The sequence below is a fragment of the Muntiacus reevesi genome, chromosome 8 (genome assembly GCF_963930625.1).
Source record: "Muntiacus reevesi chromosome 8, mMunRee1.1, whole genome shotgun sequence".
Taxonomy (NCBI): Eukaryota; Metazoa; Chordata; class Mammalia; order Artiodactyla; family Cervidae; genus Muntiacus; species Muntiacus reevesi.
Genome location: NC_089256.1, coordinates 29,179,762 through 29,323,940, shown reverse-complemented (window position 1 = coordinate 29,323,940; position 144,179 = coordinate 29,179,762). Strand labels below are relative to the sequence as shown.

Genomic DNA, 144,179 nt, shown 5'->3' with positions numbered 1-144,179 from the left:
CCATTTTCTCAGCCTGCTGCCTCCGAAGGAGAAAGTCCCTTCAAATCAAATTGCTCTGCACTAATTCCCATGATGAGGCACCCTTTACAGTAACACCAGGACCTCAACACCGCTCACCATGTCTTTATAAAGGGATAGTGTTGACTGTCAGTTTCCAAAAATCCACTTGCCCTGTGATGCAACTCCATTTTTATTGAAGTATAGTTGATGTACAATATTGTATAAATTACAGATGTGCATTATAGTAAGTCACAATTCCTAAAGGTTATACTCCATTTATAGTTGTCATAAAATATTGGCTATTTCCTTCTGTGGTCTAATATATCCTTGTAGTTTATTTTATGTGTAACAATTTATATCTCTTAATCCCCCACACCCGTATTCCCCTTCTTCTCTTCCTCTCCCAACCAGTAACCACTAGATTGTTCTCTATACCTATGGGTCTGCTTCTTTTTGGTAACTTTCACTAGTTTGTTGTATTTTTTAGATTTCAGATATAAATGATATCACACAGTGTTTGTCTTTCTCTGTGTGACGTGTTTCACTAAACGTAATACGCTCCAAGTTCATCTATGTTATTGAGGATGGTGACATTTCCTTCTTTTTATGGCTGAGTAGTGTTCCACTGCATATGTTAATATATGTCTAGACCACATCTCCTTTGTCTAGCCATCCGTCCACAGGCATTTAGGTTGTTCCCATGTTTTGGTTACTGTGAGTAGTGCTGCTGTGAACATTGGAGGCATGTATCTTTTTGAATTAGTGTTTGGGAGTTTTTTGTATATACACTCAAGAGTGTAATTGCTGGGTCATTTGTTTTTGTCGTTCAGTCTCTAAGTGGTGTCTTACTCCTTGCAGTCTCATGGACTGCAGTATACCAGGCTTCCCTGTCCTTCACCATCTCCCAGAGTTGGCTCAAACTCATGTCCGTTGAGTCGGTGATGCCATCCAACTCTCTCATCCTCTGTCATCCCTTTCTCCTCCTGCCCTCAATCCTTCCCAGCATCAGGGTTGTTTCCAATGAGCTGGCTATTCCCATCAGGTGACCAAAGTACTGGAGCTTCAGCTTCAGCATCAGTCCTTCCAATGAATATTCAGGATTGATTTCCTTTAGGATGGACTGGTTGGATCTTAACTGAGAGTCCAAGAGACTCTCAAGATCCTTCTCCAGTGCTAAAGTTCAAAAGCATCAATTTTTTGGTGCTCAGCCTGCTTTATGGTCCAACTCTAACATCCTTGCATGACTACTGGAATAACCAAAGCTTTGACTTTGACTATGGTGACCTTTGTCAGCAAAGTGATGTCTCTGCTTTTTAATATGCTGTCTAGGTTTGTCATCGCTTTTCTTCCAAGGAGCAAGCATCTTTTAATTTCATGGTTGCTGTCACCATCCACAGTGATTTGGGATCATGGGATAATTCTGTTTTTAGTTTTTTGAGAAGACTGCTTTCTACAGTGGCTTGATGCAACTTCATTTTAAACATAACTGGTGTCATAATCATCTACTTTGCTGATCAAGGACTTGGTCCCTCTTCTAGTTACCATGGCCTTTGGGTGTTGAACCAACTGTCACTCAAATAATCTCTCTAAACACCATCACAAACATTGCAGAAGGTGATAAGGAGAAGGTTTCAGAAAGCACACAGGGAGAACCAGCCTCTCTTCACCCAGCACAGGGGCCACAGCTAGTGGCATTGTGGAGAGGATGAGGGGTCCTGGGGACCCCCTGTAGGTCAGGCTCAACTCTTGGAGGGGTCCATGAGAACAGAGCAGACAGGGGGCAGCAGCATCCCTGGGCAGTGGTCCAGCTGCTGATCCCCCCATTTATCAGAGCCCCGGAATCTCAGCCAGCTGAGGCCACTCACACAGGACTCTTCACCTATTGTCCTCGCCAGTCACGGGGATCTGGTAGTGATGGTGGTCATCCTGGCGGCAGGCCAACCGCCCCACCCAGAAGAATATGTCTTCTGAGAAAGACTGCTATGGGGTGAGCCTACAGTGGAACTCTGACTTAGATGAAGAGGGTGGCTGTTCCAAGTGACTCAGGAAACACGGAAGGTGTGGGCAGCTGCTGTGCCCACGAGTCACTCCCAGGCCATGTTCTCCAGGAGAGGGGCCCAGGGTGCCTGGGTCAGGGAGCTGCATTAGGGCTTAGTCCATGGCTGCCCAACACCTCGGACTCTGCCACCTCCCAGGCAGGACTGGGTGTGATGAAGGGAGGGACAGGCCCCCTTAGTCCCTCCTACAACAGTAGATGGAGAAGGTCCCAGGAATGCGCCCAGCCAAGAACTCATAACATTCAGAGCCACTGCCGGCCGGCATGCCTGAGCTCCATAGACCAGCCAGAGGGGCTGGCACGGGTTCCACAGCCCCTGTGGCATCAGGAGTGGGAGGCAGAAGAGGAGGATGGAAGAGAGGCAGAGATGACGTTGTCCTTGCTCTTCACCCCTGGCGCTCCATCCTTGTTTTCAAGTCCTGGGGTTCAGGCTCCCTACAGTGGGCGGGTTAGGGCCTGCAGGCTCTGACCCTCGGGACCGGCATACAGCCAGGGGTGGGAGGCGGCCGGCCTCCTGTTCTCCCAGGAACTTTGGGAAATTTGTCTGTCGTGAGTCCCACGCACTACTGGGTGCTGCCCGTCAGGGGCTTTCGAGGACTCCGGGCTTCTTGGGAGCCAGGGAACCACAAGGAGCACCTCACCGGGAGCAGCGCTTGTCCTCATCTGCCTGCTTATTCCTCAGCACAGATTCTGGGGGCGGGAAGAGCACCCTGTGGAAGCGAGATGGGAGCATCACTCTTCTCAGCCACTGCTTCCCACCCTGGCTGCCTGTTAGAAACAGCTGAGGGTTTCTGCAGATAGGCCCTGCCCCAGAGTGCCTGCCTGCTAAGTCGCTTCGGTCATGTCCAGCTCTGTGTGAGCCTGTGGACTGTAGCTCGCCAGGCTCCTCCGTCCATGGAATTCTCTAGGCAGACAAAGATACTGGAGTGGGTTGCCTTTCCCTTCTCCAGGGGAACTTCCCAACCCAGAGATCGAGCCCACATCTCTTAGGCCTCCTGCACTGGCAGGCGGGTTCTTTACCACTAGTGCCAACTGGGAAGTCCCTTTCCCACCAGAGACCGGGATTCAAATTTCCTGACAGTGGGGCTTAGACTCTGGGCTCTCTTAGACTCTTCCCCGAGATCCTATGTGCAAGCAGGGCCACAGCTGAGCAGCTCTAATCCAAAAATGCACCTAGATGGGTCCCCGAGGACCCAAGGGTGTGTGGCTCTTTCCGCCCCAGGACCACCCGCATCTTGGTGGCGAGAACTCTGAGGTCAGCAGGTGCACACAGCTATGGCCGTAAATGATATACAAGTGCAGATCTCACTGGGGACCTTGTGGCCTCACATGTAGACACCCAGGAGAGGGACCGGCTGTGTGTCCAGTCAAGGGACAGGCAGCTGCATGTGGTCACAACCCCATTCCTCCCCCAGGCTCAGGCACAGCTCTCTCCCACCCCAGGACTGGAGCCCCCTGTGGCCGGCTCGTCCTTAAATTTTGAGTAACTTGGGCAGGAAGCCTCGTGACTTGTTCCTTTGCTGAGTTGCCTTCCAGAGATCAAGTGTCTGCCTCCACCCAGGAAGCCACTGGAAGTGGCATCGGTGAGCCAGACACGTGGGGGTGCAAAGTGCGGCTGAGCAGGGCCCCCGGGGCAGCAGGGAAGCCAGGCTCGGTGGGCTTTTCCCTCTCCCTTCAGCTCCCATCTGATACTTAGCTCCTCCCGGAGTGGGGGTCTCTGGGCAAGGGTCTGGGACGCGGCAGGGAGGAGGGTTGCAGGGCTTCTTGCTGTGGATGGTGACATCTGCTAGGTAGAGCTGGGTACCTGCTCTGTACCAGCTGTGGGCAGATCCTTTCTAGAAAAAAGGGAAGTCTCCCTGAAAGAGTTCAACCTGTAAGTGTGTTCTGGGCACTCCAGGCTCAGGATGACTGCTGGCCTGTGTTTTATGGCTGTTCTGGGCATCATTCTATGCTCAGGGCCACTGTCCTGCTAGTGTGGAGGGGAGGAGGGGGACACAGGGACAGAGCAGAAAGTGCAGATGAACCTCAGGTCCTCTTGACAATAAAGGAAGAGGGGACATGATGCCCTAGGTTGAAGACCTCGACATTCAGTATTGCAGACTTCAGGTCAAATCGCCCACACGTTTGAGAAAAACTACGAACAACAGACAAATATCCCTGCCTCTAGAAAGCTACAGGGTTCCAGACTGACCCCAGACCATCTCAGCTTCTCATCTCCTATTTGATGCTTTTTTGAACTGTGGTGTTGGAGAAGACTCTTGAGAGTTCCTTGGACTGCAAGGAAATCCAACTAGTCTGTCCTAAAGGAGATCAATCCTGAATATTCATTGGAAGGACTGATGCTGAAGCTGAAGCTCCAATACTCTGGCCACCTGATGTGAAGAACTGACTCATTGGAAATGACCCTGATGTTGAGAAAGATTAAAGGCAGGAGGAGAAGGGGACGACAGAGGATGAGATGGTTGGATGGCACCACTGACTCGATGGACATGAGTTTGAGCAAGCTCTGGGAGTTGGTAAAGGACAGGGAAGCCTGGCGTGCTGCAGTCCATGGGGTCGCAAAGAGTCAGACATGACTGAGCGACTGAACTGATTTCTATATAAACCACGGCAGATGGACCTCGCTCCTCTCTGGACTTTATCAGACTCTGGGGTCAAAAGTGTAAAAAGTTTAGCAATGAGCATGTGTGCATGTGTAAATGTGCATACACACACACACACATACACACCCTACATGGACACAAACACACCACACACATGTACTCCTTGCATGCATGCACATATCCCAAACTTGCTCATACTCTGAGGCATGGTAGTGGTGGTGATTTAGTCACTAAGTCGTGCCCAATTTTGCAATCCCATGAACTGTATCCTGCCAGGCTCCCTTGTTCATGGGAATTCCCAGGCAAGAATACTGAGTGGGTGGCCATTTCTATCTCCAAGAGATCTTCCCGATCCAGGGATCGAACTCATGTCTCCGGCACTGCAGGCAGATTCTGTCCCACTGAGCCACCAGGACGACAGCAAGCCTCCCTAACCCAGCTGCGTGGGCCTGGAACCCAGGTCCCCAGGCCGTGTCTTTCTTCCAGCTCCTTCTTCACCTCCCTGGCTTTGTCTGAACCTGCCATATCCCCTCTGGGCCCAGGCTCTCAGCCAAGGCCCTCTGGCCATCCCTTAGTCAAGCCAGGCTAACACCATCCCCCCCAACTCCAGAAATGTGCATTGAAGGGATGGGATGTTCCATTCCCAACACAGGTGAGAAAAGTAACAAAAGAGTGATCCCTCTTCATCCTGGGCTTCCTATTCTGGATGACAAGAGGGCCCAGCAGGCTCTGATAAAAGGAGGGGAGGGGTGTTCTTGGACCTCGAAAGGCGGCAGGAAGGGATGACAGGGCAAGATAAGTTCTTGAGTGGGAAGAGCTCATCTGACGTTCAAAGCAGACACAGATGCGGGGGCACCAGCACGTGACAGCTGGGGGGGCTGGTGGTCGTGAGTCAGGATCCTCGGTCTCTGGGGTGGTGTGGGACACCCAACGAAGTCAAAGAGCTCCCTCCTGTCTGCAGAGCCTGAGTTTGCATCTGACTGCAGAGGGGAGGGTCCAGTGCCTCCCTGCCACCCAATCCGTCCCTGATTTCAGATACACTGTCCACAAGTAAAAGGGTTTGAGGACATTGTTGGGGGAGATAATATGGTGCGGTGGTCAGGAGATGTGGAATCTGGCCACCTCTGTTCAAATCCTGACTCTGTGTGGCCTTAGTCGAGTCATTTGGCCTCTCTGAGCCTCAGTCTGCTTATTCATAAAATGAGGATAATAATAGCACTTTCAGTTCAGTCCCTCAGTCATGTCTGACTCTTTGCAAGCCCATGGACTGCAGCACGCCAAGTCTCCCTGTCCATCACCAACTCCTGGAGTTTACTCAAACTCATGTCCTTCAAGTCGGTGATGCCATCCAACCATCTCATCCTCTGTCGTCCCCTTCTCCTCCCACCTTCAATCTTTCCCAGCATCAGGGTCTTTTCCAAGCAGTCAGTTCTTCAAATCAGGTAGCCAAAGTATTGGAGTTTCAGATTCAGCATCAGTCCTTCCAGTGAATAAATATTCAGGACTGATCTCCTTTAGGATGGACTGGCTGGATCTCCTTGCAGTCCAAGGGACTCTCAAGAGTCTTAAACACCACAGTTCAAAAGCATCAATTCTTCAGCACTCAGCTTTCTTTACAGTCCAACTCTCACATCCAGACATGACTACCAGAAAAACCATGGCTTTGACTAGACAGACCTTTGTTGGCAAAGTAATGTCACTGCTTTTTAATATGCTGTCTAGGTTGGTCATAGCTTTTCTTCCAAGGAGTAAGCGTTTCTTTTAATTTCATGGCTGCAGTCACCATCCGCAGTGATTTTTGGAGCCCCCAAAAAATAGTCTCTCACTGTTTACATTGTTTCCCCACTGAGCAACTTTCACTTTCAATAGCACTTCAGTGTTCATATTAATTTGCTTCTTTTTTTCATTTATTTTTATTAATTGAAAGCTAATTACTTTACTATATTGTAGTGGTTTTTGCCATACATTGACATGAATCACCCATGGATTTACATGTGTTCCCCATCCCAATCCCCCCTCCCGCCTCCCTCCCCATCCCATCCCTCTGGGTCTTCCCAGTGCACCAGGCCCGAGCACTTGTCTCACGCATCCAGCCTGGGCTGGTGATCTGTTTCACCCTTGATAGTATACTCGTTTCCATGCTGTTCTCTCAGAACATCCCACCCTCACCTTCTCCCACAGGGTCCAAAAGTCTGTTCTGTACATCTGTGTCTCTTTTTCTGTTTTGCATATAGGTTATCGTTACCATCTTTTTAAATTCCATATATATGCGCTAGTATACTGTATTGGTCTTTATCTTTCTGGTTTACTTCACACTGTATAATGGGCTCCAGTTTTATCCATCTCATTAGACCTGATTCAAATGACTTCTTTTTAATGGCTGAGTAATATTCCATTGTGTATATGTACCACAGCTTCCTTATCCATTCGTCTGCTGATGGGCATCTTAGGTTGCTTCCATGTCCTGGCTATTATAAACAGTGCTGCGATGAATATTGGGGTGCACGTGTCTCTCTCAGATCTGGTTTCCTCGGTGTGTACGCCCAGGAGTGGGATTGCTGGGTCATATGGCAGTTCTATTTCCAGTGTTTTAAGGAATCTCCACACTGTTTTCCATAGTGGCTGTACTAGTTTGCATCCCCACCAACAGTGTAAGAGGGTTCCCTTTTCTCCACACCCTCTCCAGCATTTATTGCTTGTAGACTTTTGGATAGCAGCCATCCTGACTGGCGTATAATGGTACCTCATGGTGGTTTTGATTTGCATTTCTCTGATAATGAGTGATGTTGAGCATCTTTTCATGTGTTTGTTAGCCATCTGTATGTCTTCTTTGGAGAAATGTCTGTTTAGTTCTTTGGCCCATTTTTTGATTGGGTCATTTACTCTTCTGAAATTGAGCTGCAGGAGTTGCTTGTATATTTTTGAGATTAATCCTTTGTCTGTTGCTTCATTTGCTATTATTTTCTCCCAATCTGAGGGCTGTCTTTTCACCTTGCTTATAGTTTCCTTTGTTGTGCAAAAGCTTTTAAGTTTAATTAGGTCCCATTTGTGTATTTTTGCTTTTATTTCCAATATTCTGGGATGTGGGTCATAGAGGATCCTGCTTTACAAACACCTCAAAATCTAGTGACTTAGAATAATAGGGAACACTATCTCTGGCATCTCCTGGGAGCCCAGGACTTTGGGGACTGGCTTGACTGGGCAGGTCAGGTTCAGGGTACCTTCGGGTTCCATCTGCTATTGTCTGGGCTGCTGTCATCTCAGGACTGGCAAGCCAGCTTTCTGAGGAGGCTCAGGCACATACCTGGCAAGTTGATGCTGGCTGGTGGTGGGAGGCATCAGTTCCTCCTGACCTGTGCCTCCCTGAAGGGCTGCTGGAGGATCCCCACACCGTGGCATCTGGTCCCCCCAAGAAATGACAATCGGGTGCGGAGTCAGGCAGCCTGAGAAGTTCTATCACCATCACTCCTGCCACACTCTGCTCCTCAAAAGAGTCACCCTCGTTTAGAAGGAGGGTGTTCGGGGTCCATCTTTTGAAGGGGGGACTGTCAAAAAATTATGGATGACAGAATGCCAGAAAGGAAAGAAATAGGGTGTTCTATGGAGAAGGCCAGCAAAGCTCCTTAGATGGGGTGATATGGGGAACCCTTTCTGAAAGACAGGAGGCAGCCAGTACAGGCAGATCTCAGAGGTATTATGGGTCTGGTTCCAGGGCTCTATTGCTCAGTTGTGGGTGCTCTTTGTGACCCCCATGGACTGTTGACTGCCAAGCTCCTCTGTCCATGGAATTTTCCAGGTAAGATTACTGGAGTGAGTTGCCATTTCAGACTCCAGGGGATCTTCCCAGCTGAGGGACTGAAACCCCATCTTCTGCATCTCCTACATTGGCAGGTGCATTCCTTACCACTAGTGTCACCTGGGAAGCCCCATTTGGTTCCAGACCACTGCAATAAAGCAAATATTGCAATAAGTCTCACACATGTTCTGCCTACCCAGTGCATATAAGTTATGTTTACACTAGACTGTTGTGTACCAAGTGTGAGGTAGCCTATGTCTTCCAAAAAAAGCAATGTACATACTGTAATTAATGAAACACTTTATTGATAAAAAAAAAAATGCTAACCATCATCTGCTCCTTCAGTGAGTCATGATCTTTTTGCAATAGTGACATCGGAGATCACTGATCACAGATCATTATAACAAACATAATAATCATGAAATGTTCTGAAATTTTGTAAGAATTGTCAGATGTGACACAGAGGCCTGAAATGAGCAAATGCTATTGGAAAATGGCGCCAATAGACCTACTCAACACAGAGTGCCGCAAACTTTCAAGTTGTAAAAACACAATACCTGTGAGGTGTAAAAAAAAGAAAAATGAGATGTCTGTGATGGGGATAGTCAAGGGATGGGCATTTCACGTAGATGGAACCATTAGCTTAAGGGTCTCATGGAGAGAGAAGGACCTGGGGGATTTCGGACCATCTGTGAGGTCAGGGTGCCTGGAGTCAGTGAGCAAGAACGGGGTGGGGGGTGAGACAGCATTTTCACCCGTCTTCCTGGTGGCGCTCTTCCCTTGGACTTTATTTCTGGGTTTTCAAAGGCCCTGCCACTGAGCTTTCCCAGTGACAGAAGAACCGCCTCCTAAGGCAGGAGATGTAAGAGAGGTGGGTTCGATCCCTGCGTAGTGAAGATCCCCTGGAGGAGGGCACAGCAACCCACTCCAGTCTTCTTGCCTGGAGGATCCCACGGACAGAGGAGCCTGGCAGGCTATGGTTCATGGGGTCGCAAACAGTCGGACACAACTGAGCGCCTTAGCAGACCACTTAGGGTGGTCTCTCCGCTTGTTTCAGAGCGGCTCATTCAAGAGCAGAAAGGAGGGCGGAGGCACCAGGAGAGGGCAAGGCCGTAGAGGACAAGACCAAGGCACCAGTTTAGAGGAGGCAGAGCAAGCCAAGGGCCATGGGATGTGGCTGAACCGAGTCAGCCCTCCAAGGCCGCTGGCTCCGCCTGACCTGGGGAAGCAGAAAGCTGAGCTGAGAGACAACGTGCTTCCCAGCCGTGAATGTGGACAGGTCACCTCTGGGCTGAGGGCTGAGGCTCAGATGGAGGCCAGGAGTCAGTGAGGAAGGAGGCTCAGACAGCGGTTCAGTTCTTGCCAACCCACGAGTGGAGGCCAGGTGACCTCTAAGCTTCCATTTTCTCACCTTTAAAATCTCTAATCATCACCTTCTCCTTCAGTAAAATCTCTTATTACTTCAAATGTGCTGGAGCCGCTCCTCTGGCTCATAAGATCTGCCTGGTAAATAATCAGGGAGTTTGTGAACCGGTTGTGAAACTGCTGAGAAGCCTGAAATCAGCCATGGTGGGAGTGTTTACACCATGGAAATTAGCAAACGCTGCAAATCAAGGCCTTTCTCCACCCACTTCTCGCCACCTGCGTTCGTGTAAGTCGCTTCAGTCGAGTCTGACTCTGCAACCCCAGGGACTGTAGCCCACCAGGCTCCTCTGTCCATGGGATTCTCCAGGCAAGAATACTGGAGTGGGTTGTCATGCCCTCCTCCAGGGGATCGTCCTGATCCAGGGTGGGCTGCAGTTCATAGGGTCGCAAGAGTCAGACACAACTTAGCGACTAAACTACCACCACCACCACAGGAAAGTTAGAAGACCTCCAGAAGTCTTGCTGAATCCACCTTGCAAGATTTCTGCGAACAGCCACCTCTATGCTCCAGAGTGCCCCCCTGCTCCAGACATTCCAGACAATCCCGGGGGCCTTAAGAGGAAAGACAAAGGTCAAAGTGAAAGCCGCTCAGTCATCTCCGACTCTTTTTGACGCCATGGACTATACAGTCCATGGAATTCTCCAGGCCAGAATCCTGGAGTGAATAGCCTTTCCCTTCTCCAGGGGATCTTCCCAACCCAGGGATCAAACCCAGGTCTCCCACACTGCAGGCAGATTCTTTGCCAGCTGAGCCACAATGGAAGCCCAGCAACTTCCCCAAAATCCCCTCCACCTGGGCCACGTGAAGCATTGCCCCAAACCAAGCCAGGGTTCTTTGCTTCCCCTCCCCTACACCCTCCACCCACCCACACAGGACCTGGAAACTGCAACTTCCCAGCACCACGCCAGGAGGTCATTCACAGCCTGCGAACAACGGCAGGGGTAGAAGATCAACACCCAGTGTCGTCCCAAAAGCTGAGACTCTGATGCCTTCTTGCTGCTGTTGCTTTAATCAGGAGTCATTTTCCAGGGGACACAGTTTGTGATAGAATTGGATATCAGGTCAGATGACGTGGGCTAAAGCCAGCCAGGTGCAAGATGAGTAACGTCATGACAGTCAAGGCCATTTGTCGCTTTTCCATAACCAGGAATGATTGTTTTGACAATAAGGGAGATTATCAGACTTTAACTTAGTGCTTGTAATGGGCCAGATGGGGCTTTGGCATGGCAACCCACTCCAGGATTCTTGCCTGGAAAATCCTATGGACAGAGGAGCCTGATGGGCTATAGTCCATGAGGTCCCAAAGAGTTGGACACGACTGAGTGACCTTTCTTTCTTTCTTTCTTTCTTTCTTTCCTTCCTTCCTTCCTTCCTTCCTTCCTTCCTTCCTTCCTTCCTTCCTTCCTTCCTTCCTCCCTCCCTCCCTCCCTCCCTCCCTCCCTCCCTCCTTTCTTTCTTTCTTTCTTTCTTTCTTTCTTTCTTTCTTTCTAATGGACTAGACGGGGCTTGAGCATAGCAACCCACTCCAGTGTTCTTGCCTGGAGAATCCCACGGACAGAGGAGCCTGGCCGGTTACCATCTATGGGGTCGCAAGGAGTTGGACTCGACTGAAGCCACTTAGTAGGCACTCACGCTATTGGCAGACCCTCCCCTTGGTACTTTACCCTGGTGATGGCCACAGCACAGGTCAGAAACAGCAGGTGCCAGCAGGCTGCCCACGCTCCCAAGCAGAGGATGGACAAAGATGCCGCCAGTCCACCTCTGCGGGCTGGAGCCCCGGCCCAAGGCCAAGCCTCTGTCCATGTACACAGCCACTGTCTTCTCCGAGGCCCCCAGCCAGCTCTGCTTCTGGGATATATTCTCAGACAGTGGGGTCCACGGCTCCCATGCTCTTTCCAGGGATGGCCTCATACTCCCTGTGTTATCACAAAACAAGGTTCATTCATTGTTCATTCATTGTTTTTTCCCATCTTAATTGGAGAATAATTGCTTTCCAATACTTAGAGTTGGCCTCTGCCATACATCAGCGTGAATTGGCCCCTAGCTCTTTATTTTCTTTTTTTTTTTTAATTTATTTATTTCAATTGGAGGCTGATTCCTTTACAATATTGTAGTGGTTTTTGCCATACACTGACAGGAATCAGCCCTGGGTGTACATGCGTTCCCCATCCTGAACCCACCTCCCTCCCCATCCCATCACTTCAGGGTCATCCCAGGGCACCAGTCCTGAGCAACCTGTCTCATTCATCAAACCTGGACTGAACCTCCCTCCCATCTCCCTACCCAACCCATCCGTCTAGGTTGTCACAGAGCAAAGAGCTTTGGGTTTCCTGTGTCATACATCAAACTCCCTCTGGCTATCTATTTTACATACGGCAATTGTAAACTTAACACACACACACACACACACACACACCACATAATGTATATTTCAATGTTATTCTCTCAAATCATCACACCAACCTTTCATTTCTGACATGGACAAAAAATTATGTCATAGTGTTCATTTCCTCTGAGTCAGTTTTTCTAAGTTTGCTCATTTTTAAAGATATACCCTACCCAAGTCATAAAGGAGGCCAGCAGGCCATGAGTCCAGAGCTAGGAGCTTGACAAGCCCATCGCACTAAATCCAGAGCTGGGCCACCAGCTTGGTTTCCAACCTGGAGAGTGGGGCACCACTCACCCAACCAAAAAGCCCGAAAGAGCTCTGATCCAGAAGCCTCTCAATGAAACCAACCCCACTAACCACCTACATTCCATCTCAGTGTCAACCGAGTGACCACTTAGAGCCCCTGAGTAAAGACTTCCATGAAGTCCACTGCGGGGAGGACGCATTCACCAAGGGCAGAAGTTTTCAGGCGTTGATGACTCCCCCAGGGGCCAACAGGCGCCGTGTGAGAAGGGCCGGCGGGGGCAGGCAGCCTCCACTCAGCTCCCAGGCTGGCACCATGTCCTCATCTCTGCCCCTCTTACCTCGAGATCAGGCCCCTTGGCGACACCCGCCATGCCGCTCATTCTATGAGCAGGGACGCCAGGGGGCTGGGCCGCCTTTCCGGTCCAAGGCAGGAAGAAGAGACCTCTGTAGCTCTCGCAGTGAACTGCTCACCCTCTAAGCTATAGACAACTGTCCCTTCTTTTATTTAATTGCTGCTGGCAACCAGGGCACACAGATTTGCATCTCTAAAGCCAGTGTGGGAGGTGGGAGGAATTTGTAGGTTAGGATTGACACATATACACTATAGAGGCTACGGAGAAAATAGATAGGACTTCCCTAGTGGCTCAGGGCTAAAGAATCTACCTGCCAAAGTAGGAGACACAGGTTCGATCCCTGGTTAGGAAAGATCCCCTGGGGAAGGAAATGGCAACCCAGTCCAGTGTTGTTTCCTGGGAAATTCCTTGGACAGAGGAGCCTGGTGGGTTTACAGTCCATGGGGTCACAAAGAGTTGGACATGATTTAGTGATCAGATAACTAATGAGAACCTACTGTATAGCACAGGGAATTCTACTTAATTCTCTGTGGTGATTTAAATGGAGAGGAAAGTCCAAAAGGGAAGGGATATGTGTACATGCATATGTATGACTGATTCACTTGCTGTGCAAGGAGGCTAACACAACGCTGAAAAGTAACTATACTCCAATAAGAACTAATTTAAAAAGAAAGACAAATGACCAATAATTACTAAAAATAATTATTTTAAAAAAACCTCTAAAGCAACAAACATTTTTTTAAAATAAAACCAGTGTGTTTATTTTTAAGAAAGCATAGCTTCTCCCTGCTTTCTCTTTTGGTTTGCCTAAAAAAAAATAAAAGACTTTCAAATACAGATGAAAAGCTCCCAGGCAGTATTTGAAGATTTGCAGGACTTCCATAGCAAAGAAAAAAGTCTCAGAAAAGAGCCTTCTATCCCCAGGGCACTGCTTTTTCTTGCCTTTTTTGAGGGCCTTTGCTTGCGTGTTTGTCTACTTTTTTATTTTTGGGATACCACTGAACATGGGTATCTCAGAAATAATGAACAAGGGACTATAAAAGTCAGCCAAGTTCCTTCTGATATTATTCCTCCTTTATTGTAATCTCTGTTCCTTCCAAGGCATTCGAAAATTCTATTTAGCTTGACTTTCAACCAACTAAGCCAGTGACAGGTTTATGAGGTTTCCAGGAGGGTCTCGTGTGAGCCTTTGAGGAATTAGACTTGCTTCTCAGGGAGACTTGTAGCCTGTACATCTGAGTGTTGAACACATCTTAAAACTGGCTAGCTTGTCACTTCGCTACCTGTTGAGAAGCATCAGTTCTTCAGGAACCTTCAAAGCCCTAAGATACCTCATCTGCTCCATCCTAATGCCGTGTCGCTCAGGTGTGCTCACACGTGCCAGCCTGTGGTCCTCAGCCGTATAACCTTCTGCGCTGACACAGTGGCTACAGACCCAGGGACAGCCTCCAGAAAGGAAATCCCCTGCTCCTAACTCTAAAGGAAGAAATCCAACTCTTCCCTTCACCATCGCACACAGCAAGAAAGGAACCACAATTAGCGGTGCTGACTTGAAAAAAAAAATGCACAGCATGGCAGTTGCAAGTTAAGTTGTATTCGGGGAAAATGAGGACTATAGCCTGGGAGGCAGCATTTCAGATAACTCTGAGAAATTGCCCCAAAGAGGTAGGGGGGAATGTTGGTATATCTGTGATTTTGGTGAAGGGGGAGTTTATGCAATCAAGCGTGTATTTTTGCAGAAGGTTTCTGCTCGTCACGAGGAGCAGATGTCACCATGAAGGAATTTAGTGCTTTTCTAGACATGAGAAGATGTACGAATTGGGCTTACAAAATCGGCTCCTGAAAATATTTAACTATCTGAAGACCTGTTCTGCCAGTTTTTCCAGAGCATGAAGTGCCTCCTTTCTGCTCTGGGTATTAAAAATCAGCAGCTGCAGCAACAGATGATTTAACCCTTATAGAGGTAGATGGCAAGTGCCCACGGCAAGTGCCGATTTGTGGTTGAGAGGGGTGAGGTAAATGCCGGTATATCTCACTCCGCAGCGCTCAGCCTTCCCTTGTGCACCATCAATGGAACCTCACATATACATTATACGGATGTATAAACTGAGGCATGTGGTGGTCTTAAGCCCAGTCCCTTCTGCTACAGCACAGTTTCAAAACAAACAAATCAAAACCACAGAAGATAAACACATAGTATGTTTCTTTTCATTTCAAACTTTCATTTTTTTAATTCAACAAAGTGACATTTATTGGGGGCTTATAAACTGCCAAGCACCAGAAAGACACATCAATCCAAAGCAGGGGCTTCGCGCTATCGTGATCAGCTCTGTATTCTGCTCACAAACAATGGCATTAGAAGATCCCTGATTAAAAAGAAAAAAAAGAGCTCCTACTTCTTCACAGACTTGTGGTCTCTTAAAAACCCAGTTTCATTTTGCTCCAGCCAGCAGCAGTGAAGACTTAGAATGCTTTGTCTTAGGATCCCAGAAGGCCTCCTTGCAGAGAAGCCTCTGAGAAATGGAATATTTCTTGCCAGATCAGTAAACAAAGGATGTCACAGTTATCAGCGATGGCAGTCCTTCAACCATGAACCCTGAGGGAACTCAGGACTGAAAAGAATACCTGCCATCCAGCAGTCATCAGATCGCAGCCCCCTCCTTACCCTGTGCCCTGAGGAAACTCAGCACTGGAAAATCCAGGATTCGGGCCCAGATAGGTGAGGTGCATATCAAAGGAATGATTTCAATGAGCCCAGAATTTTGCATCTTCCCATACAGAGAAAAGTGCTAAATTAACCTTAATTTGATTCTTCTCTGGCGGCTCAGCTGGTAAAGAATCCACCTGCAATGCAGGAGACCTGAGTTCAATCCCTGGGTTGGGAAGATCCCCTGGAGAAGGGAACAGCCACCCACTCCAGTATTCTGGCCTGGAGAATTCTATGGACTGTATAGTCCATGGGGTCACAAAGAGTCAGACATATGAGCAACTTTCACTTACACTTTACTTCCCTAGTGGCTCAGCTGGTAAAGAATCTGTCCACAATTCGGGAGACCTGGGTTCAATCCCTGGGTCAGGAAGATCCCCTGGAGAAGAAAATGGCAACCCACCCCAGTAGTCTTGCCTGGAGGATCCCATGGAAAGAGGAGCCTGGTGGGTTACAGTCCCCGGGGTCTCAAAAAGTCGGACACGACTGAGCAATTAACACTCACTTTTTCACTTTGAGATAGCTGCATGCCTGCATGCTAAGTCGCTACAGTTATGTCTGACTCTATGTGACCCCATGGACTGTAGCCCACCAGGCTCCTCTGTCCATGGGAGTCTCCAGGCAAGAATGCTGGAGTGGGTTGCCATTTCTTCCTCCAGGGGATCTTCCTGACCCAGGGATCGAACTTTTGTCTCTTATGTCCCCTGCATTAACAGGCAGATTCTTTACCACTAGCGCCACCTGGGAAGCCCTGTGATATCTGGTTTTCCCTTAATTAACAGTAATCTTTTGATGTTCAGACTGCCTGCCCTTTGCTACAAAACTCCTATAAAACCTGGCTCCCCCTCTCGGTCCCCTAAGACCAATTCTCTCAGGGACACTTGAGATGCTGCCTCCTGGGCTTAACGTCTTAAAAATCCCCACCCAATAAAATATAACTCTTAGCTTCTAGGTTGTGAATATTTTTTAAGTCAACACTTCACTATCCTTTAAAAAAAAAAAATCACCAGGAATACTTGAGCATCTCCAGTAACTGCTTTGCCTGGGCCTTCCTTGCCCCAGAGGTTTTCTTCCTCTAGTGATGTCTGTTTCACATGCAGAACTTAGAGGCTGGGCTTGCAAATGGCATCCGTGTTTAATTCTCTGCTGTTCACTGTGTCTTAGGTCTTATCCCAGCTCCAGATGTTTTCAAACATTCCTGACAGCTACCTACAGGCAAGGCAGGTCTGACCTCAGGCCCCCACGAGGGATTGACCCTCAGCTCCAAAGTCACATAGTACAGGCTTCTGGGGTCCAGCCCTGTTCCCAATGCAATAAAACCAGGGCACCCCTAGGAGTGAAGGCAGGGACATCAGATGCTCAGAGGCCAAGGAGAGCAAGGACTCAGACTAGACCCCTGCTTTACAATCCGAGGGTGCCTAGGGTTCTTCTGGGCTTGCCTGTGAAACCTTGCCGTGAGTGGTCCCTTGTTCTACCGTAAGAGACATGTCAAATGATAAGCAGCCAGAGAAAGGAGAACAGATGGCCCTCTGGAATGCATTCTGCCTTAACGTTATCTGGATAGGTCTTCCCCAGCTTCCTGTCCAGAGTCCCCTTCCAGCATCAGGAGCTGAGCCAGGCCGAGAACTCCGAGTTCCGACCTGGGAACCAGGCAGACCGCCGTCCATCTTTCCAGACGCAGCCCTCTGTGTCTCTTTGGTTTAGGAAACTGGGACGCATCCTCGCCGTGGGACCGGAACCCTGCCGCCCTCTGCAATTGACCCCCGGCTGCCGCTTCCCCCGACGCGGTCCCTCTCCCATCGGAGACCCGCGGCTCCCGGGAAGAAGCGCACGTGTGCCCTCACTGTGCTGATTGCCGGGAACTCGGGGACAACCACGATCACAGCTGTCACCCAAGCCGGGAAAGGCCTTCTGGGGCCCCAGCTGTTCACTCTGGTTGTTTCAGAGGTTCGAGCGTTGCGCTTCCGCGTTGAGGCCGCAGGAACCTCCCCCCACCCCCCAACCCGGGCGTGCAGAGGTGGGGGCTGCCCCCCTCCCCGACCCCAGCTGCACACCGCGCGGGCATTTGCCGCTCACTTGTGCGCCTTTGCACGGAGCCAGCCCCGCAGCCATCACTCAGCTCAGGGCGTGCCTTTTCTCCGGGTCCTCCCCCTGCTCCTTGCTGACCCAGTTCTGACTCCTGGAAACCTGTATTTCTTTCTTTCGCTTCAGAAGTTTACTATACAGTGTCTTGGGGTTTTCTTGCATTCTCAGCTCAGGTATCAGATTCCCTTCCAGGTAGAGGCAAAGCCTGACAGTTTCCCAGGGGCCCCTCAGTTCCTCAGAGCACGTGGGACCCTAAAATCACAGATTTAGTGCTGCATCTCCTGGACCACGCTGGCCCGTTGAAGTGAAGGAGGCTTCTTCCTGCGGAAGCCTGTTGGGCTGTCTGGGGTCAGTGGGCTTGTTTAAACACACCTGGGGCCACCTAGCCAGGCTTCTGGGGACCGAAACCTCGTGGGTTTCCAGGATTTATTAATATTAGCATCGCTGCGTTCGGGCATCTCTGGTGGCCAATAGCTGAGCATCCGCCATGGTGGGACGCAGTTTCTCTACTTCCATCCCACCGCACTCCTGCTCCTCCGGCTCCTGGCTTTGCTCTCCCCTCCTTTCTCCTCCTTGAATGCTTCCTCTCACTTCCCTCTCTCTGCAACCCTCTCAGCTTTTGTTGCCACCCGTGACTTCTCTCTCTTTGAGTTTTAATCATCAGTTATGTAGGATGGTTGATAGGAGAGATGGAAAGAATTTATTCACTCACTAGTATGTTTGAGTGCGTGCTGTTAGATGTTGAGAAAAGGGTGTTGAATTAGGCGATGCTCTCCCTGTTCTGTTTCTATTTCAGGTGATATGACTATGAATTTTCTTTTCTACGATGTTGGTAGGGTGTTACATAGGGCTTCCCTGGTGATTCTAGTAAAAAAAAAATCCATCTGTCAATGCAGCAGGCTTAGGTTTGATCCCTGAGCTTGAGAAGATCCCCTGGAGAAGGAAATGGCAACCCACTCCAGTGTTCTTGCCTGGAAAATCTCGTGGATGGAGGAGCCTGGCGGGCTACATTCCAAGAGGTTGCAAAGGGTCGGACATGACTTAGTGACTAAACAACAACACTGATTTCTCTAGCGGGCTCAGTTTCAGCCTTCCAGGGAGAGAAGGACTGGGTGACCAGCCGCCATCCTATAGTGTCATCTCCTACTGGGCGAAGCTCCGTGTCAGGTCATCCATTGACTGGTCGTCAGTCTAGAGCAGCTGCCTTTGCAATCGGATGTCCACCTCTGGTCCGGTTAGCCGTGAGCAGGATAGCAGGCCCTCTTGGAATGAATCAGAGCAGCTTGTGGAGGAAAACCCCTCCAAAGGGGCCACAGATGTGGTAGACTCCGAGTCTGAGGTCTCATGAGGACACCGAGCGGCGTGCCTTGCAGTGAATGCTTTTCCGCTTCCAACCTGGTGAATAACAGATCCTTGAGATTCTGGAGGGCTCTTCTTTTATCAACATCATTTTCAGTAGCCATTGAAGGCTCAATTGAATTTGCAAATGAACAGGATTACTGTACATGGTGGATGGACTTCCACTGCTACCCATTCTTCAGCTGTACTAATTCACTCTTTGAATTTGGTGCCTTCGGTTCACACAATGGAAAAGTCTTGCTTCCCTCTCTCTTTCCTTCCCTCATTCATTTACTAAGAATGCACTGAGAAATGACCATCTATCAAGTATTGCTCTAGAGCCCCGAGGACACAGAAATTTTCAAAAAAAAAGTGTTCCTGTCTTCAAAGACCTCCTAACAGTAAAACAGTTCACAGTAGTACATGGATTTGTGAAATGTTCATTTTTCCATTTTCCACATTATTCTTCCCTTTGGGAGGAAGCGTTTTAGAAGATGCCACCATCACACTTTTAAACTTGGTACACAGAAGCTGAGTTGCTTACCATCAAGAGCCTTCTGTAGCATCATAAACAGTACATTTAAAGAGGAGCCCATCCTAGGAGTTGAAATGCCTCTGGACAGCTGGACTCTTTCCCTGCAGCCCCTCAATCCACTTGGTCTGCTAAGCAAAGAGGTTTCTCACGCTTCTCACTACACATGACAAGTGCAAACCCACTCCAAACCAGGAGTGTCCAACCTTGCACTTGACTCCCGGAGGGGTCCAATGTGTAAGTGTGAATAGAGACAGGTGACCCCCACGACAACGTGTCGCACTTCCGAGCTCCCACCCTGGGCCCCGCATCCTCACGGGGGCAGGGGGAAGCGAGGCTGAGTTCTCTACCTCTTCAGCAGGCAGCTGAACAGGAGGCCTACACGGCCTCCCAAGAAAACACCCTGCAGGCCAGGACTCACACTACAGCCACACCATGAATTATTTTAGGTGCAGAGAATTCCAGTGAGAGATTGGGCCTTTAGCAAACGCCCATGAGACTGAAGGCAAAGGCCATCGCATCCTCTCTGTACATCCAGCTCTCTCCACTGTCTCTTGGATTTGCTTAAGTGCCCTCTCTGCAAAAGACAATTCCTTCAGGGTGCTCAAAAATGTTGTCTCCTCCTCTACTTAGTGGCTTCTTCAAAAGGGCACCATGAAACACAAATACAAGCAGAGTTCTCTTATTTTCAAGGCTTTCTTGTTGGTGTCATTAATTCCATTAACCTTAAACTCTGTTCAATGTTATGTGACAGCTGGGATGGGATGGCAGTCTGGGGGGGAATGGATACGTGTATATGCATGGCTGAGTCCCTCTCCCTGAAACTATCATGACACCGTTAATCAGCTATACTCTAGTATAAAATAAAAAATCTTAGTTGCTAAGTTGGGTCCTATTCTTTGAGACCCCATGGACTATAGCCCACCAGGCTCCTTTGTCCATAGATTTCTCCAAGCAAGAATACTGGAGTGGGTAGCCATTCCCTTCTCCAGGGGATCTTCCTGACCCAGAGATTGAACCTGGGTCTCCCACATTTGGAGACAGATTCTTTACCTTCTGAACCACCAGGAAAGCCCATTAAATAAAAATATTTTTTTAATTAACTAAGAGCAAAATTTAAAAATTTAGAAATATAGAATAACTTTTAACATAACTTTCAGATTTTATCGTAAGTACCTAAATCATCAGGTCAGGGCTAATATTCAAAAAAATCAGCATGTGGCAATTATTTCACCTGACTTCTTTCACTCCAATTTTAAAATATAAGGAATACTTAAAATGAAGTACTCTCATTTCCATTGTATAATGTAAAACATCAAAAGAAAAGAAATAGGAATTTAGAAATTCATCATATTGCAAACGGTAGGGGAAAGGTGATTATTTATTACCGAATTTGTGGTTATGTCCAAAGTAAAACAATATTTTTTTTTTGCTCTGGCAAAAAAAAAGTTATTAATCCTAAACCCATAACAAGGGCTTTTGTGAGTATGTAGCTAGATCGCAGGTTCAGGCACGTTGCTGGTTCTTATCAACCGTAGTTTCTAATAAAACTACTGCACTGATGTAGGCTTCTGCGCTCTGTTGCCAGTAAAACAGCAAGCTTTTTTAAAACACATCAATCCAAATACTTTATCCCACAGATAAAAGGTTCAGCTCTGTGACTTTGTATCCCAGCCCCTTCCTCTCATAAGATGATCCTACTGATCATCAATGTGAGAAGATTCCAAACCATCATCACTTAGTGACTGAACAACAAGGGCCGCAATGTGAGGGACCATTGCCCTTTGACGTTGTCATTTACTCCCCAGCGGTTGGTTTGCCCTGCACCCCATGCTGCCTCAGTGGGTTATGTCCTCGTAGTAAGCAGGAGGACTTGCTTAAGACCATTTTTCAACCTCTGGCATCCCGTAGAGTCCATCCTTAAGCTAATAGAGTAGACAGTTCTAGGATCACGACCCACAAACACAACTTCCTCATCTCTTGCAATGTGACCAGCTTAAACACAAAGCCTCTCTTTACACTGGAGTCTAAATCCTCTTGGAAGGCATCCAGGACAGCCCTGACATTTCCCCTCTGTCTCCACAACACAGAGAGTGACAGCTGGGATCCAGGCATGGGTGCCATGAAACTTCCATCTCATACAGCCCAGTGATACATCAAGTCCAAGTGTATTTATGAAGCGGCTCCTGAGGGGTCCCCAGCATGATGCCATGTTATCTCCCAGCTGAGGATATTTCTTCAGGTTGTGCTGGTGTCTGCACAGCTTCACGCACACATATTCATCCTCCGCTCAACACTTTGCTGAGCAAAGTTGCTCCTGGCTCAAACCCAAGTTCCTTGAAATAATGCCAAAACCTGCTGCCACTCACCTCTCCCTCTGATCAGCCTGTTGATGTCTACATATCTGCTGTTGTATGTAGACATCAACCCACCCCACCCACCTCCTACCTATCACCAAGACTATCCGTGTTGCCACTCAAGAACTAGGAATTATAGAAATTAATCTGTATGTTTCTGTTTTCAGTATTTATTTATTTGGCTAACTCGGGTCCTAGTTGCAGCATGCAGAATCTTCATTGCATTTTGCAGGATCTTTTGTTGTGGTGTGTGGGCTTTCTAGCTGCAGGGTCCACAGCATGTGGGATCTTAGTTCCCTGACCAGGGATTGAACCCACGTGTCCTGCATTGCAAGGCAGATTCTTAACCACTAGACCACGAAGAAAGCCCCAATCTGTACATTTTTAAAACAATGCTTCCCATCAACAAGTGTACCTGTAGCTGCATAGAGGTGAGAGATACATACAACCTGAGGGTTAAATATCCTTTGCCTACTCCGGGTTAATTGCTCTTTACCTAGTAAAACATCGCAAGACAAAGATCACCTTGGAGTCTTTAATGTCTAGGTCTTTTCCACAGATTTGTCCCTGAACCTTTTTCCTGTCACTGCAGTTTCATGGGGCTCCCAATTTTCAGGTCAGTGAGACCCCAGTGGAGATATTCAGACCCACAGGTTTGTCCTTTGTATTCAAAGTCAAGGATGAATTCAAGTAAAGTGAACCTAAAACAAATTAAATTGCAAGATCCTGGAGCAGCTGTCAAACCTCAACCTAGAGTGTTGGAATGTAACAGACAGACAGTGGGAGAAGCAAAAAACTCCATCTATTAAAGAGAGAAACTGAATTTTTGAATATTTCTGCTGTGACTTGACCCTCTCAATTATGAATTCTTCCATTCTCTATCACCAGTGCACTCATTTTGTCATATTTTCCCCAAGATAAACCCAAGCTCTGTTGTTTAGGCTGGCTATTGTATTAATGAATAGTGCTGGAGTGAATATCAGGGTACACGTGTGTTTGGGAAACAATTTAAATGTCTAATGACAGATGAATGGATAAAGAAGATGTGGTACATAGACACAGTGGAACATTCTCAGCCATAAAAGAAAGAGAACTGGGTCCTCTGTAGAGATGTTGATGGACCTATAGTCTGACAGAGTGAAGAAAGTCAGAAAAAGGAAAACAAATATTGTATATTAATTAATATATGGAGAATCTAGAAAAATGATAAAGATGAACCTACTTCCAGGGCAGCAATAGAGATGCAGATGTAGAGAATGGATGTGTGGATACATAGTGGGAAGGGGAGGCTGAGATGAATCGGGTCATTAGTCTGACATTCACACACTACCAAGTGTAAACTAGATCGCTAGTGGGAAGCCACTGTGTAACACAGGGAGCTCAGCTCAGTGATGTGATGACCTAGAGGGCTGGGGTGAAGCTGGAAGGGAGGCTCTAGATGAAGGGAATATATGTATACATATGGCTGATCCCCATTGTACAGCAGAAACTAACACATTGAAAAGCAATTATTCTCCAATTAAAAAAAAAAAAAAAACTCTGAGAAAACCTGAAACTCTGTTGAGATTCTAGAGATGGACTCCCGACGTCCATCTCTAACAGGCTTCTTTCCTCTGATCCTTGATGCCTTGGGGTCCGGTTCCCTCCTCCCCAGCCACCACTCCCATCCTGACCAAAACACAGCTGAAAACCCATCTTTTTTTTTTTTTTCATTTATTTTTATTAGTTGGAGGCTAATTACTTTACAATATTGTAGTGGTTTTTGTCATACATTGACACGTATCAGCCGTAGATTTACATGTATTCCCCATCCTGATCCCCTCTCCCACCTCCCTCCCCACCCGATCCCTCTGGGTCTTCCCAGTGCACCAGCCCCGAGCACTTGTCTCATGCATCCAACCTGGGCTGGTGATCTGTTTCACTATAGATAATATACATGTTTCGATGTTGTTCTCTCAAAACATTCCACCCTCACCTTCTCCCACAGAGTCCAAAAGTCTGTTCTGTACATCTGTGTCTCTTTTTTGTTTTGCATATAGGGTTATTGTTACTGTCTTTCTAAATTCCATATATATGTGTTAGTATACTGTATTGGTCTTTATCTTTCTGACTTACTTCACTCTGTATAATGGGCTCCAGTTTTATCCATCTCATTAGAACGGATTCAAATGAATTCTTTTTAATGGCTGAGTAATATTCCATGGTGTATATGTACCACAGCTTCCTTATCCATTCGTCTGCTGATGGGCATCTATGTTGCTTCCATGTCCTGACTATTATAAACAGTGCTGTTATGAACATTGGGGTGCACGTGTCTCTTTCAGATCTGGTTTCCTCAGTGTGTATGCCCAGCAGTGGGATTGCTGGGTCAAAACCCACCTTTTTTATGAGCTTGCTCTGACAAGGACAATCTTGCTGCAATTAACATATTCTTTCAGAAGTCTCAATTCAACAAGTCAACTGTGAACCTACTCACAACCCTCAGGGGCACAATCATTACAATCTCAGATTTTCCTGGTTCTGAGCTCCTGCCACCAAGGATGGAGAAGCTGCCCTGTCTGTCTTTTTTGAGGGACAATAGCTCTTCCCGGGGTTGAACAAGTAGCTCAAGAGGTTATGGGGAGGGTTTCCGATCCTGGACTGTGAGGTCATCTACCCATCCACATGATCCATTCAAAGGAACATGATCTTATGAGCATGAATTCATGCCTCTAGTTCCCCTGAAGTCCCCGAGACCTCTGCCTCCCACAGGCTCAGCCTCCAGGCATTTCCATTCCACCGTGTGTTGGTTTCCAAATGTTGCTACCACAAAACCTATGGCTCAAAGAACACAAATTTATTATCTGACAATTCTGAGGAAAGTCTGACATAGATCTCACTGGGCTAAAATCAAGTTTTCTGCAGGACTGTGTCACTTTCGTAGGTTCCAGGGGAAAATCTATTTGTTGGATGTTTCCATCTGCTAGAGGCTGCCCATGTGACTCCAGATTCCTTTCCTCCATCTGCAAAACTGGCCTCATGGGGCCAAGTCCTTCTTCTGCTGCCATCTCTTGGGCTCTCCCCCATCTGTCTCCCTCCACCACTCACAAGGGCCCCTGTAATTACACTGGACCATGTAGATAATCTAGGATAACCTCTCTAATCCAAAATCATCTGATTAACAGCCATAATACCATTTGCAGCCTTAATTCCCCCTTGCCATGCAGCATAACATATTCATAGGCTCCAGAGGTTAAGACATGGGCATCTTGGGAGGACATGATCCTGCCCACCATACACTCCATCATCATCTTGCCACTGCCTTGCATTATATGCTCAAGTCCCGCCCCCCCCCCCCAACTGCAAAACCAACTACCTGTCTCCTGAGAAACCCGCATGCATGTCAATAAGCAATCGTTAGAACCGGACATGGAACTGGTTCAAAATTGGGAAAGGAGTATGTCAAGGCTGTCTATTGTCACCCTGCTTATTTAACTTCTATGCAGAGTACACCATGTGAAATGCCAGGCTGGATGAATCACAAGCTGGAATCAAGATTGCTCGGAGAAATATCAACAACCTCAGGTATGCAGATGATATCATTCTAATGGCAGAAAGCAAAGAGGAACGAAAGAGCTTCTTGATGAGGGTGAAAGATGAGCATGGAAAAGCTGATTTAAAGCCCAACATTCAAAAAACTAAGATCTTGGCATCCAGTCCCATCACTTCATGACAAATAGATGGGGGAAAAGTGGAAACAGTGATAGATTTTATTTTCCTGGGCTCCAAAATCACTGCAGACAGTGACTGCAGCCATGAAATTAAAAGATGTTTTCTCCTTGGAAGAAAAGCTATGACAAACCTAGATAGCATATTAAAAAGCAGAGACATCACTTTGCCAACAAAGGTCCATATAGTCAAAGCTGTGGTTTTTCCAGTAGTCACATATGGATGTGAGAGTTGCACCATAAAGAAGGCTGAGCACTGAAAAACTGTGGTGCTAGAGAAGACTCTTGAGAGTCCCTTGGACTGCAAGAAGATCCAACCAGTCCATCCAAAAGGAAATCAACCCTGAATATTCATTGGAAGGACTGATGCTGAGGCTGAAGCTCCAATACTCTGGTCACTTGATGTGAAGAACTGACTCATTGGAAAAGACCCTGATGCTGGGAAAGATTGAAGGCAGGAGGAGAAGGGGGTAACAGGGGACGAGATGGTTGAAAGGCATCATTGACTGAATGGACTTGAGTTTGAGCAAACTTTGGAAGACAGTGAAGGACAGGGAAGCCTGGTGGGCTACAGTCCATGGGATCGCAAAGATTTTGGACACGACTGAGCAACTGAACTGAACTGAACTGAATTGAGGCAGGGCTTCAAATGTCATCAAAAATATAGAAGAATGTCGGGCTTTGCCACCAATCTCAATAGCCAAAAAATCCTGTCATTGAAAAGCTTAAAACCTTTACTTGGGATCTGTTTGGATATTGTGCTAGGACATTTAAAAAAAAAAAAAAAAGCAATAGAGCAATCAGAGAATGAAGTACAATTTAGGGAGCATGAAAAATGAAAAAGCTGCAGACTTTTAGTCTTAAGAAGAGGAAATGACACATTCATTTAGTCAAGGAACATTGAGTTCCTATTAGGTGTAAGGTCTTGTTTTAAGTACCAAGTTTAGGGTCAAAGGAAGCCCTGAGCACTCCCTTGTTTCTCCACAGTCTAATCAGAGGGGAGTTACTCAGAGTAGAGTGAGTGTCATGAAAGATGTGGGGTTTGTCTTTAATAAATTGGTTTTTGGCTGCACTGGGTCTTCGTTGCTGCGTTCGGTCTCTCTCGAGTTGCAGCAAGTGGGGGCTATTGTCTAGTGGTGCATGGGCCTCTTATTGCAGTGGCTTTTCTTGTTTTGAAGTGCAGGACACTTGGAGTATTGTGACACTTGGGTTTGGTGGCCTGTGGGCTTTTCCTGGGCCAGTCGCTCAGTTGTGATTTTGGAGCCCAAAAAAATAGTCTGTCACTGTTTCCACTGTTTCCCCATCTATTTCCCATGAAGTGATGGGACTGGATGCCATGATCTTAGTTTTCTGAATGTTGAGCTTTAAGCCAACTTTTTCAGTCTCATCTTTCACTTTCATCAAGAGGCTCTTTAGTTCTTCTTCGCTTTCTGCCTTAAGGGTGGTGTCATCTGCATATCTGAGGTTATTGCTCTTTCTCCCAGCAATCTTGATTCCAGCTTGTGCTTCTTCCAGTTGGCATTTTCTACCGATACCCAAAATCAACCCTGATGTGCAGTGAGTTCATCTACAGATCGATATGTGTGTGCAAACACACACACACATTCATATAATTTCATCCATCCACCAACTTACTCATTCAGACAGTGTCTACAGACCCTCCACTGTGTTTCCCACATCATCAGAGGCACGGGGGTCAGGGGTGCAGAGAAAGCAAGTGAGCCATCGCCGCTCACCCTTGAGAGTTCAGGTGCTGCTGGGAGAAGGCAGCCTCTGTCACATGACATGCTGAGTGCTGTCCTTTGCAGGCACTGGGTGGTGAGGATGCCAACCAACCATCTTGGGAGCTCCCTGGGGAGAGGAAGTTTGAGCTAAGTCCTGAGGACTCGGGTGAGTTGTGGGAGGTGGGGAAGAGCATGGAAGATGAAGGAAGTGAAAAGACACATGTGTGAAAGCCCACCGTGCCTTAGAGAACCCTGGGATCTTTAGGTTCAGGCAGAGGGAAAAGCCAAGGTCACAGCATCAGTGGGACCACGGAACGACGCAAACCAGGCTAGGAACATGGTGGGATCTGAGCTAGAAAGAGCCCCATGGAAGCTCTGTGAAAAAGGAAGTGGAGTCTTTATCTGTGTTACACCTGAAGCTAACATGACATTGTAAATCAACTATACTCCAAGTTTCTAAGTAAAAAGGAAGTGAAGTGGGAAAGACTGGATCTGTGACCTAAACTTGGAGACCCCCACAGGAATCCAGATGCAAACTGATGAAAGGACTACAAAAGAGCACGCGGGGGCTGACTGCTTGGGTGTGAATCTGTGTTTTGACACAGAGAAAGTTAGCAGGAAAGATGTCCACTGAAACGTTAACGGTGGTTTCCTCTGGCGACAGGACCCAACGTGGATGCTTGGCTTTGCTTCTTTAATCCTTCCTTGGTTCCTCATAACTTTTTTCATGAGGCTATGTGATCTTTATAATCAAAACCAGAAAAAAAAAGTTTTGTTGTTGTTGCTTATTAAAAACTGACAATGAGGTCCTTCCCAGTCTGTCCAGCGGGCTATACTCCCAATGCAGGGGGCTCAGGTTCAATCCCTGGTCAGGGAACTAAGATCCCACATGTTGCACTGTGTGGCCAAAACAAAACAAATAATTTTTTTTTAAAGCTGCCAGTGACCTGAGAGACTGAATATATAAATAGACAATACCCAGACCATATATAAAAATAGAACACTGACCCACATCCAGCAGCAATTTTCCCGGGAAACCAACCTCTTGTGTACAATAAACAACCCAGGAAGCTAGCCTACTGTTAAGTCAGAGGGGTAGAAACCCAGATTTTCATGTCTAGTAAAACCTAGGATGCTAAATATTGACTCCCATAACAATCAGCTCAGAATGGCCAGGCCTTGAGTAATAACTGACAGCTTTCCTCACCTTTGTCTCTGCTTCCAACTTAGTACCAGTTAAAGAAAGCTAACTACATAGCCCTAAGCAATCCCGTGGGATGCCTCCCCGACCAGGTGGCCACCTCCAGCTTCTCCAGTAGCTTCACGTCAGCCTCCAATCAGGGCCCACCAGCAGCCTCCTCTGTCTCCATTATGAAGCTTTCCCACTCCGCTGCCTGCCTTTGAATCGCTGCCAAAATGCAAGTCGCATGGCTGACTCTCCTGCTGCAGCAAGCCCTAATAGTCTCTACTTTTCTCGTGTGGTTGGTCTTCATTTATTCCACAACCCAAGCAGTTCTGGTTCAGGGAGACCATAATGTGAGGCCAAGAGGAAAAGCTTTTAGGAAGAAGCTGCCCTGGGACTTGGCCATCTTAGTGGCTATGGGGTGAAGCCGACAGGAGCAAGGATGCCCTGGCTTCTGGCTTGTGGGTCTGAACAGATGCCGCTGCCGTCCGTGGAGTCAGGGGAAGGGAAGGGACTTGTGGGCAAGGTATGTGTCAGGGTATGTGTCAGGCTCTACAGGACACAGAAGACACACATGGCGGAGGCGGCATGGAGGGTTGGAAGACAGATCCCATGGAGGTGTGCGGAAAGCTAGGGGAAAACAGTCATGGATGGGGAGGCAACGGGGCTGGGAGTAACTGGCGCCCTCCCCACCCAAAGTGTCAAAGGAGGAAGCCAGACAGAACTGTGGGAGAGAGGACCCCTGCATGGGACTGTGCTGGTACGAAAGACAGATAGCGACAAGTTGTGTCCGACTCTTGCAATTCCATGGACTGTAGCCCACCAGGCTCCTCTGTCCATGGGATTCTCCAGGCAAGAATACTGGAGTGGGTAGCCATTTCCTTCTCCAGGGGAACTTCCCAACCCAGGGATCAAACCCACGCTTCCTGCATTGGCAGGTAGATTCTTTACCATTGAGCCACCTGGGAAGCAGCTTTTCTCTCTTAGGCCAGCAGTTTGGCTGCTCCTTGGAATCAATTTCATTCACAACACACCAAAAGGAGTAAGCGTTGCTAAGTGGTATATGTTCCCATGACAACCCTGTCCAGTGGAAACCTAATGCCAGCCACTCACGTTAACTAACATCATCTAGCAGGCAAATTTAAAAGGAAAATAAAATGGGTGAAATTAATTAAATGGGTGAAATAGTGATATATTGTATTTAACCCAGTGTAATAATAGAGTATTATCATTCTAATGCAATCAATAGGAGAACCAATGATGATACATTTTACATTCCTGCATTATTACTTTTCACACGATGGCTTCAAAATCACCTACTTAGTTTGCACCTGCAGCACATCTCAATTTGGCTCAGACCCATTTCAAATGCCCAGCAGGGACATGTGGCAATTGGCTACCATATGAGTGCAGATCCATGAGATCACAAGAGACCAGGGAACCTCCTGGCCGGCCCTCTGGGGACCACCACAGTGGTCTCTCCAGAAAGAGTCACTCATTCTTCCCAGATGAAATGAGCCCATCAGTCCATCCAAGTGGAACTCGCAGACTAAAAAGGATCTCTCTGTTTTGCGTGTATCAAGAAGCTTTTAGAAGTTATCATATTAAGTAAGTCCACAGAGTCAGACACAGCTGAGTGACTGAGCATACAAGTAAGTCAAAGACAAATATAGGACATTGCTTATATGTGGAATCTAAAAAAAAAGATACAAATGAATTTATTTATAAAACAGAAACAGACTCACAGACCTAGAAAACAAACAAGGTTACCAAAGGGGAAAGGGATAAATTAGGAGTTTGGGATGAACATATACACACAACTAATTATGGAGTTTAGCATGAGGAACCATACTCCATATTTTGCAACAACATATAATGGAAGGACTTCCCTGGTTGTCTGGGGATTAAGACTTCAATTTCCAACGTGGGGAGTGCAGGTTCAATCCTTGGTTGGGAAGCTAAGATCCCACATGCCTCACAGGCAAAAAATCAAAACATAAAAACATCAGAAGCAAGATTGTAATGAATTCAATAAAGACTTTAAAAATGATCCATGTCAAAAAAAAAATTTAAAAAGCATATAATGTAAAAGGATCTAAAAAACTATATATATATATATTCTTACATATATAAAAGAACATATATATCTTAAAAAAAAAAAAAAATATATATATATATATATATATATATATATATATATATATATAGTGTGTGTGAAAGTCACTCAGTTGTGTCTGACTCTTTGCAACCCCATGGACTGTATAGTCCAGAATACTCCAGAATACTGGAGTGGGTATTCTCCAGAATACTGGAATGGGTAGCCTTTCCCTTCCCCAGGGACTCTTCCCAACCCAGGGATCAAACCCAGGTCTTCCAAATTGCAGGCGGATTCTTTACCAGCTGATCTGCGTAGTGTTGGTCGCTCAGTTGTGTCCAGCTCTTTGTGACCCCATGGACTGTAGCCCACCAGGCTTTTCTGGCCGTGAGGATTTTCCAGACAAGGATACTGGAGTGGGTTGCCATTTCCTTCTCCAGGGGATCTTCCTGGCCCAGGGATCGAACCCAGGTCTCCTGCATTGCCAACAGACTCTTTACCATCTGCGCTCATGTTGCTATACACCTGAAACTAATGCAACTTTGTAAATCATCAATATTTCAATTTTTGAAAATTTGAAAAGTCCAGAAAAGGAAGCTATTAGTTTTTAGGGCTGGTACAGAAGGAGTCTGAGCTGACACATAACCCTCTGTGCCTTATTATGTAATTAACAGCATTATCTAAACCAACACAGGAGCCACTAAAGCAAACACACAAGCAAAATCTCTCCTGATCCACCTGAGTATTTAGTTGAAAAGTATTTCTTGGGACTCAGGGGAAAGGAGATAAATAGGAATATTAGATTTATAGTTAGTAGCATCAGTATCTCTGAATTTATGATATAAGCCAAAAGTTTGCAAAGCTAGATAAAACATGACTTTTCAAGGACACATCATTTGCTACTGTTGACTCCCATAGGCAAGGCAAAGTTGAGAGAAGAACACAGATTTCTATTTTTCCTCTTAAGAAGAGCAGATGTAATTACTTCAGTGTAGGTACTTGCATGGAGAATTCAATCAAGTGACTTTAAAGAAATCAAATAAACCTTGGCTGGAGAACCGAAAAGCAAGAATGATTCAGTGGGAGGCTGAACTGAGAGCACAACACTGCTGATGGGCCCCAGGGGAGGAGCACAGAAGCAGGAGAAAATGTAATTTTAAAAGGACCATATCCCAGGAGCATGAACCCCAAACAGCATTGCAGCAGACAGACCACAGCCGCAGGGAAGCGCAAGACCATTTGCGGTCTATGGGCTGTTAATAAGTCAGCCTCGGGAGATACACAACGCCAAATGGGGCATCACAGTTGCCCCCAAGGGCTGCCTGAAACCATGGCCCATGCCAGCTTCTGCGGCAGCAGAGAATCAGAAAGAGCTTACTGTTTTAAAAGAGCCTGATGGACTTCCCTGGAGGTCCAACGGTTATGTCTCCGCGCTGCCACTGCAGAGTGCGTGGGTTCAATCCCTGGTCTGGAAGCTAAGATCCCACATGCCACCCAGTGCAGCCAACATAAATAAATAAAATAAAAAGAGCACGGTGTGGACATTGAGCACACACAGCGTCAGGAAACCTCCGAAGCCGCTGTCCCAAACCCAGCTTCCCTGGGGGCTGACCCGGTGCAGAGTCACATCAGCGAGAACATTTCCTCCCTTGCCACCAAAGGCAACTTCCTTGAGAGGCACATCTCAGCCACAGAGACTTCCAAACCCGTCCAAATGCAGGCTTGAAAACCTAGGAACAGACTGGCCCTCCGTCCCCAGTCGGAGCCATGCAGGGCTTGACCAGCTTTACTGTGCAGACATTTGCAGCTGGGAGCAGCGTTTCCCTGTAAAGAATCTGCCTGCAATGCAGGAGACCTGGGTTCCACCCCTGGGTTAGGAAGATCCCCTGGAGAAGGGACTACTCCATTGTTCTTGCCTGGGAAAGCCCATGGACAGAAGAAACTGGCGGGCGACAGTCTATGGGGTTGCAAAGAGCTGGACTTGACTAAGTGACTGACACATACAGAAAACAGTCCAGAGCTGTGGCTTAGTGGACAGAAAGCCTCAGCTGGTGTCCCAACCTCATCCCCAGAACCCACTCAGGCCCCACCCTCACTAGCTGTGAGAGGAGCTGAGGGAGTTGACACTCCGCTTTCCAGACCTCTTTCCCTCCCGGGACAGAAGACTCGGTTCGAGACCTGTTAGGGTCAGCACTGTCTGAAGTTGTTCCAAAATGCAAGGTTGCAGCTTGGGAAAACTGTGTCTTCCTTTTAGCAAAACGACACCAGGAAACAAACAAAACTGGCAAAGAACTGCAGAGAAGTCATCCTCTTGACGTGCCTTCTGCTTCACTTTAAAAAGGCACTTGATTTTGCAAGAGAATACACACAGTCTGAGCTGGAAGAAAGAGGGAAATGCAAATATTTCCAGTGGCTGATGAAAATTCACGCCGTACTACGGGCTCAAGTGGGGAATCGTCCTCCAGAAGTAAATGAACATTAGGTACCGATCCAGTCCACTTCTGGCCGCTCTAACCCCGAAGGAGACCTTCTCTTCCAGAAAACACCCGCAAAGCGAGGCAAGATGAAACAGGTCTTCACTTGGCATCGGATGGAGAGAGGGCCTCAAGGAAGGAGCGAGCCGGCTTTCTAAGGAAACGGCTGTGCACCTCACGACATCAGCGCCAACCGGGAATGCTAACATCACAAAAGGAAAAAGTCGGCTCTCCTCAAGGGATCCGTTGGGAAACCGACCTCAGAAGAAACGCTTGCGGTCAGCCAGTCAACTGCAATGGCCCGTGGGGGCAACTCGTGTCTAATTTGCATAAGGCCCCAATTAAGATGGCACCTCCCATCCAGGGACTCTGAAAGGCTAACGCTGGTTGGAGCTCACGGGCATTCATCATAGTCACTGGTTATGAATGAGTAGCCAGAGGGCCTAGGCTGGCTTTGGCACGATGGTGGGCTCTGGAGACATAGCAGTGAATGGTGTGTGAACAGGGAGCTGGGCGGACAGTCCTCACCTCTGTCCACCTCTCCATGAGGCCAGTGGCCCTGGGCAGATCTGCCAACATGCTCCACCTCCTAACTGCCTCTGTTATTCTCAGGCTTCAGCAGTTGGGGAATCAAGACCTTCTTGATTTTTACCATGCAATGCAACTTTTTTATTTTAGGTGAAATCCACATAACATGAAAGCTAATCTTTTCTTTACTTCTTTTTTTTCTGCACCACTCTGCGTGTGAGATATTAGTTCCCCAAAAGAGATCAAACCCAGGCCCCCTGCAGTATAAGGTTGGAGTTTTAAGCACTGAACAGCCAGGGGTCCAAAAACCTAGTTTTTTTGAAGCAGCTTTCAATAGCATTTAGTCCATTGACAAAGTCATACAACCAGCATCTCTATCAAGTTCCCAAACCTTCTCATCGCCCCCCACAAAAGAAAACCCCTTGCCCATTAAGTTGACACCCTCCCCCGTTTCAACACAACCTTTAAAAGAACATCCTCTCCTTGTGGTACATGTACACAGATGGAATATCACTCAGCCATGAAAAGGAACACATTTGAGTCAGTTCTAATGAGGTGGATGAACCTAGAACCTATTATACAGAGTGAAGTGAGTCAGAGAGAGAAAAACAAATATCATATTAACGCATATGTATGGAATCTAAAAAGACGGTACTGATGGTCCTATTTGCAGAGCAAGAATAGAGACACAGACATAGAGCGCAGAAGTGTGGACACAGTGGGAGAAGGAGAGGGTGGAATGAATTGAGAGAGTAGCATTGAAACGCATACATTCCCATGTGTAAAACAGAGAGCCTGTGGGAATTTGCTATATGTCACGGGGAGTTCAAACCTGGTTCTCTCGGACAGCCTAGATGGGTGGGATGGGTGGGAGGTGGGAGGGAGGTTCAAGAGAAAGGGGACATATGTCTACCTGTTGCTGATCCATGTTGATGTATGGCAGAAACCAACACGATATTAAAGCAATTATCTTCCGGTTAAAAATAAATAAAATTTTCAAGAAAGAACAGCCGGTTTAATTCCCAAAAACTGTCTCCCCTCACTCCTTCCCTGACCTCAGCCCAGCTTCTAGTCACAAAAGAGCGTTGTGTCCTCGGGCAGGGAGTTGGGTTTTATCCATCCTTGTATCCCCAGGGCCTTAGCACAGGGAGCCTGTGACTTCCAGCTGAAGTTGTGGGAGCAAAATGGCAGAAACAGGGCACTGAGCCTGCACATAAGATATAAGGAACGCAAATTTCAGCTCCTCTGTAAGTGCCCTTCACCCTAGACTCTGTGTCAAGCTCACCCAAGGCCCAAGCTAACGGAAAAGCCAGGAACAAGAACCCTCCTTCCTTCATGGTGTCCGGGCCCCAGGGGCATCCCAAATGGCACATCCACAGATGGGCTCCACGTCAGCGTCCCCTCTCCCCCCGGACACTCAGCCATGGGTGGTCCATGGGATGCTGGAACGTGATACATCACAGCACAGAACAGCAAGCACTTTTCAGGGACAGACATTTGACTATGGCAAACTGTCCCCTAAACTGGCTCCAATAATAGCAGCACCTGCTGCTCTAGGGATGGGGCTTGGCCTCAACCCCCGCCTACTGCGGGCCTTTCAGAACAGACGTCTTTTTCTCGTCTATCTGCAGCTGTGGGTCTCCACCAAACAAAGACTTTGTCCCTTTAAGCACCTCTTCTGCCCCTTGGCCCCACACTATGTCTCTGGGGGAGGATTCAGGACTTGCCCTGACCTTTTGGAGTGGGGTCAGATCTGGATGGGGCTTTCCCGATGGTTCAGCAGTAAAGTATCTGTCTGTCAGTGCAGGAGACTCAGGGTCGATCCCCGGGTGGGGAAGATCCCCTGCAGGAGGAAAGAGCAACCTGCTCAAGTGTGTTCTTGCCTTGAAGATTCCAGGGACAGAGGAGCCTGGGAGGACAGAGGAGCCTGGGAGGCTACAGTCCGTGGGGTCGCAGAGAGACGGACGTGACAGTGGCCGACGCATGCACACACACACTGGTCTAGATACCCTGCTGGCCCTGGCAACAGCTTCCCCCAGAGGGGTGAGCTTTGGGGAAAAGGGCTGGAGGGAGATAAATACACCAAAATGCCCAAAGGCTGGGTGCTGAGGTCTGGGACTCCCTGCTCCTCTAAGGGGTTAGCACCACGCTTGAACATGGAAAGACTGCATTTTCAAACCCATCGGGAAAGATGCACTGGATGAAAGCCAAAAAAGCAGTGCAATGCCTCTGTAGGTGATTCCCAGCCGCAGGTGGTACCCGTTTCTGTTTAAGTGATTCTATTTTAGAAACTTGACTTCCATCTACCCTCTGAGTCTAGCAACAGAGTCGCAGGTAACCTCCCATTTGTGTTAGAGAGTCTTCCTTTTATTGGGATAATATGTCACTCTCATCTTGGCTCGTCACTGAGGGACTGAGTCACATCTTTCTTTCCCAAGCCAAGGAGAGGGAGGAGGGGTGTGGGAGGAGAAACTCCAAGAACAATAGGGATCCTGAGAGTCAGGGCAGCCTGCAGCACCAGCCGTGTCAGCCAAGCAGAAGGCGAGGGAGGGACCATCCCTGAGCAAGCAGTAAAGAGGGCCACGTGTGGACCCGACTGTCTCCAGAACCCCCCAGGAACCAGCAAATCTGCATTTCAGATGCACGGTCCCCAGACCTGAGATGTGCACAGGTTGTTCTGAGCTGAAATGAGATTGGGGAATTTGGGGGGGAGCACATTCAAGCAATTACACATTACATACATGATATATTCCCACTCCAGTAATCTTGGGCTTCCTGGTGGCTCAGCTGGTAAAGAATCTGCCTGCAATGCGGGAGACCTGGGTTCGATCCCTGGGTTGGGAAGATCCCTGGAGAAGGGAAAGGCTACCCACTTCAGTATTCTGGCCTGGAGAATTCCGTAGACAGTGTCCATGGAGTCTCAAAGAGTCGGACACAACTGAGCGGCTTTCACTTTCACTTTTCCCTTTTGTATATAACAGAATATAACATATTATAATAAAACATGTATAATTTATAGTATATATAATATTATTTGTTGTTCAGTCGCTAAGTCATGTCCAACTCTTTGTGACCCCATGTACTGCAACACGCAGCTTTTCTGTTCTTCACCATCTCCCGGAGCTTGCTCAAACTCGTATCCATTGAGTCAGTGATGCCATCCAACCATCTCATCCTCTGTCGCCCCCTTCTCTTCCTATTCTCAGTCTTTCCCAGCAACAGGGTCTTTTCTAATGAGTTGGCTTTTTGCAACAGGTGGTCAAAGTATTGGGGCTTCAGCTTCAGCATCAGTTCTTCCAATGTGTGTGTATATATATATATATATATTTGTTGTTGTTGTTGTTAAGTCACCCAGTCGTGTCCACCTCTTTGTGACCCCATGGACTGCAGCCCATCAGGCCTCCCTGTCCCTCCTCATCCCCCGGAGTTTGCCCGAATTCATGTTCATTGCATCGGTGATGCTGTGCAGCCATCTCATCATCTGATGCCCTCTTCTCCTTCTGCCTTCAGTATATATATGTATCTGATCAAAATGGGATGATTCAGAAGCCTTAAGATGCCAACTTGTTCTAGAACTCTCCAAGAGGGAAGCAGAGGCAAGAGCATTTCCTAAACTTATTCTCTTTTCACTTTCCTTCCCCTTCAAAATGGGCTCTCTTCATCCCCACTCTGGGATGTAGGATTTGGTCTGGCCAGAGAGGAAGTAGGTTCATACCAGCTCACAAGAGCCGACCATTACATGTTGGGGAATTTTGAGAGCTGGTCCATAGTGGATAGGTAAAATCAGGCACGGTGGGAGTTTTTCAGTTCAGTTCAGTTCAGTCACTCAGTTGTGTCCAACTCTTTACGACCCCATGAACTGCAGCACACCAGGCCTCCCCTGTCCATCACCAACTCCCAGAGTTTACTCAAACTCATGTTCATCATGTTGGTGATGCCATCCAACCATCTCATCCCCTGTCATCCCGTTCTCCTCCTACCCTCAATCTTTCCCAGCATTAGGGTCTTTTCAAATGAATCAGCTCTTCACATCAGGTGGCCAAAGTATTAAAGTTTCAGCTTCAGCATCAGTCCTTCCAATGAATATTCAGGACTGATTTCCCTTAGGATGGACTGGTTGGATCTCCTTGGGAGGTTTTACAACACAGGAATTGGCAGGCTCTCCAATCAAGGCTTCTCTTCTCCCTTCCCCCAGTGGAGCTGCTTTACCAGCGTAAGAGGGCTCTTAGCCCAATTTACAGTCTCCTGGATTGGAGGGCGTGTCAGGGGGCTCTGAAGATTCCCCATGTCCTGCTCTCTGCTCTGTACAATTCTTGAACCAGGTCCCCTCTGAGGAAATTTTGAGGGTTCCTTTCTCCACAGACTGGAAGGGAGTGGTACTTTCCACTCCACTCTTCTGAGTGGAAACACCTTAAACCGTACCCCAACTCTCAGCCCTGGTGTGAGGAAATCCACCTGATATGGCTTATAAAGTAATCTCCAGACAGTGAGATAATTATGAAAAGGAAGACTGTGGTATTCCTGGAACCTGGCAAAACAGAGAACCAGAAGCCCACATCCAGCCTAGAGATTGAGATTCTGCTTGCCGGCGGCTCAGAATCCTGGACAGGCATCACGTGGTGACTCCAACAAATGAGAAAAATGCTTAAAATACAGGAGACTGCAGGAAATAGAGCCAGTGAGATCGGCTGCCTGTGCGGTCACCTGGCGGGCTGCCTCCATCAAATGCCATCTCAAAGAGAACCCAGGATGCAGGCACAGGTTCACAGGAACCCGGGGTGCCCAGGGAGATGGGGTAGAGGTCAGCCAACGGCCACACCTGCTTTTCTGATACAGGTGGAGGCGGGGGGCACGTCCTCTTCTTTGAAACCTGGGGGAATACAAGCCTCATCAAACATAATCAGATGTTTGAATAGATGGTGACTGCGATTCTCACATCAACTGAAAACTCGCTAAAGTCTTTAGAGAACTTAGGGCTAAAATTTTATCTTATTTGCTTCCCGGGGAAAACTACATGCAGTTTGCTTCATTAGATAGAAACCACTCAAAAATACATCGAGCTTCTTTTTTTAATATTTTTAACCAAAGTACAGTTGATTTACAGTGGTGTGTTAGCTTCTGATGTAGTTTCAAAGTGATTCATGTATATATATAGTCCATGGGGCCGCAAAGAGTCAGACATAACTGAGCCACTGAGCACACATGTACATACATTGGTTTTTCTATTTTTTCCAGTATATTTTATTAGAGGATGTTGAATATAGTTCCCTGTGCTATACAGTTGGTCCTTCTTTATTTTATATACAGTGCTGTGTATCTGTTAATCCTAAAATCTTTGTTTATCCCCCACTTTCCTCTTTTGTAACCATAAATTTGTTTCCCATGTCTGTGAGTACTGTTTCTGCTTTGTAAACAAGTTCATTTGTATCACATTTTAGAGTCCACATATAAGCGATATCATATGATATTTACCTTTGGCTTATTTCACTTAGTATGATAATCTCTCAGTCCATCCATGTTGTTGCAAGTGGCATTATTTCATTCTTTTCAAGCTTCCTTTTAAAAGAAATGTCTTATTTCACCCTAAAATACAACTGTAGGTGGAAATTATTTTTCAGGATCAAAGCTGGTGGGATAGGTTGTCTGCCAGCAGTCCTTGGGGAAAAGGCACAGGAGATGGGGAAGTAAGGTTCGTGGACCAAGATGAGGGGCCGAGTGGTTTTCTGAGGACATGAGGCCCTAGATCCAGTGCAGTTTCCCTCCACAATGCCCTGGCTAAGGACCTGCCCCTTCCTGAGGACTAAGGCAGTGACTGAAGGGAGCTAGCTTCTCTTCAAAAGACTCTGAAATGCCCACAGCAGATTGCTCCAGAACAACACAGATTTAATTAAATGCACCAGGTAGGCCTTCTGGACTCCAGTCGGAGCTTCACCAGGAATTTAAACCGCATCTTGATAAAAGCGATGCAGTTTCACTGTTGCAGAAATTAGTGTGGTCACTGCAACACATTCAGAGGACACAAACCTTCATAGGAAGAGGGGACATCAGCTTTAATCTGATCAGAATGCTAACAAACTTTGAGTGCCAAGTCAAATGACTATGGATTGGGCAGTAAAGGGGAAGATGAGGGGGAAATGATCCAGGGAAATCCCTGTTTTCTTATAAAATTAAATATACCTTATTAGAGCAAATACCCTGAATCCTCCCCCCAGGTAACAGGTGGAGTCTTCCCACAAGGGTTTCACTGCGGGGACCAGTTTTCCTGAAGCGTCCATTTACCTGGTCACTGCTCAGAGTGAAATACCAGGATCTTTCTCCCACTTTTTATTCCTTTTTAATTTTTATTGGAGTATAGTTGCTTTACTATATTCCAATAAAATACTAAAAGAAATCAACCCTGAATTTTCATTGGAAGGACTGATGCTGAAGTTCCAATACTTTGGCCACCTGATGCAAAAAGCCAACTCATTAGAAAAGACCCTGATGCTGGGAAGGATTGAAGGTGGAAGGAGAAGGGGACAACAGTGGATGAGATGGTTGGATGGCATCACCAACTCAATGAACATGAGTTTGAGTAAACTCCGGGAGTTGGTGATGGACAGGGGGCCTGGCATGCTGCAGTCCATGGGGTCACAAAGAGTCAGACAGGGCTGAGTGACTTCACTTTCACTTTGCTGCTTAGTCCAACCACTGCCGACCCCTGTCTGTGACATACTGGAACGTTCTAAGTCTCTTGCTCACCGTAGAGCATGCATGTTTAAAGAGATAACTAATGAGAACTTATGTGCAGCACAGAGAACTCTACTCAATGCTCTGTGATGACCTAAATGGGAAGGAAATTCAATAAAGAGGGGTATATGTATATGTAGAGTCCATGGAGTCACAAAGAGTTGGACATGACTGAGCAACTAACACACACACATGGCTGATTCACTTTGCTTCATACTTTGAATATTAATCAATTCACTTTGATTCATACTGACATAGCAGTGTGAAGCACCTATATCCCAATAAATAAAATAAAAATGCAACAAACTAGAGAACACTACCACAATGAAGCAGAATCACAGATATAGAGAACGAACTAGTGGTTACCAGTGGGGAGAGGGGAGGAGGGAAGGGCAACAGAGGGGTAAAGGATTAACAGGTACAAACCTTTAGGTATAAAATTAGTTACCAGCATATATTGTACAACACAAGGAATATAGCCAACATTTTATTATAACTATAAATAGAGTGTAATCTTTAAAAAGCTATGAATCACTATGGCATGCACCTGTAACTAATCTAATCTTATGCATCAACTATACTTCAATAAAAAGATTTAAATTTAGAAAGGAGGAGGATGTAATAAATGATACCCACAGTTTGACAAGGCAGGCAAAGCACAGACTGGATCTCAGCCTCTTACTCCCCTCCTCACAGCACCCTATGCAGTGCGCAACCTACACAACTGTGTGCAGTGGTCCTGAGAGATTCCTAAGGGTCCTGAAACAAAGCAGGACCCTACGGTCCTTTCCCCCGCCCCAGCCCCCATGTCCTCAGCCTGCCTTTTGTCCAGGGAAAAACTTTAGCCAAAAAATAAGTTTAATCAGAGTAATGAGAACATGCAGAAACAAAGGAAAATAGTCAAAGAAGATCAAATAATAATCAGTCATTAAGCATAGTCACAGACTTCTAGTTCCTTCTCGAGGACTATAGATAATATTCTGAGCCATATCCTGTGAGCTGTCGTATAGGTACTGAAACTCCTACCAGATGGAAGAAGTTAACTACATGGTAACCAGACCACAGCCACAACATAAGCTGCTATGATTCTGAGGATTGTCCTCAGGGAAATGAAAACAGACTGACCCTGGAACTAAAGACTGGGGCTTCCTTGGTGGCTCAGACAATAAAGAATCTGCCTGAGCAGATCGAATCAGGTTCGATCCCTGGATTGGGAAGATCCCCTAGAGAAGGGTGTAGCTACCCACTCCAGTATTCTTGCCTGGAGAATTCCATGGACAGAGGAGCCTGGGGTACTACAGTCCATGGGGTCACAAAGAGTTGGATATGACTGAACTGTACTTAAAACAATCAAGATGACAGTCATCAGACCACCAATGACCAGTTTCAAGATGACTGTCAGAGCTTACTACGCCATTTCTGCATCTATCTATAAAAGCTCTTGCATCCTGCTTGTCCGGTTGATAGGGGAGAGTGTGCCTTTAGAGAGATGTTTGCCTTCCCAGCCAGCATCCAAAATCAAGCAAACTTTCCTTTCTATCAACCTAGCTTTTTCATTAGCTTTTCAGCTGTGAGCAGTTGGACCCCCACTTTCAGTAACAGTTGTAACTATCCAAGGTTCTGATTTTTGAAATCCAATGAGAAAAGAAATCATGGTATTGAATGTTGGTCTCCTTAGTCCTGTCCGAAGTGAACTGTCATTTCCCTTCTTGTCCAAAATCATACCCACGTACAAAGCAGCCAGGGCTAGTCCTCTGACCTTGCAGAGGATACTAGACGTTCTCAATTTAGGTTCATGTGTGGAGCCCCCGAGTTAGGATTTTAAAAGGCACCCTCTGCCCTTTAGTTCCCAGTGGAATGCAGTAGCTGTTCTGCCACACACACACACACACACACACACACACACACACACACACACATCTTTGTCTGGATTTCTGATCATCATAATGGTCTCCCATTGTTACAACAGCTCAAGATATAGGACAAGTAAACATGACTTCACCTCCCCATGGCACATCAGACATCAGTGACAAGCATCACCACCAGTCCCTAGTGAAGAAGAATCATCACATAAAGACTTAGGCAGAAAGACAAGCATCATGGCAAGAGGACCAAAGCCAACTGTTGATTTTGAACTTTAGCACCACTTGTAACTACAGCTGTTTCTCAGATGTGTTCCAGTCGTCATTGGGCGCATAAATGGAAAAATGCAGGAATGACTCTAACAGGAAAACCCCACCCTGTCCTATCTTTGAAGCATCATCACCTGCAATTATTTATTGCTGTTTGTAAACCTTCTGGAGAAGAGAATGGCAACCCACTCCAGTGTTCTTGCCTGGAGAATTCCATGGACAGAGGAGCCTGGTGGGCTACAGTCCATAGGGTCACAAAGAGTAGGACACAACTGAGAGACTTTTCCCATTTAGGAAATAAATATGTTTGTCTTTTTGTTTACACAATTTACTTTTTTATTGTGGTAAAGTATATATAACATAAAATTTGCCATTTCAGTCATTCTATAGAATCTACATTTTCATGTCATTAAGTACATTCGTATTGTTATGCAACCATACTATTGTTCAACTACAGAACTCCTCATCTTCCTACACTGAAGCTCCGTACCTATTAAACCCTCACTCCCCATCCCCTCCTCCCCCAGCCCTTGGTACTTTCTGTCTCTAAGGACTTGACTATTCTAGGAAGCTCCTATAAGTGAAATCAAACAACATTTGCTGTCTGTGAATTTTTCTCACCGTAATATCCTCAAGTTTCACCCATGTTATCTCATGTATCCAAATTCCCTTCCTTTTTAAGCCTTATCCATTCATCTGCTGATGGATTCTTGGGTTGCTTCCACATTTTGTTTATTGTGAATCGTGCTGCTATGAACAGGAAGTTACAAGTTTCTGTTTACGTGTGCCTTTCTTGTGCCGGAGAAGACATTGGCACCCCACTCCAGTATTCTTGCCTGGAAAATCCCATGGACGGAGGAGCCTGGTGGGCTGCAGTCCATGGGGTCGCTAAGAGTCAGACACAACTGAGCCACTTCCCTTTCACTTTTCACTTTCCTGCATTGGAGAAGGAAATGGAAACCCACTCCAGTGTTCTTGCCTTGAGAACCCCAGGGACGAGGGAGCCTGGTGGGCTGCCGTCTATAGGTTGCACAGAGTCGAACACAACTGAAGTGACTTAGCAGCAGCAGCAGCCTTTCTTGAACAGTAAGGATGCGGAAATCTTAGGCTGATCTCTGATTATGCAGAGTTCAGTTATTTGCATTGTGAGATGTACATGCAATTCAATAAGACTACTGGAGTGCAGATTGTTTTTTAAATCACACTGGAAAATGAGCCCATCTGAAGCTCCTCCAGGACACGAAGCATGAGAGAGATGTTGCTAAGATTCCCTCCCCATCCTCTCTTCCTCTCCACTCCACACCTGTCTCTCGAGAGGAAATGGACATGCCCATGGTTCAGCGGGTCAAGAATCCGCCTGCAAGGCAGGAGACACCAGTTTGATCCCTGGGTCAGGAAGATCCCCTGGAGAAGGAAATGGCAACCCATTCCAGTATTCTTGCCTGGAAAATCCCATGGATGGAGGAGCCTGGTGGGCTACAGTCCATGGGGGTCACAAACACAACAGAACTCGCATGCACCGCACCCTGCCCGCCCCCCACCTTTGCCCTCAACAGTACTTCGTGTTGATTTACAGGCCATCAGACACCTCACTCCTCCACACCCTCCATCCTTGTAGAGTCAGCCTCTCCCCTTTGGCCTCTTCTCAGGATATAAACATGCCCAAACTCCTCCACTTCAAAGTCACCAACTGTGTTAGTTTCCAGCGGCCAGCACAACAAGATGGGTGGCTTGAAACAACAGAAAGTCTCCTCTCTCATTTCTGGAGGTCAGAGTCTGAAATTAAGGTGTCAGCAGGACCGCCCTCCCTCCAGACGCTCCAGGGGAGAATCCCACCTCACCCATCGGCTTCCGGGGGCTCCAGGTGTTCCCTGGCTTGTGGCCGCATCACTCCACCCCCCAACTTTTCCATCACACAGCCTTCTCTTCCTGTCCCTTTCTGTCTCTTATGAGGATGTTCTGACTGGCCTTGGAGCACACCCTACTCCAGAATGATTCCATCTTAATCCTTACCTGAATTACAGCTCCAAAGTAGGCTCTTGTTGTTTAGTCACTGGGTCATGTCTGACTCTTTTGTGACCCAGTGGACTATAGCCTACCAGGCTCCTCCTAATCCCTACCAGTCCATGGGATTTCCCAGGTAAGAATACTGGAGTGGGCTGAAATTAGACTCTACTTCCAAACAAAGTTGTAGTCTGAGGTTCAGGTGTGCGTGTAGAGCAACACCATTCAACCCTAGTAAACCCCAATTGCCAAGACCAATGGACATGGCCCAGTAGCTATCTGCAGCAATTGTCTTGATTATTTAAAACAGAAATAGCTTTATATTTCCTACAGATTTTTCAGATTGTAGAGTCATTAAGGGAAAGTGTCAAAGTAGAAAAATTGAAAGAAAGCAAAAACACCCACAAACTTACAGCTCTTAGAGATTTACCTAAATTAACATTTTGGATGACATTCTTCTACACTCATTAATTTAAGAATATATACAAAGTAAACTGTATATTATATTATGTTTTTTTCCCTTTAACATGCCAGGTTGATAAACACATACTCATTCATTCAATAAACCGATGCAGAGGCTTGCTATGTGTCAGGCACATTATCCAGAGCCTGAGATCCAATGGTGAATAAAACACACATAGATTTTTGCTCGGAAGCTTCCTTTCTGACAGGGACAACCAACAATAAGATTATTAACATAAAAAATAACCTTGAAGATGAAAAGTGCTACAGAGAAAACAAACAGTAGCATAAGGAAGAGCACTGTGAGGAGTGAGTGGCAGTGATTGTGACTTTTAAAAATGGAGGTAAATGCCTCATTAAGAAGGTTACTTCTGCACAAACAGTTGAAGAACCCAAAACACTGGAAAATCATTTTCAATGACCACATAGTTTGGTTATACCTGCAACAGTACATTTAACTGGTGCTCCATGGATAGATATTTTCTTCTTTTATTTTAGATTTTTCTTTTCTTTTTTTTTTTTTTTAATTTATTTATTTATTTTACTTTACAACATTGTATTGATTTTGCCATACATTGACTTGAATCCACCATGGGTGTACATGTGTTCCCCATCCTGAACCCCCCTCCCTCCTCCCTCCCCACCCCATCCCTCTGGGTCATCCCAGTGCACCAGCCCCGAGCATCCTGTCTCATGCATTGAACCTGGACTGGCGATTCGTTTCAAATATGATAATTTACATGTTTCAATGCCATTCTCCCAAATCATCCCACCCTCGCCCTCTCCCACAGAGTCCAAAAGACTGTTCTATACATCTGTGTCTCTTTTGCTGTCTTGCATACAAGGTTATCATCACCATCTTTCTAAATTCCATATATATGCATTAGTATACTGTATTGGTGGTTTTCTTTCTGACTGACTTCACTCTGTATAATAGGCTCTAGTTTCATCCACATCATTAGAACTGATTCAAATGAAATCTTTTTAATGGCTGAGTAATATTCCATTGTGTATGTGTACCACAGCTTTCTTACATGGGCAGATATTTAAACTGTCTCTATTTTTTGACTATTATAAAAGAGGCTGCAATATCCCCTGCCTGAAAGTGAAAAGTGAAAATCTCTCAGTCGTGTCCAACTCTGCGACCCCACGGACTATACAGTCTATGGAATTCTCTAGGCCAGAATACGGGAGTAGGTAGCCTTTCCCTTCTCCAGGGAATCTTCCCAACACAGGGATCGAACCCAGGACTCTGGCACTGCAGACGGATTCTTCACCAGCTGAGCCACAAGGGAAACCCATGCTTACAACAAATAAATGTTGTAAAATTATTTTCTTAGGATAAATGTCTAGACCCAGAATTGCTAACACATCTAATCATTTCAATTGTGAGGCCCACTGTCACTCTGTCCTCCAGGAAGACTTTGCCAGTTCACACATCCAATAATATATGCAAATTCACAATCCTACTGACCTACCATGCACACAAACTCCACATACTGTATTTATGGTCTATTTTTAATGATGCTAACTTTAGAGTTTAAAAAAGTTATGATATTTGCAGTGTTTTTACTTTGCCATGGTTGAACATATGCTCCTCAGCTCTGTGTATTTCTTCACTTATAAATTCCTTATTCACTTCCTTTGATCATTTTTTTCCTATGGGGGTATTCATTGTTTTTGTAAATCAAAAACGTCAAGTGTGAAAATATTTTTCGTGGTTTATCTTCTTGCTTTATGTTTCAAGCATTTGTAATTTTTATATTGACAAAACATCAGAATTCCAAGATAGTTTTTGAGACCTCATGGACTGTAGCCCACCAGGCTTCTCTGTCCATGGAATTTTTCAGGCAAAAATACTGGAATGGGTTGCCATTTACTCCTCCAGGGGGATCATCCTGACCCAGGGATTGAACCCAAGTCTCCTGCGTTTGTAGGTGGATTCTCTACCACTGAGCCACCTGGGAAGCCCACAAAAGAGGGAAAGGATGCATCACTTTTCCTCCAGTTGTTCCCACAGTGTGTGTGTCCTGCCTGCCACCTGGGTAGCCCTCTGCCCCTCCCGTCTCCCATCCATCCCTTCCCCAGGACTCTCTCTGGCTCCTCTCCTTCTGACTTCATACTACAGCTATTTTCCAGACTCTTGTCTTCTGTATCCTCTCCTCACTCTACAGTCTCCCAGGGAAGAGAGAGGCTTTCACCATACCCATAGTCACACTTTCACGTGTATGTGCCCACCACCTCCAAACCTAGAGCTTGGTCCGGTCCCTGATAAGCCTCATGCCCACACACCTGATTTCCCACAGGTGTGAGCACATGTGTGCATGCTCAGTCCTGTCCGACTCACTGCAGCCCAGTGGACTGTAGCCCGCCAGGCTCCTCTGTCCATGGGGACTCTCCAGTCAAGAATAGTGGAGTGGGTTGCCAAGCCCTCCTCCTGGGGACCTTCCCAATCCAGGCATTGAACCTGAGTCTCCTGCATTGGCAGGAGGATTCTTTACCACTGAGCCACCCGGGAAGCCCACAGAAGCGAGCAGATACTTTCACCGGAAACATCATCCTCTGCCTCCAGGTCTCAACCATCCTGCCATCCCCCATCCTCCTGGCTGCTCCCCTCCATGGCCAGTAACCTCCAGATTATTTGATTTTTGCTTCTTATTCAGCCCAGACCAACTGCCCCATCTTCACCCTCACGGCTGCTCCCTTAATCCAGCAGTGAACTATCTCTCTTTCTTACCAGCATCCTGCTAACCCAGAGGTCAACCAACCATAGCCCAGTGAATCAAATTCAGGCTGCAGCCTCCTTCTGCCCTGCCCATGAGCTAAAGATAATTTTACATTTTGAAGACAGTGCAAACAATTTTTAAGTTTTTTTTATTTGGACTATTTTTTTTTCATTTATCTTTATTAGTTGGAGGCTAATTACTTTACAGTATTGTAGTGGTTTTTGCCATACATTGACATGAATCAGCCATGGATTTACATGTGTTCCCCATCCTGAACCCCCTTCCCACCTCCCTCCCCATCCCATCCCTCTGGGTTATCTCAGTGCACCAGCCCCGAGCACTTGTCTCAAGCATCCAACCTGGACTGGCGATCTGTTTCACACTTGACAGTATACATGTTTTGATGCTGTTCTCTCAGATCATCCCACCCTCGCCTTCTCCCATAGAGTCCAAAAGTCTGTTCTATACATCTGTGTCTCTTTTTCTGTCTTACATATAGGGTTATCGTTACTATCTTTCTAAATTCCATATATATGGGTTAGTATACTGTATTGATGTTTATCTTTCTGACTTACTTCACTCTGTATAATGGACTCCAGTTTTATCCATCTCATTAGAACGGATTCAAATGTATTCTTTTTAATGGCTGAGTAATATTCCATGGTGTATATGTACCACAGTTTCCTTATCCATTCATCTGCTGATAGGCATCTAGGTTGCTTCCATGTCTTGGCTATTATAAATAGTGCTGCAATGAACATTGGGGTGCATGTGTCTCTTTCAGTTCTGGTTTCCTTGGTGTGTATGCCCAGGAGTGGGATTACTGGGTCATATGAAAGTTCTATTTCCAGTTTTTTAAGGAATCTTTATGTGGACTATTTTTAAAGTCTGTATTGAATTTGTTACAATATTGTTTCTGTTTATTTTGGTTTTTTGGCATCAAGGCACGTGGGATTTATCTCCCCAACCAGGGATCAAACCTACACCCCCTGCACTGGAAGGTGAAGTCTTAACCACTGGATTGCCAGGGGGAGGGGGAAAAAAGAGTATGCAACAAAGATCTATGTTGTTTGCAAAATCTAAAGTATTTACCATTGGCCCTTTACAGAAAATATTCACAGACGTTTGCCTCCAATCTATTTCATATCCACCCCTCCAGTGGTCTTGTTGCAGGAAGGGGGACCCCTTCCAGGACCCAAAAGTGAGCTCCTGTTTAACACTTGGAAATGAATTGTCCAAGGAGACATGTGTGCTGAGAAAGCAACAGATTTTATTGGGAAGGGGCGCCTGGGCGGAGAGCAGCAGGTTAAGGGAACCCAGGAGAACTGCTCTGCCATGAGGCTCACAATCTCCGGTTTTATGGTGATGGGATTAGTTTCCGGGTTGTCTTTGGCCAATCATTCTGACTCAGAGTCGTTCCTGGTGGTGCATGCCTTGTTCAGCCAAGATGGACTCCAGCGAGAAGGATTCTGGGAGGTGGTTGGACATGTGGTGTTACCTTTGACCTTTCCCAGACTCTCCGGTTGGTGGCGGCAGCTTATTAGTTCCGTGCTCCTTACCAGGACCTCCTGTCCTAAAACAACTCATGCAAATGGCTACGATGGTGCCTGGCCAGGGTGGGCGGTTTCAGTCACTGTGCTTCCCCTAACAGTCTCAGACCCACACACATTCCCTATATCCACTGCTCCTCCCAGCACTATCATCCCATGGGATTCACTCACGATTTCCTTAGAGTCAGGTGAAGCAAATGTCCTTGTTTCTAAGTTACCAGACACTTGGGATGGGACACCTTCTGATCAAGCACTTGATCATCCCTTAGCTCCTCTGTGCTAAATTTCATCAGTCATACTCCAGGAGAGTCTCAACATGTTGTTTGAAAATACTTTTTTTTCCCCCTTCTGATGGTAAAAGTAATATAAAGTCATCCTAGAAAATTTGGGGAAAAAATCAAAATTCTTTTAATATTCATTTATTTGCTGCCTAGGTCTTTGCTGTGGTGTGCAGGCTTCTCTCTAGTCGTGGCGTGTGGGTGTTCTCTCTGTAGTCTGCAGAACTCTGGCTCTCTAGTTGCGGTGCAGGCTCAGTAGTTGTGTTCCCTTAGTTGCCCCAGGGCATGTGGTGCTGTAGCCACGTGTTCCAGGAAACAAACTCACTCAGCAGGACGATGCAGATAGTGGAGTGCAGTTTATTACACCAGCGGGCCCAAAGCAGAGTCTCCTCTTAGCCAAGGACCCCGAACAGTTTTTGTGAAAACCTTATATACCCTCAGTGTACATGCCCAAACCCACTTCCTCAAATTCCCTGAAACTAGTCTGAACAAAGGAAAAGAAAGATACAATCAAAGCTAACCCTGATTCGTATGCCTTAAGTCTAGGTAGTTAACAGTGGACAATTATCAATAGGCCTGTGGTCATACCACAATAAGCATAATAGAATGCATGATTCTATTCAGTTTTACAGATAATTAGGGTATTCTTTTAAGTGACGGAAAGTCTAGGTACAAGCCCTGGGGCTCTTCCTGCCAGGGAGTCTGGTTTTCCAGTTGGTATGTCGTTTCCATAGATACTGGGCATAGAGCTCAAAGTCCACTGTCCAGCCCAAGATGGAGTCCTGCTTTCAGGATAGAGTCTGTTCTGTCTGTTTCTTCCATCAGTGGGATCTTAATTCCCCAACCAGGGATGGAACCTGCGTCACCTGCACTGGAAGGAGGATTCTTTACCACTGGACCACCAGGGAAGTCCCTAGAATATTTAAAAGGAAAATTAGAAGCCCCCACAGCCCCCCTGCTCTAAAGTTCCCAATTAATATCTGTGTGCATGTCCTTCCAGTCTTTGATTTAGTCTGTACCTTTGAGATCCACCCTGTTTTTCTGTGGGCTTTTCCCCAATACTAGAAATTCTCAAAGGGCTCTTTGAACACTCTCTTAGACACCGCAAGTTTCCCCCACAGAATTCTTATATAATTTGCCATGTAGAATTGCTCATCAGAAGAACATTTCAACTGGCCTGGACCGTCACAGCAGCCTCTGTCCACAAGCAAAGCCCCCAAACTCGAGGTGATTCCAGCGATTTCTCAACCAGGTCCTTTCCAGCATGTAACTCAGTCATGTCTTGTTTCTTGGAGGTTAAAGTTCACCATCGGATTATGTTGCACCTTAGCTAGTTTAACACAAATTAATCATCTTTCTAATGTGTTTCTGAGCTAAGTCACTCAGTCTTACCTGACTCTGTGCAACCCTGTGGACTGTAGCCCGCCAGGCTCCTCTGTCCATGGGATTCTCCAGGCAAGAACACCAGACGGGGTGGCCATTTCCTGCTCCAGGAGATCTTCCCAACACAGGGACCGAACCCACATCTCTTGCATCTCCAGCATTGCAGGCAGATTCTTTACCACAAGCACCACCTGAGAAGCCCCTCTCTCTAACAAGGAGAGAGAAAAAGAACAGGGGGAAGGGGTTGGATTTTTCACACAGACCCATATTTACTCTACAACAAATGACAGAAAAGCAACTCAGGTCAAGGAAACCATCAAGATCCCGGGCCCCGCTCGGGTCATCCTTTTGCACGCTGTACAACACTTCACAATGTGCAGAGAGTTGCTCCACATCACTGCTGGGCAACCCACGTGTCGGATGCAGAAGGACGGGGCTGTGGTTCAGACCGTTCTGGCGCGCATGCGCCTGACTGGGGCCCAGGACAAGTGTCGGCCGGGCGGTGGTGGGGCTGCGAAGTTGGGGGGAGAAGTCCTTTGCGTTCCAGGCTGTGCGGAAACCGGGAGGATGGTCTGTTCTACCAGCCACAGCTGCAGCTCCTCCCGCTGAGCAGCTCAAATGCTCTTGCCAATGCAATTCACATCACCCCCTCAAATTCACACCTGGGATTCCAAGAAAGAAAGAAACGTTAAGAGGGATCATTAACATTCCTTTCTGTATTTCCCCCCTGTTCGTATTTGCATTCGTGCCCACAGGTGCTGAAGCAAGGCTCACAGCTCAGACCTGCCATGGCCCTCTCCCCTCCCCAGGCATGGCAACAGCTCCTGTATTCTTGCCTGGAGAATTCCATAGACTGAGGAGTCTGGCGGGCTGGTCCATAGGGTCGCCAAGAGTCAGACACGACTGAAGCGACTGAACCCATCTCCCCAGTCCAGGTCTGCCTGCGTTTGCTCTGGACCGGGCCTTGAGGCTGGGCCGCTCTCTTCTGCCCACTCCACACCCAAATCCGACTCCTCCTGGCACCACTACTTACTTGACACTCCAAATTCAGTCTCCTCTATGCTCCAGATACTCTCACATTTCATCGGCTTTTTATGGTTTCTCAACTGTGTTCCTGTTCCCCACCAGGTGCTATTAAGCGTCCCATCCCATCTTCCCCGGGATGCACCTCACCGGCACCCACTGCCTCACCTGCCTGAGGCTCAGAGACACCTCTGAGGCTGTTACCTAGTCCAGGCTCATGGGACTCACCCACTACAGGCCAGTTAGTCAGGAGATGAGTTGTGGGGGCAAGGAATAGTGGCTTTATTTGGAAAACCAGCAGACTGAGAAGATGATGGGCTAGTGTCCCAAAGCACCATCTCACCCAAGTCAGAGTGCGGACTTCTTTTATACTGAAAGGGGAGGGAGCGTGGTTGGTTGTTGCAAACTTCTTGGCATCGGAATCCTTTGCTATTGCCCCTGTTCGTATAGGTCCAGTCATGATAGTCCTAGAAACCTCCAACAAGACAAATGTTATTCTCAATTCTACAACGTTTGATCTCTGTATCAGTGAGTATTACACCTTTAAAGGTCAGCGTTTTGAGAACGGGCTACCCTGTGTATATCAGGCTATAGGCAACATTCTTAGCTTGTAGCGAAAGTAATTGAGTACAAAGGTTAAAGTAAAAGAAACCAATGCAACATGGAGTCAGATTTGTTCTTCCCTACTTCAAGGCCACCTTTCCATCCCACTCCCTGGGACCTTTAGCTTTCTTTGCTCCCATTTTTGTTCATTTTTAAAAGGCACTTAAGTAGCATATGCCCTGACATTTTTTTCCCTGACACACAACACAGATATTCGATTAACCACGTGCTAGTTCATTAGGGTGTCAACTGAAAAACAAAGAAAAACAGTACAACCTAAAGGTTGAGAGTTGTGTTTTATTCAGAGGACAGACTGAGAACTTCAAGCCCAGGAGGCAGTATCTCAAGTAGCCCTGAGGGAACCACACCAAGGAGGCGAGGAGGGGGAGCTAGAATATATGAGTTTTGCAACAAAGGGCGTCTAATGGGAAATAAAGATGAGAGCTAATAAAAGAAAACTAGATACCTCAAGCTAAGAAATTGACTGCTTTTCTACGAATGGGAAAATACAAGGGTCTGAGCTTACCGAAATCATTCCTTTGATATGCTCCTCAGCTGTCTGGGGCCAGCATCCTGTGTTTTCACATCCTGAGTTCCCTCCAGGCTCACTGTTGGAGGGCTGCAATTGCTGATGACCATGATATTCTTTGTTTACTGACATGGCAGGCAATATTTTATTTCTCGCTAGATACTGTTAAAAAACAAAACTCAACTGAGTACCTTTGAAGATCAAATTGGCTTTAGTCAACAATACACGAACTAGGCAGCATCCTATTTAGCAGACACTAGGGGTGCTGTACAAAGTGGGTGATTTTTAAAGGTCTAAAGGGGATGGGACAGGAAGTCATAAACAATAAAGGATTATTTCAGGCAAGATCACCTGCTTTACGGGGAAAGTAGGGGGTCTATGTGAGAGATTGACCTCATCTGTGGCCAGGAAATTCCAGACTGACTGGTAAAAAGTCACATTTCTGGAGGGACTGAACCTGGGGTTAGGATAGGTAGTCTGCCTTGGCTGATATAAAGCTTAGCACAAGTGACTCCATGTCAGGAGACCCTTGTTTCTTTTCAACAACATCAAACCAACACACCCCGTCTTCATTCTTTTCCTTTCTCCTGGCTTTTTCCCACATCAGCCCTCCAAGAACTCTTCTATCTGCTTATCCATGTCAGTACTGACGCCCACAGCATTAGAGAGAAGGCTCGATTCAAAATGCGTAACTGTTTTTTTTTTTTCAAAATGCGTAACTGTTTAAACACAATTATTTTTGTTTCTGGTTAGATGGCAGCTTTCTGCCACCAGCTAGGGACTCAGGCCCCTCCATCTCATGCCTTCATCATCCAGCCTAGAAGGGGCAAGGCCAGAGGAGGGGGCATACCTATTATTTAAGGCCTTGGCCCAGCAGGGAATACCCACTCCTGGTGGGCCAGGACTGGGCGTGTGGCTGCCCCTCCATGCAAAGGAAACTGGGAAATGTGGTTCAGTCCTGAGCTAGGAAAAGGGGGAAAGTGGGTTTGTAGGATCAACTGATAGGCTCCCAGGACTGCCCAGAGCAGTTACTGCTGTTCATGTAGGTTCAGAAACTCACTGACCATTCAGACAGGAAGGTTACATATGAGCCAGAAGATGGAGAAAACAGCTTCAAACTGGGGGTTAAGATGAGTGTAGTTTCCCTCCATGACATGTGAACGTGTGAAAGATGGCAGAAAACTGTTGCTGTTGTTGTTGAGTTGCTAAGTCATGTCCGACTCTTTTGTGACCCCATGGACTATAGCCCACCAGGCTCCTCTTGACCGTAGGATTTCCCAGGCAAGAACACTGGAGTGAGTTTTGCCATTTCCTTCTCCAGGGGATCTTCCCAACCCAGGGATCAAACCCATGTCTCCTGCATTGACAGGTAGCTTCTTTACCATCAGAGCCATCAAGGAAGCCCAGAAAACTGTTAAGAGCCAGCTAATCTGACAAAGCCCCCCTCTTCCACCTCTGCACTCAGGGCAACAAGACCCCAGGGTGACTCTGTACAGGCAGAGAGCGCCCCACCCGGGGCCAAGGTCGGACCACACTCCAGGTCTCCAGACAAGAATGCCCAGTCTGGCTGATTTTGAACCAAGTTCAGCCCACATGAAGTCATGCTTACAGACTCTATCTCGGGGCAAAATTAGCAACAAGAGTTCAGGCATGACAACCCCTGCATCAAACACCCACCCCCTTGCATGGGGTGCTGGCAGTGAGCAGGGACATTGCTCATGACTCCCATCCAGATCCCCCAACCCCATCCACCCTGCCCCAGTCTCAGCTGCTTCCTTTGACTCTTGTCCTGGTATCTGTTCTGTTCTAAGGGGAAAAAAGGCAAGGTTCCTCCTCTGCAAATGAAGAGTTACTGAGGGCAGTTATCTAAACGTCAAAGCTATCTCGCCAAACATTGGACTCACAGACCAGATGCTGCTTCTTCCTTGTGCTGAAAAATAAAACAGATCCATGGGATTGATTATTAAGGAAACTATCCAACCATGAGCAAGGTTAATCCATAAGATAAGTTGGAACCACTCGAGTCCCATCCCCAGCTGCTTGCTTATTCAGATAAATGCTTTCTCAACAGACTGTTTTTCTCCTTTAACCAAGGGGAGAAAAGGCACCCCAGGGTCAAATGACACAGAACACAAGCCTGAGGGAAGAAACTGATAATAAAACTTTTAGAAAGCTTTAAAATTATTGGCTGAACAAGGAATTTCACACAGTGGTTTATATGTGTTTCATAGCAACATCGGTTCTAAATGTCCCCTTGCACTCGGATTCCAGGAGAGTCTTCCTAATGCTTCGTCATCAAGTGATTGTACCAATGCATTAATCATGAAGGCCAGCAGAAAGAATACAACCACAAGCCAAAACTGCAGATGTTAAATGTTGAGGCAGAAACCAAATCAAATATGCAAACACATAGAAAGAGAAAGACATGCCCCACACTGCTTTTAACCTTAGCATCACCTTAGGGTAAAATGCATGCTTGTGAAAGTTGTTCGGTCATGGTTGACTTTTTGCCACCCCATGGACTGTAACAGCCCATGGAATTCTTCAGGCCAGAATACTGGAGTGGGTTGCCATGCCCTCTTCCAGGGGATCTTCCCAACCCAGGTCTCCTCCATTGCAGGCAGATTCTTTACCACCTGAGCCATGAGGGAAGCCCAAGAATACTGGAGTGGGTAGCCTATCCCTTCTCCAGCGGGATTTTCCCAGCCCGGGAACCAAACTGGGGTCTCCTGCATTGCAGGCAGATTCTTTACCAACTGAGCTATCAAGGAAGCCCATACTTAATGATAAAAACCAGAATTTTTTCTACTCTGAAATTTGACTGACAGTTTAAAGATTTCACTCAAAATTCTTGCCCCTAAAATTAAGGAGAGCAGCAAAGGAACAATTACAGAGGAATGTTGATTACATGTCTGTTGCATGCAGGCATATATCATGGGCGTGGTTTTGTTTAACTGTATAATAACCCTATGAGTTGGCTATCATGATGACCGTTTTTTAAATGTGAAAACTGAGGACCAATCAATGAATTCGATTAATCTATTGGTCTACTCCGGCTGCCCTGACAGAACCCTACAGACTCGAGGGCTTAAACAGCAGCGGTTTATTTTCTCACAGTTCTGGGGGCTGGAAGTATGAGAGCAAGGTGCCAGCAGGGTTGGTTTCTGGTGCCCTCAATCGGCTTGGAAGACCTTTCTTCCTGCCTTCTCGCTGTGTCCTCACATGGCCTTTCTCTGCAAGCATGGCCCCGGTGTCTCTTCCTTTCCTTAAAAGAGCACAAGTCCTTTTGGATTCGAGCTTCACCCTTACGCACTCATTTAACCTTAATTACGTCCTCAGAGGACCCATCTCCAAACAGTCATGCTGGGTGTCAGAGCTTCAGCATGTGGGTTTAGGAGAATACAATCCGTAATAGCACGACCAGGAGCCCACAGCCTCTGAGTGGTAGAACCAAGGCTGTCTGGATCGAGACATTTCTTTATCTGGAGTGTGCTGCTTCTCACGTACCACAGCATCTCAGAGAGAGCCAGGAGACACCCCGCTGTCAGAGCCGACTCTTAGAGCTTGCTGGCAGGGAGACAGTTTCACAGCAGTAAGCCTTGTCCCGGTGGGAAGTGTGGTAAAGCCCTTACACAAGCTCAATCACGGAGCACGGGCAGATGATGCTCCCCCAAAAGAGGCTTCATCTGCTCTGATAGGAGCTGCACAAGTGGTCCAATGATGCTCCGTCATCTACCGCACTGCCAACCACCAAGGGGGTTTCCAGGACCCTCAGAGAGCCAGCGTTTCACTAGGTTTTTCTTTTCTTTTCTCCAAACCACCAGCTAACGTCCTAGAGGGTGACTCCATGGACCAGGACGTTGAGAGCCCCGTGGCCATTCACCAGCCAAAGTTGCCTAAGCAGGCCAGGGACGACCTGCCGAGACACGTCAGCCGGGACCGGACCAAACGGAAAATCCAGAGGTACGTGCGGAAAGACGGCAAGTGCAACGTGCACCACGGCAACGTGAGGGAGACCTACCGCTACCTGACCGACATCTTCACCACCTTAGTGGACCTCAAGTGGAGATTCAACCTGCTGATCTTCGTCATGGTTTACACCGTGACGTGGCTCTTTTTCGGGATGATCTGGTGGCTAATTGCATACATCCGAGGAGACATGGATCACATAGAGGACCCGTCGTGGACTCCATGCGTCACCAACCTCAACGGGTTCGTCTCTGCTTTTTTGTTCTCCATAGAGACAGAAACCACCATCGGTTATGGCTACCGGGTCATCACGGACAAGTGCCCGGAGGGCATCATCCTCCTCCTCATCCAGTCGGTGTTGGGGTCCATTGTCAACGCTTTCATGGTGGGGTGCATGTTCGTTAAAATATCGCAGCCCAAGAAGAGGGCGGAGACCCTGGTTTTTTCCACGCACGCGGTGATCTCCATGCGGGACGGGAAACTGTGCCTGATGTTTCGGGTGGGGGATCTGAGGAATTCCCACATCGTAGAGGCTTCCATCAGAGCCAAGCTGATTAAATCCAAACAGACCTCGGAAGGGGAGTTCATCCCTCTGAACCAGACGGACATCAACGTCGGGTATTACACGGGGGATGACCGTCTGTTTCTGGTGTCTCCGCTCATCATCAGTCACGAAATTAACCAGCAGAGTCCTTTCTGGGAGATCTCCAAAGCCCAGCTGCCCAAAGAGGAACTGGAAATTGTGGTCATCCTGGAAGGAATGGTAGAAGCTACAGGTAAGATGTGCCCGCTCTGGGTGGTCTGGGGATGGATGTTCGTGTTAAGCCGGACTTCACATCCTTACTCACGACAAGACATGGAAAACCGAACCTACCTCACTATTGACGTCACCTTTTTATTCATGAAATAGTATGTAGCCTCTAACCTTGAGGATGTCCACCAATAAGTCTAACCATTGAGCTTTCTTTAAAAAAAAAAAAAAATCCTTGGGAAAATAAATTAATAATTTTTTTAAATCAGCCATGGAGTTACATGTATTCCCCATCCCGATCCCCCCTCCCACCTCCCTCTCCACCCTATTCCTCTCTGTCTTCCCAGTGCAACAGGCCCGAGCACAATTAATAATTTTTTAAAACATCTCTTAATATATTTTAATTTTTCAAACATTTACTTAAACTATAATTTGATCTCCCTCTAAAGCAGTTTTAGGCGGTTTTAAAGCATTGTTTAGTTTGTATAACTTGAGGCTATTTATTGCCAAGACAGGAAGAAGAAGTTAAGCCTTTCAAAGGAAAACCTGACAAATTGCTTTAATAAAAATGCAATTTTGCCCCTTCTTTGGGAGTCATTTGCAAGACCCACAGCCTGGGCTTTTCTTGTATGTCGAGTGAGAACTTGGTGTCTTTCCTCTATACTCTAACTGCCACATCTCCTGTAGATGCAATAATGCAGACCCAGTAAATAACTCAAGCAGAAAAGAATAAAAATTGAGACCCACTCACCATAGTCCTATTGACCCTTCTGCTGTGAACAGCTAATTGTTGGAATATTTTAACCAAGATGATGTCTTCTAGAACTAGAGAAATGGTCTGTTTTTACTGAAGTCTTCACTCATATCTTTTCATATGTCTTACACATCCCAGCCACAAGGGAGGTCCTTCCATATTGATCTGTAACGTTCTATGAAATAAGAGTTGTAACTGCTGACCTAAGCTAACAATAGTGTCCCATAGGATAGGCATAAACTAGAACACTAATCCACACATTGCTTTACTGTCTTCTGAGTTATCGATATTAGCCTTGGGATGCTCTTTTAGTTGTACAAGCGGCCCTTCTATGCTCTGAGGTCTTCAACTTGAGGCTCAGGGTGGGTTTACACAATCTGAAAATGCATGGCCACTGGCCAGACTCCAGACTCTTCATCTGCCCATAACTTGAGCTCGGTCATCCATCCACTGAAAGTCATTCTTGCCACATCTCTGCCACCCTGGACCCAACAGGCAAGGCCATTACCTCTAACAAACTTCTCCTAAGGTGGTAAAACTTTCAGCGGTAGATTTTTTAAAATGCTGCAAGCAATGAAAAGGTGAGTAAAAGGTATTGCATAAATTGGGCTCCTTTGCTTGAGACAAAAGGAACGTCTAAAACAAAATAATTATTGTGAAATGCTAAATAAGTGCTATACACGTGCACAGGTCTCTCTGTCCCCGACCCTGACTTTGGGGCACACTGGTGAGGCAATAGTTGTGTGGGAGGAAGGGAGAAGGGGGAGGAGGGAAAGCGCGAGGAGCCTGGATCAGGGAGAAGGGAGGGGAAACCGACTCAAACAGGGAGCTCCATCAGTTCCCACGGACCAGAAACTTCCTCCCTGACAAAGCACAGGGACTCTGGGTCCCCCTAGTGGTGGCCACTGAGATTCAGCCTCTGGCAGCACAAACTGACCACTGGGGATGCAGTTTTAATATTTGATTTCTTGCTATAAACTCTCCGAAAAGGACAGGAGGGAGAAAAATGGGCAAGCTTCGTTGTCCTCCCATCTCTGAGCCCCAGAAGCAAAATCCAGTGGAGAGGTACCATCTGGTTACTGGTGTTAATATGAACTTCAAATTGCAGGGGCTGTGTTTCCTCAGATCAAAGCCCAATCTTGAACGATAAATAAATGCGGAATAAGGAAGTTATCTCTGTGTCGTCCCTGAGTCGGAATCCTCCCAGGGGCATGCCGCGTCCTTCTGATGACAGCTTGTAATGAATGAGCCTTTCCAACCAGAGAAACGTCCCTTTGTTGGTAATTAATAGTGATATTTGCCTCTGAGCATCCGGTGGCCTTTCTGCTGCTGCTTTAGAGAAAATTGGGTGTTTGCCAGCAAAAAGGAATCAACACATCCCTGTTCCTGGGGAAAGGCAACTGCTGTTAACTTTCTAAAAATAATAACAATAATTTTCTAATTTCTGGAAAATGGAGGGGAGGAGTACTCTAGAGAGTTCTGGGTTTTTCTAGAAGCTGGACACCTCTTGATTTTTTTTCTTGACAGGATTGCACAGTTCAGTCCTTCCAGCACATCTGATCTCTTAAACTTCAGGGGGACACTTTTTTCTTTGTAAATGAAAAGCACAATTGGGATTTACGGGTTTGAAACAGGCCCTTGGGAAGATCTCCCTGGTGGCTCAGATAGTAAAGCATCTGCCTGCAATGCAGGAGACCCAGGTTTGATCCCTGGGTCGGGAAGATCCCCTGGAGAAGGAAATGGCAACCCCCTCCAGTACTCTTGCCTGGAAAATCCCATGGACGGAGGAGCCTGGTGAGCTACAGTCCATTGGGTAGTGACGAGTCCGACAGGACTGAGAAACTTCACTTTCACTTTGGGGAAGGCAAGGTGCCTCAATGAATCAAAGCTGCAGGAAAAAAATTAATGTGGACCAAATGAACCCTGAGGAAAACAAATTCACAAAGATCTCATTATTCAGTCTAGGGCTATATGGGAAATTAGGAGCCACAGAAACCACACGCTGACACAGAACAGCCTCTGCTTGATTCCAGCTTTGTTTCAAGTCTGTCTCAGTTGACCTCAAACTACTGTCCATGACCTCCGTTAGGGGGACTATCACTGAGGCCCATTTCAAGGACGAGCCCCATCAGCAACACCTCTGCAGCCTCGCAGCAATGCCCTTTTCCTGCCTTGCACGGTGTGGGCAGACAGTGGCCCAATGTGCTATTTTCTGGAGATCCAGTAAAAGACAAGACTCACGCCCACAAAAGACAGACCCACACTCCTGGTGGACAGCTTGGATCTGGCCCTGCCCATATCAGGGGGAATGTGTCACCTCTCAAGAACCTTCTAGTCATGTGATTCTATTTTTGAAAATGAATCCAACCCTGGAAAATTCTGACGCCAGCCACGCAGACATCTGGGCACTGGCCACATCTCATCGCTCAAATGTATTTTTAAAGGGGGCCCTTTATGTGCCTGACACATGGGCAATTTGGAGATAGTGATGTTTACAGAAGAGTTCGCAGCTACGTAAACAGACACGCCGGGCAGCTGCGGCAAGCGTGCGTTAAAATAGTGAAGCATTCACACAGACTGGTATTTATAGAGGGCAAATTGGCCTGCAGGCTAGATGGCAGCCACACGGAGCTGGGCCCCGTGCCAGCCAGCGCCTCACTATAGGCTTTCTGATTGATGCACTTCCAAATTTACCCCCAGCGATTATGCAACGGTGACAGGCGGCCCTTTCCAACGCCTCAGCAAATGTGCCTCCTTTAGGATGAATCCCTGTTAAGCTTTTTTTTTTTTAATTTTATACTGGAGTACAGTTGATTTACAACATTGTATTAGTTTCAGGTGTACAACAAAGTGATTCGGTTATATGTATTTGCCTTCCTCCTCTTTTTTGCATTCTTTTCTCATGTAGGTTATTACAGAATATTGAGTCAAATTCCCTGTGCTGTTCAGTAAGTCCTTGTTATCTATTTTAACCTTCTATATATTTTTTTTCATTGATGGGAGCTATGAGACTTATACAAAAGTAGACCAAATCATGTAATCAACTCCCATGTATGCACCAGTCAATTTCTATAATTGTCAATTCATCTGTATCATCTACTCACTAATTGCCCCTCCAGCATCATATTATTTTACCTGCAGATATTTCAAAATCTGTCTGTAAAAGATAAGGACTCTTTTTGACACATAACTATAACCCTGTTATGACACCTAAAATAATTAATGATCATTTCTTAAGATTCAATATCTACTACATGTGCCAAGTGCCAATTGTCTTATAGATGTCTTTTTAATTTTTTTTTTTAATCTTCTTGTTCGAATCCAAATGAGGTTAACACACTATAGTTGGCTGAGATCTCTTCCAAGCCTTAGTCTATGAGCTCTCCTTACGTCTCTGTGGGATTTTTTTTTCAAGTTTTTCTCAAAGAAGAGAATTTCTGAAACATTTATATATGAGATAGAAAACTGGGGACAGTGGAGGGTGGGAAGCTGCCAACTTAGTGAGGTTATCCTAGATAACATTTTTGTGGATGACAAAGAGGGCTGACTGTCCAGAAGTCAGTATTGGGGGTTCCCAAGGAGGAGAGGCCAAACCTTCCTTCTCCATAGGAAAGCTCAGTTCCATTTCCAGAGTCACTTGATTTCACATGAAGACAGCTTAGTCGCATAAGTCACGCAACAGATTTTTGAGTTGCAGGTCTTCACCCTACTCTTACTTTACTGGTGAGGAAATTGAGTCCCAGCAAGACTAGGGAGCTGGCTAAGGTCAGCTCGTCAGGGGCAGAGCAAGAATTTGAAGCCCAGAAGTCACTGATGATGTTGTCCAGCCTCCAGGGTCAGGGCCCTTTGCATCATGAACGCTGTCGGTTCATGAAGGTTCTGTGAGTCAATGCACCCAGAAGGACAACTGGTATTCAATGTGAGACCAGGATCTCTTCTCTCCCACCATCGGTTCTTTTTCTTTAAGGTTTCTCTGTTGGGCTCCAATGTTATCAGCTTATTGTAAAATTCTTTATTACATTCACATGAATTTTTAACAACCGTATATTAAAGTCAGATGTGCCACAAAACCATTCTGAAATTGAAATTAAGTAAACACCACCTACAGAAATACTCCTGGAAGACCATAATGTTCCGTCAAGTCTGATTCCCAAGGACCACTTTTCTTTGCCATAATCAAAATGCCACTTCACTATAATAGAGGCGCTCACAGAGTTTGAAAAGGTGGTATTTCTCAGCTAAGACGGTTGAGGGTTAGTGTTACAGTACTTTTAAGCTGTTTCTACTAATAATATTTCACAGCCTTTGTATTTCTCAAATCTTATTTTCTCCTTTAGATAAGTTACTGCTAATCCCTCCACTGGCCATTCATTATCTCCCGATTTGTCCTTTTTCTTTCGAGTTGTAACCCCAACTACCAAGCCTGTGAAAAGAGTTCATTGATAAGATCTGAAATGCTTAGATCTTGGGTGAAAATCTCCCAGTAAATCTCTATAAGGTGCAATTTTAAAAAAATTTTCAAAGGTACATGAATTTATTTTTCCTGATAGAAATCTACCACTCATCAACATCAAGAAATCTAACCACCCTCTCTTCTTCCAGCTTTAGGTTCAGGCGATTGATTATTCAGAGCTTCCTCTCAAACATCCACCTCAGTATAATATACCCGGGTAGAGTCATTGGCTGGTTAAAACCTGATAATTCCTGCTCCCCAGACATGGTCAACTTTTGTGACTCTAAGTAGTTTGGGGACACTGTTTTGATCCTAACAATTGGAAGTTGGATGCAACAAAACACAGATAGAATTTTAAAGCCTTCCACCACCCCTTCTAAAAAATAAATGCTGTCACTCTGTTAAACATTATAACTCTGTTAAATATTTCTCATAATTTAGAAGGCACTTAGAATCTCACAACTTAGACAGCAGCAATGTATCAAGGTCAACATATATTATTGTGTTTGAAAAGGCAAAAGTACTGGGTAACTATAAAACTTTTCATTATTAAAACACCCCTTGTACCAGAAAATCTGGGGCTCCCTGGGCAGATCAGTGGTAAAGAACCCACCTTCCAATGAGGAGCTTCACGAGACCCAGGTTCAACCCCTGGGTTGGGAAGATCCCCTGGAGGAGGAAATGGCAACCCACCCCAGTATTCTTGCCTGGAGAATCCCATGGACAGAGGAGCCTGGTGGGCTACAGTCCATGGGGTCACAAAGAGTTGGACGTGATTGAGTGACTGACCACACACACACACAAGAAAATCCATTGTTCTTCCTTCTCTAGATGGGCCTTGAGGAGCTCATAAACTAGATGTTCAGGAAAAGTCAGGGATGGTCACACAATATATACCATTTAAAGTTTAAACCCAAGAAAAAAATACAAGAAAAAATAGACTAGCATCTAAAAGTTCGCTTTTTAGCTAATTTTTTTTTCAAATTCTGAAGTCAATACCCATGTTGGGAAGATACTACACCATTCAAATTAAGAGATGAGTATCAAAGAGTGAGACGCCTGTAATTAGGGCATCCTTAAATAAATTGAACTTTATTATTTCCTAGGGCATTCAGTAATATGAGTGCTGACAGCGTGGTGCCGGTGAAGCAGTTCTACCCAGCATTTTCTAATGACCAGAAGAGGATCACTGGGAAAAACTGTGTAAATTACTCACATACACAAATACACACACACACACCCCTCTGCTAAATACCTAAACAGGCAGAGGGGCTTCTTCCCCAGTTAAGCATGCCCTTGCTCCTCTGTTTTATACCAACCCACTTACAAATCTTATTTGCTGTTTTATTCAGTATGCCTCTTTTTTCCGGAAGTAATCTCTCTAGGCCATACCTCAGCTTATCTGTACTTTTCTATGTCATTTATAGTGTCTGCAATCCTGGGTTGAAACCACAGTTGTCTCATTCACTGGCCCATTTAACCTCTCTAAGGCCTCAGTTTTGCCCTCTTTACAATGGGAACGGGCTTCCCTGGTGGTTCAGTGGTAAAGTATCTATCTGCCTGCCAACACAGGAGACCCAGGAGACGCGAGTTCAATCCCCTGGGTCAGGAAGATCCCCTGAATGGGGAAATGGCAACCCACTGCAGTATTCTTGCTTAGGAAATCACAAGGACAGAGGAGCGTAGGGGCTACAGTCCACGGGGTCGCAAAGGGTCGGATATGACTGCGCACACACGCACATCACAGAATGGGAACAGTGATGGAGCCTAGCTCATCGGTGACTTTTCAGCGTCACAGATTCTATTAGATCATTCCTTCCCCCCTAGACGGCACAGGTGAACGTCAGTAGAAAGGAAGGAAGCCAGGCATTTGGGAGAGCCAGTCCCAGGCATGGACTCCATTATCTCCAGGGCCCCGTGCCCCAGGATGACATGACTCCCCCTTGGAAGGCACTCTGAAGAAGTCAAAACAGCAAATGCCAACCTGTGATGGCCAGTGCAAGAAATGACCACTCACAGCATGAGAGTAAATGCCGGGTGGGCCTCTGTCTCACTTACCTACCGTGAATCAGAGATTGATGCTCTCTGAATTAACGAGGCTCACTGGACTCAGAAGATACTTTGCACTCCTATAGATAGCAACATTTTATCATTATAATGTCTGCCCAAATTGGACATGAATATCGATTATGCTCAGGGCTTCCAAGGCCACTCCTCAGGGAAGACGGGACCAAGAGCCTGCATTGAAATAAGATTCAAGTTTCAATCGAAACAAGTTTTTGTTGTGTTTTTTTTTAATACATTGAAACAACACAAGTTTCAAACAGGAAGAGTCTGCACCAGAACAAGTCTGCATAAAAACAGGATTTCTGTGTTCCCAAACCCCCTCCTAGGTCCTTCATAAGAACTCTTATCAGTTGATGCCCCAATCTGGAAAATGCATTTTTGTGCTGTAAACTCAACTGAATAATACGTATTTACATAATAAGTCCTGAAAGAGACTTCTGCTTTAAAGTACGGATGTGCTTCCACAAAGCAGACAGTAGGTGTAAATTTCTGTATAGCCAATTCCATTGTTCTCTTATTTTCTGAGAATGGTGAACATCGTAGCAGTCTGTTTTGGCTCAGTCATGCTGCAGTAAGGAACAACTCCAAGTTTTCTGAACACAGAGGTTCACTTCGCACTCATGTTAAACACCAGCTGCAGCCCTGGTTCATGTCCTGCTGGCTCCAAGATGCAGATGGAAGGAGCAGCCTCACATAGGACTTGCCATTCTAATGACAGGGAGAAAAAGAAGAATGACAGAACACCTCGCTTCTGCTTGCCATTCATTAGTCATAGCGAGTCATATGGCAATGCTTGATGTCCACGGAATGGGGAATGTGATTCTCTCACAGGAACTTGGAATAAATAATTCAGAACAGAATAATACAATCTACCACAGATACCCAGGTGGTTCTGAAAACCCACAGAGGGATTTTAAAAGTTTTTGCAAGTTAGGACTTAAAATATGTAGTAGTCATTAGGTTGTTCGTGGAATATGTCCAGCTTTCATCCTTATAGACACATGTTAGGATCCTACAGGTTTCTCAGGTGGTGCTAGTGATAAAGAACCCCTCTGCCAATGCAGGAGACATAAGAGGTGCAAGTTCGGCCCCTGGGTTGGGAAGAGCCCCTGGAGGAGGGCATGGCAACCCACTCCAGGGTTTTTGCCTGGAGAATCCCATGGACAGAGGAGCCTGGTAGGCCACAGTCCACGGGGTCACAGAGAGTCGGACACGACTGAGCAATTTAACATGCACACACCCAGGCTCCCACTTCTGTTTCTGTTGAACGTGGTCATGTGACTTACATTTGTCCCAACCATTTGGGGCACTAGATTGGGGTTGGGGGTGGGGGATCCCTATCCCTGACCCTTGGACCTGAAGACTGAGCTCCTTCAGAAAGGAGACAGCCCTCCTTTCTCACCACTCTCTGTCCTGTCTTGTGCTCAGTCACTTGTGATGTCCACACATGGTAAATCCTGAGGGCCCTGGAAGGCAGTTGCCAGTTTGGTGCGAGAATCCATCATTCAGAGGCTGTGTGTGTCTTACAAAGCCACTGGCCTGCTTCACTGCTGTCGTGACGGTCCTCAGACAAAACCCACCCTCGAGCAGGGCCTGCACGTGGCAAGTCAGTGGCTCTTTAGGAATGAATCTTCAAGTTTCCTGTTTCTGTACCACAAGGCGAGTAAGCATCCCCTTGGCATCCCTTGTGGCTCGGCTGGTAAAGAATCCGCCTGTGATGTGGGAGACCTGGGTTCGATCCCTAGGTTGGGAAGATCCCCTGGAGAAGGGAAAGGCTACCCACTCCAGGATTCGGGCCTGGAGAAGTCCATGGGGTCACAAAGAGTCGGAGACAACTGAGCAACTTTCACAACAGTATAAGCACGCGTCATGAGAATCATTCTGGTGGAAATATTACAAGTCAACATATGATAATGTCCTTCCTAGTTCCACAGTTCTCATGGAAGCACAGGTCACAGTGAAGTTTCTGTCATTCTGGACCTTTGAAGAGTATAGCTTTGCCGAGTCGCTTGGGACTTGGTACATGACTGAGGAATAACCTAACAGTGTGTTAAGACACCGAAGTCTGGGTTGTTTGTTGTTGTTGTTCGGGCACCCAGCTGTGTCCAGCTCTTTGAGACCCCATAGACTGCAGCATGCCAGGCCTCTCTGTCCATCACCAGCTCCCGAAGGTTGCCCAAGTTCATGTCCCTTGCCTCAATGATGCTGTCCAGCCATCTCATCCTCTGATGCCCTTCTTCTGCCCTCAGTCTTTTCCAGCATCAAGGACTTTTCCAATGAGTCAGCTGTTTGCATCAGATGACCAAAATACTGGAGTTTCAGCTTCAGCACCTTCAGTCCTTCCAATGAGTATTCAGGGTTGATTTCGCTTAAGATTGACTGGTTGGATCTCCTTGCAGTCCAAAGGACTCTCAGGAGTCTTCTCCAGCACCACAGTTCAAGGACATCAGTTCTTCAGCGCTCTGTCTTCTTTACAGTCCAGCTCTCACAACTCTATGTGACCACTGGGAAAACCTTAGCCTTGACTATACTGACCTTTGTAGGCAGAGTCGTGTTGCTGCTTTTCAACACACTGTCTAGGTTTGTCATAGCTTTCATGCCTAAAAATAAACATCTTCGGATTTCATAGCTGCAGTCACCATCCACAGCTATTTTAGAGCCCAAGAAGAGGAAATCTGTCACTGCTTCCACCCTTTCCCCCTCTATATGCCATGAAGCAATGGGGTCAGATGCCATTATCTTAGTTTTTTTAATATTTAGTTTGTTTGTTACCATGGTTCTAACTAACCTCTTCTGCCTGATACAAAACACCACATGAATATTTTCACAGGTTGACTGTTGTATACTGTTGATAGCTCCAGACATGACATGAAATGGACTTTTGGCCAGCTGCTTTGCAGAATTTCTCCTCCCTCCTTTAAATTCTCTCTTCCCTGGGTAAGATTTTGAGGTCAGACAGGCAGAGTTCCAATTCTGTCTCCACTCCTGACTGTCCATGTGATTGGGCATATCACATTCCTTAACTTAGCCAAACTTTTTTTCATTCTGAATAGGAATGATACTTATATTTGTAAGAAGATTCTGCAGGATAATAAAGGCATGTCATTCATCATGGGACCATAGTAAGTGTCTAGTAAATGTAAAGAGTGAATCTGTGATTCTATAAATCATACTATTCTCATCCATCATTCATTAGGTGACTGTTGAGTGTCAATTGATTGATTATATGCTTTACATATATCATTTTCAATCCTCGAAGCCATTCTGTAAGGGAGTATGTATGAATGTGAGAGTTGGACTATAAAGAAAGCTGAGTGCCGAAGAATTGATGCTTTTAAACTGTGGTGTTGGAGAAGACTCTTGAGAGTCCCTTGGACTGCAAAGAGATGCAACCAGTCCATCCTAAAGGAAATCAGTCTTGAATATTCATTGGAAGGACTGATGGTGAAGCTGAAACTCCAATACTTTGGCCATCTGATGGGAAAAACTGACTCGTTTGAAAAGACATTGATGCTGGGAAAGACTGAGGGCAGGAGGAGAAGGGGACAACAGAGGATGAGATGGTTGGATAGCATCACTGACTCAATGGACACGAGTTTGAGTAAACTCTGGGAGTTGGTGATGGACAGGGAGGCCTGGCATGCTGCAGTCCATGGGGTCGCAAACAGTCGGACACGACTGAGCGACTGAACTGAACTGAAAGGAGGTACTATATTCCCATTTAACAAATGAGGAGGTTGGTTCTTGAGAAGGGCATTAGGGAGAGTAAACTGCCGGAGGTCACCCAAATGGTGAAATAACAAAGCTAGGATTCCCTCTCAGGGATGCCCACCTTCCCGTCTGTCTCCTTTGTGCCTCTCCAGGGACGGCATAGCACACCAAGGCACAGTGAAAGCTGTGGTTTTTGATGAAAGTTCATTAGTACGTAGACTGCGGTGGTTCGATGATATATTCTTTTTCTAAACTTTTTGTTTTGCCTCAGAGTATAGCTGATTGACAGTGTTGTGATGGTTTCAGGTGAGCAGCAAAGGAACTCAGCCATACATACTCATGTATCCCTTCTCCCCCAAACTCCCCTCCCATCCAGGCTGCCACATAACGAGGAGCAGAGTTCCCTGTTCTGGACAGCAGGTCCTTGTTGGTTGCCCATTTTAAACCTAGCAGGGTGTACAGGCAACCAAGAGTCTGTTCTCTAGGACGGTGAGTCTCTTTCTGCTTTCTAAGGAAGTCCATTTGTAAAATTTCTTTTTGATTCCACATATAAGGGACGTCATAGGCCTTTCTGCTTCTCTGTCTGAGTCACTCAGTAGGATCATCTCTAGATCTACCCATTTGCTGCATGTGGCATTCTTTCATTCTTTTTAACAGCTGAGTAATATTCCATTGTGTGTATGGACCACATCTCCTTTATCCATTCCTCTGTCAGTGGACATTTAGATTGCTTCCATGTCTTGCTCACAGCACCATTGTAAACAGTGCTGCAGTGAACTTTGAGGAGCAATAGACTTTCCAACCATTTTTTTTCCCAAATATATGCCCAGGAGTGGGACTGCAGGGTTAGATAGCTATACACTGTGTAACTCTAGTTTTGGTCGTTTGAGGAATCTCCACACTGCTCTCTGTAGTGGCTGCACCAATTTCTTTTGATTACTGGCGTTGGCTTCCCTAATCAGGATCATCTCGCCTGACCACAGGAGGCAGGTGGGGGCATCTGCTCTTACATAACAGTTGGTACTGAGTCTCTTGAAAGGAAACCTACTTGTTCATACCCTCAGATTCTACCCAGTCCTACGTTATCAGGCAACCACGCCAGTCGACACTCCGGGCCAACTCAATCCAAAGCAGTTTTACTCTCTGTCAAGCATAACCTGAAGTGCAACCACGCAGCCAGCTCAAAAAACCCTGAGGGCAGGAGAAAACAGAGTTTAACATTGAAAGGGAAGAATCACTTTAGACTCTGAGCTTCCTGCCAGAAAGCACGATAATAAAAAGATTTAGGCCCTGTCGGGGTTTCCATTTCACCACAAACCATCCAGCAAGACGGTGTTTTGGAGTTAAAGGGGGATGAGGATCAGTCTTCTCTAGTTACTGAGGCCATCCTTAGAAGATTTTAATCAAACATTTGCTAAGTAAATACATTTTCTTTTATATTTTCTCAAGCATAGTTTCTATAGGGTGAATGTTAAAAGAAGTCTATGGAAGCTGATGGATAAAGGAAGGGCTGTCAGGTAATGACATTAGAGAAGAACATAGAGCAGGAAGCAGCAAAGGGACAAAACTGATGGCTGAACCTGAATTTGTCAAATCTATGTTCACATTCGCCCCAGAGAGTTGTTGTTCAGTCAGCAAGGCTTTGCAACCCCATGGACTGCAGCACACCAGGCCTCCCTGTCCTTCCCTATCTCCCTGAGTTTGCTCAAACTCATGTCTGTTGAGTCAGTGATGACATCCAACCATCTCATCCTCTGTAGCCCCCTTCTCCTCCCACCTTCAATCTTTCCCAGCATCACGGTCTTTTCCAGTAAGTCAGTTCTTTGCGTCAGGTGGCCAAAGTATTGAAGCTTCAGCATCAGTCCATCCAATGAATATTCAGGGTTGATTTCCTTTAGGATTGACTGGTTGAATCTCCTTGCTATCCAACGGACTCTCAAGAGTCTTCGTCAGCACCACAACTCAAAAGCATCAATTCTTCAGTGCTTAGCTTTCTTTATGGTCCAAGTTTCACATCCATACATGACTACTGGAAAAACCACAGCTTTGACTATATGGCCTTTTGCCCCAAATTAAGTATGTTTAAAACAACTCAGGGAGCTAAAGTAGTAGTAAAGTGTTTGCTTTAAATACTAGGTCATATATATTGTCTGTCTCCCTAAAGTTGGAAAAGATGTAAAAGCAAGAGGGAAGGGGGGCGGCGTTGAATGAATTGGGAAGTTGGGATTGACGTATATACACTGTCAATACTATATATAAAATAGATAAGGCTTCCCTGGTGGTTCAGATGGTAAAGAATCTGCCTGCAATGTGGTAGACCCAGGTTTAATCCCTGGGTCGGGAAGATCCCCTGGAGAAGGGAATGGCTACCCACTCCAGGGAGAATTCCATGGACAGAGGAGCCTGACTGGCTACAGACCCTGGGGTCACAAAGAGTCGGACACAACTGAGAGACTAATGCATAAAACAGATACCTAATGAGAACCTACTGTCCAGCACAGGGAACTCTACCCAATGCTCTGTGGTGACCATAATGGGGAGGAAATCCAAAATGAGGGGATAAGGTAAACATGTAGCTGATTCATCCACTTTGTTACGCAGCAGAAACTAACGCAACATTGTAAAGCGACTATATAACCAATAAACCAATTGCAAAGTGAAAGTCGCTCAGTCGTGTCCAGTTTTTTGTGACTTCATGGACTGTACAGTCCATGGAATTCTTCAGGCCAGAATACTGGAGTGGGTAGCCTTTCCCTTCTCCAGGGGATCATCCCAATCCAGGGATCAAACCCAGGTCTCCTGCACTGCAGGCAGATTCTTTGCCAGCTGAGCCAAAAAAAGCAACTATATGCCAATTAAAAAACAATCAAAGAGAAAAAACCTAAGGGAGGAGAAAAATGATGCTGGTCTATGATTCTTGCAAAAGCTCTTATGAATCCATGGCGGGTGGGGGCGGGATGCAAAAAAGATTTCCAAACTCCTCCCTGGGTCTTTCCAGCATGAGTCCATGGTGTTCGCTCAGAAGGACCTCAGCCTGCTCAGCTTGGCCTGCAGACCCTATTTCAGCCCCCAAGACGGGGGGAAGGAAGAGGTCGCATTCACTGAGCCAAGAACAGATGGGTCATGACTGAATGGGGGAGAGTGGGCAGCTTGATTGGCCATCAGCAAACCAGGGCAGGGACGTTTCCAGTACAGCCTCACAGCTTCTGCGGCTCTGGGGACCTGGCCCAGAGTCACACCCTGGGTTTGGAGGATGACTTAGCAAAGCCCCACCTGTGGCTGGAAATGCTCGTTCCTGACACCGAAGAGGCTAGCTGGCGGCACTTGGAGTTCCCAGGTCAGCATAGCAAGGTTTCCTCTATAGCCAGGCAGAGGCTGGAATGATGAAGCAGCACCTCTTCCCTGGAGTTCACTCTGACACATGCTCACCAGGTAGAAGCGGGCATCTCATGAATGAGGAGCATCCGTAACCTGGGAAGGTGGTGCCTAGCAGACAGGAGACAGAGACGATGTCAGACAAAAATATGCCGTGTGTCCCGCCCTAGGGGCAATCTTAGACCCAGACCGCTAACTGGTCCATCTAAGTGGCGCTCAGGTCTCTTCAGTACAATATGTCCTAAACTCAAACCGACTCCCTCTCCTGTATCCACCCTTAGATGAATGGAACCTCTGGTCTCCAAGTTGCCCAGGTCAGAAACCTTGCTGTCATCTTGTGCTCTCCCCATCCCTCCCCTCCTAGGGAACTGCGCCCTTCTCACTCCCATCCATTTCCCCAAACCCTGGACAACTGGACTCCTTCGTGCAAATGAGGAAAATGCATTCCGTCCTCAACTCTACTGCCATCTGCTGGGAAATGCATGTCATAAATATGTCAGTATATCTGTACCCCTTAGGTGTAGTGAGTTGTGCAGTGCACAGCCTGCACAACCGTATGTGGCAACCCTGGCTAAATTTATCCATTCCATCTTTGACCTGTGTCTAGTATCCAGATGTCCCCTCCTCTCCAGCATCTTAGCCAGCTTCTCTAAGTGTAGACTCTTACGTCAGCAGTTTCACTCATTGTAATTAGCAGAATAAACTTTGTAACTTATAAATCCCACTTTTCCCCACTCCCAGCTCAAACATTCTCAGTAGTTTCTGAGTAGCTAAAGAATCAAGTCCAATCTCCTTTGATTGTCACAGTCATGCCTCCTGTCCAGGAGACCTGTCACTTGCCCCACTACCCACATGAGCTACTAAAATTCCTGAATACACCATGGGTTATTTTGCCTCTGTACACATACTATGACATCATCTCTGCCTGGAATATGCTCCTCCATTTACCTCCCCAGTAACCCCTTACCCACCCACCGAAAGTCCCTGCAAACATTGCCTGCTGTGAAACCTTCCTAACTGCTTAGCAAACTCAGGTATCCCCCTTCTCTGCTTCCCTGTAATTCTACAAACTTCCATCCTATCTGACTGCATTGTGGGTGACTGATCACATGGCTAGGTGTCCCCAGCAGACTCTACATTTTTGAGGACAAATATTATGCCCTTTTTTTCTTTCCTATCCCCAACAAAAAGCACCATCTGCCACATGGTAGGTGCTCAATAAAAAGAATAAACGCACCAGTGGCTTTGTCAAAGCAAGATCTGCCCTTTCTAAATGTGTCTAAGACTCTCTAAAGCATTTCTTTTTCACCTGACACCATGCTCTCTCAACTCTGCTGAGAGCCAAGGGCTATATCTGCTTTCCCTGTGAGGCTGTTACATCCCTTTAATTAAAAAATTAAAGACACATTTTATTAAAAGAGTCTGTTTATTCTACAAGATCCTTCTACCAGCCAATATTCACCAAGAACCTAATAAAGCCCATCCAATGTGTATACAGAGATAGTTTAAAGCAGAGATCCAAAAGGCAAACTCGTTCCAGAATTTGATCTCAAGCCACACAGCAGGCTCTGCCAGGTAGACACATCCCTGTGCCCCTTCTCTAAGAAGGTCTGGTCCACTGGAGGCTCAGCAGGGATAGTAGGCAGGACCTCCTCACAGCTTTCATTCCCCTTCATCCCACACATGGCTATTTCCCTCCCGTGCTGTATGACTCTGCTCACCAATCTCCTCCCCTCTGCCAAGGACCAAGGATACCTCAGAAGAGCAATTTGTGGGGAGAGAAGATGCCTTTACCCAAACGGCTAATTCAGAAATAAATGAAGAGTCTCTCCATATGAACCACACCCACTGCAGTGAAGCTCCAATACTTGGGCCACCTGATGCAAAGAGCCAACTCATTGGAAAAGACCCTGATGTTTTGGGAAAGATTGAGGGCAGGAGGAGAAGAGGATGACAGGGGAAGAGATGGTTGGATGGCATCACTGACTCAATGGACAGGAGTTTGAGCAAACTCCAGGAGAGAGTGAAAGACAGGGAAGCTGGTGTGCTGCGGTCCTTGGGGTCTCAAAGAGTCAGACACGACTGAGCGACTACACAAAAACAACACTGCGGTGATGAAAGACAAGGGCGGGTGCTGAGTCAGGACACACCAGTCCACCTCTGAAGCCTCCTCGGAAGGCTTGCTGGAGGTGAAAACTCAACAGGCAAAGTGTCTGAAGCTGAGGAGTACCCAGTCTGCAGGCAAGGATTTTCCAGAAACTTCCATGTGCTAGGCATTGTGCAAAGTTAGACAAACACAGTCCTGCCCTGAGGGAACTCACACTTTAGAGCAAAGGTTGGCAGAATGTTTTCTGTAAAGGGCCAGGAAGTAAATATTTCAGACTCTGTGATGTCTCTGTCACAACGACTCGACTCGGCTGCCATAGCCTACAAGCTGCCATGGGCAATACATTTTCAAAGGAGCGTGGCCGTGTCCCAGTAAAATTTTATTTATGGACACATAATTTTCACGTGTCATAAAATATTACTCTCCTCTGGGGTTTTTTCCAACCATTTAAAAATGTCAAAACCACTTTCAGCTCTGGGCCATGGGACTGGACATAAAAACAAATTGCAATGCAAAATGGAATAATGTATATTAAGACAGCATTTTTTATGGGGAGGTGGGCCAGTGGGTAGAGGAGCTCTGCTCTCATACTGCCAGCCAGAATCCCACTTCAAGTGTGTGCCACCCAACAAGTGATCGAGACCGCAAGCCTGGCGCCTCCCTGGAGGAGGAGGAGCAGCCACCACCCAGGAGAGAAGGAATCACACCATTTTCTGTTTGCATCAGCGTCCCCCCAGAATGAGACGATAACAGGGAGCAGAGGGTCCCTGACCTTGGAGAGCAAGCTAAAAACCGAACTTCTGCTCAAAGGCAAAGATTTATCAGTCAATAGTACTAGTATCAACATCATGGCTTAAAGGGGAAAAAAAAAAATAAAAGAACGTGAGTGTTTTTGTTTCACCAGGGTTTGCACTGATGCTCCCTTTTGTGCTTGCTCTGTTTTTCTTTGACTGCAAATCACTCCCCTTACTTGAAGTTGGCTTCCCCAGTGGCTCAGTCGGTAAAGAATGCAGGAGACACAGGAGACACGTTCGATCCCTGGGTCAGGAAGGTACTTGGAGAAGGAAACTGCAACCCTCTCCAGTATTCTTGCCTTAAAATTGTACCACTGTTCTCCCAGCAACATTTGTTCTTTTTGATAAGTTAAAATATTTATTTATTCATTTAATATGATTGACGTATAATTGATATACAATGTTTCAGGTATACAGCAAAGTGATTCAGATATATGTATTATTTTTCAGATTCTTTTCCATTTCAGGTTACAATTTATTGAATATAGTTCCTTGTGCTATACAGTGGATCCTTGCTGTTTATCTAACTCATGTACAGTAGTGTGACTCTGTTAACCCCAAACTCCTAATTCATCCCACCCCTACCTTCCTGCTTTGGTGACCCTACATTTGTTTTCTGTGTCAACATTTATCCTTTTTTTAATTTCTTTATTTTTATGTATTTATTTATTTCTGGCTACACTGAGTCGTTGCTGCGTTCGGGCTTTCTGGTTGTCAACTAAAAATTCAGTCCCAACCTGAAAGTAGAGAGTTATTTTATTTGGTGGCGATGTTAGGACTCCAAGCCCAGGGGGCAGCATTTCAGGTAGCTCTGAGAAAACTGCTCCAAGGAGGCAGAAGAGGAAGTCAGGCTATATACAAGTTCGCAACAAGGGGAGCAGGCAGTCGGAACATCAAAGATTATTATTAAATAAGGAAAACCAGATGTCACGTTTTTTGTTTCCGTGATCGCTCAGTTGGTAAAGAATCCACTTGCAATGCAGGAGACCCCAGTTTGATTCCTGGGTCGGGAAGATCCCCTGGAGAAGGGATAGGCTACCCACTCCAGTCTTCCTGGGCTTCCCTGGTGGCTCAGCTGGTGAAGAGTCCACCCACAATACGGGAGACCTAGGTTGGATCCCTGGGTTGGGAAGATCCCTGGAGAAGGGAAAGGCTACCCACTCCAGTATTCTGGCCTGGAGAATCCCATGGACCATATAGTCAATGGGGTTGCAAAGTGTCGAACACAACTGAGTGACTTTCACTTTCATGGATATCACATTAAGGAATTTAGTGCTCTTGTAGGTATGGGAAGATGCAACAGACTCGGATTATTGAGGTCATCTCTTTCATAGGGCATCTCAGCTCTCTGGGGCCAGCATCCCGTCTTTGATTTCTCACAGTCTCCACCACCCCCGAGCCCCTCACCCATCACTGCGGGGGGTGGCAGCATCTGTTGGATCATAGGCTTTGTGTTCCCTTTTGGGAGCCCTTCATTCACATTCGGAGGCCGGAAATGGCTGAGGGCTGTTACATCCTTGTTTATTGACGTTGCAGAAGACATTCCATCTCCCATCGTTGTGTTGTGGTCAGTGGGGGCTCCTCTTCACTGCGGTGTGTGGTTTCTCATCACAGCCGTTTCTCTTGGAGGACACAGGCTCTTGGCACACAGATGTCAGTAGTTTGGGTGCACAGGCTTTGTTGCTCCATGGCACGTGGAATCTCCCTGGAACAGGGATCGAACCTGTGTCACTTGCACTGGCAGGCAGATTCTTAACCACTGGATTACCAGGGAAGTCCCACATTTATTCTTCACATCAGTTCATTTGGAGGTTGAAGGTCCTACACTCCATTCCACCCAAAAAGAACCTTTCTTGGCCCAAAGTCCCCTCTGCCCCAGCCTACCTCACCGCTGTTTTCTTAGGAGGCTGAGTGGAACGTACAATGATTAGCCATCAAGATTAGCCATCAAGACACTTGACCTTTGCTATGAATCACACATCCACATAGACCAACTCTGTCCCCTGCCAGACAACCACGGGGCTTAGTCCTTAACAATTTTGCTGGAAATGCCTCTCGTTACACAACTCGCTGTCAATGCAGCCCCCAGCGACGCAACCAAATATGGCAGGTGGAAAGACTTCACCAACACCCACAGACATACTTTGGCTGCACTTCTATCTGATCGCAGAATCTTGGATCAGAATAATCGTAACAAACTCTTGAGAAACAGTAGCACACTGGAACTTGCCTTATCAAAAATCGTTTTCCCTAGGATGAATTTTCACCTGAACACACACAGGCGGAAGCCTCGTGGTCTCTCCTGGTTCACTTTTGTTCCCTGTTGCCCCCACGCAGCTTTCTCTGGCTTCCTTCCCCCGCTAACCTGAGTCCTCCACACCCTGCAAGATCAGATGTGAGGCCCTTGAGTGAGGCAGCTTGCCGCTTGTTCTCACTGCTGACGAGGTCCAGTACTATCCCCTGGGCTTCCCAGGTGGCTCAGTGGTAAGGAATCTGCCTCCAATGTAGGAGACATGGGTTCGATCCCTGGGTCAGGAAGATGCCCTGGAGAAGGGAATGGCAATCCACTCCAGTATTCTTTGCCTGGAGACTCCCATGGACAGAGAAGCCTGGAGGGCTACAGCTCATGGGGTCACAAAAGTCAGACACGGCTACTGTCTCCTACTTTTCCAAGTGCCATGGTCAAGGGGATCCTAAGCCACGCAGTGGCAGGACCCTAAGCTTCTGGTCTTCTCTCCCCCAGGTCCCCTTGGCCATGCTGAGCCCAAGAGATCAGAGCACATGGTGGGGACAGCTCAGGGAACTCCTGACACCCCCTACGGACCCCAGATGTGCCAAGGGTTCTTTGTTAACAATTTGACAGTGTTGGGACCAGAGCTGGTTCAGTTCAGCTACAGATGTTCAACGTCACTCACCCGGTTCAGATCCTCATGTTGATTCTCTTAGCCGATCACAAATCATGGGCGGTAGAACCGTCTTCCACATTTCACCACATTTGCCGGACCATCCTCTCCAGATCCACATACAGGTGTCAACATAGGAATGCATGTGTATACCTGTATATGCATTTGAGATTTTTAAAAAGTCACTTGAAAGTAAACTGTAGACATAGTGCCACTTTACCCCATATTTTGTAAATGTGAACACAGTCTTACAGAACCACGACATAACCATCAAAATCAGAAAGTTGACATTGATATAAGGTTATTGTCTAATCTAAACGCTTGATTCAGACGTTGCCAATTTTCCAAATAATTTCTCTTATTGTCACAGATAAGCCCAGGTCATACTTTGTTGCCGTGTCTCTTTTAATCACCTATGACCCCGTGGAGCTCTTTTGTGTGTCTTTAACTCTCAGGATGTTGACTTTTTTTGAAGGGCAGAGGCCACTTACTTTTGTAGAATGCCCCTCCCTCCATATGGATTTGTCGCATGGTTAGACTCAGGTTCCGCATTTTTGACAAGAATACAACAGAAGTGAAACTGTGCGCTTCTCTGTACGTCATAGAGGGAAGTACCTGTTGCTGGTGTTTCCCAATTTGGGTGATGTGACTTTGCAAAAAGTATCTTGTAGATAGACACTTTGAGACCAAGTAAATATCCTGTTCTTGCCACAAACTGTCATTTTAGTATCCACGGATGATTCTTACTTGAAACAACTATTATTAGGAGGGTTGTTGTTGTTCAGACACTAAGTCATGTCCAGCTCTTTTGCAGTCCCATGCAGGGTAGCCCACCAGACTCCTTGTGTCCAAGGAATTTCCCAGGCAACAGTACTAGAATGGGTTGTTACTTTCTTCTCCAGGGATCATCCCCGGTCAGGGATTGAACTGACATCTGCTTGGCAGGCAGATTCCTTACCACTGGGCCACCTGGGAAGCCCACTAGGATGGTTACCACATTGCAGTTTTCTAACTCCATGATTCTTTACATTTAGATGTTGACTCATGGGGTCAGAAAGAGTCAGACACGACTGAGCAACTGAACTGAACTGACTGAGATGTTTACTTTCAGTGAGAAAGAGCTTCTCTCCCTGCATTACTGATAGATGTTGACTTTCAGGGAGAAAGAGCTTCTCTCCCTGCATTACTGATCACTTACATCAGTATAGACTCATGAGTCTTGTTTTATCCAATGGACTTTTTCTGCTTCTACAGTTACTGATTTGTGATGAACAAAGTATTGGGGATTTGACCAATAGGACCCCCTACAGGCAGGCGTCTTACCCTTTGAACATTTCCCCATCACTTTTTGTGCTTTTTTCCTTTACGGCAAAAAACAGATGTTCCAGACTCACATTGTAATTTTCCAGTCCCTACTATGCAATCAGACATTTTTCAAAAGATTTTTTTTCACTCCTTTTGGTAGAGAATGGTCTTTAGCAACCAAGACTTGGGCACTAGGTGTGAAGAAGATATCTATATTAGATTCCTCCTATTACAAAGGCGAAGGTCAGTTCTATCCCAGTGCCATTGACTGCTCATTGTATGTATCTGAATTAAACCACAAGTCCAGAAGCACTGCCATCCAGAAACTCTTCAGGGAGAAATCTCAAGCTCGTCTCCTCCATTACTTCTCAGAAAATTGGTCTGGAGTGATCCATCTGGGAAGGCCTGCCTGCCTCAGGCAGACTCCACATCCATCCAGATGGTCTACAAGCCAGTTTTTGCACCTACCAGAGAAGCAGAGGGCTTTCTTGATGGCTCAGACAGTAACATATCTGCCTGCAATGCAGGAGACCTGGGTTCAATCCCTGAGTTGGGAAGATCTCCTGGAGAAGGGAATGGATACCCACTCCAGTATTCTTGCCTGGAGAATTCCATGGAGAGAGGAGCCTGGTGGGCTACAGTCCATGGGGTCGCAAAGAGTCCAACACGATTGAGCATAAAGAAGCTCAGAGAAGAGGCCCACTGCTAGACTTAGAAGAGAATTACTCTGGACTTAGAAACCCACTGCTGAACATTTTCACTGAGCTGTAAGAAGTAAAACCAGCCCGGTGAAAGGAACCGTGTGTCTCCTAGAAGACAGTATTGACTACAGGGTCACAGCCCCACCAGCTTGTTACAAACTCAGGAGACATTTCTTCACATCACAGGGCTAAGAGTAGTTGGATTTTGCCTAGAAATTGATTTCCTTGTATGTGACAGATGCTATAAACTCTGTGTCATGTGTATAGTCTGCAGCCAGGTCTCCCGTGTGGTCACAATAGTGCCTGGAACCAAATCGGCAGTGCCCGTAACAAGCCTGCACCTCCTTGGGGTGTGAATTTGCACAGCGCCTCATCCCTGGTGCTTTTTATGACCCGATCCTAGCAAGCTTTCTCTCCCTAGCGTCGCCACCCCCCCTCCGCATCATGACGGTTGCTATGGATATCTAGGCCACTTGCATTAGTCGTGTGGGGGCTGCCATTAGAAATGACACAGGCTACGCAGCTTGCCCAATAGACACTTACTTCCTCTCAGTCCCGGAGGCTGGAAGTCCCAGACGGAGGTGGTGGTGGTGGCAGACGCGGTTTCTGGTGACCACGCTCCTCCCGATTTGCAGACGGCCACCTTCTCCTGGTGTCCTCACAAGGCCTTTCTCCTTCATGCTGGAAGACAGACCACACTTCCTCTACTAAAAAGACACCGATTCTATGGGCTTCCCTGGCGGCTTGGACGGTAAAGAGCCCGCCTGCCATGTGGGAGACACAGGTTCGATTCCTGGGTTGGGAAGATGCCCTGGAGAAGGAAATGGCAACTCACTCCAGTGTTCTTGCCTGGAGAATTCCATGGATGGAGGAGCCCAGTGGGCTGTGGTCCATAGGGTCGCAAAGAGTCGGACACGACTGAGCAACTAAACACAGTTTTCTATGGGATTGGCCTCATCCCATGAGGATGAGGGGCCTCATCCTCATGACCACATTTAACCCCAGGTGGCACTAGTGGTCAAGAACCCATCTGCCAGGGCAAGAGACATCAGAGACCCGGGTTCGATCCCTGGGTCAGGAAGATCCTCTGGAGGAGGGCATGGCAACCCACTCCAGTGTTCTTGTCTGGAGAATTCCAAGGATGGAGGAGCCTGGTGGGCTACAGTCCATAGGGTTGCAAAGATTCAGACACGACTGAAGCGACTCAGCACAGAAGCACCTCTGAATGGGCCCTACCTCCAACAGTAGGCCCCTCCACGCTGGGGCTTCAGCATGAACTTGGAGGGAGGGGACAGAGCTGACTCTGTAACACCACGTAAACCACGTCTGTCCTTGTGAACCACAAGGACACATGTGTGCATCCTCGCTAGGAGTCTGCAGCCTTCACTGCTCGCACACCTGCCACACCTGCGACTCAATTACCTGGGCTCTGTCTGAAACTGCTCAGTCATGTCTGACTCTTGCGACCCCATGGACTGTAGCCCACCAGGCTCCTCTGTCCATGGGATTCTCCAGGCAAGAATGCTGGAGAGGGTTGCCATGCCCTTCTCCAGGGCATCTTCCAGACCCAGGGATCGAACCCCGAGTCTCCTGCATCTCCTGCATTGGCAGCTGGATTCTTTACCACTGATCCACCTGGGAAGCCCACTCTATCTAAAATTATATAGACAACACTCCGCTAAAACTTGGCTCATTATCCTACAACCAAACAGTGTAGAAAATCCTAAAGCGCCCCCTCCCCCTGGCCTGGAGCTGCCCCACCCCTTCTTTCTCCGTTAGAACGTGAGCTCATTGTTGTTGAAAGGGCCGTGGGGGTGGGGAGGTCCCGGGTCTGAGCCAAGATTCTGTCACCTTCCCAGGTTAGAACCGCCAGTGTAAATACACAGCAGGAAGGCCGCGGATCCAGCCAGCCTCTTCTCAGAAGGGGAAGCCTGAGTGTACGTGGCTGGGGTCCTGGGCACGTCACATCTGCACCCCAGCTTGGAGCTTCCTCCCTTCCGAACCTTCTCTTCATGTCCGTCTTCCAAGCCCCTCTCCCAGGAAGGTGCCGTTGGCTTTGCAGAGGGGTTCATCTGTAGCTTCAGGAGCACTGTTTCGGCTCATGCAGTGGGGTTTCTGCTTTTCTTCCCAAGTCATCCATCCGTCTGGAGTGATCAGCTGGTCCACCCTCTCCTGATCGCTTCTACTGACAACTGACCGAGCAGCTCGTGTTCTCAGGGCAAGAGTGTCTGCCCAGCAGGGACACCCACGTACCCGCACACACCTGGGGCTGCCCCGGCCTCTCCTGTTCTCCCCAGAAGCGCTCAGCCCTCCTGGACTCACAGCCGCTTCCTGCCCACAGGATCTGGCTGGGTGGACCTAGCTGTCAGTTCCAAGCCATCACCCAGGATGCAATCTTGATTACTCACGAATCACAGCCCAGACCCACATGCTCCTTTCTCCTCCAGCTCAGGCACACCCCCGGGGCCCCCTCCTTGTAGCAGAGGCATCTGACACCATCCCCCAACCAGTGACATTCATCAGGAGACCACAGGGTGTATACCTCTGCTTAGATGTCATTGAGCTAGTCATGGCTGGAATGCTGCCTGGGAACACCTGAGACAGAGCACTTGGCGGCATCAATGCCAGAAGGAGATATTATCACATTTCAATAGCTGATCGGACAGATTTCCAAATTGGATGAGTGTTCTTTTCTGCTGTCGCCATAGAGAGTATCACAGGAACGTTTCTCCCTACCCATCAGTCCTTTTTTAAATTGAAATACAGTTGATTTACAATTTTGCATTGATTTCTGCTGTATAGCAAAATGAGTCAGTTATAGTAAAACATACATACATCTATGCATTCTTTTTTCATGTATTCTTTTCCATTATAGTTTATCACAGGATACTGACTATAGGCGCCTGTACTATACAGTAAGACTTTTTTGTTTATCCATTCTACATATATTGGTTAATATCTGCTAGCCCAAAACTCCCACTCCACCCCCCAAGCCCTCCCCCTTGGCAACCTCAAGGCTGTTCTCCATGTCCAGTGAGTCTGTTTCTGTTCCACAGATACGTTCATTTGTGGTGTGCCTTAGATTCCGCATGCAAATATTACCACATGACACTTGTTTCTCTTTCTGACTTACTTCTCTTAGTCCGACAATCTCTAGTTGCATCCACATTGCTGCAAATGCATCATTTCATTCTTTTTTATGGCCAAGCAGTATACCACATCTTCTTCAACAATTCATCTGTTGATCATTAATCCTTTTTAATAAAAAATGAGCTAGAACATCAACAGAGTGTAGCTAGTCCCTAATGAGACCATTCTTATAAGGTTGCTCACAGAATCAGTTTTGTTGTGGTGATTTACAATGCATATAGAGATATATAAAAAGCTACCCCTTCTTGGCATCTATATTAAAACTTAACATACCTAACCCAGCCTTTTTATCCTAACTTTAACTAAATGACCATTTCATTGAGGGAAGTGACTTTAGAAGTTTGAGCTAAACAGATACTTCCTTGACATGTCACCAGATAATTGTGGGTCTCCATAGATCTGTGTCTTAGAGAATGTCAAATTGTCAGTACTCTGTCTCTTTGAAAGTGAATTTTAAGTGCTGCCCTATCTTCCTGATTCACTCCAAAGCCAGGGTCTGAACTCTTATTTCAGGGACAGAGAAGTGCTCAACCCCTGGGCCCCAAAGTCCTGCCCAAACCAGGAGAACATAGTATGTTCAACTAAGACAAGGCTCATATTGGGCCCCCACAGCCCCATCATTTTCCTGAATTTTCTACAGAAATGGGAGCTAGGGATGAGGCATTATTCTTACATTCGGTAAGTAAATGGTGTTGGTACAGCTGAAGAGGTTATACTTGTTTTTGTCTCCTGTAAACCAATGAGCTTTAAACACAATTTGAACCCCATATGCAGCTCCTTGGAAATTATTCTGAAACAGAGGAGGGGGGAAAGAATTGATTTATTTCTCAAAGGGAGAGGAAGTTGAAACACCAAAGTTCAGTGGGAATCCAGGTGTCTCTCATTCAGAAAGCGAACGCGTGTACCAGATTCCATCGCCACCAACCCCGAGCGGCCAGCAAAGTGCATTAGAATCCATCCAAGTCAGGAATTGCTTAGACTAAGAGGGCAGCTAGCTGAGGGCAGATAAGTTTTCTTTTAATCAGACAGCGAAGCATCTCAGAAGAGAGCTGCCTTTGGTCCACGGTAGTGGATCACGGCAAAAGCATGTTGAATGAACAAACACGTTTGTGTCTGTGCCCTTGTTTTAACTTAACAGATCCTGCAGGGTCCATGGAGCTCCGATGGCTCTGCTTTCCAGGCACGCACAGGTGTACTAGTAACTCTCCCAATTCCGCCCCTGCCAGGCAGCTCCAGCCAGGTCTGATCACACACCATTACTACTGATTTCAACTTGTGCCTCAAACTGAGCAAAGCACAGGGGGCTGAAGCCGCGCCTGGAAGCCATCGCAGCCAGGGGCAGGATTGTGAATCAGGCGCAGGACAGCCACGAGTTCTGCAGACCTCAGGCTCAGAGGGCGCTTTCACCCAGCAGGAGCCAAGACTTTCAGGCTTCCAGCAAGCGCTGCCGGGCTCCGTGAAGGCCCGCAAAGCGAGTTGTCAGAACCCAGGTCGCTGGCCCAACTCTTCCTTGTTGTTGTTTATTTGCTCAGTTGTGTCGGAATCTTTGCGACCCCACGGACTATAGCCCGTCAGGCTCCTCTGTCCAAGGGATTCTCCAGGCAAGAATACTGGAGTGGGTTGCCATTTCCTCCTCCAGCGGATCTTCCCGACCCAGGGATCAAACCCAGGTCTCCTGCATTGGCAGGTGGATGCTTTACCACTCAGCCACCAGGGAAGCCCAACGCTGCGCTCACGTTGAAGGTAAATAAATGGTTGGAGGTGTAGAATTAGAGAGCACAGTGAGACCACGCTCCCTGCCCGCCCCCCTTACCTGGCCAGCAGCCCCCCAGCAGCGCTCTCCTGGGCTAGGAAACCTGGGCTCTCAGCCTCATCCCCAACATTCCTCCTCAAAGAGGCAGCTTAAGGATTCTTGGCTTGTCATTGCAAAGTCAACTGAGACTTCACCATGAATATGTTCCTCCAATCTATGCCTGCTTCTTACCCATCTTCTGTTTGGAAATGGAAGGGCTTTATGGATTTTACTTTTTTAATTCATTTTCGTGCCTGGATTGTGCCCATAGGCTATTATCTGAGTCAGGTGCCATCCTTGGTAATCAGGTCCCCAGAATTGAGGAAAATATCCTTAGGGTATTATTGGAGTTTCCCATAACCACGACCTTGTATTCTACCAACACCTGTTATAGACGCAAAGTTGTATAGCTGCCCAGCAGACATTGGCTGAAGTCAAAATTTTAACCCCATGGAGTACAGATATTTATTAAAAGTCTAGTCAACTGTTTGAATTTTATAAATTTAAACAAGTTTCAAGGGGGGAAATTTTACTGTCAAGTATGTGCTACAGAGCGGACATGTGCATGCATGCCTGCTCAGTCACTCAGTCATGTCCTATTCTTTGTAATCGCTTGGACTGTAGCCCTCCAGGCTCCTCCATCCATGGGCTTCTCCAGGCAAGAATACTGGAGTGGATTGCCATTCCCTTCTTCAGGAGATCTTCCTGACCCAGGGATCAAATTGACGTCTCTTGCATTGGTAGGAGGGTTCTTTTCCACTGTGTCACTGGGAAACCAATGTGCAAGCATCTAAATGTGAAAAAAGTTAAATGAAAAATGATAAACCTCTGGACATAGAATAGTTCAGAAAGATGACAAAAATATAGCAATTGGTAATTTTCATATGTGTGGATATTTTTAAGTAATTATATCATGTGTTGATTAGTTGTTGGTTTTAATTACATAATGCTATACAGAGAAGACAAGGATCTTTATAAGGACAGTCTCTAGCTGATTGCAGTGGATTTCTTTTATCTTTCTAAATCCTCAATCCAAAATTAAGCTCCCTATGGATACAGCAGCTTGGGCCCATTGATGTTGAATAAGCTGGTGCCTTGGCCATCAGAGAGTCAACCTTTGTTTTTTTGTTTTGTTTTTTTGAGATTCAACCTTTGATTCTTGGTTTGGGACCCAAAGCAGCTTCAATGGTGGGGAAGAGCCACTACTTCCCCAATGTGAACCAATGGTGTGAGGAAAGGATTCTCAGGTCACCCAAGCTTCCCGCAAACTCCTGATGCCAGAGGTAAAATAAGCAAGAGATTAAACCCTATCTTTCCTGGTGGTTCAGACAACAAAGCGTCTGCCTACAATTCGGGAGACCCAGGTTCAATCCCTGGGTGGGGAATATCCTCTGGAGAAGAAAATGGCAACCCACTCCAGTACGCTTGCCTGCAAAATCCCATAGGAGGAGCCTGGGAGGCCACAGTCCATGGGGTCACAAAGAGTCGGACACGACTGAGCGACTTGACTTACTTACTTACTTAAACCCTAGCTTTCACAATCAAACACGGGGTTCAAAACACAAATAGCCCAGGACAATGTGTCACTTGTCCTGACAGTGAGTGATAACTGTTTCCTTGTGTTACCAACAGACTGTTAATTCTTTAAAGGGAGGAAGGGAGGAAGGGAGGGTGCCTCCTGGGTACTAAGAGCTAGGGGCTGTAGTTGCATAGGTGACAGATAAGAAGAGATCTGAAAAACTCTACCTGACCTCTGAACACTGCCTTCTTGGGAGGCTTCGATAAGAAAGAAACAGGATGAGAACACGGAGCCCCTGAAAGGGAAGAGAAAAACAAGGTGGAGCCCCTTGGAAGGGGCGGGGTGAGGAGACAAGGAAAGCAGGCTTTGCCTACAGGCTCTGCTAGTCACCCTTCTCCCTTCTAACCCCACCAGACATCCGAAATTCTGTGATTTTGAAGTGACTCCAGGGCCGGAAATTCATCAAGATTTCATCTCTTGAAGGACAGTGGAGGGTAGGAGAGATGGTTGCTTTCCTCACTTGGGCTCTGTCCGCTAGGAAGGGATCACTTTTTAAAAGCTGGGGACCCTGACAGTTCTTTCCCAAGAGGGACATCTCACTCACTTTAACTGTTCTTTCAAAAATACGTGTATAGTTCAACTCAGGGCTCCAGTGACCACCTAGATGGGTGGGGTGGGGTGGGAGGTGGGAAGGAGGTTCAAGAGGGAGGGGACATATGTATACCATTGGCTGATTCGCGTTGTTATACAAGAGAAGCCGACACAACGTTGTAAGGCAATTGTCCTCCAATTAAAAATAAATTAATTAAAACAAAAAGAATATATGTATATTAAATGGGACCTTCCTGGCAGTCCAGTGGCTAAGACTGTGTGCTTCAACTGCAGGGGGCACAAGTTCAGTCCGTGGTCAGGTAACTAAGACCCCTCATGTCAAGCAGAGCAGCCAGGAAAAAAAGACTATATGTATATGATAGTGATAGTGAAAGTCGCTCAGTCGTGTCCCACTCTTTGCGATCCCTTGGACTATACAGTCCCTGGAATTCTCCACGCAAGAATACTGGAGTGGGTGGGTAACTTTTCCCTTCTCCAGGGGATCTTCCCAACCCAGGGATGGAACCCAGGTCTCCCACACTGCAGGCAGATTCTTTACCAGCTGAGCCACAAGGGAAGCCCTGTGTATATGATAACACATAATATATAACATACCATACTGAAGCATATAATGCTATATATTATACATATGCATACATGCATGCGTGCTAAGACACTCAGTCATGTCTGACTCTGTGACCACATGGACTGTAGCCCACCAGGCTCCTCTGTCCGTGGGATTCTCCAGGTAAGAACACTGGAATGGACTGCCATGCTCTCCTCCACAGGATCTTCCTGATCCAGGGATCAAACCTGAATCTCATATGCCCCCTGCATTGGCAGGCAGGTTCTTTACCACTAGCGCCACCTGGGAAGCCCACATATGCTCATTATATGTACATAAATATATATATGAACATACATATACATTATGTAAATCTATAGACATATATTTAATGCTATCTTGACTACAAATGAATTACATTAGCTCAGTATATATTCAAAGATTTCTCTATTTGACCTATAGCATTCTCGCTTTGGATCTAACATTTTAGTCAACACTTCCATACATTTGATTTAGTTGTATACTAGTTTTAACACATATTTTAATTACTAAGGGCTTCCCTTGTAGCTCAGCTGGTAAAGAATCCTCTTGCAATGCGGGAGACCTGGATTTGATCCCTGGGTTGGGAAGATCCCCTGGGGAAGGGAAAGGCTACCCACTCCCGTATTCTTGCCTGGAGAATTCCATGGGCTGTATAGATCGTGTGGTTGCAAAGAGTCAGACATGACTGAGCAACTTTCACTTTCCACCCATAATGTCACTGTGTCTATTAAATGCCTTTGCTAAAACTGTAGGACTAAGAGAAAATTACTTACTAAGCAACCAAGTCTGGTTTCCAGCCAAGTATGGGTACAGACAGGTCCAATTAATGAATAACCTCGGGTATCTTATCTGACGACCTGCAGCCCTCTCCCCCACCTGTTTGGCCATTAGAATTCGATATTCCAGAAGGAGCCTTGCCAGCATTCAAGAAGAACTAGCGCCTGACAGTAGTTGGAGCAGTAAAAACAGATTTTAATCAGGAACGATCACAATAGGGGGAAAAGAAAGCTCAGCACAGAAGTGGGCTCCCTTCCAAACACCGTGTGGTCAAGCAGGACTTCTAGCCAAGGTGGCAGAGAGGGAAGGTGTCAGTGGGTGGAAAAGTTCTGAGAGGGAACAACCAGGGTCAGGGAGCATTCTGACGAATACAACCCAAGAGGACGCTCAGTGAAGGCAGGCCAGGGCGATCAAAGGTCACCTAGGGGAGTGGTGAGAACCGAGAACCAGCTCAGGTACTGGAGGTGATCAGATATGGGGGAGGATGGGTGTACTGGCTAACCCAGCTTGGGAGGACATTTGGCTAAAATTGGGCAATACAAACACAGAAGTCCAAGGGTCAAGGCCTTCCCAGAGAGAAGATTCAGGGGAGCCTGCCTAAGCCGGGTCAGGGAGAGCCTTTGGCACCAGCAGTGGGTTAGGTTTCACCCTGCATTAGGCTGACCAAGAGGGTGAACTCCACCAGGAGGAGCCCTGACCTCTTGCAATCAGAACATGCATTCATGTCTTGACCCTGCCCTGTCCTGGACCAGAATATCTGATTCAGTCTGACCCCCAGTTCCTGTATCGGATGAGAGAGGAGGATAACTTGCCTGGCTTGATTCTGATGATTGCAAACTGAGATTCCGTAAAAGCACTTAGCATGGAATCTGAAATATTGCAGATGATAGAGAAAAAAAGTCTGCTTTTTTTAAAATCCTGGCATCTCTATAGTGCTCAGAGGCTCACCTGTAAAATGACAGATGGTTCAAACTACTGAAAATGTCAAGTTAGAAAAAGCATGCCTCCTCCTTATTAGCTGGTGATTCTTTCTTAGAATGAAACTTAGCCAAATGAGTTGGGAATTCCATCACATATAATCCAGGTAATTTTAGAACACATTAGTCCTAAAATTATCTTTATAGAGGGAAAGAAAAAAAAAAAAAAACTCTGTCAGCCAAGCCCTCACCAAAAGTATGAGCTAAACTAAAGATGGAGAGCTGTCTGTTTTTCGTGAGGGGTTCCATACCTGAACTAGATCAGACCAGAAGGCTGCCTTCCGTCTTAGATGGTAGGACTCAATGAAGAAGAACCACAAAATTTAAATCATCCAGAATTAATACAGTCAAAGTAGTACTAAAAAAACTTTTTAATCATCTGACACTTATTTATCTGGCAACTTGATCCATCTAGATTCCAGAATCCAACTAAGAACCCAGAAGTGAGGGAGAAAGGGAAACACAAAAGACATCAGAGTGTCCACTGATTAAAGCTGGGCATTTTAGCACAGAGGGCTTCCCATGGGGGGTGCAGTGGTAAAGAATCCACCTTCCAACACAGGAGACGCAGGAGACAGGGTTTGATCTCTAGGTCAGGAAGATCCCTGGGAGTAGGAAATGGCAACCCACTTCCGTATTCCTGCCTGGGGAATTCCATGGACAGAGGAGCTTGGTGGGCTCCAGTCCATGGGGTCACACAGAATCGGATATAACTGAGCATGCAGGCACGCATTTTAGCACAGGTGCTAGGGCTGACATGAAGAAATGCAAGAGCCTGTTTCTTTCTTTTTTCTAATAAGAAATCCTAAGAAGGTGGGTTGACTGAGTTCCTAGACCAGAAACAGAAGCAGTAAATAAAGGCAGGACATGGGTTTGCAAAACAGCTGGCTGATGGAAAGCAGTGAGTGAGGGAAGCCCGGATCCACACATCAAAGAAAAGCAGCCCAGCGTGCCGTCGTAGGGAGCTGTTTGAGAAGGAAGCCCAGGTTCCTCCAGCTTCAGTCTCCCGAGGTCAGGTCTATACTGAAGAGCAGTTCGGGAGCTGAGGTTTCCGCCGGACGGCCTAGGGGAACACGAGAACACGCTGGGACGATGCCCAGCTTCGTCTTGCTTGAAAACAAAGCAGAGCGTTGGCCGCACTGGCGAATGGCGTGTGGCTTCAACCAAAAAGCATTTGTTCATTTCCATGGCCGCTTACAGGGGAAAACCTCGGTCACCCTGGAATATCCACCCTGCAGGGTGTAATCCCGTGGGGAGGAGGCGGCAGCTGGTACCCCAGCTGGGTGTGAACCTTCCAGGGCCCCACAGGCCTCAGGAGAATGCACACCGCTCTCACACAAGCCACCCCTGAGGCACTTCCAAGGGCCTGGACGATGCCCTCTGCCCCACGGCCCCCACCTGCCATGTCCTAGAAGGGACTCTGCTTTCTCGCACTATTAAGTACTTCCTGGAAGGAAACAGCATAGACCAGGAGACCAGCCTGCTGGGGGCCTCCATATCCTCTTTCATCCGGCCAAGTGTTGGCAGGAGCATGGCTTTTCCAGCCTCTCAGATGGACATGTCCTCCAGGTTCTGCCGGGATTCGGTCACAGCTCCCCCACCCATTCATTTCCACACTCACCCCCTCCCTCCCCACAGCGGCTGCGTCCCAGCATCTGGGTGCCTAGGAGTCAGGGGGCCCACGACCCAAGACAGAGGCTCCTGTCTAATCCTGTTTCCCCATGTGTCCGACCCTTCACGATCCCATGGACTGTAGCCCACCGGGCTCCTCTGTCCGTGGGATTTCCCAAGAAGGAATTCTGGAGCAGGTTGCCATGTCCTCTTCCAGGGAATCTTCCCCACCCAGGGATCGAACCCGAGCCTCCCATGTCTCTTGCCTTGGCAGGAGGATTCTTTACCACTGAGCTATCAGGAAGCCCCTTGGGTGTCCAGAGCATCTAACTTGAGACAGGGGTGCATGCGGAGGTCGAAACGCCCGATTCAGGGCCTATTTGTTAAATCACAGAAGCTCTTCCCCTGCCAGACCACAGACACCCTGATCCCCCGCCTACACTGCCAGTTTGATTAAGCTGATGAATCTCTTTCTTTCTTTGCTTCCATCGAAAGCAATTAAATGTTGCCTGTCAGTGTCCCCAGCTGTGTGCACGTAAGAGCTGCCCAGAGCAAAATCATTTTATTGCCAGGGAAGGATCAGTGTCTGGTTCCTCGTTTTGTTTTTTTTTTTCATTTTAATTTCTATCTTTCTACATTACGAGTCACAGTGGCACATGGTTAGAAGTTCCAATAGCATAAAAGAATATATGATGAACAGGATAGTCCCCCTCTCCTTCCTGTTGCCTCTGCCAAGAGCCAGGCATACTCAGCCACTTGTACACCTTCCAAAAATGTTCCATACTTATTCAAGCATATGTCCACGTGCGTTAATACATATTTATATTTTGTTACACATATGGAAGCATATGGTTTTTGCCCCTGGTTAGTTGCTTTTTCAAAATGTAATCTATGTATGCATTCATGTGTTCTTTTAAACGACAAAATTAGAGTCCGTTTTATAAATGTGCGATCGTTTATAGAGCTAGTTTTCTGTTGATGAATAATTAGGTAGCATCCGACATTTTTTCTGTTATGAACAGCACTGCAAGAACACTCTTTGACTTCCATAAAATAGATTATTAGAAGTGAGATTGATGGGAGAAAAAAGGGTACGCGTATTTTGCTTTTAAAGACGCCGCCAAATTGCCCCCTGGAGATTGTGTCGACTACAGACCTTCCTCCAGAGGGGCGGGTGCCTTTGGAAAGGCACCTTCACCATCACTGGATGTAAAAACTCACTGGTCTTTACCAGCAGCATAGGTGGAAACTAAGTGTCATCTGTGTTTCTTAGAGGGGTGTTGAGCATCTTTTAATATATTTACTGCTGCTGTTTTTTCTGCCCTCTGCCCAGTTTTCCAAATGCATTTTTAGCTTTTTCTAATTGACTTGGAAAGCTTTCTTTTGTATGAAGAAAATTAGCCCTTTGCCAGTTACATGTTGTGCACAAACACACTTTTCACAATCTGTCCTTTGCCTCATGACTTTCTTTGTTAATGGTACTTTTTTATTTTTAGCCTGGATATTTTTATATTTATATTTTCTGTAGTAAAACTTACCAGTGTTTTTCTTTATGAGATCTCAGTTTTACGTCATAGGTGTGTTTAGGGTTTAGTAACATAAGAATTATTGTTGTTTATTTGTTCAGTCGTGTCTGATTCTTTGGGACTTCAAGGACTAGCCAGGCTCCTCTGCCCATGGGATTTTCTAGGCAAGAATACTGGAGCGGGTTGCCATTTCCTCCTCCAGGGGATCTTCCCAGACCAGGGATCAAACCCGAGTCTCCTGCACTAGCGGGCAGATTCTTTACCACTGAGCCCCCAGGGAAGCATAACAGAAGAATAGGCCTTCCCTGCTCTTTGTTATTAACATGAAACAACTCTGCTTTGCTTTCTTACAGTCCTTTTAACAGTTTCACTTTTAGACTGAGATCTTGGCCCCAGCTGGACTCCACTGGAAAGCCAGCTTGCATTTTGCTCCAGATGACCAGCTAATTGTCCCAACACTCTCCTCTGAATAATCCACTTCTCTCTCTGCTGCTCTGAGTGCTCAATGACTCTGCAGGTGACTCAGTGGTAAAGAATCCGCCTTCGAGGTAGGAGACCCGGGTCTGGTCCCTGAGTCAGAAGATCCCCTGGAGAAACAAATGGCAACCCACTCCAGTATTCTTGCCTGGACAGTTCCACGGACAAAGGACGGTGGTGGGCTACACACCATGAGGTCGCAAGAAAGTTGGACGTGATTGAGCATGCACGCACACACACACACACACACACACACACACACACACACACAGCTTTGAACCATGTGATTTTGCCTGACCCTCTTCAGCGAAAGAAAACACAAGTCAATAGTAAATATTCCTAATCTGCGGGCTACAGTAATGGTTTCAAATGTCAGTCTAAGGCCTTTTAAGCTGCTTATGCCAACACGAGGTTTTATAATTATTACTGTTAAACTATATCCCCCCAAATTCAGATGGTGACATCCTGGCCCCCAGAACCTAAGGAGGCATGCTTGTTTGGAAACAGGGTCATTGTGGGTGCAATCAGTTAGGATGAGGCCTTGCTGGAATCGGGTGGACCCTGACCCTAAAGGACGGCTGACCCTGAGCCTACAGGACAAGCCCGCTGTCCTTATGAGAAGGTACATTTGGGCACAGACGTGGGCTTGGGAAGAACATCACGGAAGCAGAGGGCAGAGACGGGAGTGGTACATCTCGGAGCCAAGGATCACCAGTGATTGCAACAAGCCCCCAGAAGCCCGGACAGGGGCCTGGAGCAGACCCGGCATCACCAGCCTCAGAGGAAACACAAACGAGGTCAGCTTGGTGTCCGACTCCAGACCTGTGAGACGCAGCTCTCCAGTGCTGAAGCCCCACCGTCTGCAGGACTCTCTCACGGCAGCCCCGGCAAACCAAGACAACCATAAAAGGGAGGGTCTTGACTTCTTATTAAGACTGGAGACCAGCTGGCTCACTGTGGGAGAAGCTTCAATGGGGAATATCTCCCATCTGTACAGGTCAGCCTCACACAGACGTGGTCACTGGCTATCTCAGGCTCTCAGGGAGCTGCGCCCCGGGGCCTAGTTCTCACTACCCGTCCCCCCCGCCAGCCCCATACCCTTTGCCCACCCAGGTAACGGCTCCTTCCCCCGCAGCACATCAGCAAAGAGCCTTCCCCAAGCCCGGCCACTCTCAGCCCCCAGCAGAGCTCTGCCCGCTCCTGCCCTGGCCTTGGCTGCCTCCCTGCCTACCTCCTCTGACCCCACCAGGCTCTGGGCCTGCCTTCCCTCTTCTGCAAATGAGCAAACACACTGAGCCAGGCAAACAGGCCATTCCCATCCTTGCAGGGACCCTGCGGTCAAGGTTCTGCAGCTAAGAAGTATTATCCGCAATGTGCTCGTAAAACGGCAGAAAAGCAAATAGACTGAGCGAAGACGGGGGTGATGGGAGGAAAAGGATGATCCTTTCAGGGAACCCTGAAGGAGGAAGGATTTATTCAAAGCTGCTCTCTGCAAATGCTGTTTTTAAAAAAGCAAGAGTCATGAAACATCCCTCCAGGAATGGGGGCTTCTCAATGACCACATAGCACTGGCTGGATTCTGCAGCTGCTTCTGTCACCAGGGAATCCATCTTTGTGACACTGGCTCTGTCGTTTGTGCAAATACAGCTCTTCTTCCTGTTGCTTCATGCTTATCTGTGGATTGAGGAGGGGGATGGGGGCATGGCTTGTAGCTGATTTCCTCCCTCTGGGAGCACGCAGCTGAAGAAATGATAATGGGAAAAGGGTGGCTGTATGATTCAGAGGACACACCTTTCCAGGAAGGCTCCCCAGAGATGAGAGGCAATGGGTGGGAGCAAGCAGTATCTACTTGGAAAGGCGAGTCTGGATGTGGGCGCTCTGGCTTGACCATCCGCAAGAGCTGCTTCCAGAAGCATCCTGGCCTTTGCTCCCACTGCTCAGAGCTCCTGAAAGCTGCTGGGTTGCAGACCCTTCCAGCAAGCTGCAGAGATAGATGGAGCCCTTTCAGCATCCTCTAGTCAACAGAGGACCACTACGGTCACCACTTGGGGCACCAAACCACCTGTAGGGGGTTGAATGATGACACCACCCCTAAAAGATGTTTATATGCCCTAAGCCCTAGTACCTCTGGATGTGACCTTATTAGAAAAACCATCCCCAAAGATATAAGTGCGCTAAGAATTTCAAGATGAGGTCATCCTGGATTGCCCAGGTGGTCCCTAAATCCTACGACAAGTGTCCTTACAAGAGAGGAGAAGAGAACCCAGACCCAGAGAAAAGGCCACATGAAGACGGAGACAGAGATGGGAGTGAGGCAGCCACAAGCCAAGAGAATCCTGGAGGCTCCCAAGGCTGGAAGAGGCAGGAAGGATTCTCCCCTAGAGCCTTCAGAGGGAGTTCAGCCATGCTGGCACCTTGATTTCAGACTTCTGGCCTCTGGATCTACAAGAGAATCAATTTACATTGCTTTAAGCCACCGAGTTTATGGTGATTTGTGATGGCAGCCGTGGGAAACAAACACACCATCCCTCCAAATAATTCCTCACCTTCTGCGGTCTCCTTGAGGACCATCTAAAGACATACTATTTGTGGAATAAAGAAACCAACAAGATAGAAAATCACCAGGCCCCAGCCAGCCCCCCAACATGTGGACACACCAGACCTCTTTCCCCTAAATAAAGAAATAGAGCGGCAGGTACCCGTGCCCTTCAACAGCCATCCGAGACCTGCAGGGCACGCCCTGACCTCCAATCACACAAGGTCTCAGTTGGCCAGGGTGGCTGCCCCAAGCCTTGACTTTCCAGAAAACACCATCTTTACCTTTTCTTTTTTTTTTTTTTTTCTTTTTTGTCACTGACTGACTTCACCTGCATAATTCACCAGTCACATATACATTCACAAAGAGAAATTTGAAGCAACAAGATGAGGAAATATTGCTCGTGTTTTTCCTTTTGGCATCACAAAAGGTTGTGGAGAATCCGAGTGAGTGCAGACATTCCTGAGGAAGCAAGCCCTTGGGGGAAAGATCAAGATGAAGACAGCAGGTTTGGGCAAGCACCTGTCAGAAGCTTCTGATCAAATTACAGGTTTCTATTCTGCTCAAGACAGTGCTGAATCCTGTGCTATTCACTGATAATTCACCAAAGAGTACTTGTCACTCTCCTCTCGACTGAAACCAACATAGGAACTATCCACAAAGATGAAGAGAAGGGTTCAATCAGAGAAACGTGGACAGTTATCAAATTGTGCTCAATTACTAAGTCATGTCTGACTCTTTGGGACCCCATAGACTGTACCCACCAGGCTCCTCTGTCCATAGGATTCTCCAGGCAAGAATACTGCAGTGGGTTGCCATGCCCTTCTCCAGAGGATCTTCCCAACCCAGGGATCGAACCCTTGTCTCTTGCATCTCCTGCATTGGCAGGCGGTTCTTTACCACTCAGCCACTTGGAAAGTTATCAAATTACTATCTGGCTATATCTGAATCATCCTCCACTCAGATCACATTATACCTGTTGACACCTGGGGAATTTCCTCCCCTTGTTTGAGAATTTCAAGTTGTTGCATCAAATGAAAATTGCCAGGAAAAGTCAAGGACTGAAAACTCTCAACCCCTGGAGAGTTAGCAAGACAAGAGGAAAGCTCAGCCGTGGCATTCTTATTTCTGACCGAGGCCATGGGACTAAGCTCTTTAGTCCTCAGTAGGCATCAGACAGATTTCTTGAGGTCACTTGGAAATCTTGTGGTCATCTCTAGGGTCGCAGCTCCCTCCACAGCCAACAAGATCCTCAGTTGAGTTCTCTTGGTGGGAAGCTTTGCAGAAACACAAGATCTGCTGGAAACAGCAAAAGCTGCCTGCTCTGGAGAAGGGACTCTTTAATGAGCCCTGAGGCTCCAGAGCTGTGGGTTAAAGGAGCTCCATGAAGGGTGATGGAGATGCGGGTTGCAGGGTTCTGTGTAGCACGTGTATTAGTCTGGGCATTCCAGAGAAGCAGAACCAATAGGATCATTCAGTTCAGTCCCTCAGTCGTGTCCAACTCTTTGCTACCCCATGGACTGCAGCACGCCAAGCTCCTCTGTCCTCCACTATCTTCTGAAGTTTCCTCTGATTCATGTCCATTGAGTTGGTCATGCTATCTAACCATCTTATCCTCTATCATCCCCTTCTCCTTCTGCCTTCAGTCTTTCCCAGCATCAGGGTCTTTTTCAATGAGTCAGCTCTTTGCATCATGTGGTCAAAGTATTGGAGCTTCAACTTCAGCATCAGTCCTTCCAATGAATATTCAGGACTGATTTCCTTTAGGATAGATTGGTTGGCTTTCCTTGCTGTCCAAGGGACTCTCAAGAGTTTTCTACAGCACCACGGTTCAAAAGCATCAATTCTTTGGCACTCAGCCTTATTTATGATACATAGGTAGATAGATAGACAGATAATAGCTAACAGATAGATACACAGAAACAGATGGTAGCTAAAGAGACTTATTATAAGGGATTGGCTCACACAGCCATGGAGGCTGAAAAGTCCCTGGATCTACAGTTGGCAATTTGGACACCCGGGAGAGCCAAGAGTGTAGTTCCAGTCCAACTCCAGACCCAAAGAGAGAAGACCAGTGACCCAGCGGGAAGACAATCACACAGAGGCATCTCCTTTTCCACCCTTTGGTTCTGTTCAGACCTTTAATAGACTCCATGAGCTCCCCACAGCATGAAGAGCACTCTGTTATACTTAGTTCAACCATTCAAGTATGAACCTTATCCAGAAACACCCTCACAGACACACTCGGAATAATGTCTGACCACATTATCTGGGCACCGACTGGCCCCCACCAAACTGACTTAAACAATGAACCATCATCGATGTCAATGGCAGCCACACGGCGCCCGGAGTTGGCTGATGAGCTGCTCTGTGGGTCGGACAGTGAGTGTCCTTGGAGATCTCTGAGGTCTGAGAACTCTGTAGTTGTGGGGAAGGAGCTGAAACATGTTAGGGGGTCATGGGAGGCACAAGTCAGAGAAACAGCCCCGTTAAAGGATCGAAAGGGGCAGGCCCTTGGCAGCAGTCAAATGAAACCAGCAGTGACAGCATCGGCATGCATGCTGAGTCCCCCTTCCCGCAGGCGCCCCTTGGAAATCCACATCGTCAGTTGCTCTCTAGGGCCCTGGCTGATTGGACCAAGGCCACAGGCTGTGATGAGCAGAGTTTTGCTACCTTCATGCACATCGTTCTTGGGCAAATGTTTCTCTCTGATCCATCCCCAGAGGGCTTGCTTCCTCAGGAGTGTCTGCACCAAGTTCTATCTTCACACACTTTTTTTCCCTCCAAAAGGGGGGGGGGGGTGGAGATGAGTAAAGAATAAGTAAGAATGCTCTGTTATTTATATACACTCCCAGTCAATAGGGGAAACCAATGGAGAGGCTAAATAGAATCTACACATCTAGCTTTCATTTTGGAGGTGGGGGGAAAAACGTGATTCACTGTAGACCATTCATTTATATACAAATATCTAGCTAGAGTCAAAAAAGAATTTTAATCAAAGTTCTCCCCATGGTAACTGGCCCTTCTGCTGACTTGGGGCTTCCCAGGGAACTGGTGCTCACAGATACTCAGCTGCTTCAAAACTATGAGTAATGAGGATGTTTGGTAAAGCTTTTTAAGGTCAGTATTAGATAGGGTTCTTTCAACCAAGCCTAGAAGGTGAGAGAGCCTGATCTCTGAGTCAGCACAGAAGGCGGCCAGGAAGATGCCCTGAGATAAACAGGGTGCAGGTTCAGCCCAATCCCGGTCCTCCACGGTGACGGTCACTGGCCCACGGACATCCTCACCCTGGTGCTGGCGGGGCTGGCCAATCGGTTAGGATAAGTGTCGATTCCCACCTTCCATTCATGCAGCAACTCTATTTCTCCCCCTCTTCCATCTTTGCCCAAAACTCATGCAATGGCTACTAATGATCCTGAAAACAAATGACCACTGATTGAGTGATTACTGCATGCAAGGCGCTGTTCTCAGGACTCCATGTGGACTAACTCACAAAACTCTTGTTGATCATCTATGACGGAGACACCATCATTATCGTCCTAATTGTGTGGGTGCGGAAGCAGAGGCACCAGGGATTTAATTTAATTGCACAAGGGCACAGAGCTTCTGTACTGGTCATCCACTGAGCACCACAACTTACCCCCAAACTTAGTGGATGAAACAGCGAATATGTGTTGTCTCCTGTAACTGATTTCTAATCTCATGACATTGTGGTCAGAGAGGATGCATGATACGATTTCAATTTTCTTAAATTCACAGAAGCTTGATTTGAAGTTTCCATAGGTCAAGAATTGGGAGCTCCTCAGCTGCGTGGTTCTGGCTCAGGAGACTGGCTCAGGGTCTTTTCTAATGAGTCGGCTCTTCACATCAGGTGGCTAACGTGTTGGAGCTTCGGCTTCAGCATCTGCTCTTCCGATGAATGTTCAAGGTTGATTTCCTTTAGGATGGACTAGTTTGATCTCCTTTGGGACTCAAACTCAAAAGTTTGGTCTCCAAGGAACTCTCAAGAGTCTTCTCCAGCAGGCATCAGTTCTTCAGTGTTCGGCTTTCTTTATGGTCCAGCTCTCACATCCATACATGACTCCTGAAAAAACCATAGCTTTGACTAGACAGACCTTTGTTGGCCAAGTGATGTCTCTCCTTTTAATATGCTCTCTAGGTTTGTTATAGCCTTTCTTCCAAGGAGCAAGCGTCTTTTAATTTCATGACTGTAGTCACCATCTGTAGTGATTTTGGAGATGGGTGATTTGGGAGATAAATGAGTAGATGGATGGATGGATGAACAGCTGGCTGGACATTTGGCCGGTTGGATGAATGAACTGATGGTTGGGTGAGAAAAGGAATGGATTGATAAATAGGTAAGTGGGTGGGGAGATAAAAGAGTGGATGGATGGAACAATGGATAGAAACATGGATGGATGGATGAATGGTTCGCTGGTTGGATGAATGAGCTGATGGATGGATGAGCAAATGAATAGGTTGATAAATAGATGCATGGGTTGGGAGATAAATGAGTGGATGGATAGAGGCATGTATGCATGAATGGATGGGTAATAGTTGGATAAATGATTGGGTGAATGAGTATTTAGGTTGGTAGGCAGATGAGTGAGTGGATGGATGGAGAGACACAACTTCTGATCTCATGGAGCTTCAATTCAGTTCAGTCCAATCGCTCAGTCGTGTCCCCATGGACACAACACTTTGCTACCCCATGGACTGCAGCATGCCAGGCTCCTCTGTCCTCCACTATCTTCCAGAGTTTCCTTTGATTCATGTCCATTGAGTTGGTCATGCTATCTAACCATCTTATCCTCTATCGTCCCCTTCTCCTCCTGCCCTCAATCTTTCCCAGCATCAGGGTCTTTTCAAATGAGTCAGCTCTTCGCTTCAGGTGGTCAAAGTACTGCAGCTTTAGCATCAGTCCTTCCAATGAATATTCAGGACTGATTTCCTTTAGGAAGGACCGGTTGAATCTCCTTGCAGTTTTAGAACCGTCAAATAAAAATAAGATTAATAGAATATATGTATTCTGGACAAATCTACTAAAGAAAGATATTACAGAAAACAGCCTAATTTGGATAAAACCATATGAAAAACAAAGCATAAAATGTTAATATAAACAATAACAAAAGAGGGGGAGAAAGACGGGAAAGGCTAAGAGAAGGACCCCAAACGAAAGGGCAAATAAAAGCACCAGTATTTCACAAACCCAAGGATTTGGTCCTCTTGAGCAACATTACTGTTTTTCCCCCAAGGGACTGAAAATAAACTCTGAGCCAACTTGCTGCCTGGGTAGGACACGGGCTGCCTGTGCGCCGTGAGCCTCAGGAGCAGATCCAGCACGGAGCTGTTGCCATGGAAAAGCCACCATCCCGGGCTGTGTTCACAGGAGCCCTCCTCCCCCCCACCCCCACCACAGCAGCGCAGAGCCTGCCTTCAGCCTTGGGAGGGACGGGTCCAGCCGTCAGAAGCAATTGTTCAAGGCCAGCAAGGAGGCGGGCACCGCCGTCCTGGCCTCTGAGGAAAGGGACTCAAATCAACAGTGGATTTCTGCCACCGGACAGACGGAGCTCCCGGATGCAGGAGCCCTGTCCCTGCGGTCCCCTGGGACCAGTGCTGCAGGCCCTCTGCGTAAGGTCGCAGGCCCCAGTGCTGGGCAAAGTGGAGGTGGTGGAGAAGATGCAGTCCCTGAAAGGCTGGAAATCGCCAGCAATGTGGACAGAAGCCCTCTGCGTCCCTGCTCAGTCCCTCCACCTTGGCGCTGCTCCCAGTTGGGGCATCTTTGCTGGGTGGTGCGTCGGAGGGTGTTTTGCAGCCGCATATCTGGCCTCTACCCTCTAGGGCAGTAGCAACGCTCCCCCAGTTTAACCACCCAAAGTGTCATCAGAGGCGCCCGGGGTCCCTGGCCGGGGAGCGCACTGCCCGCTGAGAGTCCCTGTTCTGGCAGGAAGGCCGACCCCCTGCTCCCCTGTCGTTTCGTGCACTCACTTGTCACCTCCCTCCGGGCCAGCCCTGGACACAGCCCCTTCACAGACCCTCCAGTGCCCTCAGGCGACCCCAGGCGCATGCTCAGAGCCCTCGGCAGCTCATCCACGGGGCTCTGCGATTGTCCATCCCAGTTCATGCTTCATTCCCCAGGGATTTACCGGTGCCCAGCGTCAGCTGGCAGCAGGGGGCAACAGGGGCCAGAGGGCAGGAACGGTGGAGCTTGGAGCCCACCTGTCCACCCGCCTATGAGCTCCTTAGGGTCACGGGACACACACCTGACCCGCAGCAGAACCGGCCCCTAGAAGAAGGTCCCATGGCACGCTCTCAGTCACTCACCAGCCCGTCAGTTCCCCAGGTTGCAGGCATCCTGCCTGGCTCCTTGCCCTCAGACCGTGGGCCCCCCCGGCTGGCCTCAAGCTTTCTGGGGCGCACAAGTCTCCTGGGGAAGGTGCTGACATGCACGTGGTGATGCAGTTGGTCTGGGTTCTGCATTCCAGCCAGCTCCCAGGGATGCTGCTGCTGGTGGCCTGAGGGACCACACGCGAAGTCCAACTCACAGTCAGGAAATCTGACAAACGCCTCGGGCAGGGTTAGTGCACTGTTGCCCGCGGACGTGGGGACTGCAGAGGTGTTCCCCCTGAAGATGACACTAGCAATGAGAATTCAGGGGTTGGGGTAACGGTGGCATACTTATTCAGGAGCAGGACACAGAAATTGTCTAAAAGCCAGCTTGCTGTTGCAGCTTGATCGCTTCAGTCGTATCTGACTCTTTGGGAACCCCATGGACTGTAACCCGCCAGGCTTCTCTGTCCTTGGAGTTGCCCAGGCAAGAATGCTGGAGCGGGTTGCCATTTCCTTCTCCAAGGGCTTCCCTGCCGGCTCAAGCAGTAAAGAATCTGCCTGCAATGCAGGAGACCCAGGTTCGATCCCTCAGTCGGCAACATTTTTCTGGAGAAGGAAATGGCAACCCACTCCAGTATTCGTGCCTGGGAAATCCGATGGACAGGAAAGTCCATGGGGTTGCAAAGAGTTGGACATGACTGAGAAACTAACACTTCTCCGAGGAGGTCTTCCGGAACCAGGGATCCAACGCACATCTCCTGCATTGAAGGCGGATTCCTTACCACTGAGCTCCCTGCCAAGCCAAGAGTCAGTTTGCCGAGTTGCTATTGCTTTCAGGAAAAGAGAAGGCCTCTTGTGACACCTTCCAGGGTCTGCCACTACTGGTCAAGAGCTGGAAAGGCACTGGGGCTCAAGTCATCACCAAGGCTCCTGATCCTGGGTCCAAGGGCGGGGGGGAGTGAAGGAACGGCTCTTCCCAGAGATGGTAGGGACCCGAGGTGCGGCCTGAGGTCTCCTGGCGACAGCACCTTCCCTGCGTGACATTCGCGGTGACCTCCCAGAGCTGTCAGTTCAGTTCAGTTCAGTCGCTCAGTCGTGTCTGACTCTTTGCGACCCCATGGATGGCAGCACACCAGGCCTTCCTGTCCATCACCAACTCCCGGAGCCCACCCAAACTCATGTCCATCGTGTCGGCGATGCCATCCAACCATCTCATCCTCTGTCATCCCCTTCTCCTCCCGCCTTCAATCTTTCCCAGCATCAGGGTCTTTTCAAATGAATCAGTTCTTCATATCCGGTGGCCAAAGTATTGGAGCTTCAGGTTCAGCATCAGTCCTTCCAATAAACACCCAGGACTGATCTTTAGGATGGACTGGTTGGATCTCCTTGCAGTCCAAGGGACTCTCAAGAGTCTTCTCCAACACCACAGCTCAAAAGCATCAATTCTTCGGCACTCAGCTTTCTGTATGGTCCAACTCTTACATCCGTACATGACCATTGGAAAAGCCATGGCTTTGACTGGACAGCAGTGACCGAAAGCAACCTGGGTCCGTCTGACCGTCTCTGAAAGACGCGCGAGCGCCACCTGGTGGTGTGGTCACCACACAGCGGGCCACAGCCTCTAAAACCAGGGCATCAGTCCCTGGAAAACATTCCTTAACTCTATTCCTCCCTTCTGAGGTTAATTCTGTGGATGTTCGTATCCCCAAGGTGTAGCCGTCACCCCTGAAAACTCCAGATAATGAAAGGAAAGGGCTGTGGGGTTTGCCCAGACCCGAGACCATAGGACTGTAAACAAAGCACGAAGTTTTGAGCCCTCCCAAGCTCAGTCCACGCCAGACACTCAGAGCGTGACGTGCAAGCTGTCTGCTGAGTTAAGTCCAGGATGTCTGGTCCTCTGAGCAAGGATCCCTGGGTCCACCTGGGAGGCTGGGAGTGCTGGAGGGGGTGGGTCTGGAGAGAAACAATACCCTTTATCTTCCTTAGCCACCCTAATGGAGCCAGTTGGCTGGATTTGGTGCACGCATGCATGCATTCATCCATTCATCATTAGTGAGCACACCCTCTTGAGTGTTCCAGAGCCCATGCTATGCTCCCAGCAGTGAGTGAAGCAGACTCCGGCTCTCACGTGTTTGCAAGCGAGTGAACGGGAGACGGGGGCTAAGTGAGAAGGGACCCGGGTCAGTGTGGGGTGGGCGAGAAGGAAAAGGAAGCAGGAAGCATGCTCTGAAGTGGGGTGGGGTGGGCACAAGTGAGGCGGGGAGTCAGGGAGGGTCTCTCTGAGAAGGTGAGGTTAGAACCTGCCTGCACAGGGAAGCTGTGAGCTGTGGAAATCTAAGGGGGAGAGTGTCCCAGGGGGAGAGTGTCCCAGGCGGAGAGGACGTGAGTGCTAAGTCCTTGCAGGGAAAAGGCAGCGTGGAGAAATCGAGGGTGTGCTGGACGTCCAGAGCTAAACCTGGGCAGGTCTGGATGAGCTGGTCACTCTGACTGTGGCCGGCAGCCAGGAGAGGGTGAGAGGTCAACGCAGGGGCCCAGGTAAGAGGCAGTGTTGGGGGGTGGTTGGAGGTGAGGACCCAGCAGCTCCACAGTGTGGGCCTGGGCTTATACAAGCACCTGTGGGCTCTTCCTGCCCCACACTCCAGAGCCGCCTGTCTTCACTGTCTCTATGGACCCCAGATGGAGGCCGACTTCTCATGAGTGGCATATGTTCTATGCACTAAAGCAAAACCGAAGAGCTGAAGGTTACACGGTGAAAGCAGACAGGTAAACTCTGCTCTTCAGCCATCTTCTCCTCCAAGGCTCCCCCAGGGGTCTCCAACACACAGCGGGGACGAGTCCCCATGAGAGCCTCTTCCCCCTTCTTGCCTTCATTGAGCCACCTGGTAAACTTCTATTCATCCTTCAAAACCCCAGTCTATCTTTTTTGAAGACTTTTCTTGCAAAACTCTCACGCAGAAAATCCCTCCCTTCTCTCTGCCCCCTCGAGCTCTGAACACACCTCTAAAATTAAATGTACCCATCTATCTTGTTACTAACAAACTAGCAAACTGTTAGACATTCTGAAAGAGATAGGACTATGAGACCACCTTACCTGCTCCTGAGAAATCTGTATGCAAGTCAGGAAGCAGCAGTTAGAACCGGACATGGAATAACTGAGTGGTTCCAAATTGGGAAAAGAGTACGTCAACGTTGTATATTGTCACCCTGCTTATTTAACGTATATGCAGAGTACATCATGAGAAACCCTGGGCTGGATGAAGCACAAGCTGGAATCAAGATTGCCAGGAGAAATATCAATAACCTCAGGTATGCAGATGACACCACCGTTGTGGCAGAAAGCAAAGAAGAACTAAAGAGTTTCTTAATGAAAGTGAAAGAGGAGAGTTAAAAACTTGGCTTAAAACTCAGCATTCAGAAAACTAAGATCATGGCATCCATTCCCATGACTTCATGTCAAATAGATGGGGAAGCAATGGAAACAGTGAGAGACTATTTTGGGGGGCTCCATAATCAGATGGTGACTGCAGTCATGAATTAAAAGATGCTTGCTTCTTGGAAGAAAAGCTATGACAAACCTAGACAGCATATTAAAAAGCAGAGACATTACTTTGCCAACAAAGGTCTATCCAGTCAAAGCTATGATTTTTCCAGTAGTCATGTATGGATGTGAGAGTTGGACCATAAATAAAGCTGAGCATTGAAGAATTGATGCTTTTGAACTGTGACATTGGAGAAGACTCCCAACAGTCCCTTGGACTGCAAGGAGCTCCAACCAGTCCATCCTAAAGGAAATCAGGCCTGAATATTCATTGGAAGGACTGATGCTGAGGTTCAAGCTCCAATACGCTGGCCACCCAATGTGAAGCACTGAGTCATTGGAAAAGACCCTGATGCTGGGAAAGATTGAAGGCAGGAGGAGAAGGGGGCGACAGAGGATGAGATGGTTGGGTGGCATCCCTGACACAATGGAGATGAGTTTGTGTGGACTCCAGGAGTTGGTGATGGACAGGGAAGCCTGGCGTGCTGCAGTTCAAGAGGTCGCAAAGAGTCAGACACGGTGGGTGACTGAACTGAACTGACTACATATAAAGTAGATGAACAATGAGGACTTACTGGCACAGGAAATTATACTCAATATCTTATAATAACCTATAATGGAAAAAATATGAAAAAGAACTAAATCACTTTCCTGTATATTTGAAACTAATACAACATTGCAAATTGACAATGCTTCAGTTAAAACTAATTAGAAAATTAATTAAAATTTTAGAAGAATATTTCCTTTTTCCATTCTCTGTATGGTTAGTTATCTATCCTTTAATGTTTAAGAAAGCACACAGTGAAAACACTTCATTTTTTCCATCTAGTATTTCTTTTAACTACTAATTTAGTTTCTTTAACAGTTATAAGATTATTCAGGATTTTCTATTCCTAGTTAAGCCATTTTTTTGAAAGTTTCATTTTTTTTTTAATAAATTTGTTTCATTTAGATTTTCTAATTTACTGGTATAAATTTGTATTTTATAAAAATAAGTTTATATTTATTATATTTTCATATCTCCACATACCTTTATGTATACATTTTGAAGGAGGAAATGGCAACCCACTCCAGTATTTTTTTTTTTCCACTCCAGTATTTTTACCTGGAGAATCCCACGGACCGAGGAGCCTGGCAGGCTACATAGAGATGGACATGACTTAGTGAGCATGCTCACACACACACTCTTCATTTAAATTATCTTTCTTTTCAACTGTGTTAATCTCATTAGTGGTTGGTCCATTTCATTAATCTTCTAAGAATCCAGTTGATCCTTTTTGTTACATTATTGTTTTCTCTTTCATTACCTTTTGCTTTCATCTTTATCGTCTCTTAACCTTTTTTTCTTTGGATTATTTCTGTTACTTTCTCCCCTTAAAGTGCAGGTTTGTCTCATTCAGTTTCTGTCTCCTTTTTCTTTTCTAATAAATTCAGAATTAATTTTCTAAGAATCCCTTTAGTTTCATCCCACAAGTTTTGATTTGTCGTTTTTAAATTATGGTTCGATTCTAGGAGTTATCTAACCATGATCTTGGATCACTAATTGACAAATTATTTAGACGTGACTTTATTTCCAAAAGCACAGCATCTTATTAGTCTTGCTTGTTATTGATTTCTGATTTAATTTCATGACATCTGGAGAATGTGGACTGAACAACAGTTCTTTGGAATTTATCAGCCCTGTTTGCTGATTTTGTGCATAACCGACTTAATAAATACTCTGCATGTGCTTAAGAACGTCACCCCAGCCCCTGGATGCAGTGTTTGACACATGTTCAAGATATTAACTAAGCTTTTCATGGTTTTCTTTATATAGATACATGTATTCTTACTGGTTGCTTATCTGTTTAATCTGTTACTGATAGTACCTTCATTACATTGGTGAATGTGTCCCCTTCTTCTTGTTCTATATTGCAATATGTTGTGTGTTCAGATGCTCAGCTGTGTCCAGCTCTTTGTGACGCCATGGACTGTAGCCTGCCAGGATCCTCTGTCCATGGGACTCTTCAGGCAGGAATACTGAAGTGGGTTGCCATGCCCTCCTCCAGGGTCTTCCCAACCCATGGATTGAAGTGTTATTTTTATAAATACCTAAATAGTGGTAGAGTGAGTATCAATATAACTCGTAACTCAATCCTTTAAACTTCTTTAGAGTCACTTGTTTTAAAAGTTACATGTTGATTAATCATCAAAAAATATTTTAAAAGATCCATACACTGAGACACAGGTAAATCTTGTTTTAGTTTTTTTAAAAGCAAACCCTGAGAAACCAGGTCCTTGCAAAAGGATGTGCTACTCTCACTGAGTCCGAGTTCATACCACTCATCACACAACAGTCCAATAAACAAGAGAGGGGCTGCTGGGGCAAGGATCAGTGACTGCATTTGAAAAGCCAGCAGACCGAGGAGAAGGTGGACTAGTGTCCCAAAGAAACATCTTATGCAAGAATTCGGGCTTCTTTTATACTGAAAGGGGAGGGAGTATGGCTGGTTGCTGCAACCTTCTTGATGTCAGAATCTTTTGTTCTTGCAGCTGTCAACGTATGCCTGGTCACAGTGTTCCTCTAAACCTCCAACAAGACAAATGGTGTTTCCTCTCCTACAACTTTTTACCTCTCTGTGAATGAAAAAGCGCTATACCTTTTAAAGTCAAAGCCTCGAAAGTGGGCTATCCTGTCTACTTCAGGCTATAGGCAACATGCTTAACTTGTAGCAAAAGCAGTAAAATACAAAAGTTAAAGTAAAAAAAACCGATCCCACATGGAGTCAGATTTGTTCTTCTCTGTTACATTACTAGACCTTAGGAAAGTGCAAGTGTTAGTCACTCAGCCGTGTCTGACTCTGCGACCCCATGAACCCCACCAGGCTCTACTGTCCATGGAAGGCTCCAGGCAAGAATATTGGAGCGGGCTGCCACACCCTTCTCCAGGGGATCTTCCCGACCCAACTACATTTTCAGTTTCAAAGAATTTTACAAGGGTGCTAGAGCAGATGATGTTATCAAATCTATTACCAATAGTATCTAATTCTATTAACTAGTATCAAGTTAATCATATGATAATAAAATAATCAAAATTAATTATACCAGTTCCTCTTGTAGTTAGGAGCATTTCTTTTAGCCCATTTTCCAAAAACTTTTAGAAAGATAGAAATGTTACTCATTTCAATACACCTTTTCAAAGGAAAAGATGAATAGGGTATTCAGTAATTAAAAAGTTGGCAAAATTTAATGCAAATGCTTCCCCTGTAAGTCTGCATAATGTTGAAGAAACTCTAAAACACTGTCTTACCTCTGATAGATGCTGTGTGTGTATGTGTGTGCGTGCTAAGTTGCTTCAGTCATGTCCAGTTCTTTGCAACCTCATGGACAGTAGCCTGCCAGGCTTCTCTGTCCATGGGGATTCTCCAGGCAAAAGTACTGGAGTGGGTTGCCATGGCCTCCTCCAGGGGATCTTCCTGACTCAGGGATCAAACCCACATCTCTTATGTTTCCTGCATTGGCAGGCCAGTTCTTGAACATGGGCGCCACCTGGGAAGCCCCTCTGATAGATGCCACCTTCCCTCAAAGATGTCATGATGCTATGCTAGAAGTGGACATCCTTTCCTTCTCATCCTTAAAATCAAGTAGATGGTCCACAGAGACACCAGCAGAAGACAGGGCTCCTCAAGACCAGTGGTGTTAATTAGAAGAAAGTAGAATTCCCAGTGCCTGGCCGGCATCAGGAAGTTTCCATCTCAAGGGTGCAGAACATGCAGAGAGGGTGCTCGGAGCCCAGTGGGCCCTGAAGCATGACTTCTCTCAAGGCCGGATTTTTCTAACACCGAGAAACAGACAAGGCGTGGACTCCTGTGTGTGTGTGTGTGTGTGCATTTGCTCGTTGGAAGACAGGAGACATTACCATCCTCAAGGGGATAGTGCGTGCTGTGGCCATAGAAGGCGATGAAAGGGGAAAGACAACTAAAGGGAACTTGATGCTCTGTGTGCTAAGCCGCTCTGCAAGAGTTTGGATGCAGAGCATCACCGCTGAGCTGGAGCACCTGTGTCTGGCGCTCCCTGCCCAGGGCAGGGCTTGCAGACCCAGGGTGGTGCCCGCTTACAAGTGTATGCATCAGCTTTGACATTTTTAACCACTCCTTTGGGGCCTCAGGAGGCCCCTGCACTCGGGGGCAGTGATTGATGCTGGTAACTGTGGCCATTCTTGGTCAAGGGCAAGGGGATCCATTTCAGGGAAAAAAAGGGGAGCGGGGAAGAGACTGCAGGGGCGTGCCAGGCAGATTCGTTCGGGAAAGGCTACCTGGACTGTGAGACTCTGCAGAGATGCTGCTCTCCCCTGTCCCCAATGGACAGAGGACTCTGGAGGTCCCCTAGCCATCTCCACTTCCCCTCCCAGTCCCTCTGCCTGCCTCTTGGCACTTCCCTTTCCTTCCAGCTTTATCTGTACCGACGCCTACTTTTTAATCCTATATCCAGCATTTTAAATACTTCAGAGGGGGCTGATTTTTTGTTTGCTTACACAGACAGACATGCAAGTGCTTGGATAGCTTTAAAAAAGGTTTTGAATCTCTACTGGGTAAGGAAGGCTAAAGAAGCCAGGAGTGTACCAGCTGGAATCCTGACATCTCTAACTTGACCAAGCATCACCCTGTCCCCAGCACCCCACCATGGGTCGAGGGTGACTGTGGTCCCAGCACCAGCTTGAGCTGGAGACCCCTGGCTCCTGTGAGCCTCCCCAGTGAGGAAGCTGAGGTCTAGCTAGCGCCTGCCCCCAGGGATGTCCCAGGCCGTCGTGAGCACACGCTCCCCCGCCCTCCAGATGTGTCTCCCATCCTTCTCTGCTTTTCCCCTGGTTTATTCTGCCTCTTTTGTCTTTCTCAAGCTCGCCTTATTTCCAGTCTCATCTTCTTGGCTACATCTCAGACCGACCTAGACCCTTACAGCATCTCTAGCAGTTGGGGGTCACAGAAGATTTGTCCCAGGGGTGAGGGGACGGTCCCTGTCCCACATCCCCACTTAGAACAAGGTCTCTGCTGCCAATGAGAGGGTCCTGAAATCTGGAGCTAACTCTTCAAGAGTCACACCTTTCGGGTTCACTTCTGTGACTCCTCTGGTGCCAAGTTCATGGTCAGGAATGCAAACTCACAGCCCATTTCTCATGAGGAACAGTGTGATCTGACCACGCTACCATTTTCAGGAGCGCCTGCAAAAAGAAAAAAAAACCAGGGATGGCCTGGAACTCTTCTTGAAGCTCCACCTGTGGCTCTGAGAACCTCAAAGAACCAAGTTTTAACCAACGGGCCCTGACAAAGCAGGGACGCTTTTGAGGCCGGAAAACTGGATCAAAACACATCTCCTTTGGGAAAAATTAAAACAAGAGTAAGGAGTATTCCCAGCTCGATTTCCAGCTAATGTAAACACTGGAAACAGATTACTCACTTGAGGAGTGAGAACAGGGAATTTGATGTTTTAAAGCATGCGAGCCAACATGTCTATAGAGATACTTAAGGTCTGGGGGCAGGCAGAATGGAAAGTTGGTCGCCCTGAGGATTGAGGGTCCAGGTGAGCCCCAGGCTCTGTCACTACCTGGCGGGATCACCAAGGTCAAGCGGTCACTGCCTCTGTTTCCCCCTCCAGCACAGAAGGAGTGGGGACCCCTCTGAGGCTCCTTGCACTCCAATGAGTCAGGATTCTGGGCCACGGAGAATTCCTTTGGCCTAAATGCTTTGGCCACCTGATGTGAAGAGCTGAGTCATTGGAAAAGACCCTGATGCTGGGAAAGATTGAGGGCAGGAGGAGAAGGGGACGACAGAGGATGAGATGTTGGGTGGCATCACCGACTCAATGGACATGGGTTTGGGTGGACTCAGGGAGTTGGTGATGGCCAGGGGGGCTTGGCGTGCTGCAGTCCAAGGGGTCACAGAGAGTCGGACACGCCTGAGTGACTAAGCAATAGCAACAGCAACAGCAACCCTTCCCCTCCCCTGAGTCCTGCCGCTGGTGTCTGCATTGCCTTGGGAATGAGCGCAGCATTTGGGTACATTTTCTCTTTCCACTCATTCTATAGACAAGGCAAAAAAAAAACCTATCACCACTCCTCTCCCCATATCTGCAGGGCTTTTCAAACCATCAGAAAGTTGCACACAAACATCACTTCCCCCAGCTTGCTGCAACATTTTAGCAACCGAGAAGCTCTTCTCAAATGTTCTGCATTGCAGATGTTTTAGGACCCACGTTAAATGGCTGTGCAGCAGCAGAAACTTGTTAGAGACCCTCGAACACGTGCAAAGACATTTTCAAGGGATCTCGGCTTTCTCATCCAGACTAAATTGCAATGTCATGCATGTCTTTAGGGTCCAAGTGCTTCCGACCCTCCCTTGAATTCACTGTGTGTTCCTGCCTTATGCTTGTGATGTCCTGATCTCACTTTTATTTTCCTCTTAGTCTCTAAAATGAATGTCTCTGCCAGGCCATGGCCGGAGTGAAATCAGTTCAATGGGCCCTGACTGCCTATTGCCATGTCCTCCGCCCCCACCGTGCTCAAAGCCATTCTGTTCCCTGTGTGATCAAGTGATCAGTAAATATTTACAGAAGCAGGAAACTTGTTTAGGATAAAAACACCCAAGCTAAAAAAATGAGTCTCAGAGCATGAGTCCAGCCCGGCCACGGTGTAATCCACTTGGACGGCCAACAGACCTGAGTCCAAAGCCTCCACTCCAAACTGAAGCACACGCATCACCACATAGAAAACAGAGAGCCAGTGGGAACTTGCCATATTTCTCAGGGAAGTCAAACCTGGCTCGGTGACAGCCTAGAGGGGTGGGGTGGGGTGGGGTGGGGTGGGAGGGAGGCTCAGGAGGGAGGGGACGTATGTATACCTGTGGCTGATTCATACCGATGGATGGCAGAAATTAGCATAATACTGCAAAGCGTCCCTCCCTTTAAAATTCCAATTTTAATTGGAATTAAATTAATTCCTCCAATTAAAGATGCTATATATACATATATATATATATATATATATTTGTTTTTTTTTTTTAATTCTCCACTCACCGCTTCACCAGCTCATGAGACCACCATGTGAAAGACACCATCAGAGAAACAGGTCCCCAGAAGAATGGGTGTCACAGGACTTCGTGTTGTAGGGACTTTTCCAAATCAGGGGGTGGTCCAGTCGGGTCGGTCCTGAGAAATCACCATTTTATTTAACCATCTTTTCACGATGACCTCACTTAACTCTCTTTCCACTAAAAATGATCTGGAAAAAACTGGAGAAGTGTGATTTTTTTTGCCAAGCCCAGGAAATTAGGGGAGCCCCTCTGTTTCATTGTGGTCGCCCCGATAAACCCTTGCCGGTGGGCAGGGTCCCTTTAGAGGAAAGAGAAAAGGAGGAGGGGACGAGGCCCTGACGTCCCCACGGAGCTTGGGTGGCTCTCCTGCTGTGGACAGAGAGGAGGGCTCTTCCCGGGGATGGGGGTGCAGCATCCCCATCTCAGAACCACCCCCCATCAGATGTGCCCCTCTGGGCCCCCCCTGGCTGTGCCCCCCCCAGCCGCCCCTCTAAGGTTCATGGGCCCAGGGCAGGCGCAGAGGTGGAGTGACAGGACACACGTGTCCTCTCTGTGGCCCCCAGCCCCCAGCGCATCCAGGGGGTCCCTTGGGCTGTGTGGATTCACCTGATGGATACGCCCAAACCTACCCACAGCCCCTCAGGCCCAGGGACACCCACACAGCCAATTCTGTGACTCAGGCCAGCTCGGGCCTTGAAAGAGAACAGGGGAGGGTATTCCCAGGTCCCAGATACCTGGGACCAGCAAGGCCAGCGCAGGTCCCGGGGCTGCTGCTGTGTTTAGTCACTCAATCATGTCACCCCAGAGAAAGATCTGGAAACACCATGCTTCATCTTCCTGTGGATGTCAGGGTTTGCTCGATGCCTTATTATTCTCTGAACATTTTCAAATACCCTTTGATGCCTAATATTTGAAGAGTCACTCTTCTCTTCAAAGAAAACAGTGTTAATGGCTCAGTCGTGTCTGAGCCCATGGACTGCAGCCCGCCAGGCTCCTCTGTCCATAGGGATTCTCCAGGCAAGGATACTGGAGTGGGTTGCCTGCCTTCCTCCATGGGATCTTCCCAACTCAGAGATCGAACCCAGGTCTCCCGCATTGCAGGCAGATTCTTTACCATCTGAGTCACCAGGGAAGCCCAAGAATCCTGGAGTGGGTAGCCTGCAGGGGCCTGGTATTTATGGAGCCCTTGCAAAAGATCAGAAATTCTATTCAGGTTCCCCAGTTAAGGAATGAGGGCGGGGGTACAAAAATATGTTTACTAAACACATGGACTTGTGCCTAGTTGAGGAACTAAGACTGGCACTCATTTTTTCAAAGGAAAAAGAATAGACAGAATATGAAAAGACCCTAGCCAGTGGTACAGACAATAAATGAGTCAGAATTCCTGAGAAATAAAGCTGGCCAGGGTGCTCAGAAAGGCCTCCTTATGGCATTGGATGGGACTTTGACAGGCAGAGGAGGAGCAAGAATGTTCCAGAAGGGAAGAATGTTATGAAGCTGTGGAGGTTGCCACCCCCCACCCCAGTTGCTATCTTTGTGGAGAGCTGACCACAGGTCAGGTAAAATCCACGACATACCTTGTATAGTACCTGGTAGGTATTGTTGTCCTTCTTTTGCAGATAAGGAACCTGTAAAAGAAGGAGGCTCAGAGAGATGCAGTAACTTTCCCCAAGCCACACAGCGAGTGAGATGCAGACCGAGGTAGCTGACTCCCAACAACGACCCTGGGCTGCCCACTTCCTCTGCAGACCCACCTTGTAAGGGGCAGCTTGCTCAGAGAGGACCGCAGGGAGCTGGCCCAGGCCCTCTGAGTCAGGCTCCAGTGGAGTCAGCCTCCCTAAGGGCTGGGCAGGATGGAAGTCACAGCGTAGTACACTGCTGTTCTAGAAGGCAGACCCAGCGGACAGGTTGTTTCAGAGCCGGAATGAGCGTTTCTTGGTTATTTCACAAATGGGAACATCCTTTTGCATGTCAAGTGCAAAAAGAGATAAATAGACATGTCTCTCCCTCTCGCAGTGCTACAAATCTTGGTAATATTTTTGTGCGTGGTTTGAGGATCTTCAATCTTTATAACACTCCAGGGCTGAATTAGCCTCCAGGGACAGAGAGAGAGAGAGGAGGCCAAGCAAGCTACTGCGTTTTCTCCCTGACCCAGGGAGGGTCTTCCTTCCACTTTTTCTGTTAGAGTAATACCACCACTGCAGGAGTTGGTGATGGACAAGGAGGCCTGGCGTGCTGCAGTCCATGGGGTCGCAAAGAGTCAGACATGACTGAGCAACTGAACTGAACTGAACCACTTTTGTGAAATACAAACTTCTTATCAGATCACTGAATCAGTGAGGTGCAAGGAGCTCCCAGGTTAGATTGTTAGTAAAGTCTTTAAATTGTATTTGAAGAACTGCCAGCGAAAATGCAGGTTCAAACTAATAATGGAAAAATGCAGAGATAGTTCAGAGTCCATTAAACATTTAACTAAAAAGTGAAGTGACTTTTTTCCAAACATGTAACCAAGATTATTTGTATTCGGTCACTCAGTCATGTCCAACTCTTTGCGACCCCACGGATGGTAGCCCATCACAGTCCTCTGTCCATGGGGATTCTCCAGGCAAGAATACTGGAGAGGGTTGCTGTGCCCTCCTCCAAGGGATCTTCCTGACCCTGGGATCAAACCCGCATCTCTTACATCTCCTGCATTGGCAGGCGGATTCTTTACCACTGGCCTCAGTAAAGCAGGTGAAAAATAAGGCCATCCTAAGTCTACTCCCCCTCTTCATTTAAAAGCAGAGCTGGTTTTTGCCATACATTGACATGAATCAGTCATGGGTGTACATGTGTCCCCCATCCCGAATCCCCCTCACACCTCCCTCCCCATCCCATCCCTCTGGGTCATCCCAGTGCACCGACTTTGAGCGCCCTGTTTCATGCATCAAACTTGGACTGGTCATCTATTTCCCAATATTGCAAAGTAATTAGCCTCCAATTAAAATAAATTAATTAATTTCTTTTAAAAGCAGAGCTGGGAATGCGGAGGTAAGTGCAGAAAGCGGGTACTGTGTCCAATGCACACCTGTCAAACCACGTAGAATCTCCATGGACTAAAGCCATCCAGCAAAGAGTTGAGAAAGCAAATATGGCTAATGAGAAGCAGGCAGGTGGGTTACCCAGAGTCTGGAAAGGATGGAGCCCATCTGTGCATCGCAGCTGGGACCCAGGCTGGGGTAGAAGGACCCCCAGTTGCATGTCCTGAGCCCTCTCCCCAACTCCCTGCCTGAATCATTTGAGCCCGCATGCAGATCAGCACAGACTCACCTCCACTCCAGACCCATGGGGTCCATTCTTGATTGTCTATCTCACCACATTCTTTCCTCTTCTATCCATCCATTGATGTATTGAGCACCCACACTTTGCAAGGCACGGGGTCAATACTGTGTGAGACAGAAAGCTTACTGGTGAATTGGGCAGAGGAAAGTTGAGACCGACATGCAAATAGATATGGTTCAAAACAGGAAAAGAGCTGGGAAGCTTGGGACCCTAGCTCAGTCTTCTGCATTCTGGGCCTTGACTGGTATGAATCACTAGGGATGCTCTTCCTCTTGGCTTTGTCTCCACTCCCTTCTTAGTTCTGAAAAGTTCCAGCTGACACTATTTTATGCAAACATTTTGCTTTGGGGTTTTTTTTTTTTATAATTTTATTTATTTATTATTTTTGGCTCTTTTTTGCTGTGCGCAAGCTTTTATCTAGTTGTAGGGAGTGGGGGCTACTCTCTACCTACAGTGAGCAGGCTTCTCAAGGCAGCGGCTTCTCCCATTGAGGAACCCGGGCTCTAGGGCACAGGCCTTCAGCAGTGGCATCACGTCGTCTCAATAGCCGTAGCTCCCGGGCTTATTGCTCAGCAGTACGTGCTAATCTTCCCAGGCCAGGGATCGAGCCTGTGTCTCCTGCACTAGCAGGCAGATTCTTTGCACCTGAGCTCCCAGGCAAGCCCAGCACCTTGCTTTTTAAAGTTGGTCTTCCACTATACGTCGTGGCCCGTGAGCGGGTTGGAAAAGAATTTCCAGACATGAGACAGAACGGGAGGGAAATAAAGTTTACTAGAATGGGAGATGCTGTCAGAACAGCGGGCCAACTCAAGGGAGAACTGATGCTGAACACGGGTCCTTAGTCCATTTTTATACCCAGGATACAAGGAGGCAGTGGGATGGGGTCTTGCGGGTCATTTGCTGATTGGACGAGGCACGTACACTGGGTGTGAGAAGAATAGAGCAAATACCTTCTCCCTGTGGGGTTGAAGGGGAGACAGGTTACACTGCTCAGGAGGACCTGAAATCCTTGAACAGTTACCGCGTGGGGGAGGGAAGGACGATCAGGGTATCGTTTTCCTGTGCATTCCAAGACCCTCCTTAGTTTTATCTGCTCTTTATATCCTGGATCACACCACACTGTACATTTTCTGATTAATTCAGATCACATCGTAAGTTACTCTTTTCACATGCATTGTTATATACTCGTGTAATCAGTGTTTTCACAGCGAAGGAGTCGTTAGGAAGTGCAGTGAGATGTAAAGTGAGATACGGGGCCTCTATGAACCAAGAGACATTCCCAAAACCCACGGCCTCCAAGGCTGCATGAGCGAAGCAGGGCTGTGTCACCCACGAAGGTCTTGGCAGGGGCGTGTAGAGGACGCTCACCTCGTCTCATTGATGCCATGTGGCCGCCTTCTATTCAGTGACATAGAATAAACACAGGGGATACAAATGTGGCTAACTCAGAATCCAGGCAGCTTCATCTGGAAACAGCCCCTTCCAAAACAGCAGCATGGGGCAACCCCACCAACGGCGACCTCTGACTCAGGACTGCCTCTCTGGGTGGTTCAGACAGACAGCCCCTAGCAAATGGCTGCAGTCATCCCACAGCCTCTCACCTTGGAAACCCTCATTTCCCATTGTTCTCGTCGTGCAAGCATCACAGAGGGCTTTTGCAACCTACAAAAGAATTCCTTTCTAGGTCTCCTTCAATTTCTCCTCTATATTCCTTAACAACTTCTATGGAGTTGTAACAGTGGTGGTGAATTCTGTGGAAAAATATTGAACAATTAGTGGAAACTGAGGAGGCAGGTGTTTGCCGGAAGATAAGAGCCATCCCATCTTCCTCCTGGAAATCTAAGTGCTAGGACGCCTTGGCTCAACATTTCTCAGGTCTCTTCCACCACAGTCATGGACATTTTAATTGCAAAAATTAAATAGAAGTCAAGGAGAGGGAAAAGAGACACAGTTGTTTTAATATTCCCAGTTCTTTTTTTAAAAAAATAATTTTAACCTCAGTGTAATAAATCTAATAGAATGTGGCTGAGAAATTACAAGAAACAGGGAAGGTAGATGACTTTCATCATCTTGTCAGGCTGAGAAAGGTCCCTGACATCTACAGTCCAGGACTCAGCACAGTGAAATTGAGACTCTCTAGTCTAAAATTGGGTTTCCTGGGCTCAGAGGTAAAGAATCTGCCTGTAAAGCAGGAGATTCAGAAGACCCGGGTTGAATCCCTGGGTCAGGAAGACCCCCTGGAGGAGGACACGGCAACCCAGTCCAGTATTCTTGCCCGGCGAATCCCTGGACAGAGGAGCCTGGCGGGCTACCATCCATGGGGTCACAGAGAGTTGGACACGACTGAAGCGCCTGAGCGCACACACATATTCTAAGAGCAGTCGTGGTAAATGTGCGCCGACTGACGATCTGGCTAGGAGAAAATGTTACAGGAGTGAAGTTAGGGGATCCAGAAAGGAAAATAAACCTCTTCTGGTTTTCACCTCCTAATTTAAAGATTGGCCAGATGACATTCATCCCTTTGAGGCCATGGACCAGTTCTGCAGGTGGATGCCCACCATGTGAGTGCATGAACACTTCCTAGAGGAAAGGCTGGCCGGCTTGCCCCCGCCCTCCGGCTCCTCTGAGGACCACCCTAAGAGCTCCGCAAGCAGCTGACAGAGGTCTGAGCAGGGAACCGGCTACTTGCCAGACAGCAGCCCCAAACTCCACACAGAGCAGCCTGGCCTTGGCCGTGCCAGCCTCCAGCTTCTCAGCAAGCTCTTCCCCTGTGAGCCCTTCCAGCCCTTGTTCCCCGAGTCCTAGCTCCTCTGGGGAACATTTTAATTCTTGAAAGAGAATGGCAGAGGTCACGCTCAAAGCTGCCTCCCCTGCAAGCTCCTGACATATCCCCCCCAGGAGTGTCTCAAGATCCCCCCAGGACTCTCTCAAGATCCCCCCATGACTGTCTCTAGATCCCCCCATGACTGTCTCAAGATCCCCCCAGGACTGTCCCAAGATTCCCCCCAGGACCGTCTCAAGAGCACCTATGGGGGTTCTTTACCTCTGAGCCACTAGGGGGGCCCAATAGACCAAGTGATGATTGCAAAGATGACTCGCTGCAGATCCCAGGAGGAGGGGGCATGCCACGTCAGGAGGGGGTGGGTATGGGTACCACTAGCGTTGACCAGGGAGAGGGAAACTGTAGCAAAAGCTTTTACTATGATTTCCATGGGAGTGTGCACCTTAATAAAGAAAAAAAAAAAAGAAAGAATCATATGTTTTATCGGCAAAATGATTTTATTTGAGAAGAGCAGAAAATTGCAATTCAGGAGAGCAAATTATGGTGAAGCACATGCAAGTCCAGAGAACAGAGGATGGGGGTTGAAAGGAGGAGACTTGGGAGGGCGTGGGGTTGGTCACTGGCTATGGGCAGTGGGCGGCTCGTGTCGCGGGGTCAAAGGGAAACCTTGCTTCCTGCAGAGTCTGTAAGTTTCAGGGCTTCCTGACTCCGTTCTGAAGGAGGTTTCCCTGTTTATGGAAGGAGGGGCGAGGCAGGCCCCAGATGGGCCAGTCTGGATGATTTCAGTGGACTCTGGGCCCAGAAGCCATCCCTGATTGGTACGGGGCCCTCGGGAGGGATGAGGGTCGGTGAACAAGGGCCTGAGAGCGTGAAAGTCTCAGAGAGGAGGTGGTCAGGGGTAGGGGCTCTGAACTGGTCAGTTTGCATTTTAAAATCTCTCTCAAGCAAGCTGTTCATTATCGATGGACAAGGCTTTGCAAAACCTAGGAGGGGCAGTCCCTCCAGAATCACCAAGACCCCAAATGTCGAAGAATCAGGACATAGAAAAGAGGAGACATGGTTCATACGTTAACTCAGAACCCAGCCACGAAGCAGCCAGTGTTCTGCCCCTCCAGCCAGCCCTGATCCTGAAAGCATGCACACCCCTCAGCCAAGTCTTTAAACTCAACAGAACACTCTTAAGAAGACGCCCCACCACCCAAAAAAAAAAAAAAGAAAATCAAAGGATCCAAGGAAATGAGCTGAAAAGAGTCACTGGTACGTCAAGGATACGACAAGCATCACATAATAGCCTGGGCTTAACAGGCGGCGCCCTTAGCTGGGAACAAGTTAAGAGCGCAGCGCTGGGCTAGAGACCCGAGTCTTATTCCATCTGATGGAAGGCTTGTCTTCCTCCCACTGGGACAGAGGAGGAGAACCCTTCCCTTCAATCCTGACCCAGGCGCACAGTCTCCGCCACTCTGGGTAAGGGCCACTGTCATCGGGAGTCGGCGCTGACTGCAGACACACCATGACCCAGCATCTCAGCACCTCCTGTTCCCGACTCCCGGGAACTCTGCTCAGCATCTCCAGGGACACCAGCCAGAACATCCCGGCCTTGGTGAGATGAGATGGCAGAGTTTAGCCCGAGGAGGAACACAGTGTCGTTGTTCGGGTCCTTCTTGCCTTAAAAGGCAGAGTCAAGTAAATGAGAGGCTCCCAGAACACAGGATCATGCCAGGATAATATTAGCCAGAAGAGGTGGGTAGAAACTGATGGGACAGTTGTGTCACTGCCTGGAGCTCAGGCAGGCTAGAATCTGGATCCTGGGCGGGGATCCAGGGCCAAAGGATGGAGCGTGGGGAGGGTTTACCTGGCCACACCAAGTTGCTGTTCCCATTCCCTCCTTAGAAATATTTGATTCTCCCTTAACATCAAAACCCTGTATTTGCAACATCAGACCCTCCTGGGTTACGTTGCTCACCATAAATGGTTTGGAATGAGCAATGTAGAGATCAGTTGACCTATGTACTTGGAATTAAGACTTGAACATGAATTTAGCCTCAGCAGCCTCTCCTTTCTAACGAGCTGACGCATGTTTATAGGGATGTATTCATTTAGGAGACTTGCCTCATGTGCCACACACCAAACCAAACTTTCCACGTGTCGGGAAAGAATCCAAATTTGAAGAAAGGATGCAGGATGGAATTGTGTAAGCAGAAGTGATCTAAGTTCGTTCACAGTTCACTGTCAGTCGAAGAAAGAGGAAATTCCAACAGATCACAAGAACAGCTCTAGATTTCTAAGTCAGGCTGTAAAGGGGGGGTTTTGTTCATTTTTAAAAATCTATTGCTTATGGCTTTTAAAAAAAAAAGTCCTTTAGGATCTGTTCTGTTTTTTTTAAAGAAAAACATCTGCTTTCTTGACATGTCTCACACCTCATGATTGCCACTTCTGTTGTCCAGTCCTTGCCTTCCCCCAGGAGGACAGTCACCTTTGAGTCTTTCAGAAAATTGACTTTGAGGGAAGGAGGGAGGGCAGGAAGTGTGGCTATTGTTTTGCCCTTAACCTTAAGAAGAATTTCAAACATGCTCAAAGCATTTCCTTTCTTTCCTTCCATTTTATTGAGTTATGATTGACATGCAGCACTGTAGAAGTTTAAGGTGGAAGTTTAAGGCACATGACCTGACTTACATGTCTTGTGAAACAATATTAGACCACAATTGGTTTCGTTAACATCCATCATCTCTTACAGATACCAAAAAAAGAAAGATAACTTTTTTCTTCGTAACGAGCTCTTAGGAACTATTCTCTTAACAATTTGAAAAATCTACCCTATGCTGACGTTAACTATCCTCATCATATCCTACCTTACAACCCTAGGACTTGTTTCTCTTATAACTGGAAGGTTGTAACTTAGAACCATCTTCCACCCACTCCCCACTCCCCCACCTCTGAAAACCACAAATCTGATCTCTTTTTCCTATGAGTTTGGTGGCTCTTGTTTTTCTTTAACTCCACACATAAGTGAGATCATGCCGTATTTTTCTGTCTCCAGGCATTTCCTTTTGACAGGTTATTAACAAGGCAGAGGACAGACGAGTCCTCTGAGAACATGGAAGGTGCATCTCTGCAAATTGATGAAATGTGACTCTTGAGGTGTAAAATTAATGAAAAACATAAACAATTAGGAAAAAGCAATAAACGTGAACTATAGTCAGACCAGGATCAAGCTACACATAATTTATCAGGGAAGGAGCTCCAATTTCTGTGCACTCCTGAAACATCAGACAGATTCACAGAGCTAAAGGGGAATCAGGAGATCACCACGTTCTGCTCCTTTCCTGCGCATGAATCACTCCATTGCAAAACTGATCAAGGGTTGTACACATGCCTCTCACAGGCAGGGACGAACCTCAGATTGGGCGACTGAAAATTGTTTAGATAGGTGTCACTGGCTTTGTGCATGCATGCTAAGTCACTTCAGTCATATCCAGCTCTTCTGCGACCCTACGGACTGCAGCCCTCCAGGCTCCTCTGTCCATGGGATTGATTCTCCAGCAAGAATACTGGACTGGGTTGCCATGCCCTCCTCCAGGGGATCTTCATGACCCAGGGATTGAACCCCCGTCTCCCGCGTCTCCTACATTGGCAGGTTCATCACCACTAGCGCCACCTGGGAAGCCTGCTGACTTTGTACTCTTGGCCAAATCAAGTGCAAATGAGTTGGTATTCTCTCTCTCTAGTAACAGTGTCACCTTCTCTTTACTTTCAGCTTTCTAAACAACTATTCAGGTGCAAATCTGTGGCAAGGGCGGTTCTAGAGACCTAGGTCACCACCCACTGGGACTCCAATGATATCCACAAGGTGCCAGATCGAGCCTTTGTTGACATGTCTAGTTCTTGATGGTAGCATCTTAACCCAGAGAAGGAAATGACAACCCACTCCAGTATTCTTGCCTCGAGAATCCTATGGATGGAGGAGCCTGGTGGGCTGCTGTCCATGGAGTCACACAGAGTCGGACACAACTGAAGCTACTTAGCATGCATGCATGCATTGGAGAAGGAAATGGCAACCCACTCCAGTATTCTTGCCTGGAGAATCCCAGGGACAGAGGAGCCTGGTGGACTGCCGTCTATGGGGTCGCACAGAGTTGGACACGACTGAAGTGACTTAGCAGCAGCAGCAGCGGCACCTTAGCCCAGAGCTGGTTTGCAAGTGACAGATGGAAATGTCAAGGCACATTGGTTCTGCTGCCCTGGAAGCCCTCTTGCCTGGTCGTCAGGGCCCAGCTCTAGGCAGCCCAGTCCAGAGGTTTCCCCGAGAGAGCCCCTTGGCCGTTTCCCTTGGGCACACTCCCTGGGCTGCTCATTTTAGCTCCGAGTATATACACCTCCCACTAGACTGTGTTTTCCCCAGGTGAGAGCATTCCCTTTGCAGCTGAAATTAGCACACTGGAAGGGTTCTCAGTGAGAGAAAAGCAGGGTATGCGCTGTCATTTTCTTCTTCAGTTCCCCAGATCTTTACGGGGCACTCAGCATGTCCCACTCCGGGCGCGGTTCCAGAAACATAAAACGGGAATGGTCCCTGCTGTCCCCGCGTTTATGTCCTATCAGGGAATATGGGCCATTTTAGCAAGAATTACAGTGAGCGTCTCAAAGCATGGGTGTGATAGGCAAGAGTGACAGGAAGACCTAACTCAAGACAGGGGTCCAGAAAGGCCCCCTGACCCCCGAGATCAGTCTCAAGTCAGCCACATGAGAGGAGGATGGGGGTCAGGGAAGGGGAGCAAAGACCTGGAGAGACTGCTGGAAGGATCAGGGAAGCGATTATATTCCAGGAGTGATGGGAAGTCATTGACAGCCTCTAAGCAGTATTCTTGCCTGGAGAATCCCATGGACAGAGAAGGCTAGCAGACAACAGTCCATAGGGTCAACAAAGAGTCGGACACGGCTGAAGTGTGTGAGGACACAGGTACGCACAAGTGGGACACAGACATTATCAGATCTGCTTTGTTCCAAGGTCACTCTGTTGACAGAAGGAGACAGAGGCTGAAGGTGAGAGTTGCTGCTGGAGACGACCTGGGTCAGGATGGTGGCCAGGAGGGGATGGAGCATCGGGGAATCCCAGCAATTCCCCAGTGGCTCAGCTGGCAAAGAATCCGCCTGCAATGTGGGACACCTGGGTTCGATCTCTGGGTCAGGAAGATCCCCTGGAGGAGGGTATGGCAACCCACTCCAGTATCCTTGCCTGGAGAATCCCCATGGACAGAGAAGCCTGGTGGGTTGCAGTCCGTGGGGTCGCAAAGAGTAGGATACAAGTGAGAGGCTAATCACAGCGTCAACCAGAGGTGTTCAGGGAGTGGACGCTGGGGGGAGGGGAGGAGACAATTCTGTCCGGGTGATGGTCCCGGTGCCTGGAATCAGAAAGCTGGGGCGAGGAGCAGGCTTAGAGGAAAAGTGATCCTTCTTGCAGGCGTTCCATCAAAGACACCACCGGGAAGATGCCCAGTGGGCAAGTGAATGCCTGGGTCTGGAGATCAGCTGGAGGTCCAGCTGGAGGTTTGAAGGCCAGCACCACGTGAAATTACATGAGTGAGTGAGACCATCCAGGAGAGAGTGTAGACGAGGGGACGTCGAAGGCCCAGGCCATCCTCCTCATGGCCATGAGGACCTAGGAGCTGGCTGGCAGGAGCCGCTGCAGAGCCCCTCCAAGGGCCACACACAGTAGGAGCTCTAGGACTCCTGCATTGATTTTCACAGGACAAGATCACCTGTCCACCTGTTGCCTGCCTGCAGCAGTGGTTCAGCCTGAGTTTGGGGCTTTACAGAAACCTAGATGGGGGGTGAGGTCATCATCCAGAGTTGCCACAGTGTTTTATTTATTTATTTGGCTGCGTCGGGTCTTAGTAGCAGCATGTAGGATCTTCCTCGCTGCTCTGGACTCTCTAGCTGCAGTGCACGGGCTTCGTCGCTTCACTGTGTTACGTGGGATCTTGGTTCCCCAACCAGGGATCCAGCTCATGTCATCTGCATTGCAAGCTGGATTCTTCACCACGTGCCCGTCAGGGAAACCCTTTGCCTCCACGGTTTTAACTGTTGATTGTCACAACAAAACACTATGGGCAGTGGTTCATGAAAGTTTTGGTCTTCTCAAAACCGCAGTGCCTACTTTCAACACTAAAGAATCAACGAACTGGACAAGAGCCCACAGACCCATAGTAATGGCCTATATGTACATCCTTTTGAGCTTCCCAGGTGGCTCAGAGGGTAAAGAATCTGCCTGCAATGCAGGTCACTCGGGTTCAATCCCTGGGTCAAGAAGTTCCCCTGGAGGAGGAAACGGCAACCCACTCCAGTCTTCTTGCCTAGAGAACCCCACACACAGAGGAGCCTGGTGGGCCACCATCCACAGGGTCGCAAAGAGTCAGACATGGCTAAAGTGATTGGGCATTCACATAAGCATCCATCCTTTACTAGTCAAAAAGATCCTTCATTTCTCTGAACCCTACCCCCATGTGTCTATATTGTTCCAATTATCAAACTCAAAACTTGGAAGTCTGGTTTTACTAGAATCTTCAAGTCAGTTGAAATAGGATATTTACATTGAACTGTGCAGAGTCCTAGAATCACCCGAGCTTTCCTACGCTTTGTAAACTCACCAAAATGCATCCTCGGGCTCACAGACTCTGCTTTTTCCCCTCCAAGATGAAGGCACTTAAGTTATAAATGTCAGTTTTTGTTTTATTTGAGAAGGAGGTGTTCTAAGAATTTTAAGCCAACTTTTAAAACCATGTTCAAGGAGAGTTTATAATTTTATAGAGGCAACTCTCAGGAAGCAGAGAGAGAACTGACTTTTCTCTGCAACTGAAATTAACTCCAACACCACAATTCAAAAGAGAAGACTCTTGAGAGCCCCTTGGACTGCAAGGAGATCCAACCAGTCCATCCTAAAGGAGATCAGTCCTGGGTGTTCATTGGAGGGACTGATGTTGAAGCTGAAACTCCAATACTTTGGCCACCTCATGCGAAGAGTCGACTCACTGGAAAAGACCCTGATGCTGGGAGGGATTGGAGGCAGGAGGAGAAGGGGATGACAGAGGATGAGATGGCTGGATGGCATCACCGACTCGATGGACATGAGTTTGAGTAGACTCGGGGAGTTGGTGATGGACAGGGAGGCCTGGAGTGCTGTAATTCATGGGGTCGCAAAGAGTCAGACAGGACTGAGCGATTGAACTGAACTGAACTGAAATTAACTCTTAAGCTGTGTTTTTGTTTCCTTGGAGGAAAAAAGAAACCTTAAATTTGCCAGTTAAAAGGTAACAATCACTTCCCACTTTAAACGTGGATAATTTGCATCTAAGCTGTCCCTCGAGATGCCCCCCTCCTCCACTCTAGCAGGGCTGTCTGTGCAGCGGTTCGTGATCGGGGACTCTCCTCTGTCCATTACTTGATACAATGGTCTTTAAATTCATCCTGCAGGAACCACTAAATGAACCACCTGTGCCTCCTGGAATCAATGGCTGTGGCTAAGAAAATGGATTGTAGTAATAAGCTTAAGCCAAGGGGGACGCCAAAGTTCATGGGCTGTCGTGGTGGGATGCACCTAATAAAACTCTGAGCCCTTTTAGGAAGAGGGAATATTAGCAACAAATAGCCTCAATAAATTCATGATTACCTTCCTGTCTCATTCCGTCTTTGTTTCTCTGATTAACCCACTCTCCCACTCTCCACAGAAAATTTCAAATCTTCCCCCAACCACATCCTACTTCACAAAGAGAACAGGAACTTCAAGACAGAAATCCCCATATCACAAATTCATCAGGACCCACAGCCAAGGACAGTGAGGACAGAGGGACCCCTTCACCTTCAGATCCCAGCTTTATCCGTCTCTCAGAATCGTTAAGTTCACTGATTACCCCTTCTTCCAACTTAAACCAAGCCCTGCCCTCTCAAAACCTTTCCCAACAGTATTTGAAAGCGGTCACGTGTCCCACGTCTTCAAGAAATTACTCAGTTCCACGTCCCTGGCCAACAACTGCCTTCCCTCCTCATCTCTGGGGTCGGATTGTTGACAAACTTTCCTAAACTCACTCACCCACCCCACCTCTTCACTTCAAGGCCACTTCTCAACCCACTTCACTAACTCCTTTACCCATCAGCTGTCACTGAGTTGACAGTGACCAGCATGTCTGAAATCCAACATATAGTTTTCAGTTTGGGGCAGTTTTTCTCATCTGTTTTTTTTCGCACTGTTCACCACCTGCCCTTCCCGAAACATTTCTCTCCTTGGCTTCTCCACCCTCCACTCTCCTGCCTTTCTATCTCTCTAACCACCCTCTCTCTCCTAACATCCTGAGCAAGCTCATCCTTCTCCACCTTCAGATGTTACATTGTCATAAGACTTAGTCACACCCTCAGTTTTTCTCATCTCATAAGACTTAGTCTCATGCTCAGTTTTTCTCATCTCATATACTTCCCCAGTAGCTCAAACAGTAAAGAATCTGCCTGCAATGCAGGAGACCCGGGTTCGATCCCTAGGTCAGGAAGATACCCTGGAGAAGGACATTGCAACCCACTCCAGTATTCTTGCCTGGAGAATCCCGTGGACAGAGGATCCTGGTGGGCTGTAGTCCACGGGGTCACAGAGTTGGACACGACTGAAATGACTCAGCACCCACGCATGAGGAGTGAGCCCTGGCTACTGCGAAAGCACACGGGCTGCTTACAACCCAGGTGCAGTTTGACTAAGCCCTCCCTTCTCTGTTTTCCCTTAAACCGCTTCCTCTTCACCAGCAGGCACACACCTCCCCCTAAAGCCAGAGTGGTTTTCTTGTTTTGTTTTTGTTCACTTCCCCTTGTTTTGTCAGAACTTGGGATCCCACCAGTTTCAGTTCCAGAGAGCTTGATCATGTGCAAACTTTTAAGAAAGGATCTATGGATTTCCTAAGATTCCCAAAAGGGTTCTTGACCTTAAAAGTTAAGGACATTGCCTGGAAAATGCAGAATAATGGGGGACATGGTCAGGAATATCCCTTGGAGGAGGAAATGGCAACCCACTCCAATATTCTTGCCTGGAGAATCCCATGGATAGAGGAGCCTGGTGGGCTATAGTTGATGGGGTTGCAAAGAGTCAAACATGACTGATCCATTAACACTTTTCAAATATTAGGCATCAAAGGGTATTTGGAAATGTTCAGAGAATAATAAGGCATCAAGTAAACCCATAGGAAAATGAAGCATGATGTTTCCAGATCTTTCTCTGTAAGATTTTTATTCCTTTTATAAAAAATCAACAAGCCACAAAACACCTGACGTAAGGGACAAATGCCGTTGATCAACACTGCTAACTCTACAAGAAAGATCAGCTTTTATACTTGACCAGAGGGAGGAAGGGACTTAAGAGGATTGCCAGTGCTGTCCTTGGCAGAACTCTGTGTTAAGGCTTTCGTGTTGAAATTTCTTTTTTATTGTTTTATTTTATTTATTTGGCTGCACTGGGTCTTAGCCGCAGCACACAGGGTCTTTATTTCACCGTGCAGAATCTTTTGTTGCTCTACGTGAACTCTTGGTTGCAGCATGGGGGATCTAGTTCCTTGACCAAGGACGGAAGTCGGGCACCCTGCATGCAGAGTGGGATGTCTTAGCCACTGGACCACCAGGAAAGTCCCCATGTTGAGATTTCTTATAGATGTCTTCATATCTCTACTCTGGTCATCATTGGCTCAGCTATTACAGATGAGGAGTAAGAGATGCTAAGTAGCCTATCCAGGCCACAAGGAGACTCTGGGCAACTCAGATGCCAAACTGGGCCTGTCTACCTTCAGCCCCTGTTGTTTGGCTTCACCGTACCACTAAGGATCCTATGGATTCTGTGATAATAAGAAATGAGCACATCCAGAGATTCCAAATTACTCTAGCAGGAGGAAATCATCATACAGCTTCCTGTTCTGAAATACATGCCCTCCGTAGGGTCAAAGTGAGAAATAAGAGTGTCTGTATGTCTATGTTGGCTTATTTTATGAAAGAAAACAGGAGGTAAAGCAGAAACTAAAGAACATGGCTACACATAGGAAGTAGGTGGAAATGGGATAAAAGAAGAGGTAGGAATGAGACCTTTCTGAATATACCTTTTTATACTGACCTTATTTTTGAATGATTTAAGAGGTTTAAAATTTCTTTTGAGAAATGGATGACAGAAACAAATCCTAAAGGAAATACAATTAGAAACAAATAGAGATGTGGATGGACCCGGAGTGAAGTAAGTCAGAAAGAAAAAAGCAGCTGTCATATTTACACATATATGTGGGATCTAGAAAAATGATACTGATAGACCTATTTGAGGGCAGGAATAGAGACACATATAGAATATGCATGTGGGCACGTGGAAGAAGGGGAGGGTGGGGTGAACTGAGAGATTAGGATGGACGTGTATACATAACTATGCGTGGCTCAGTGGTAAACAATCCATCTGCCAATGCAGGAGACCTAAGAGACGTGGGTTCAGTCCCTAAGTTGAGAAGATCCCCTGGAGGAGGAAATGGCAATCCACTCTTATATTCTTGCATGGAAAATTCCATGGACAGAGGAGCCTGGTGAACTACGGTGCATGGGGTCGCAGAGAGTCAGATGTGACTGAGCAACTGAGCATGCAATGCACAGATATGAGTAAAATAGATAGCTAGTGGGAAGCTGCTATATAACACAGGGAGCTCAGTACTGTGTTACATGAGATGAAGTGGGAGAAGGATGGACGGGACTGGGGGGCGATGAAAGGCGGAGAGAGACACAAGAGGGAGGGGACATTTGTATCCTTACAGCTGATTCACTTCATTGTGCAGCAGAGAGTTGACTCAGACAGCAAAGAATCCCCCTGCAATGCAGGAGATCCAGGTTTGATCCTTGCCTCGGGAAGATCCCCTGAAGAAGAAAATGGCAACCCACTCCAGTACTCTTGCCTGGAGAATCCCATGTACAGAGAAGCCTGGTGGTCTACAGTCCATGGGGTCTCAAAGTCTGACACCACTGAACAACTATCACTAATACAACATCGTAAAGCAACTATCAGTTCAGTTCAGTCGCTCAGTCATGTCTGACTCTTTGAGACCCCATAGACTGCAGCATGCCAGGCCTCCCTGTCCATCACCAACTTCCGAAGTTTACCCAAATTCATGTCCATTCAGTCAGTGATGCCATCCAACCATCTTATCCTCTGTCGTTCCCTTCTCCTCCCACCTTCAATCTTTCCCAGTATCAGGGTCTTTTCAAATGAGTCAGCTCTTCGCATTAGGTGGCCAAAGTATTGGAGTTTCAGCTTCAGCATCAGTCCTTCCAATGAACACCCAGGACTGATCTCCTTTAGGATGGACTGGTTGGATCTTCTTGCAGTCCAAGGGACTCTCAAGAGTCTTCTCCAACACCGTATTTCAAAAGCATTCAGTCCTCAGCTTTCTTTATGAAGCAACTATACTTCAGTTTAAAAAAAGAATGTAGGAGGGAAGAAATTTTAACAGATAACATGGCTGCATAGAAAAAGGATGAATTCAATAAATTGAAACTCTGTACTTGGATTTTACTAGTGGGAATAGCTTAAGATTTAAAAGAATTATGATTTTTAATCTCACCTCATAGGTTTCAACAGTACAAAGAACACCTGTACTATTAACAAAAAGTAGTTTCTTCAGATAAAAGGGGATATTAATAGTTTGCTACCATCTGTTTCCTTCCCAGAGAAATTCATGGGTTTTACAGAGTAAAAGGTAGAAATGTCAAGACTGTCTTTGATTTGCGAGTGTTCTATTGGAGAATCTTTGGAAATGGGGAAGCATTCTGATTGGCCTTCAAGTGCATTTGGCAGTCTTTGATTGGTTCACTCTCTAGTGGTACATGCTGAGGCTTTCCAGCCAAGTTACAGGGTTTTTTCTGTTTCAGGTGGAAGGGTGTCTGGTCCTCTGCTTTGACGGCTGAGTCTTGTACAAACAAATGCTCAGCAGACTTGGTGTGTGTGATCAGTCGCTTAGCCATGTTCAACTCTTTGCAATACCATCGGGCTTCTCTGTCCATGGGGTTTTCCAGGCAAGAATATTGGAGTGGATGCCGTTTCCTCCTCCAGGCGATCTGTCTGATCCAGGGCTCAAACCCTCATCTCCTATGGCTCCTTCGTGGGCAGGTGGATTCTTTACCACTGCGCCCCCTGGGAAGCCCCCTTATGGGTGTCATCATTCCCAAACTGCTTTGTGTGCTTATAGGAAAGAGCCAGTGATAAATGCATAGATTGCTGGGAGCCCAGAACTGCTGGAGAAGAGAGACACACATACAGAGTGGGAGAGGTTGAAGAAGAATTCTAGTTTGTGATTTGATTTGAGGCTATCTCATGATTTCTTTCAAAAAGAATCATGGTTGCTTAATGTCTCCAAGCAACGTTCTGGAACTGGTAGCCAGTGCTCCAGATGGACAGGCTTAGGAGAGCTGGTGGGGGGAAAAAATGGAAGATATAGTGGGAAAGATAAATGGCAAGTAGGTATTTGTTGGCAACTAAGTTACAACACCCAACGGCAGCATCCTCTGGCCATGATGATTCAGCCACACTTCATTTTTTTGTAAATTTAAGTATAAGGCACATATAGGAGTTACAGGACTTCCCAGGTGGTGCTAGTGGTAAAGAACCCATCTGCCAATTCAGGAGACACAAGAGAGGCATGTTCGATTGCTGGGTCGGGAAGATCCCCTGGAGGAGGAAATGGCAACTCACTCCAGTATTCTTGCCTGGAGGCTCTCACGGACCGAGGAGCCTGGCGGGCTACGGTCCATGAGGTGGCAAAGAATCGGACACCACTGAGCATGCTCGCATGCATGAGGAGTTATAAACATCACAATGAACACATAATCCCTCTTTTAATAAACAGATATAACAGTGTGGCAGTTGACTATATAGGCTCTAGAGACTGACTCCTTAAATGAGAACTCTGGTCTCACTAATGACCCACTGGTATTAGTCTGTTAGGGCTGCCATAACAAAATACTGCAGGTTGAATGGCTTAACCAACAGAAATTTTATTTTCTCACCATTCTGGAAGCTGGAAGTTTTAAAGCGAGGAGCCAAGAGGGTTAGTTTCTGGTGGGGCCTCTTTCTCAGCTTGGGGACAGCTGCCTTCTGGCTGTGTCCTCACGTGGCCTTCTCTCTGCGCACAGGTGGAAAGAGACTAAAGTTCTCTGGAGTCTCTTCCTCCAAAAGGACACCGTTTCTTTTGGATTAGATGGCTCCGTTTAACTTTAGTTGCCTCTCTAAAGTTTCTATTTCCAAACACAGCCACGTAAGAGGGTGCGGGCTTCAGTAGAGGCGATTCAGAGGCATACAGTTCAGTCCATAAAACTGTGGCCCAGGAAAGTTATTTAACCTCTCTTTGTCTTAGTTCGCTTCTATGTAAAATAGATATCGTAGCATCACCCCCACCTAAGAGGGTTGTTGTAAGATGTTATTGAATGACGAATGCAAAGCATTTGATGCCTGGCATACAATAAACAGGCTTCCCCAATGGCTCAGCGGGTAAAGAACCTGACTGCAATGCAAGAGACACATAAAACATGGGTTCAGTTCTTGCTTCAGGAAGATCCCCTGGAGTGGAGCATGGAGATCCTCTCCAGTATTCTTGCCTGAGAATCCTGCGGACAGAGGGTCCTGGCGGGCTATAGTCCACAAGGTGACAAAGAGTCACACATTACTAAGTGACTACACACAAGCACTCTAAGTAAATAGTGTATATTACTTAATTCAATACTTGATTTATGAATTTGTCAGCTACTTTGGTGAAAGCAGAATTCGGAGTACACATGTAGAATGTCTTTTTTAAGAAATTTTTTTAAATGCACACTTCAATATTTTTTTGTGCAGCTAGAGATGAACTTCACTGGCTGTCTAATATTTCACTAACAGAAAAAGCACAACTGTTTACTGAAGGTATTTTTAACCTGAACATAAGGCAGGACTTGTTATTTAAGTGATCAGCAATTGGCTGAGCCTCCTGAAGTAAAACCACTATTACGGCAAGATTATTCTGCTCCTTTTTGACACTGGCCTTGGTAAATCACCAACATCATTCTCCACGCGAAGACCTATAAACATTAGTGCCGAGCACTTTATTACCGCACTAGTTCAGTGCAGGTTTATTAGAATGAGAAACAAGAGTCAAGGAAAACATTGCATCTTACAGCCTGGTATTTGAAATAAAAAGGCAAAATGTCAGCAGTTAATTCTGTTTCTGAACTCTGGCAATTTAGATTTACTTCACAGAATTCCAAAGTGGCTAGGGTGGTTCATATCCATCTTATTTCATTGGAATCACATTCTCTGGGCCTTTGTGATGTATTTTCTATCTACTGACTGAGTACCTCTGGCTTTTTTCAGGGATCTCTCTTGAGGATGGCTTTCATCGTATTGCTATTCTGCACGAAACATCTCTTGTCATTATTTGTCACCGTGAATCTAAAAATAGGGCTTTGCCTCCTAAATCTCTGTCTTGCAGAGCCAGACCCATGGTGGCTCAGGGCTTTTAGATCCCTCATCTGGGCCTCAGCTTGGTTTCCTGGCTTTTGGGCTTGCTTCAACACCACCACCAAGCATTGCTTCCTTCTCCACTCCTTACCCTAACACTGCCTTACTCAAGGAAGGAAACACTGCCAAAAAGATGGCCCGTTTCTATTCATTTCCAAGTGAGTTCAACTCTTGGGAGATTAACCAGAGATTGGCTCAGACGGTAAAGCATCTGCCTACAATGCAGGAGACCCAGGTTCGATCCCTGGGTCAGAAAGATCCCCTGGAGAAGGAAATGGCAACCCACTCCAGTATTCTTGCCTGGAGAATCCCATGGACATAGGAGCCCGGAGGGCTACAGTCCATAGGGTTACAAAGAGTCAGACATGACTGAGTGACTAACACACACCAGAGAATTTCTCAGTAGAAAAATTAAGTGCAATAATTTTTTTAAGTCACAAACACATACACACACACACCCCTATCTACCCCTTTGGGCTTTGGGGAAATAACTTAGATGCGACAAGCTTTGGCAGAAATCCAGCAGCCTTCTCAAGCACAAAGTCAAAGTTTTGCCTGACATAAGAACACGTCAAGAGACCCTTCCTCCTCTGACCCCGGTGACCTCCATGCTGTCTTGTAATGTCAATGTCCAGCTGTTTTTCTTGAGATGGCGAGGCCAGATTCCACAGGGATGGGACATGAATGGGCTCCACTCCTGGGTTTCCTCATCTGAAGAACAAGAATAGTGTAACAGCACCTGCTCATGGCATTGGTATGAGGATTAAATGAAATAGACAAGGTAAAGGCCTTGGGAAAGCCCCAGTTCAGAGCAACCACTTAGGGGTGTTCCATGAGGATGACAGTGACATGATAATGCAGAATAAGAGAAATGGAGACTGCCATTCAGAGCACAAGTCTTACAATCGCATCCCCATCTCTGACTTCATCTCGGCCTCCTCTAAGCTGACTCTCAGTGGTGGCATCTCCCAGGCTTATTTGCACAGAAAGCAGTCAAGGAGGCTGAGTAGGCGGCATTCTACTCTACAGAGACCTAATTACTGACTCACTGTCAGAAACAAAAATGCATGACAAGTTAGTTGGAAGGTGGCAAACACAATCACACACTTCCGTTTAACTCCACCAGCGAGAACATGGAGCCGAGGAGACAGGAATGGAGGTTAGTCCCCAGCGGTACCAAACCTCCCTCCCCACCCGCTCCGTACATTCCCAAAGCCCCAGGCATCCAGTCGGCTGTCGGTCTTCATGAGCCCTTGGTCTTTAGGCCAGGGTCCTCACTTCCGAAAGTCCCAGTCAGAATATCTGAGGCTGAACTGCTACAGGAATAAAAAGATGGACTGTCAGTCCCTTGAGGCTAGGACTTAACACATAGATTGCATTTAATAAATATGACCCGAAAAAATAGTGGTTAACAGTTCTGAGAACAGGATAGCTTCAAGAAAATCATTATAGCCATTTTGAGCCAACAGATGTTTGGAAACATTTAAATGACAGTCCAACTCTTCGGGACTCCATGGACCGTACACTGCATGGGATTCTCCAGGCCAGAATCCTGGAGTGGGTAGCCATTTCCTTCTCCAATGGATCTTTCCAACCCAGGGATCAAACCCAAGTCTCCCACATTGCAGGCAGTTTCTTTACAGTCTGAGCCACCAGGGAAGCCCAAGAATACTGGAGTGAGTAGCCCATCCCTTCTCCAGCAGATCTTCCTGACCCAGGAATCGAACCAGGGTCTCTTGCATTGCAGGCGGTTTCTTCACCTGCTGAGCTACAGGGAAGCCCATAAATGGTAGTACAAAGCAGAATTATATAGATTAGATTATGTCACAATTCTTTTTTACTGTTTCCAATTCTTTACATAAAAAGAATAAGTTCATACAAACAACAAGGACCTACTCTATAGCACAGGGAACTATTCAATATCTTGTAATAAGCCACGTTGGAGAGTACTTTGAAAAGAATATATACACATATAACTTAATCACTCTGCAGTACACCTGAAACTAACACATTGTAAATCAACTATTCTTCAAGGGAAAAAAAAAAAAAAAAAAAAACAGAATAAGAAGGGCCCTTACACAAAAGATAAGCAGGCTAATACTATAACAAAAATGGAATTACTCATCAAACCCAGGTCTCCTGCATTGCAGGCAGATGCTTTACCGTCTGTGCCACCAGGGAAGCCCTTTTTAAAATATAGTACTTGATAAGTACAAAATAATGTATGTCACATATTATGTTACACAGTATTGCTGGTTCAGTCACTCAGTCATGTCCAACTTTTTGTGACCCCATGGACTGCAGCACGCCAGGCCTCCCTGTCCTTCACCATCTCCCAGAGCTTGCTCAAACTCGTGTCTATTGAGTCGGTGATACCATCCAACCATCTCATCCTCTCTCACCCCCTTCTCCTCCTGCTTTCAATCTTTCCAGCATCAGGGTCTTTTCCAATGATTCAGTTCTTCGCATCAGGTGACCAAAGTATTGGAGCTTCAACTTCAGTATCAGTCCTTCCAATGAACACTCAGGACTGATTTCCTTTAAAATGGACTGGTTGGATCTCCTTGCAGTCCAAGGGACTCTCAAGAGTCTTCTCCAACACCACGTTCAAAAGCATCAACTCTTCAGTGCTCAGCTTTCTTTATAGTCCAACTCTCACATCCATGCATGACCACTGGAAAAAAACACAACTTTGAGTATATGGACCTCTGTTGGCAAAGTAATGTCTCTGCTTTTTAATATGCTATCTAGGTTTGTCATAGCTTTTCTTCCAAAGAGCAAATGTCTTTTAATTTCATGACTGCAGTCACCATGTGCTGTGATTTTGGAGCCCAGGAAAATAAAATCTGTCACTGTTTCCATTGTTTCCCCATCTATTTGCCATGAAGTGATGGGACTGGATGCCATGATCTTAGTTTTATGAATGTTGAGTTTTAAACCCTTATTGTCCCCCTAGTGGTAACATTCCAGAGTCTGCAAGTGGCTGCATTTTGTATTTTGTCCAGAAGTCTTGGGTGTAAGCAATGGGAAAGAAAGGCAGAACTGACTCCATCTTCACCAAGCCCAGAAATCCCATCCCTTACTTTTTATTGAACTTATTTTGGATAAAATTAAAGTGTTTGTAATTTTCTGGTATCTAGTTCGCATTGTAACTGAGAGTCCTTCGCAGGTAATCTGACACAAGGCAGGAAGCAGAAATCTCCCACTTTCTTTTCTAAGGACCACGAGCCATCTTTTAATTTAATGATACATGTCAGACATTTCTAATCAACACTTCTCTAGCGTTCCTTTTAACAACAGGTATTTGGGAGGAACCTCCTACATTAAAGAACTTGCTAAATGGTATGCAAATAAAAAAGATAGTGAAACCTCAAGGCATTCTCCATCCGACAGGACACAAGATGACAAGGAACCCAGAAGCTTAGCCTGAGCTGCAGAAGCTGTGAGAAGGCTGGGAGGGGATGTCTCCGTACTGTTTGTCCTGCTAGCCCTGGGTTCCTAGTTCCAATTCAAGAGGAGTCAGTCCCAGTGAAAGTTGCTCAGTTGTTTCCTACTCTTTGTGATCCCAAGGACTATACAGTCCATGGAATTCTCCAGGAATACTGGAGTGGGTAGCCTTTCCCTTCTCCAGGGGATCTTCCCAACCTAGGAATCAAACCCAGGTCTCCTGCATTGCAGGTGGATTCTTTACCAGCTGAGCCACCAGGAAGCCCCAAAATACTGGAGTGGGTAGTCTATCCCTTCTGCAGCGGATCTTCTCAACGCAGGAATTGAATTGGGGTCTCCAGCACTGCAAGTGGATTCTTTACCAGCTGAGCCACTAGGGAAGCCCGTCAGTCCCTAAGGAGATAGAAAAGGAGAAAATAAATCGGCTCTGATAAGACGAGCAGGATGCCACTAAAGACAAGGCATTCAAGATAAAGCAAACAGCACAAATACAGGCATAAGAATTAGAAATGCAAAAAAAAAAAGAGAGAGAGAGAGAGAGAGAGAATTAGAAATGCAAACAGCAAGACAGCCCAGAGTAAAGGCTGTGACCCCCAACTTGGAGATCAGATTTTTCAGGTTTTGTTCATTTCGACAAAAGAAGCATTTCGTTTTCCACAGTTTACTTCACTCGCCTAAGAAACCTACCTCAGGACAATGTAGTGACTTTTCTTATACGAAAAACAAACACAACTGCATACATTGATTGAATCTTCTTTTTTTCTGGATTCAGGAACGTCTTCTCTTATTTATTGTCTCTGTGTATGCATAGATTTGTTGTTGCTGTTAGTCGTGTCTGACTCTTTGTGACCCCATGGACTGTAACCACCAGGCTCCTCTGTCCATGACATTTCCCAGGCAAGAATACTGAAGTAGATAGTCATGCACTCCTTCAGGAGATCTTCCCAACCGAGGGATCAAACCCACTTGGGGTTTCTTGCTTGGCAGGTGAATCTTTCACCGCTGAGCAATCTGGGAAGCCCACAAACATAGATACGTAATATCTAAACATTTACCTGCTTGGTACATATACATTTATCATTCCCGTTTTCTTTTATCAGTGTTGACAATATTTGTATGTTTTTCATGTTTCATCTTCTTTATTAAACAAATAAAATTCTACATCCTCTGCTCACACTCATTCCAAAGCCTAAAACAAAATCCATGAAAAATTGTTCTCAGAGTCAGTCACACTTCACTGAGTTCAGTGACACTGAAAGTCACAAGGGCTCCATCGTCACACACTGACATAATGTTGGCAGCTCCATTTCGTTGGTTTTATTTGGTTATTTTTTCAACATCAGTAAAAATCACATTTTTTCTAAGAATGGACTGGGACCAACATCAATATGTAAGACAGGGATCTTTCTGAAGGAAATGAAAATTCACGGCTTACACTGGAAATACTTTTTAATACTGTTAGACAAATACACTAATATTCTTTTTTTTTAATCTCTTCTACAGTGAATTAGGACACCAAAAAGCGAATAAAACTTGGAAAAGCATCCATGAGCATTTGTTTACATCCACTTAGTCATTGTTTTAAATTGGAGGAGAGTTGCTTTACACTGTTGTGTTTCTGCTGTACAAAGTGAATCAGCTCTATGCTTACATACCTTCCCTCCCTTCTGATCCTCCTCCCTCCCACCCCCATCCCACCCCTCTAGGTCATCACCGAGCACAGATCTGAGCTCCCTGCGCTATACAGCAGCTTCCCCCTAGTTATCTAGTTTACACTCAGTAGTGAGGAGACTGAGAAAGCTGGCTTAAAACTCAACATTCAGAAAACTAAGGTCAGGGCATCTGATCCCATCACTTCATGGCAAATAGATGGGGAAAAAATGGAAACAATGACAGACTTTATTTTCTTGGGCTCCAAAATCATTGCAAATGGTGACAGCATCCATGAAACTAAAAGAGGTTTGCTCCTTGGAAGAAAAGCTATAACAGCCTGTTAAAAAGCACAGACATCACTTTGAAAACAAGGCAAAGGTCCATCTAGTCAAAACTATGGTTTTTCCAACAGTCATGTACAGACGTGAGAGTTGGACCATAAAGAAGGCTGAACGCAGAAGAATTGGTGCTTTTGAACTGTGGTGCTGGAAAAGACTCTTCAGAGTCTCTTGGACTGCAAGGAGATCAAGCCAGTCAATCCTAAAGGAAATCAAGCCTGAATATTCATTGGAAGGACTGATGCTGGAGCTCTAATACTTTGGCCACCTGATTCAAAAAACCAACTCATTAGAAAAAACTCTGATGCTGGGAAAGATTGAAGGCAGGAGGAGAAGGGGATGACAGAGGATGAGATGGTTGGATGGCATCACCAACTCAATAGACATGAGTTTGAGCAAATTCTGGGAAATAGTGAAGGACAGGGAGGCCTTTGCGTGCTGCAGTCCATGGGGTTGCAAGAAGTTGGACATGACTGAATGACTGAACAACAACAAAATCTAATTAAAGTGGTGCTATGAAAATGTATTTGACTATCCCACTGAAATTCAATAAGCACATCCATTTGCTAGGGCTGATAACATAACACGCCACAGACGGAGGCTTAAACAGCAGAAAATCATTGTCTCATAATTCAGGAGGCTTGTCATTCAAGAGGAAGGTGCTGGCAAGGTTGGTTGCTCTCTGCTCAGTCTGTGGATAAAGGTGGCCATCTTCTCCCTGTGTCCTCAAATAATCTTTCCTCTGTCCTTGTCAGTATAACTAATCTCCTCTTCTTGTAATGACACTAGTCACAGTGCATTAGGACACTCCCGCATGACTTCATTTTAATTTAATTACCTCTTTAAAGATCCTCTCTTCAAATACAGTCACAATCTGAGGTTCTGGGGTTGGAACAACATGTGTATTTGTGGGAAGGTGAGTACAAAATTTAGCCATTGGTTGCTTTTGACAATTGACCCAAGGAAAAAGACTATTTTCATTGGGCAAGATCTGTGCCTGGTCAAAATAGAGACATGCTTTGTGAATGGGGCTTTCTAGGGAATTGCTACAAACTTCAAATAATGACAGTCTGAACATAAGACTTTGAAAGAGCTCCAATTCTGTTCCCCTCCTCCAGGAGTTGCTAGCTGCTCTTTGGCACCACAATTGCCGGCTGCTGGGTTTGTTGGTTTTGTTTTTTTTAATTGTTGTCCATGCAGGGTCTTCATTGCTGCCCAGGCTTTTTCTCTAGTTGGAGCAGGCAGGGGCCCCTCTCTGGGTGCAGTGCATGGACTTCTCATTGTGGTGGCCTCTCTGGTTGCAGACCATGGGCTCTGGAATACACAGACTTCAGCAGCTGTGGCTCACACGCTTAGTTGCCCCTCAGAAATGGTGTCTTCCCAAACCAAGGGTCAAACCCATGTCTCCTGCATTGGCAGGTGAGTTCTTTACCACTGAGCCCCCAGGGGAAGCTCAGGCTATTGGTTTTAAGGCTAACATAAGCTGAGCAGGGAGACATTGAAACTTTGCAAGGCTCAGGGTTCTTACTGAGTTCCGCCATTTTTCTTGAACAAACACTCCTGAAGTTCATTTACAGAGTTTTGAAGAGCTTGTCTTGTCAATTTCTGCCAATGTCCTCGTTGCCTTCATGGAGGAGACGGTTTTCAGTGGTCCTTTCCCCATCACTCCCAAGGACATCCTCTCGGCTGCTTCCTGCATTGTTTCTTCATACCTGTATCTCAAGTTTCTAATTCTCTCTTCAGCCAGTTCCAATCAGATGTGAAGCCGATTGAGTTTAACATAAATTTAACATATAGAGTTTAACTTTGATCATTGTATTTTTAATTTCTAGTTCCATTTGGCTATTTACATAACCAGAAATGAAAATCTGGGTGGATATTATTTTATGTGCCTGTCTCTGTTTTCTAGTCATGTTAAAATAAACATATGCTTTCTTTATGGGAAGAAAAGTTATAGTTGTTTTATCGTCTTTCCTTTTGACTTCCTATCTGTGTCTCACTTTGAGCCCATATAACCCTGCCATCACCTGCCTTCCCCCATGACTCCCAAACACAGCTAAGGAGTCAGTAACTCCAAATAGAAACGTTCTTTGAAAAATCAAAATAAGATGCTGTTGTTTTTTGCTTTGCAAGTCCTAGTAGCCTTGTAAACTTGTTTTAGAGGCATGGGGTTGAGGGGCAAGTCATTGGCGAGTCAGGAAAACATTGAAGAAGAGTGGCATTCAGTTTGGAGGAAGAGCAAAGGGCTAAATGAGGACTGTGTGGGCTCAGACTCTGCCAGCTGCAGCAGGTCAGTCCTTTAGTCCCTGCCTCCTTAAGTCCCGATCCTTAGGACTATCTTCTTCTTCTAGCCATGAGGAGCCAGTGCCCTGCTGTAGGAATATTTTGTAGATCTGAACCCTTCTGGGTAAAACATACTTGTGTCCTATTCTCCTTACCCCAACTGCATTCAGCATAAAGCAATTGTTTAATGCATGTTATTAACGGTCCTGACGGACAATATATGAGTGACTGGTTGCTCCCCTGGATGAATGAACATAAGGAGGCAGTAGGAATATCATGAGTCCTACGGAGCTTCACCTTTATGGTCTCTGTATTCCATTTTTTAAGTGTTTGATTATTTTTTATAGAATTACATGATATAATATGTACAAAGTATATAACCTACTTCATATGATATGTAATGAGGGCTTCCCTGGTGGCTCAGTGGTCAAGAATCCGCTTCTAATGCAAGAGACTTGGGTTCGATCCCTTGGTTGGGAAGACCCCCTGGAGGAGGGCATGGCAACCCACTCCAGTATTCTTGCCTGGAGACTCCCATGGACAGAGGAGCCTGGTGGGCTATCATCCATGGGCTTGCAAAGAGTCAGACACGACTGAGCGACTGAGCATGCATGCACAGATAATATGTAATATGTTGTTGCTGTTGTTTGTCGTTCAGTCCCTCGTCATGTCTGACTCTTTGCGACCCCATAAACTGCAGCATGCCAGGCTTCCCTGTCCTTCACTATCTCCTGGAGTTTGCTCAAACTCATGTCCATTAAATATGTACTATACTTTATTTAAAGATGAATATATTAACATTTTCTTCTACCTGAAATCTTTTTTTTTCCTTCTGACTTTAAAGCAAAATAAAAGTTTTCATTGGCCCCTAAAAACAGGATGGGCTTTTAGCACTGAGCTTACTGAGCTAGAGGGAAAATCAGTCCTGAAGGGATGGCTCAATGAAGGCTTCCCGTTCCTAAGAAGTTTCATAAAAGAATTCTTTGACCTCGTGAGGGTGGAAAAATGCACCAATGACATTCCCCTATTTCACCCCAAGCCTGTTACCTTGTTTTCTTTCCTAAGATAACAGGTGGGATTTCCCTTGTTCTACCTTTTCACATGTAAAAGAAAGCAACTCCTGACTCCTGGCTGCCAGTATCTCAAATGGCATTTTTGTGCAAATTAGAAAAATTTTCTTGTCTATAAGCAGGAAGGGCGGGTGAGGTGGGAGTGACTTTGTTATATTATTTCATGAGCCGAAAGGCATCTCTACTAGTCCCAGGGAAAGTACAAACTCGGATGGGTTTCCCTTCCAGCCTTATTTGGGGAACCACTGTCATGGCCTATGTGTCAAGGAGAGCAATACTAATCCATGGCCTCCAGCTTAAAGGCATATAAGTGTAGTTCATAAGTCAACTTTCATTCTAAGTCTATGACTAGAGCACTCAAATTCCAGTAGGACTCAGGCAAAACCTCTGAAAGCAATGTCAGATCCCTGTCATGAGCTCAGGTGAATCTGGAGCAAAACGTGGACAAGGCATGACCATATGAGTGTGTACCTGCGTGCGTGTGCACACATGACTTCCTGTGACCTCACAGGTAAGCACTGCCTGCTGTGAGCCAGAACGCTCACCATGCTCCCTGGGACCCTGCAGGAGAGCACATGCATATAGTACCATCCTAGACATCTGTGACGAGAAACACACCTCCTTAGTTGTGGTACTGTTACTGAGTCCAAGCTTGAACTGTTCAACAGGCCAGTAAATCGAGAGACAAGTTGTCTTTATTTGGAAAGCCAGCAAACCAAGAAGATGGTGGACTAGTGTCCCAAAGAACCATCTTACCTGAGTTAGACTTCAGGCTCCTTTTTTATTAAAAGGGGAGGGTGTATGGTTGTCATTGCTCAGTTGCTCAGTCATGTCTGACTCCTTGAGACCCCATGGATTGCAGCACGCCAGGCTTCCCTGTCTTACACTATCTCCTGGAGTTTGCTCAGACTCACATCCATTGAGTCAGTGATGCCATCCAACCATCTCATCCTCTGTCACCCCTTTCTCCTCCTACCTTCAATCCTTCCCAGAAATAGGGTCTTTTCCAATGAATCGGCTCTTTGCATCAGGTGACCAAAGTATTGGGGCTTCAGCTTCAGCATCTGCGCTTCCAATGAATATTCAGGACTGATTTCCTTTAGGATGGACTGATTGTATCTCTTTGCAGTCCAAGGGACTCTCAAGAGTCTTCTCCAGCACCACAGTTCAACAGCATCAACTCTTCAGTGCTCAGAGGGGGAATCCTTTCTTCTTGCAGCTGTCCACATAGTTCAGGTCATGACCTTCCTGTAAACTCCAGCCAGACAAATGCTATTCTCTGTTCTGCAACTTTTTATCTCTGTACGAATAGGACAGTGTTGTACCCTCAAAGGTCAGAAGTTTGAAAATGGGCTCTCCTGTATATTTCAGGCTATAGGCAACATTCCTAAGCTGCAACAAAAGCGACAGAGTGCAAAGGTTAAAGGAAGCAGATAAAATATGAAGTCAGATCTGTTCCTCCCTGTTACAACAGCCTATACAGGTCGCAGTCTCAACGCTACACGCAGCAGTACTGCCCAGCTCCCTGAGTCCCCTGGTCAGTGGGAAGCCTGCACACGCACGCACACGCGCGTGCACACACATTAATGCTTCTGCTCTCCTCTCTGCAGGGATGACGTGCCAGGCTCGCAGCTCCTACATCACCAGTGAGATCCTCTGGGGGTACCGATTCACACCCGTCCTGACGCTGGAGGATGGGTTCTACGAAGTCGACTACAATAGCTTCCACGAGACCTACGAGACCAGCACCCCATCTCTCAGTGCCAAAGAGCTGGCCGAGCTGGCCAGCAGGGCCGAGCTGCCCCTGAGCTGGTCTGTCTCCAGCAAACTCAACCAACACGCGGAACTGGAGACTGAGGAGGAGGACAAGAGCCCTGAGGAGCAGACAGAGAGGAATGGTGACGTGGCAAACCTAGAGAATGAATCCAAAGTTTAGTCCCCGGGCCCAGGGCCACCCCTTCTCCCCTCCAACTCCCGCCCCCATCTCCCACAACCTTCTCTTGTCTCTCATTCGCTTTCTTTTCTGTCTCTTCCTCTGTTCTTTCCTTATATTTAAGTTTGGCATTACCAGGAAACAAATCTTCAAGGTGTAAAATATCTACCTGCCCTCTCAGTTAATTCAGATTGACAAGGTAGCTTGCAGATTGGGTTAAGGTGTCATATGCCCTCATTTGTGGTCCCAGCCTGGTCTCCTCCCGGGATAGGGCACATCTGATTAGAGATTTATGCTACTCCCCTGCATGTGTTGTAAAATAGCAGATCACTCAAAAGAGTGCATCGAAGAGTTTCCCTGGGATATGACGAGGAAGGTCTCTGGTGCCTATTCATTCATGCAGTGAGACATGGAGT

General features: G+C 46.8%; 1 protein-coding gene across 1 annotated transcript; it reads left to right on the top strand.

Moving 5' to 3' along the window:
* Positions 1-56,850: 56,850 nt before the first annotated feature.
* KCNJ6 (potassium inwardly rectifying channel subfamily J member 6) lies at positions 56,851-143,766 on the top strand. The gene is made up of 2 exons (XM_065943295.1): positions 56,851-57,763; positions 143,441-143,766. Exons 1-2 carry the CDS (start codon positions 56,866-56,868, stop codon positions 143,764-143,766), a joined length of 1,224 nt encoding a protein of 407 aa, XP_065799367.1. The 5' UTR covers positions 56,851-56,865.
* Positions 143,767-144,179: the final 413 nt, after the last annotated feature.

Excerpts from the sequence above, each read along its gene's own strand:
- KCNJ6 (XM_065943295.1), top strand. The coding sequence starts at position 56,866 with ATGGACCAGGACGTTGAGAGCCCCGTGGCCATTCACCAGCCAAAGTTG. Across the intron at positions 57,764-143,440 it reads AGGAATGGTAGAAGCTACAG|GGATGACGTGCCAGGCTCGC; the intron begins GTAAGATGTGCC and ends TCCTCTCTGCAG.